At 40.8% G+C, this 144,179-nt stretch overlaps 1 protein-coding gene and 1 long non-coding RNA gene across 2 annotated transcripts; one reads left to right on the top strand and one right to left on the bottom strand.

Annotated features, from left to right (window-relative positions):
• Nucleotides 1-18,990: 18,990 nt before the first annotated feature.
• On the bottom strand, nt 18,991-91,500 carry CCDC12 (coiled-coil domain containing 12). Its single transcript, XM_020999088.2, has 7 exons — nt 91,362-91,500; nt 53,433-53,500; nt 29,438-29,517; nt 26,747-26,808; nt 26,322-26,356; nt 20,419-20,495; nt 18,991-19,829 (listed from the first exon to the last, which is right to left on the bottom strand). The coding sequence occupies exons 1-7, from the start codon at nt 91,455-91,457 to the stop codon at nt 19,762-19,764; spliced, it is 486 nt and encodes a 161-aa protein (XP_020854747.1). The 5' UTR covers nt 91,458-91,500; the 3' UTR covers nt 18,991-19,761.
• Nucleotides 91,501-91,641: 141 nt separating this feature from the next.
• LOC144456785 (uncharacterized) lies at nt 91,642-97,316 on the top strand. The gene is made up of 3 exons (XR_013485878.1): nt 91,642-91,774; nt 92,359-92,451; nt 97,109-97,316. It is a non-coding gene; the product is annotated as an uncharacterized LOC144456785 (long non-coding RNA).
• Nucleotides 97,317-144,179: the final 46,863 nt, after the last annotated feature.

A 144,179-nucleotide genomic window follows, 5' to 3' on the forward strand; every position in this document is an offset into this window, starting at 1 on the left:
AATGGCCTATGCCCTCTAACCTCATCAAGTTGATTAGGAAACTCAGCACATTTACCAGGGGGTTCCCCTTATCGACACCCATTTGTCCTTACATAAGGGAAAAAATAATAGAATAATACTTTGGCCAAATAACAGAGGAGATCAAGAGAGGAAAAAAAGAAAGAAGGAAAAACACTGTCCTGAAATATTTTATATCAAGCCAACATTTAGTTCCTTTCTTTAGACATTTCCCCCCAAACTGAATGCAGTTTTGTGTTTTAGTGGGTCCTAAAGGGTCAGTCAGTCAATAAACGTTTATTAAGCACCTACTATGGGCCAAGCACTGTCCTAAGTGCTAGGGAGGCAAAAAACAGCCCCTGTTGTCAAGGAGCAGGCAAAAAAAGACAGTCCCAGTTCTCTCACAATCTAATGGGAAGACAACATGCAAAAAACTACACACAGACAAGCTACATAAAACAAACAAAATCCCCAAATCCCAGCTTCTGACGGGTCCTACCTAGATAGAAATAAAGAACCGACCTAGAAAAGTACTGAACATCTATTGAATGAGAATCAGTTTAGCTTCATTCAGACAGCCTCCCAACCAAAGGGCTGGCCTCTGCTAGGGATAGATTTTTTTGGCTACTGGTATAACTTATCTATTGACAGACAGAGCACCGGTCCTGGAGTCAAAAGGATCTGAGTTCAAATTCAGTTCAAATCCAGTGTCAAATCGACATTTACTGTCTGTGTGACCCTGGGCAAGTCATATAACCAAAACTGTCTCAAAAAAAAAACACACCAAAACAAACCCCAACTACCTACTGATTTAAAAAAATCAACAACCTATCTACTGAAGTTAGGACTGGCCTTGGCAGAAGGAGTGCCCACAGATCCTTAAAAAAAAAAAAAAGATCCTTCAAAGTTTTGATGTTGAAGCAGCTTGGACTGGGAGGCAGAAGAGCTGAGTTCAAATCCTTCTCTTGCACTAGCTTGTTTTGTGGCTTTGGGCAAGCAAATTCCTTCTCCAGGTCACACAGAACCAGATGATGTCTAAGGACTCTGCCAGCTCAAACAATAGATGAACCTCATGAACCAAAGACCCTTGGTTTCCTGGAGCCCATCACCTCCTAGGTAACATATTGACAAAAGACCATCGTGGGAAAAGCAGTTCATCGATTTAGAAGTACTCTAAGTGGATGCAAGTATAATGAAGAAGGAGGAAGAAGAGTAAAGGGAGGAGGAGGCAGCTTAAGCGTGGTGTGTAGCAAGAACCCTGGATTTGGGCACAAGGTCAAATTCTGGCTTTGCCACTGATTACCTATGTGACCTTGGTCTCGGTTGTCTCTTCTATAGAAGAGGAAGGTTAGATTATGGGATCTGTGAGGTCTCTCCCAGCTCTAAATCTATAATCTATGAGAGAGGAAAAGAGGAAATGAGAAAGCAGTACACGGTCAGACCTGAACCTTAGGAGGGTTTTTTGGCAGTTAGGTACAAGGAGGATTGGGGCAGGGAGAGGCTAGAGGCAGGGAAGTCCATTTCAGAATCACAAAAGTTAGGATTGAAGGGACCCTAAGGAAGAGGAATTGAGAAGGAGAGGGGAGGAAAAGAAAGACTCAGTCCCAGACCCAGACTAGAACAAATATTCCCAGGCAGGCAGGAAAGGATGCCCCAAATCCCTACCATAGCGCTTTGGAGAGAGTAGGAGTGTCGATTCCAGCTGGCACTGGTTCATTTCTTTCTTCCAGTTACTTTGGAAATATTAACACAACCCCTGTCAGGGTAATGCCAAAAGCTCAGGATTCTCTAACATTTTAAGATTTACAAAGAAAAGTGGGGTTCAAAACACAGAAGTATCTTGTTCAAAGTCACATAGCTAATAGCCAACGTGTTGGAGCTGGAATTAGAACCCAGATCTTCTGACGTTAAATTCAACTCTCTTGCCTCTTGGAAGGACAAGGATAGTGTAAGGAGGGAGAGCAGAAAGTGCAGATGCGGGAGCCCTGCTCATAAGCAGCACAGCACATCAATCTAGGGAGGCTTCCCAAGAGAGACAAAGTATGAGATCCAGATTTCAAATTCTCTCATTTAATTTTTTTTTTTTGCTTTTTTTGGTGAGGCAATCAGGGTTAAGTGACTTGCCCAGGGTCACACAGCTAGTAAGTATCAAGTGTCTGAGGTCGGATTTAAATTCAGGTCCTCCTGACTCCAAGGCTGGAGCTCTAGCCACTGTGCCACCTAGCTGCCCCTCTCTCATCGAATTTTAAATTTATCACTTTTCCCCCCAACCCCTTCCCTCCTCCTCACTTTCTCTCTATTGATGACATCTTTCTAGTTCATGGTTTGCATCCTACTAATCATCATAGTATCTTCCCTTTTCCCTGCCCCCCCACATTCAATCGATTACCCACGTCCAGCTGATTCTGCCTCTACCATATCTCAGTTGGTCCTCACTTCTCCATTCACACAGCTACCGCCATAGTTCAGACGCATCACCCCTAGTCTAGATTATTTAGTAGCCTCAGAATTGGTGTCCTGGCATTCATCCGCTCCCCATCACCAATCCATACTCCATGTGGCTGACAAATTGCTGTTTCAAAGATCTTAATTTCCTTGCTTAAGAAGTTTCAGCAGTTCCATCTTGTCTCTAGGATAAAATCCAACCTGCTCTGTCTGCCTACTAAAGTCCATCACAAGCTCTCTCCAGCCCACCCTCCAGACTTACTTCACATTGCCCCCTTCATTCACTCTGTGCTCTAGTCAAACTTGCCATTTGCTTCCTCTACAGAACATTCCATCTCCATCTCTATATCTTTACACACAATCTCTCCAATTCCCATGATTCTCTCCCAGCTTTCCTTCAAAGTTCAACTCAAGTGAAGCCTCCTACACAAGACCTATCTTGATTGCCATCCCCTTTTTGCTAGTACCCTCTCCCCAAATGATTTTGTATTTAGTTTTCTGTGTATAATGGTTGTCTCTTGCCCATAGAATGTAAGCTCCTGGAGGGCAGGGACTGTTTTGGTTTTTGTCTTTGCATCCCTAATACGCATGCCTAATATGGTGCCTAAGACATAATAAGCACATAAAAATGCTTGTTGGACAAATAAGCCCCCACCTGCAGAGCAGTGCCCTTATCCAAGCACCTGCTGGCCCTGAGATCAGCAACTCTTGACTAGATGCCCAAAGTCATTTTGATTTGGCTCTAGACTAGTGGCTTTACCTGACTAAGTGTGGCTCCAATGATTTTCTCCTCCATCTCCCCCACCCGTACCCCAGGATCTCCTTAGAGTGATCCCAAGTTGGTTGGTACTGCCTCATGACAGGGCTCCCACATCTCCCCTCCCTTGGACCACTCTTATTGTCCTTGGAGCAGATTTGGGGGTAAAAGGAAGTAGCTCAGGGGCCCTAGTCTGAGGCCTGAGAAGCTAGTAGAAAGTAGAGAGAGGGATGATCTGAGGGAGGGAGGCAGGAGTACGCTGTCTCCCAGGATCCACAGGCATTATCACAGTCAGAGGACAGGGGGTACAGGGAGACCCAGGAATAAAAAGATTTTTACCTACACACCTTCAATACCCCACTCCCCATAATTGTGGCCTGTGACCAGCTATGTGTGACCATGTTTACACGTATCTGTGTGTAAGATCTTGTCTGTGCGTGACTGTCTCTGGGTGACTACGTTTACACATGTCTGTGTATATCTACGTCTCTATGTGTGTGTGATCAGCTCCAGGACAGGACACTGAGTGTGTCCGTGTATATCTACATCTCTGTGCATACGTGTGTGCGTGTGTGTGTGTGTGTGTGTGTGTGTGTGTGTGAGAGAGAGAGAGAGAGAGAAAGAGCACCTCCAGGACAGGACACTGCGCCGTTTCTCTGTGTATATCTACGTTTCTGTGTGTATGTGTGCATGTGTGTGATCACCTCCAGGACAGGACACTGAGTGTGTCTGTGTATATCTACATCTGTGTGTGTGTGTGTGTGTGTGTGTGTGTGTGTGTGTGTGTGAGCACCTCCAGGACAGGACACTGTGCTGTGTGTCTGTGCGGTCTGGCTCCTCTCCCTCCCTCCCTCCCTCCTTGTGGCCGAGCCCCTCCCTCCCTGCCTTTGATGGGGAGCTGGATCCCCGGCTCCTGGCTGGAGTGAACATGTGGTATTTATTTCTGTCCCCACGTCTGCCCAGAGGCCTCTGAGTAATGGGAACGTTTAAAGAAAACCAATAAATACAGCCCAAATACGGACGCCATTCCCAGGCTGGCCAGCACACCTCTCCCCAGTCAGTCCCCACCCGGCCTCCTAGATCCCCAGCCTGCCCAGTCATGTAGTGTGACATTCCACTAGTGTTCGAACCTCTCTGGGAAATCATTCTCTCTAAAAAGGAGAGGGGTGTGGACAGAGAAGCACAATGCAGTGGTTAAAAACCTCCTCAGACCCCAGACATCACACATAACCATCAGTTTCCACCCCCACACACACATGTACACAATTTGTCCCAAGTCACTCATCTGATGAGGTTCTAGATTGAGACCCCTTTCCCCTGCCCCTGGCCCAACTTACCCCCAACTGGACAGAACTGGAAGCATAATCCTGTGGACCCAAACTAAGGCTCTTTCTATCCTTTCTTTGGTCTGGGAAGTTTCTCGGGAAAACACACACACACACACACACACACACACACACACACACACACACACCAAGATAAAGTTCCTTCCCAGGATGTGGGGGAAATGCAGAGATTAGTCAGAAGCAACTGGCCTCACCAATTAAGGTAGCCAAAAGAGGGAAAAATTTAGCATGACCGCTTAAAAGTCTAGCCGCCTCTCTGTGAGAGCATCCTGTAAAGAAAAATAATTGAGTGTTTTGGCCTAAAAGCTCAGGCACCTCCATGGGACTGTCCTATAAATAAAGGGAGGGAACTAAGTGATGTGTTTTCCAAATCCAGCACCCCTCTCCCAGGTGGGTCACTGGCAAATAGAGGTAATTAAGTACTGTGGTATTTTAATCCAGCCCCCTATCCCATTAGGTATCCCATCTAATTACCTAAGGTAATAAAGTATTCTGACTGAAAAGTCTAGTCCACTCCATAGTTTTCTGTAAAGAAAGGTGACTAAGAGGTGTTTTGATCCAGCCACATTTGTCTAACAAAAAGTACTGTAAGGGGCTGCTAGTGGCACAGTGGATAGAGCACCAGCCCTGAAGTCAGGAGGACCTGAGTTCAAATCCAGCCTCAGACCAAACACTTGACACTTACTAGCTGTGTGACCCTGGGCAAATCACTTAACCCCAATTGCCGCCCCCCCCAAAAAGTACTGTAATTAAGAATTGTAGCTTAAAATCCTAGAGTCTCCTCTCCATGGAGATGTCCTATAAAGAAGGTAATTGTTACGATTCCAGTGTGCCCCTCCCCATTCAAATCCAGCTACCTTCTGCCCCCCCATGTGGTTGCACAGTAAAGGGAGATAATTAAGCATCACGGGTCAGTCCCAGAGAGGCCATCAGGCTAAGTGTTGGGGAATAGACAAAGGACTAACAGCTGGGGTGAGGTGGGGCAGAGGAAGCATTCATTATGATTATTAATGCCAGATCAGAACCTAATAATTCGATCCCAAAGGAGAGGGGCCACTGGTTAGGACAATCTTTCTGAACAATGAAAATGATTCCTAATGACAGGGTACAATTGGTGGGGGGGGGCCATTGGTAAAGTTTAATAACCAGCTCTCCAAAAAGGCAGGACAGACTGTTAAGTTTAATCTGCATTACTAACACTTTTCTCCATCACTTTCTTCAGTCTAGATGATGAACAGAACAATAAAGCGAGCTCTAATTTACAGCATTGCTGACTTCCAAGGTCACACTGAAATGCTCATACTGGAAATTCAATAAAGAATCTCTCCAGAGCCAGTATGAACTGGCTCAAAAGGGAAGGCGGTGTATATAATAAAAACATTCAGATCACAGAAAAAGAAAAAGAACCTCTAGGTTCTAAAATACTTATAGCAGCTCTCTTTGTGGTGGCAAAGAACTGGAAATGGAGGGGAAGCCCATCAATTGGGGCATGGCTGAACAAGTTGTGATAGAATACTACTATGCCACAGAAAATGATGACCAGGTTGATTTTAGAAAGACATGGAAAGACTTGCATGAAATAACTAAAAGTGAAATGAGCTGAAACAAGAGAACTTTGTATACAGTAGCAGCAATATTGTTCGAAGAGTAATTGTGAACAACCAAATTATTCTGAGTATTATAAATATTCATATCAACTACAAAGGACATTTCCAGAGAAAGAACTGATAGATAGAAGTATATGTACTATGGTTTTACATATATTTATAAATCTGTGTCAATTGGTGGCCTTCTCTAGTTGAGTGGAGAGGGAGGAAGCAAGACAGTTCAGAAACTAAAATGCAACAAAAATTTTTTAAGAAAACATTCATTTGGCTTCAGAGTTTTAGAGTATGTAATACTGGCGGCTCTTGGCACTTTAAAAGCCTAAGAGTGTTTTATCTGTCCAACTTCCTCCTACCCTTACCTGTCCCACGGTAGGGGTGATCAGCATCACCTCTCAGACTGACGTTGAGCCCTGAGCTAAAGCCAAGTGGGCTTCTCACACCTGAATCAAACCTCTAGTAAAGGGAGGTAATGAAGTACAATGGTTTAAGGCACCAGTCTCCCTGCAAAGAATAAACTCTGGTCCTGTGGGGAGCTGGATTCAAGACAAGAGGAGGTCATTTCTCCCTGTTCTCTCTCCCGGAAAACAGTTCTCAGGACTTGTGAAGGTACACTTGGAGTAGTGGGCACTCCCCCTCGTATTCCAGTTTCTAATGGTTCAGGGGAGGTGGTATCTGAGGAGGAAGGATCATGTATGTATCTTGTTTGTTTACATGTATGTCTGTGGGTTTTTTGGGGGGAGGGTCTGGGTCTATACACGTCCATCTCTGTGTGTCTATCTGCCTAAATATCTATCTGCGTTTATGTCTGTGTGCACCAGTGTCTATATGTGCTGAGCATCTGTGTGTATAATTTGCGTTATCATCCAAGTATAACATATGTGAAGTGTTTTGAAACTGTAGAGTAGATATACAAACGTGAGCTATTATCAAGCCTATCTGTTTATGGCGGCCTGTCTCTGCACATGGTGATTCATAAATATTCCTTGGATTGACCTGTCTGTGTGGGTACTTGTGTGTCCAGTAGTACATATATCTTGAACAGATGATGCAAATGGAGAAGGATCTGAGGAAAGAGTTAAGCAAGAGGAAAAGAGTGGGCCAGACTGCCTTTGGAAATCATACCTGTTAATGACCCCAAGCTTCTTCCGGAAACAGAGTCCCATTTTTTTTTTAACACTCACATCCTTCAGTACTATTGAATTCAGTGCTACTAATCAGTGCTAGCTGTGAGTCTTGGAAAGCTCTAGTGTCTGAAGAATTGAAATTGAGGATGATCAAAAGGACAATATCAGTGGGCAAGAGTAGGCTAGGAAACATCACAAGCAAGGAATTATGCAGGAGAAGTGGGGTAAACAGGGTCATCAAAGAACCATATGAAAAGCCTGTCACATATCAGGAAAGCCCACCCCCCACCTCCAGCACATTGGGTCCCCTCTGCTCCCCTGGTCCTCTCTGCCTGCTTCCCTACTCAGACGGAAGCTTATAGAACATTGAGATTCACACAGGTGGGTAGGTGTGGATGGGCTGGGATTTACGCTACAAGTACATTAAGATAATCTTAGTGGAACTCTTGAGCTTGGTCTATCAGGGAAAACAATCTGAATGTGAGAAAAGTTGGTCCTATGTGACCCTGCAATCCTACTCTCAGGCATATGCCCTCAAGGAGGTCAAAGACAGAAAGGCAGGTCCCAGAGATACTAAGATAACCATAGTACGGCTTCTTGGACTGGCAAAAAATTAGAAACAAAATGGCTGCCTACCAATTGGGAAACTGATAGAACAAGTTGTGGTCGATGAAAGTCATGGAAAATTATAGCTCCATAATATAGAATGAAGATGAAGAATTCAGAGGAATATGGATGGAAAGATTTAAATGAACTGATAGAGTGATACCAGGTAAATATATACAGGATGGCTGGGATGACAGACAAAACCAATGCTAAAGAGCAACTAAATGCAGATTAATGCATTTAATAAAATCAATGACTAATCTTGGATCTGGAAGACAGAGGATGAAACGCAATTTCTTCCACTGAGAAGGGAGGTGGGGATGCTCTCCAACAAGGTCCCCATGTGGATCAATTTTGCTCTGATGTCTTTCTCACAAGCCTAATTTCCACTGAGGAAGAAAATATCAGAAAATGACCAGTGTTTTAAAAAATTGATTAAAAAATTGTAAGGGAGCACTGGAGTCAGAAAAATTAAGTATGAGATCTGGTTTTGCCACTTATTAGCTATGTGACCTAGGGTGAGGTCACTTCCCCACTTGTGACCTCAGTTTCCTTATCTGCAAAAGGAGGTGGCTGGAAGAGATGACTGCTTCTAGCACCAAATACCATGCCCCATGAGGTAGCAGCAAATTAACAGTTCTGCTTTCAACTGATGGGTCTCATGTCAGGCGTGAAGGAAGATGGGAGGAGGATGGGCCCAGGCCACAGTAGCCTGAGTGAAGGAACTTGGCCCAGGAGTGAGAGTCAAGCCAGGTCTGAGCCAGGCCCCGTGGGGTTGGTTTTCTATCCAATTTGTTTATTTAAATTAAAGAGGGAAGGGCAAACAGGCAGCATGAAGCAGGTAGTGTGTGTGTGCCCAGCTAGACTCCAGGGAGAGGGAGGCACTGGGGTCGGAGCCGGGCTACCCGCCACTCTCTGGACTTGCTCAATGGCTCCTCAGGGAATAGCCGTCCCCTGCGTGCTTTATTAATCACTGAGTTTCATGTTTGCATTAGGGCTGGGGTTTGGAAGATGCTTCAGATTCCTCCCACCCCATTTTTCCATCCCATTTCATTCCCCACCACCTCCAGGGAGCCCCAGCAACCTGGCCTGGATTTTTCCACTCTAGCCACCAATCTAACTTCATAGAAACTTCCCCAGCCACCCTCACCCCTAGGTCAAGACTATGTTAAAATGACATTCCTTCCAGGAAGACTTCCTAGACTTATTAGACAGAAGTGAATCTCCCCTCCCAACACTCCTGACCCCTGCCCCATCCCCACCCAGTGAGTGAGTGTGTGTCCCTTTTCTAAACAGAAACTTACACCAGGAGAAGCAAGGCTCAGCTCCTAGGCTAAATGTCCCAAAGGCCCTGCCCATGACTGGCCCTCTTCATGAGATACTTCTTCCCCAGGTCTTTGAGAAGATTAATCCTTTTACAAAAGAACAATTGATTTGACACAAAGATCATCCATATACATCCTTTGGGGCAACTAGGTGGCCCAGTGGATAGAGGGCTTGGCCTGGAGTCAGGGAAGATCTGAGTTCAAATCCGGCCTCATATACTTATGTGTGGCCCTGGGCATGTCACTTAACCATGTTTGCCTCAATTTCCTCATCTGTAAAATGAGCTAGAGAAGGAAATGGCAAACCAGAAAACCCCCAAAAGGGGTCATGAAAAGTGGGATATGACCAAAAATGACTAAACAACATACTTCCTAGTGAGTTCCCCTTCCAAACACAAAATTCAATTTACACCCAACTCAGACAGGAAGAATGGGAAATGGTTAGTTGTGTGGTGTGGTCCAAAACACACTAGTCTTCTGATACAGAAGACCTGGGTTCAATTCCAGACCCCAATACTATCTGTGTGGCCTCAGGCTGTCCATCTATAAACTGATGATAATCCTTGTTCCCCTTCTTGTAGGGGGTTGTTATAAAGAAGCTCTACGTTTATGTTTCTAAAGGCTGCAGCAATGTAAACCATCATCATTACCATTACTACTACTACTACCACCACCACCGCTACTACACTACTATAGTGTCTACTGGTGCCACCTAGTGGCCTTGATTAGATTGTTCACTTTAGTGTACCTAAGCATATATAATTCAATTGCAATACTCTCTAGAAGCCTCTGTCTCAGCTTGGAAGGCTGTCCAAAGCAGTTTAAAACTATTTAAAACCCAATTCCTCCTTCTGTTCAGATAAGGAGCATCCTCAGGGGAATGGATGCAAGTATTCCTTCAATACCCTGCAGCTGCCCTAAATATAAGTCTCTCCAAAGATTACCAACAACATTGCATGCTCCAGAGTGCTTAGCACTGTTAGAGCTAAGAACTGAAATGATTCTCCTTAAGCGATGGTCTAATGTCCAATGGCACTAAATAAAAAGCAGTGTCTCCTGATTGATTCCAGAATGAAATATTATTTCACCTACCACATCCTTTCAAATGTTACATGTTTTATAATGTGTATAATTTTTAACAGTTGTGTATGAAATTTCTAAATAAATATACACTTACTGGCCCATGTGCTCAAAATTGTTTTCACTGAGGGTGGGTGATCAAACTTCCCCTCAGATTCTGTTCTTGCCTAGCTTATGAAGGAAGCCCAGCTTTGAACATCTTCATGCAGCAGAAGCCCTCTGCTCATGTCCATCTCTCAGTCCCAGCTGCCCTTTCCCAAACGGACAGTAGTACTCATTTCCTTCCCCAGACATACGTAGTTGCTCACAGTACATTAACCCCTGCTTCCCCTCCCATAACGGACGCCTTAAGCAACAGTAGCTGCATCACTTGGGTCTTGCTAAGCCTAAGTGTAGTCAGAGGCATATGGAAGAAGCAGCCAGAATTTATTTGCATCACCATTGTTTGATACTAGAATAGAGTTCTTAACTGAACACCTTTGAGCCTGGGTGCCAGAAGGAGATATGAGGAAGTACAAGTTATTACTAGATTTTTACAGAGGACAGAGGATCTACAAAGTCATACACAGCCTTATCTGTGTGAGTACCCAGACATTGGCTACAGAAATGGGAGTTAGAATAAGTACTTGAATTGGGTTTTGAACTGGCAAAGATTAAAGCACAGGAGGGGAAAGGGTCAATGGCATCTATAGACAATGAGCCAGCCAGTTTTACAAGGGTTTCATTTGTTTTTGTTTTTAAGTAATATTTTATTTTTCCCCAATTACATGTAAAGACAATTTTTAAAATTCATTAAAAAAAAAATTAAGATCCAAATATTCTCCCTCTCTCCCTCACCTCCCCTCTCCCTGAGATGGTAAGCAATTTGATACAGGCTATACATGTTCAATTATTTACAAGGGTTTCTGAAAAGAAGAGCAGGAGAGTGCAACATTATATAGAGGAAGGAATCCTGGACAGTTACTAGCTTTGTGGCCATGGGAAAATAAATCTACTCGAACCTCTTCTGTAAAATGGGCATAATAAATGCCTTTAGCACCTACTATTCATGAGACTGTTGTGAAAATCAGATCATATACAGATATAGATATGATATAATGTGCTTTATAAATCTTAGTGTTAGAATCCAATTGGAACATCGGTATCCCACAATCCAGACTTGTGCTCTTTACCTGACATCTCCCTGCACTAATAAGACTTAGAGCTAAAGAGGACCTTGAAGATCATCTGTTCTAACTCTCTTTCTAGTCAGCAAACATTTATCAAGCTTCTACTACATGCTGAACTCTATACTAAGTGCAGGAATACAAAGAAAAGTGAAAGACAGTCCATGTTTCCAAGGAGCTCACAAACTAATGGGAGACACAACATGCAAATAAACATGCACGAACAAGCTCTATATAGGGAAGACATTAGAATTCAGAGGGATTGGGAAAGGATTCCTGCAGAAGGTGGGATTTTAGTTGGGAGCTAACAGCCAGAAAAGGGAGGCCAACCAGACAGGAAATAGCAGAGCCAGTATTAGAGGTCAAGTCCTCTAAATCTATCACCAGTCGTCTCATCACAGGCTCATTAGTGAGCCCTTCTGTGATCTGATAGACCATAAATTCTAAGCACTGAAGCCCAGCATCCCAACCCATATGCTAGTAAGCCTCCAAGCTCCTTCCCCTTGTCTATCTGCTTTGTTCCTCCAAGACATTCACAGAAGAGGACCTTCCACAGGGACTTGTCCTCCCCACTACTTAGGCCCTAGGGATTCAGAGGATTGAGGAAGAGCACTACAATCAGGGCCCAGCTGGGAACTCTGACGACTTTCATCTCTGCTTAAAATCTTAGCTACAACAGCGTACACAGTTCCAAATGCGTGGAGCCAGGATAAGTCAGATGTACAATAGGCTTCTGTCTGGACTCTACAACTGGCTAGGCTGGGCTCTGTAATTAATTAGATGTGACCTTGCCCAAGCTGCTGAACCTAAGTGTTTTCTCCTGTCAGATGAGGTAAGCATTTCTGCACTACTTCACAGGGCTGTTCTAAATGAGAAAATGATACACTGAATACATAGAAGAGCTCTTTGGACTAAGGAAGCACTACGTATAAGTGTACCATATGGGTGCCAGCCTGCTGTGCCAATTCATCCAGGCATATAAAGAAGTGTCAGTGTCTGGGTGAGGTTAGCAGGGTGTATCATGAAAAGAGCACTGAATTTGGAATATGAAGACCCAGGATTAGCCTCAAGTCACTGAACCTCTCAACCTCAATTATCTTCTCTGAAAAATGGCAGCAATAATCTTTGAACTCCCTTCCTCACAAGATGGTAGACAGAACTGAGGATTCCTCATAAGAGAGTTCCCATCATGCATTTGGTCACCATGTTATGTGTTACTGAGGTAGAGTTATACTGCCTGATAGGCCCAAGAGGTGGACTTAGTAACAAGGCTTTCCTGGTCTTACTGGCACCTCCTTTCTGACCACAACGCGCACTGCTTTAGAAGAAACCTGGTTCTGCCTGGAAAGCTCTCTGAAATGGAGCCTAGAGATCAGAGTTCTATTAAGATGTTTGGGTCCAAGGCCTCTTTCCAGGAGCCATGCAAAAGCAAATAAGGTGCTAACTGAGGAAAAGGAGGCTACCGCAGAATCACAGAAACCATGTAGTTTTGGGATATCCAACCTGAGGTATTTGTCCCCTCCCCAACATCTCATATACCAATGTGACAAGAAGCTTGTCAACAGAGTACAGGAAATAGTATTTAGTAAATATATTATCCTATTGAACTATCCCAGAAACTCCAAACCGATTTCCAATCAAAGAAGTTAGCAAAATTTTTGGTATACTGTTGGAGAAGAAAAAAATCACCTCTATTTTATTTCCTATGTGCACCTGCATAGTAAACTCAAGAGGCATGGGAAAGCCTGTAGAAAAGCCAAAAGGTGTGGATACTGAAAAAAATTGGGAACTCATGTTGTAGTCCATTGAATTTTTTAATGGGTAAATTTTATTTTCACTTCTATCATCAGATACATGGGTCCAGTTGTCTACACAATGACTGAAGAAGGTGAAAGCAAAATCCTAAGAGCAGTAAAACTAGCAAACCAAACAATCATTAAAAACACACACACACACACACACACACACACACACACACACACACACACACCCCGGAAAATACTTAAGCTACTAACTTGGTCACAACAGTGCCAGTACTTTCCACTGTACTTACCCTGAGCTTTACAGCTGTTAGAAGGGATCTTCTTTTATGTATTCTTTGGGTTTTGGTTTGTTGGTGGTTGTTTTTTTTCCACTCTGTGTTACTGTGTGTGTGTGTCTGAATTTGTGTGTGTGTGTGTTTTGCCTTTGACTGCACTTGTGATTTCATTGGTATAAGAAACTGCCAGTGAACGGAGTCATTCCTTATGGCATAAAGTGTTAACATTACACAGAAGCACAGATTTAGACTTCAGAGGTCATCAAGTCCAACCTCAGCATTTTGTAGATGAGGAAACAGGTATTGGTTAAGTGATGTGGGTAGGAAGACACACCTAGTGTCTGAAGCAGGATTTGAATTCAGGTCTTTCTGACTCTAGGTCTAGCACTCTACACACTCTATTATGCAACACAACTGGTCTGGCCATTCCCCATAGATTGCTATGTTTTTGATAATACATGGCCACTATGGGAACTTGTTTTGCTTGAGTATGCTTATACGTTACATGGGAATTCAGAGAATTGTGGTAAGAGTTACATGAATGAACTGATGTATCATGAAGAAAGCAGAACCAGGAAAACAAAGAGACAATGACAAAAATAATGTAAACAAAGCCAAATGAATTTAGATTAAATTGGCTTCAGAAAACAGACAATGTGGGGCAGCTAGGCAGTGTAGTGGATAAAGCAGCGGTCCTCTAGTCAGGAGAACCTGAGTTCAAATCCAGTCTCAGACCAGACACTTGACACTTACTAGCTATGTGACCCTGGGCAAGTCACTTAACCCTACTGCCTAGCAAATCCCCCCCCCCAAAAAAAACCCCAAAACAGACAATGAAACATTTCCCTCTTCTGAGTAAAGAGGTAGGAGACTACTGGTAAAGAATGTTGCGTGTGCTATCAGATGAGACTGCTTCTTTGCTACAAGACTAATTTCTTTGTTACGAGAGGATACAAGAAGGAGGAAGGAGGTACAATATAATATGAGAATATTGCCATGGCACATAAAAAGACATCAATAAAACTTTTTTTAAAAACTTGCAAAAATAAGGGCTAGCCTACTCTTCTCTGGCCTTCCAGAGTAGAGGAAGGCCTTTCAAATTTCCTTCATTCAAATTTTGTCAATTTTATTCTTAATAATTTAAATAAACCACAGACCAGATATTCTAGAACTTCAAATATGAAATCCCAAAGGATTTAAGAACAGCAAAATATATTTCTTCCAACCCTCTACTTCCCCAAGCTTAGATAGTGTAAATACCATTAAGAAATTTCTCTAGCTCTCAGTTTAGCTCTCTCAAACTGTTAACCAGCCCCTCTATTAAAGCTATGCAGGTAAAACATCAAACTTGTTTTGTTTTACATCAAGTGTCTTAAATTAGTTCCTTCTCCAATTCTTCACAAAGTTAACAAAATCAAGCACTCTTCAATACCTGTCATGAAAGAAAGCATGAATTCTTTCTTCAGTATAAGTTGGAAGGCATTATTAAAAATGGCAAACACCAAACAACAGAGAAAAACTGAAACTGACTATATCATAACAGGAAATGACTGGTTATCAGTGTGGGGGCATAGACTATCAAAATATGAGAGCAGAGATAAAAATCAACATAATTTAGAAATTTAAAGATCAGAAGAAAATAGTATATCCAACTAAATTAGTTCCAACTTGATCTATTTAAACATTGGAAATGAAAAAAGAAATGGACAATGGCTTTAATCAGTTTATAAGAAATTCTAAGCAATTTAGCACAATCACTACAATGTGGAAGCCAAGTAAGCCTAGAAACCATCTCAGCCAGGACTTATTCTCTTTGCCAGGCAGAGAATGATGGCCAAGGGAAACACATTTCAGAATAGCAAGTCATTTACAAAATTTTTACAAAAGACCCTGGTAGAGTGTGAGCAGTATCACCTCAAAAAGCAATAGGAAGTGGTAAAGGGAAACCTTACCATGTGACCTTTTATAATCTGATCAATGTAGTGCAGTAGAGAGCAGGATTTGGAGTCAAAAAAGTTGGTTTTGAATGCTCCTTTGCTACTTATAACCATTGTGATCTAATGCAAGTAAGTCAGCCTTTTGAGAACTCAGTTTCCTCATCTATAAAATAAGAAGACTGGACCAGATCAGTTATCAAACTGTGGTCCACAGAGACTTTTCATGGCATCTGTGAGGGTAAAAAAATTTTTTTAAATAAAAACAAAAAATCCTATTTTCATAATAATATCTGCCTATTAAAATCCTATATCCATGTACAATCAGGTTTTCTTCATATATATCGACCAAAATAACCTATCACAATAGAATGAATGAAGAAGCAAATATAAGGGGCAAATATAAGTGGCGAGGTGGATAAGTCACCAGCCCTGGAATAAGGAGGACCTGAGATACTCATTAGCTATGTGACCCTGGGGAAGTCACTTAAGCCTAATTGACTCCCCACCACCAACTACCTCCAAAAAAAAAAAAAGGCAGAAATAAGAATTCAGCTGTCTCCTATTAAGTCAGGCATTAAAGAGATTTGCAAAAATACACAGAACAATGCCACTCTTCTCATTAAACATTTTTTGTTTTGGAAAATGTTTTTTTTTTACAACAAAAAATTTTGATACAAAATACGTTTGTTATTTTTTAAATGAATTAATAGTTGAAAACTTTGTTTTGGTTTCTAATACAGTAAATACTGATAGCTATAACCCACATAACCAAAAGTACTTTGAGGTCCTCAACAACTTTTGAGATTGTAAAGGAGTCCTGAAACCAAAAAGTTTGAGAGCTATTGGGCCTAAATGAACTCTCAGGTCCTCTTCAGCTCTAAATCCAAGAACCTGTGAAAGATTGAACAATTACATTATTGTTACAAGTACATTATAGTCCATTGATTCACGGAGGCTAAATCTGTGCTTTATTGCTCCAGGTTTTAAACTTGATAAATAAAACAGTAAGTAAATTATCTTACTATTTTCAACTCAATCAATGTTCAAGTTTATAAGTCCCCTAAAATGGCACTTTGGTTACCAAAGGGCCAGTTAAAAGGTTCTATATAATGATTTCTTCCTGGTCAAACTGGGTTGACTAAAGGAAAGCAGTATGTGATCTAGAGGGAAAGCATTTAACTGCCTGATAATAGGTAATGGAGTGAAAAGTTCACTGAGCAATAGAAAGACTTCTGTCACTAGCTAAAAGACACATGAAGAAAGGAGTTTAGGGCCTTCAATACCTTTGCCCTACAGGAAAGGATAGAGACAGATGAACTGCCCACCTCATGTCAATGAAGAAGGAGAAAGGTCCAATATTCAATATCTGCCTCCTTACTGGATCTTGGATTTGAGCAATCCTGCACAGTCCTGGATTTTTACTTTAAAAACAGGAATGGCAGGGCAGCTAGGTGGCGCAGTGGATAGAGCACTGGCCCTGAAGTCAGGAGGACCTGAGATCAAATCTGACCTTAGACCAAACACTTGACACTTACTAGATGTGTGATCCTGGGCAAGTCACTTAACCCCAATTGCCTAAAAATAAATAAATAAAATAACTTATAAAAAAACCAGGAATGGTACCCAGTAGGCCCTGTGGAAACCAAGATCCCTATTTAAGTCTTCTCACCCCCCAACCCTGTTGAGTTCCTGACTTTCCTATTACTTTGCCCCAAATTCCCTGAGCAGTCATTTACTCTATTGATAAATGACAAGACCTACCTAGATTGAGGGAAGATCACAAAATTATACAATTAGAGATGGAAGGGGCTTTGCTGTTCAGTGCTTTTTCAGTTGTGTCTGACTCTTCATGACCTCATTTGGGGTTTTCTTGGCAAAGATACTGAAAGCAGTTTGCCATTTCCTTCTCCTTAAGGCAAACAGAGGTTAAGTGACTTCTCAGGATCACACAGCCAGTAAGTGGCTGAGGTCACATTTGAACTCAGGAAGATGAGTCTTCAGGACTCCAGGCCCAACACTCTGTGCACTATGGCGCCCCCTAGCAGCGCAGAAGGGGCTTTAGAGGCCATCTAATTCAACTTCTTCATAAACAGAAGCCCAGAAAGACTAAACAACTTATTCAAAGTCACCCACATGGTGACCAAGTGAAGATGTGAACTCGAGCACCCAAAGCAAGAATTTGTTCCCCTGTAATCCACCGCCTCCAACTCAGTGCCTGGGCCAGGCGATGGAGGCTGGGAAGGGAGGACCTGAGGAGAGTGTCATAGTTTCCTGGGACAGGAATACAGAATGGTACTTTGGAGCTGTGGGCCTGGGAATGAAGTGAGGAGGAACCTGGATTCTGGGAAGCAGCTTTGCCTTAAGTGGTCAGTTACAGGCACCACCCATTGGATTTCACCTGTATCTTGTTCTTTTTATCCATGTAACATTGTCAACAGTCAACATGCTTTTATCAAGCACCACTATGTACCACGCTGATATACTGTAATCACTTAGTTCCCCTATTGGACTACAAGCTCCATAAGGCAGGAATTGTTTTAGCTCAACTATGTGTCCAAGAGTCCAGAGTAGCCTTTTGAACAAAGGACTAATCAATCAACAAGTATTTATCAAGTGTCTACTTGGTGCCAGGAATTGTGGATAAAAAGCTGAGAAGGAGAATCCCCGCCCTCATGTACCAGCAGCAGACAACACTTCCTGGCAAACAGAGGCAGAGGCACAAGGACATGAACTCTAGGGCAGAAAACTTATCACACTTCTAGTAGCGAGAATATTGATTTATTGCTTCCTAAGGAAGAGAAGGATGTGGGTCATTTTTATGGAGGCAGAAGAGATGAGAAGATTCACTTGCTGGGTAGGTCCTGGTAGATGGTGAGCTGGGAAGCACTAAATCAGTCCCTGAGGTGATGCTGGCTGCTCCGGTTCAATTCAACCACTTACAATGACTAATATTTATTGTTCCTCGGCTGTTGCCTAATGGAGTTACCTGAGCCAGATTTGGGGGAGATGCAGAGCAAGGGCTCACTAGCTTCAGGGCCAGAAGCCATGACTTCCCATCCAATTTATTTTAAGGTCAGTTGTTTTTCCACTGTTTGTCCTCTCCCACTCTGGACCCTTCAGACCTGCCTGGAACTGCTTAACACAGAGCAGTTCTCCCTGCTCCACAAGAACACTTCTATGGGTCTCATATGCCCTGGGAATGGTGCTCTCTGGAGTTTCCATTGGGACTTTTCCTTTGGGCTGGAAGAGAGACAGCTTATTCTCCTGCCTCTGCTCCCAGAGTGGGTCCTAAGAGTTGGAAGGTATAAAGTAAGGGTACCAGTAGGCCTTACAAATTCAGAAGTGTCTGCCCCCATCTGAACTGTACTCCCCTCCTCACTGGCCTAGTTTTTTCAACAATTATGATTCCCCTGGTTTGAACAAAATGATAGCTCATATCAAGATTATTCTAACCCTTTTCCATTCACGATTAAATGGAGTCACAAGGGAATAGTAGTATTGGCAGAATAACGGGGTCACATATTCCCTCTTTTTCTGGATCATGACAAGCATTTCAGTCTCATTTACACACTTGGGTCTGTCTTTATTTCTAAAAAATAAAAAAAGTCCAAAATATATAAATATATACATATATACATATATACACAGCAATGTTGCTTCCAGCCTTACCATCGCCCCCTACCTGTCCAGAATCAGATTGCCAACTGGCCAGCATTTGATTAACTTGACTGATATTTTATCACAGAAGCTTGTTGTTGTCAGTAAAGACTGAAGTTATCTATCTGGAATATGCCACCATGGAACTCTGAATGCTAACTGAAGTGTAATTTTCTTACTTTCTTTATCTTTCTCACTTTAAAAAAAATGCTTATATGGAAATGTTTTGTACGATTTCACATGTATAATTGATATCACTGCTTGCCTTCTCAGTGGGTATGGAAGGGGGTGAGAGGGACAGAATCTGGAACTCAAAATTTAAAAAGAATGTTAAAAATAATCAACTGAGATGTTTTTAAAAAGTGAAACAAAAATGGAATATGCTATATGCAAATTGGTAGAAAATGTTAACATGGTGATAACAGCAGAGAAGCTCTCACTGATGTATCGTGTTAAGGCTTTTTTTTTTTAGTTTAGATTGCAGTAATCATAGACCAGACATACTCAAGTCACACCTCTAAAATGTGCTCTAAGATCCACTGAGATGGGCATTAAAAGGAATACCATAGTGGAGGTCACTCTGGGGACCAAGATGGAGGGTGGGCCTTTGTCCCAGGCCTAGATGGAGCAGTCCACACTGCTGTCTTGTGTGGCCAAGGGCTGAGGAGAAGCTGTTTTAATCTGAGTCACTCTCCTCTGGCTTTGCAGATTCCAGGTCATCTTCTTGGCCTCTAAGTCTTTCTCCTACAAGGAAAAAGACAGTTTAGAAGGGCTATAAAACAGGATCCTCAAGGATGGCCTACTAAATGACATTTTGGCTTAAACAGACTCATAATGAGTCCGTTCTGGGCTGAGGCAGTCTAAAAGTTTTGTTCAAAGCCAAATATATTCAAAGGGATGGGCTCTGAAAGTAGGAGGGCACAGGGCATACTCTATTTCAGGCTTAAAGGTCATATGCCACACCACCAGGGTCGTGAGAAACTAATTCAGTGGGAAAACTGCTCAAACGGGATCAAAGAACTCTGGGTTTGATCCTGGCCATTTAGCCATGCTACTTAGGACAAGTGGCTTAACCTTTATGGACTTCAAAATATGAGGTCTAGAAAAAAATGACCTCTAAGGTTCCTCAGCTCTAAAGCTATGATCTTAATCAATGCCAGCTCTAAAATGGCTGCTCAAACTTAGGAAGAGGGCACCATCACAGTGTAGACCTTAAGGGACCAAAACAACACCCTTTAGAATTTGTCTTGGAACCAGTGGAAAGCTAGTGCTTCTTTAACTTGCTTGTGACACTCCACTGGCTGCGACCTAAGCCAGAGGTCAATAAGCTTACGGATTAGCTCGGCAATGGCTCTCTGCGTCCTCTTCTCTAGCTTTTCCAGTTTCTTAGCCACATCTCTCTTTAAGTCCCTGGAAATGAGAAAAAAGAATGGGAACTGATTACTTTCACACAGCAATATATCTTCCTCAAAAGAGATTTAAGGTCTGTGAATTCTGAAAGTAGATGCTTACAGAAGCTGGAGGAGAGATGGTTTGCATCTACAACAGTGGCTGAGTGTCTTCCAGTCAGATCAAAGGTAAAATTATAAAGTAGCTTAACTCACTGAAATTTAGTATCTATTAAACTTCTACTTTGTAAAAAGGACATAAATGAGAATAACGCCCAGGGCCTCAAACTTATATTTGTAATCTAGCAGAGGAGATGATCTTATAAAACTGACTATATTACAACTCAGAATATAACATATAGGAAAAGTACATGCTAAAATTCTATGACAGATGTGAGGAGGGAGACTATTTAAACTTATTTTAAAATTGAACCAAACCACAAAAGATGGAGATTATTTCAAAAGACCAAGACTGGGAAGGGGCATTTCCAAGCAGAGGAGACAGCATAAACATACAAAGGTAGGAAAAAATAGTGCTAAAGGTAGGATTTAAAAGTAGGTATTCTTGACTCCATGTCTAGAATTCCAGCTGCCATGCCATGCTACTTCTCAAAATATGTCTCTTGAACAGATCCTGCAGATGGACAATGAAGTAGGCCCATAAATGAAGAGAGGAGAATAACAGCTAACATTTTCCAAAGCACTTTAGGTTAGAATAGGCTTGGGAAATTTCACAATGCTTTAAATGACCATTACCTCCTTGAAACAAAGGTCTACCCTCATAACACCAACTTTCTCACAGGTTTGCTATAATGGCTAGGGAACATGGAGTGTCCAAAGAATTAAAAGCTGAAGGTCCCTCAAAGGGCAGTGGATACATTTCCAGTAGACATGAGTAGTCAGAAGCCTATTGCCAATAAAGAATCACAGGAGAAGCAACATTAAATATATGATCAAAGAAATGTCTGACAAGGAAAGGAGCCATGATGGAGAATAATGGTTAACCAGGGAAAAGCCCTGGGAGCTACTATCCAAAGACGCAGAGAAAGGCCTGTACACACTGATGGAACCCTTGGAGGACTCATGGAAGGACAGACATGGATGTTCGAGAAGCAGCATAGGATGAGCTGGCATAAAAGGACTGCAATCTAAACCAACGGAGGGAGTACCCTCATCAAAATCACAGACCTAGTAAAAGTTGAGTAAATAAGTAGAGACAATTGACTGGGGAAAGCTTTCTGGAAGACAAATATTTGTCTAAGACAGGGATCATTGGAGCATGTTTATTGTGCAAAAAAAGATCTGATGAAAGAGGAGTGGAAAAAAAAAGATAGGCAGAGGCAGGAGAGAGGAAAAGAGAATGATTGATAAACTAAGGTCTTCAAGAAATGTATCTTAACAGTTCCACAGGGTAGTACCCACTCCACTTTTACCTCATAGACCGTTGAGAGTTAAGTGCTCTGTAAATGTAAAGGGACATATAACATGATTATTAGTCTTAAGACATTCCCTCTCTTCTAACCCGAATCTTTTTTTTTTTTTTTGCTTTTAGGCAATTGGGGTTAAGTGACTTGCCCAGGGTCACACAGCTAGTAAGTGTCAAGTGTTTGGTCTGAGGCTGGATTTGAACTCAGGTCCTCCTGACTTCAAGGCCGGTGCTCTATCCACTGTGCCACCTAGCTGCCCCCCAGAATCTCTTCTCAAAAAAGGATCTAAAACTAATTAACATTAAAATAAAATAATAAAGGGTTATCTCTAAGCAGTGCTGCTCCAAGAGCCTTTTTCCAAAGTCAAGTGTCTTTGGCAATACTAGTGTATACTCTGCATATTCTTTGGCTTGTGGAATGAATCAACACAGTGTAATAAAAAAGTTGTTTCATCACAAACAGGGTCATCCTCACTAATTACAGTGAAGAGGGGGAATAAGGTTTTAAGTACTTACTATGCACCCAGGAACTGTACTATGCCCTTTGCAATTATCATCTCATTTAATCCTCATAACAATCCTGGGAAGTAGGTGTTATTATTACCCCCATTTTACAGTTGGAGAAAGTGAGACAGAGAGAAATTAAATGATTTGCCCAGGGTTACACAACTAATAAAGGTCTGTGGCCAGATTGGAATTTCAGGCCCAGTACTCTATCTGCTGTACCAACAGCTGCCTCATGATGGGGTTGTTCCCACATACAATAGTACGAAAAGCTGGGCAGGTGATCTATGGAACCTTTCAGTCTGAGTCAAACCAAAACAGCCTTAAAGGAATGTTACGGTTTCATTCAATCCTTCAGTAGGTCAATAGTCAACCATGTACACTAGGCTAAAACAAAATGGAATATGCTAAGTATATAAGAATAACAGGAAAAAAAATGGTACTCTAAGAGTTCAGGGCTAAAGGTTATTTTCAGCTGGGGTATGAATAAGAAGACTTCATGGAATAGATGATATTTGACCAGGTTTCTAAATGATTGTCAGGAAGGATTCAAAGAGGCAAAGGCCAGGGGCAGAGGGTTAGACTGGCAAAGTAATTTTCTCCCAGCTAGAAAGCAATGAAAACTACCCACAAGAAAACAAAGCATAGCCCTTGACTAGAAAAGAGGCCTTTGAGAAGAGAGGATGAAACAAGAACACCAGTGTGGAGAAGACTGCTTCACCCTTTTTGGGGTGTGGGAAAAGACAACATGGTCCAACAAGCTGTTGGGCACATAACTTCTGCCCACTACAAGAAAAGGATGTGCCACAAAGTCAACACCTCATGTTGCACTCAAGTGAGATGGCTCTGGGCCCTCCCCTGGGCAGCCCTTTCTCTGGAGGAACCAAGATGACAAGTGCCCCAGAGCACTTCTCATAACCACTTGGGACAACAGACTTCTACCTGTGACACAGATGCCAGCTAAGCAGAAAAAGATGCAGTCTATTAATTATCACCTTTGCATTCAATTCTCACTATATTTAATTGCCCCACCACATGCACTGCGAATAATTTATCACCTGTGTTTATTAACAGACACAGAGCTTTCTGTGTCTATTACCTGCATTTATCTTCAAAAGTCTGTTGCAAACTCAGTGCCTCCATGAAGTCTTCTTAGACTAATCCTACCCATCTCTAATTACTCCAGCAAGCCCTTAGCACTGATGGAAACTGCTATATTCCTTACTGCATTTGTGCATGTCTGTCATCCAGTTTAAATATTTTTCTTATATGCTTCACCCAGATCAGACCAAAAACTCCTTAAGGATAGGGATCTGGATCTGGCCAGCTCCTCCCAAATTGGAAACCCTGTGCTTCCTCTATCAATTAAATAAACAGAAAAGGGCACAGACATGCAAAGAGAATTTAATCAATGTTTACTCTTCAAGGAACAGTACCATTTTCTAACCATAAGATAAAGTATATGTGAAATCTCATCCTGCAATTCAGACATATGCATGCAAACAAAGGAAAGGTTGTGCAACATAGAAAAAAACATACTAGATCTGCAGTCAGAGGCCTGGGTTCAAATCCAACCTTTGCTACTTACTATCAATGTGAGCCCTCTGGGCCTCAGTTTCCTTACAAGCAAAATGGGGATGATAATACCTGTAATATCTACTCCACAGGATTGTGAAGAAGCTCAAAAGAGATAATGGATGTCAAGGCCTCCCCCACTTGAACGTGCTTTATATGTGATCAGCTATTGTTGCTGCTAGTGATGGACCAATTCTATGAGCCCTTCAACTGTCTCTTGTAGTCTGAACATGAGGTATTCTCCGGATTGTTTCTTCCTGGGTGGGCAGCTAGGTCAAATGCTCTTGAGTCTGGATCTCATCTAGGAGTGTCTCCCAACAATAAATTTTATGGTCTATCTATAAAGTTCAATGATCTGTGACCAACAGAGAGAACTGGAATGGCCCCTGAAATCATACAATCCAACCCTCTTGTTTTATGGAGAGGGCAAAAGTAATTTGCTCAAGGACATAAAGCTGGTAAGTAGCAGAGACAAGAGTCAAACTCACGTCTTCTAACCCCAAGCTCAGCACTCCCTCCATTGCTATTAGTTGGAGTTGGCTATCCAGTAATCAAGAATATTCTTCTGACCTGGGCTCCTTTAGGGTAAACTCATTAATGAAACAGTAGAAGAAAGTAGCCTAGGTCATTGTCCTTTCAAGAAGCCATTAATAGTCTAGCGGTTTTTGGAACAAGATGCTCAGGCCACCAGGTAACGAGGGCAGAGTGGTGCTAGGGGCAAATCAAGCCCACGCAACTGTCACTAGGTGGAGCACAAGACCTCCAGGAACCTCTTTTAAAACACAAAAGACAGATTAGGAACTGCAGCAATCGTTTTCACTTCAAAGTCAAAAACACATGACTAAGTCACATGCACATATACACAAAAAATAGACTAGGGCATTTTGTAATTCATCCCATTACCTGCTGTCCTAACCTAACTCAGTCCTCCCCTTCAAAGACGGATTTGCTGGAAGCAGGAAGCTATTCCCTGGCCTACAAACAACTAAGGAGAGATAAACAATAGCTAATTATGTTCATGTCTGAGCTATGGCTTCAAACTCCAGGTAGCAGCAGAATACACAGGGCAAAGAGTTGAGCTTAAAGTCAGGTATGATTTCACTTGTCTATATCTGAGATCCCATTATCTATAAGGTAGGAAGAATAAATCCTGTTCTTCCACACTTTGTAGGAAGGTAATGAGAACAAGTGAGATAACATGGAAAATTGCTTTGAGCTATCTCCCCCCCCCAATTACCTTATAAACAAAAAAGGGTTAAAAAATAAAAACTCCCCCATTTCTGAAAATAAACTTTTAGGAATTTCTCTTACAAGGTCAGACCACAGGCAGACTAACCCCAGGTCCTCTGTTTCTCCCCTTCTGGACTCAATTAACAAATGGATCAGGGGCTTAGTAGGCCTGGCCCTTCTTGTCATCCTTCATACTGAACATCTCTCTAGCCAGGCCTCTTTGAAGAAGATATCCTAGCTTTCAAGGACCTTCTTCAGAATCTGGTTATCATAGCCTCTGGTGGGTGGCAGCTGGCCTTAAGATCTTTCTCCTTCCACTTTGTGTTAAGATAATGTTTAAGGTATGCTTGAGCTGTCTGATGTCAAGAGCCGTACAAAGTCTTCCATCATAAGAAAAGGGTCCACTCTATTCCATTCCAAAATGGGTGGGGAGACAGGAGGCAGACCAGAAAGGCACTGTCTGAATCTATTCTGGCCGACATTCTCACCCTGAGAATTGGCTAAAGCAGTCATGAAAAGAAGACCTGTCTGTTCAGGATATAAAAGAAATTGAAATTATTTTCTCTTCCACTATTATTGCAATTCAACTCCCAGGCAGCTGCTGGGCGGGGGAGCAACAGAAGTGTGGCTGGGAGTGACTAGAGGAGCTTTTGGCTGCTATTACTGAGTTTCTGAGAGTGCTTCACAGAGCGGCCTTTTATGCCAGGGTACCCAGAGTTTTAGCTACACTGAACTCATGGAGAAAAATGTAAGTCAACTTCAACCATACTTTTGGAAAAGGTACTGTCAAGTCAAATCATCAAAATGAAAACTAGCATGGAAAGGACATAAATAGCTGGGCTGGTACAGTGGAAAAAATGCTAGAATTGGAAAGAGGAGGCCTGGGTTCAAATCCTGGCTCTTATCCTCAATAACTGATATGAATATGGGCCAATTTCACCTTGTTAAACCTTTGTTTCTTCATCTGTAAAATTCCTCCTATCTCATAGGACTATGTATGAGAAGCACTTTGCAAATGTAAAGTACCATAGGAACATTTGTAATTACTACAGGAAAACAGTAAGGGGGGCTCTTTACTTCAAGAAGAAAATGTCTATGGGAAGCAACACTTACCAATCTGGCTTTCTGGGGGCAAGGTTGGCCAAATCCTAGGGAAAAAGAAACATAATGTCAATAGAACCAGAGCCCACAGAAAGAGAACACAGAGGCACACTACTCAAGGGAAGGAAATCTAAATGGTTTCCCTGTGGACTCTCTTGTGTCCAAAAAGGGACATCCTCCAACTACTTTCTCATCATTATAATCATTATAATGTTCCACTGCATATATTTTGTAAATAATTTACCACCCATGTTTGCTCACAAAAGTAGATGAATAGTGACTATTACCTGTGCTAGATGCTAAGTTCCTAGAAAGCAGGATTTATATCAGTTTAACACAATTATTTGGTGCTCAAATGGGAACCTTGATAAAGGCTTGTTGTGATGGGCTGGGGGATAAAGGAGGGGAAGAAGAGAAACATCATTTAATAGACATACCACTTCCTCAATAATGGGCTCAGGCTTTGCTGCTTCCAGCTGGTCTTTTACTTTCTCTTCCACTAGAAGGAGCAAGAAAACAACACAAGGTAAAGGCAATGACTCAAGCAGGAAGGCAGAGCCAGGCAACACAGGAAGAGGCCCCTGGAAGAAATTGCCTCAGTGGTCAGCAGACACACACAATTAACATGCCTTCCCACTGTATTTTTAGCTTCAGATGTGCCATGGCAGGGGACATCATTTTCTCTGCATTCTGTGCCAAGGCAGTTATCTGTCTCAACTGGGGGATTTTGTTTCACTGTCCTGTCCTGGGCGTCAGTATCGCACACAAAGAGCTGACAAGAGCTTCTTCTTCCTCCTAAGCTTGGACTGCACTGGTTTCTAAAGCTTTCCAGAGCACATTCACCTGAAAAGCAGCTCCAAGATGCGAGCTAGGACTGGTTAAACCCCGGGAAACACACAGATGACTAAATAAAACACTGGATTTAAAGTCAGAGGGATTCAAATCCCAGCTCTGCTACTACCTATAAGACCTTAGCAAAGTCTTGTAACCTCTCATCCCAAATATCTGCAAAACAAGGGAAGCAGGAAGAGGGAGTGGTAAAGGCAAGGGTTCAAACTAGACAGGGAAAGCATGGTTAATGGAAATACCATTGGTTCTAAACATTTGCTCACTGGAATCTCAGTTTGACTTCTTGCTATGCAACTTTGGGCAAGTCACCCAACCTCTGCGAGCCTTAGTTTCCTCATGTACATTTGAGGAAGCTGGGCAAGAAGCCTGCCCCACAGCAGACCGAATGATGATCAAGAAATCCACTAAGAGAAACTTCACTAAGTGACATTTTCCATACCAGAACTAGACAAAACATTAGTCGGTAGCTCATGGGCAGAGAGAGGGTGGGAAAGCTGCAGAAGGTGTACAGGGAGACATACATTTTTGGACAAGGATCTGTTTTCCATGACTATGCTTGTCACAAGGGGATCTTTTTTCTTTTTCTTTAAATAGGAGATTTGGGGAGAGAATAGCAATACTGATGCAAAAAAAAACAAAACAGTAAGGCCATTGAAATACTTTTAATTGTTACACAAAACATACTTTTAAAAAAGAAAGTGCTATGAAATAGATTCAGAGTTCATATACAATTCTTTTTGTGTTCTGATCTGCATATTGAAATGCTCCCCTTTTTTCGGTGTTTACATTCAGAATTTTTTTAAAAAAATTTAATGAAGGGATTGCATTAGATGACTTTTAAGGTACATTCCAGCTTTAGAACCAATATGCAGAAAGTTCATTCAAATTCTAAATTTTAAGATCCTAAAACTGACGTTTCATGTAACCATCAGGTACTTCAATGGATCTGTGACCTTATTAACGTGGACACTCCCTACAATAATACAAATTGAAACCCAACTAGACCCCTTCCTCTAGTATTAAATTTTGTCTATGTCTTTTCATATATCCTGGATAAAAAGGGTCTACCCAATGGGTTGGGGGACCACTCTTCTCAAAATGTCTTTAAACATTACATGGCTAACCTACACCATATGGATGATTCAATTATTACCATCCTTGCTAAATGACCAGCTCCCTCTTTTTATGGTCATAGAGCTCATAGATGACATCTTTCATGACACTTCTTTACAATTTATCTATGCCTATCATGTATCTTCCCACTGCTGTTGCTGTCAATGTCATCACCACATTCATCATCACCTATAGCTCTTTAAGGTTTGCAAAGCTCACTGCTTAGGATTAACGCCTGAAGGAACACGCTGACCAAAGAGGGCTGCAGTGGCACTGGAAACCCTGTGGCTAGTGGCACAGCAAAGCTGAGAAAACAGAGGGCATGACACTCCCATCTCCTGACTCTCTGTGTTCACTGTCCCCCACTGCCTGGAACTCTCTCTCTCTCTCTCATCTCCACCCCTGGCTTCCTTTAAGTCTTGGCCAAAGTCCCCACTTTCTGCAAGAAACTTTGCCCAGTCTTCCTTAATCTTTGTGCCTTGGCAAAAAAAAAAAAATCTTTGTGCCAGGGGCGGGGGGGGGGGTGCGGCGGGCAGCTAGGCAGTACAGTGAATAGCACACTGGACCTAGAGTCAGGAGGACCTGAGTTCAGATCCGGCCTCAGACACTTGATACTAGCTATGTGACTGTAGGCAACTGCCTCACCAAAAAAAAAAAATTTTAACACCTTCCCCTCTGTAATTATCTCCCTCCTATTTATCCTGTACATATCTTAGTTGTACACAGTTGTTTGTATATTGTCTCCTTATTAGGCTGTAAGCTCTATTTTTACTATTAAATGACTTGCAATGTGCATTTTTAAAAAGCGTTATTGATACAGTGAAAGAAATAGGAGGGGACTTGCTGAAACTTGTTCCCATCTAGCACTGGCTAAATAATTTAAGTAGGTCATGGGACTATTTTGATCCCCTTTTCCTACTCACAATCCCAAATAAATCAAATCCCTCAAGCTAGAGAGTCAATAAACATTCATTATGCACCTACTAGGTGCCAGCCAGTATGTTAACAATGGGAATACAGAAGAGCATGGGAAAGGTACAGTTTCATGTCTGTGGCTATTAACTTTCCCCGAACAGACTGCAGCATTATTGTGAAGTTGCTGTCCTTTCCCCTACTCTTTCTTTTTCCCTATCAATTCCATTCATCCCTTACTTCCAAGCCCCTACCTGAGGCTGGTTTGGCCTGAGGCACCTTCCTCTTCTTTAGCTCCTCATCCTCAGGTACATAGTTCCGCAATCTGAGTTCCCTGTGGAATCAATCACAAAGAAAGACTATGTTAAAAAACATTTAGTGTTCTTTTATAAAAGCTCCACAATCTGGAATCCAAAGCCCTGGAAAACACCCACAGTTATGAGGTATAACCACGATGAAGAGTCAGCAAAAGAGACTGAGAAAAAGCAGTCACATAGGTAGGAGGAAAACCATGAAAAGAGTCCTGCCAATGAAACCTAAAGAGATGAAAACTTCAAGGAGAAGAAGATGATCAATAATATCAAAAGCTGTGGACAGATCAAGAAAGACAATTGAGAAAAGGTCATTAGATCAGTCAATTAAGAAATCACTGTTAACTACAGAAAGAGTTCTAGTTGAATGGTAAGATCACAATTCAGACTGCACAGAGTTAAGAGAGTGAAAGAGAAGGAAGTGAAAGCATCTACTGTAGGGGCCTTCTCAAGCTTAGCCACTGATACAGAACATTAGTAGGGATGGATGGATGAAGTGAGGATGGGGGGGGCAGTGTGTGAGGAGAGATGAGCATATTTGTAGGCAGTTGAGAAGAGCCAGCAGACAGAGAGAGATTGAAGACAAGTAAGAAAGTAGAGCTAATAGAGGGCGCAATCTGCTGGAGAAGACAAGATAGAAAGGGATCACTTATGTATATAGAGAGGTCTACCTGGGCAAGGGCCACAACTTCACATGAGATACGAGTGAAGGAGGAGACAGTGGCAGAAGACACCTGACTGATGTGAGATGAAAATGAGGGGAGAAGAAGGATCTTTTAGCAAATGTTCTCCATTTTTTCCAGTAAAACATCAGGCAATGTTCTCAGCTTTGAGGGTGGGGAGGAGGAAAAGCTATGAGAGGTTTGAGGAAGGATGAAAGGGTTTAGAAAAACTACTGTGATAAATGGGATGGAGAATCAATTAGAGAGACACAAAAGGACTGCCTTGTCACAGTGAGGGTCCAGTTGAAATTATGTAACATAAATTTGGAGGGGATCCAGACAGCACAGTTTTGTGATTTTCTTCTGCAGCTTCATTTGGCAGCACGTAAGTAGGAATGAAGGCAGCAGATGGTAGGAGTATTCCAAGGCTAAGGCTTGGCAGGGCAAGATCTTCAACAAAATAAAGAGGCAAAGGACTGGAAGGAAGAAGACAGTGTAGAGCTGAACTGGTTCTCCAAAAGGTCATATTGGGGAAGGGAAGAGAACACAGCCAGTGCAGGGGCTATAGTCTGGGAAAGAACTGAGAAGAAACTAAATGTGACAGAGAGGACTAAGAAAGGGGTTTGGGGCTGCAAGGTAGGGGAAGAGGTAGAAATGACAACTGATTGTGATCAGATAAGGGAATTTCAGAGTTCACGAACATGGAAGTAGAGCATTGTGGGTGATAGAAAGAACAAAAGTAAAACCATCTCTGTGTGTAGCTGAGGTTAGATGGAAGACTAGGTCATGGGAAATCAGTTAATTGAAGAACTGTATAGTTAGGGTGTCTGAGGAAGTATTAATATGTATGGTGAAGTCCTCCAGTATGATGGCAGGAATTGGATAGGAGAGAAAGACTGTAAGTCAGGCACTGAATACACTGAGGAAAGAAAGGGAGCATCAATACCAGTTCTGGCGCTGTATCCCAAAGAGATCATAAAAGTGGGAAAAGGACCCATGTGTACAAAAATATTTATAGCAGCTCTTTTTTGTGGCGGCAAAGAATTGGAAATTGAGAGGATGCCCATCAGTTGGGGAATGGCTGAGCAAGTTGTGGTATGTGAATGTAATGGAATACTATTGTGCTATAAGAAACGGTGAGCAGCCAGACTTCAGAAAAACCTGAAAAGATTTGCATGAACTGGTGCTGAGTGAAGTGAGCAGGACTAGGAGAACACTGTACACAGTAACAGCAACATTGTGTGATGACCAACTTTGATAGACTTGGCTCTTCTCAGTAATGCAATGATCTAAGACAACTCCAAAAGACTCATGATGGAAAATGCCATCCACATCCAAACAAAGAACTATGGAGTCTGAATGCAGATGGAAGCAGACTATTCTCTCTTTGTTGTTGTTGTTATTGTTGTCATGGTCTTTCCCTTTTGTTCTGATTCTTCTTTCACAACATGACGAATGTGGAAATATGTTTAACATGATCATATATGTATAGCCTAAATCAGATTACAGGCTGTCTTGGGGAGGGGGATAAATTTTGGAACTCAAAATCTTATAAAAAAGTGAATGTTGAAAACTAAAAATAAATGAAAATTTTTAAAAAAATATAACATATCTTTACATCATGACTAATGGGAAAATATGCTTAATATAAATGTATAAGTAGAGCCTACATCAGACTGCACACTGTCTTGGGGCGGGGGGGAGGAAAAGGGACAAAATTTAAAACTCAAAATCTTACGGAAGTGAATGTTGAAAACTAAAAATAAATAAACTGTTTTTTTTAAAGCATAACACATAAATGTTGTTAATTTTAAAAAAAGGAGAGGAGCATCTTGGAAGTAGTAAACAACAGCTACCAGAATTCTGATTGGGTGATAGATATGGATTTAGTTAACCTCAAAGAAGGAGAAGTTACCATGTGAAAGTGACAGAAAATGATCCCGGAAATGACAATGGGTTTAGATATTGAAAAAGATAAACCTCAGTCCACCCTTTGTCCAGATTAATACAGACTATAATAAAGTTTTCCTGTATTAATAAGGTTAAGATTCAAGAATGGGATCTCAGCTGATTTACTCACATAACTGAAAAGAAAGTTCTTAAAGAACTAACCTAGACAAACAGCTCATCAAATGTACTAAAGGACAATACTCTTAAGACTGATCCCTAGAGTTTTTGTGGGTTTTCCCCTCCATTCTATAGTTTACTAGACACAAACCATAAATAGCAGTGGCTATGGCGAATTTAAACTAGTCACTGCTTGCTGGACTGATTCTCACTGGACATTCTATCCTCTGTGCATTTGCTACTCTTCAGTGCACTCTTTCAGACTGAAGCCTGGCCTGTGTCTAAAAATCAGTGTCGGGGCAGCTAGGTGGTGCAGTGGATAAAGCACCGGTCCTGGATTCAGGGGGACCTGAGTTCAAATGCAGCCTCAGACACATTACACTCACTAGCTGTGTGACTCTGGGAAAGTCACTTAACCCCAGTTGCACTCACTAAAATTATATATATATATATATATATATATGTATGTATGTATGTATATATGTATGTATGTATGTATGTATGTATGTATATCAGTGTCTCTGAAGCTTGCTCAGAAATGGCCTTAACAAAATAGTTTACCTGTCAGATTTACGGAGAGCAAAGAATTTATGACCAAACAAGAGACAGAGAACATTATGAAATGCAAAATGGACAATTCTGATTACATTAAATTGAAAAAGTTTTGCACAAACAAAACCAATGCAACCAAGATTAGGAGAGAAGCAGAAAACTGGAAAAGAATTTTTACTGCCAGTGTTTCCGATTAAGGCCTCAATTCCAAAATATATAGAGAACTGAGTCAAATTTATAAGAATACAAGTCATTCCCCCATTGATAAATGGTCAAAGGATATATACAGGCAGTTTTCAGATGAAGAAATTAAAGCTATCTGTAGTGATATGAAAAAATGCTCTAAATCACTATTGATTAGAGAAATGCAAATGAAAACAACTCTGAGGTACCACATCACACCTATCAGACTGGCTAACATGACAAAACAGGAAAATAACAAATTCTGGAGAAGATGGGAAAACTGGAACACTAATGCACTGTCAGTGGTGTTGTGAACTGATTCAACCGTTCTGGAGGGCAATTTGGAACTATGTCCAAAGGGCTACAAAAATATGCATACCCTTTGACCCAACAATACCACTTCTAGGTCTGTATCCCAAATAGAACATAAAAATGAGAAAAGGATCCACATGTACAAAAATATTTACACAGCAGCTCTTTTTGTGGTGGCAAAGAACTGGAAATTGAGGGGATGCCCTTCAGTGAGGGTACATGAACGTAATGGAATACTACTGTGCTATAAGAAATGATGAGCAGGCAGATTTCAGAAAAACCTAGAAAGACTTGAATAAACTGATGCTGAATGAAGTGAGCAGAATCAGAAGAGCACTGTACACAGTAACAGCCACAATGTGTGACGACTAACTTTGACAGACTAATCTCCTCTCAGCAATGCAAAGATCCAAGACAACTCCAAAGGTCTCATGATGGGAAATGCTGTCCACAGCCAGAGAAAGAACCATGGAGTCTGAATGCAGATCAAAGCATATTATTTGATATCTCTTTTTTTGTTGTTTGTTTTTTCTTTCTCACGGTTTCTCCCATTGGTTCTAACTCTTCTTTACAACATGACTAATGTGAAAACATTATGAATGTATATGTAGAGCCTATATCAGATTGCACACTGTCTTGGGGAGAGATGGGGAGAAAATCTGGAACTCAAAATCTTATGGAAGTGAATGATGAAAACTAAAAATAAATTAATTTTTAAAAAATGGCCTTAATGTAAGATGTGGCCCTTCAAAAATAAAAATGTAGAACTAGATCAATCAATCAATCATCAAATATTTATTAAGTGCCTACCATTCTAGGCACTACGCTAAGCACCAGGGATAGAAAAAGAAGCAAAAGACAGTTCCTGCCCTCAAGGAGCTTACAATCTAGTGGAGGAGACAACAAATATATACAAGGCAGGTTACATACAGGATAAATAGGAAATAATTAATAGAGAGGAGGCACTGGAATTAAGGGGGTTAGGGAGGGCTTCCTTATAGAAGATTGGATTTTAGTTGGAACTTAAAGGACGCCAGAGAGATCAGCAGTCAATGTGGAGGAGAGGAAGCATTCCAGACTTGGGGGATAGCCACAGAAAATATGTGGAACTGAGAGACATAATGCCTAGGACAGTCAGGAGGCCAATGTCATTGGACTGAAGAGTTTACATTGGGGAGTATGGTATAAGAAGACTGGAAAGGTAGAAGGGTGCTAGGGTAGAAAAAGTCTGAATGCCAAACAGAGCATTCTATATCTGCTCCTAGAGGCAACAGGAAACCACTAGAGTTTACTGAGTGGGAGGGCGGGGGCTGGTGTGTGTGTGTGTGACATGATTGGACCTGCACTTTAGGAAAATCTCTTTCCTGGCTAAACAGAGAATGGATTGGAGTAGGGAGAGACTTGAGTCAGGCAGAACCACCAGAAGGTTATTGTAGTAATTAAGGCTTGAATACCTGCACCAGGATGGTCTCAAAGTTAGAGGAGAGAAGAGGGCATATTTAGAGATGATGCAAAAGTGAAATTGACAGGTCTTGGCAACAGCTTGGATATGAGGGGGTGAGATACTGAGGACTTCAGGCTGACTCCCAAGTTGTGAGCCTGAGAGACTGGGAGGATGGTATTGCCTTCCATAGTAATAGAGAAGACAGAAAAGAGGGAAGGCCTAGAAGGAAAGATAATGAGTTCTGTTTTGGACATGTTGAATTCCAGATGTCTGCTGGACCACCAGTCAGAGATGTCTGAAAGGCAGCTGGAGATGTGAGATTGGAGGTCAGCAGAGAGACTGGGACAGGAAAAGTAGATTTGAGAATCATTAGCATAGAGATGGTAATTAAATCCACGGGAAATGATGAGATCACCAAATGAAGTAGTACAGAGGGAGAAGGCGGCCCAGGAAGGAGCCCCAAGGGACACCTACAGTTAGTGTGTGACTTGGAGGAGCATGCAACAAAGGAGACTGAGCAGTGGTCAGCTAGGTAAAAAGACAACCAGGAGCAGTGGTGTCCTGAAAACCTAGAGAGAAGAGGATTATCAAGGAAGAGAGAGTTATCAACAGCGTCAAAAGTTGCAGAGAATAAGGATTGAGAAAAGACCACTGGATTTGGCAACTAGGAGAACATTGGTAATTTTGCAGAGAGCAGTTTAAGAGGAGTGAGGAAAGAAAGTGGAGGCACCTATTTGTAGATGGCCTTTTTTTTTTTTTGGAGAGGTAATCGAGGTTAAGTGACTTGCCCAGGGTCACACAGCTAGAGCGTATCATGTGCCTGAGGCCAGATTTGAACTCAGGTCCTCCTGATTCCAGGGCTAGTGCTCTATTCACTGTACCACCTAGTTGCCCCAGTAGATGGCCTTTTTGAGGAGTATAGCTATGAAGGGCAGAAGAGTTATAGGACAATAGTTAACTGGGATGGAAGAGTCAAGTGAGGGTTTTTCAGGATAAAAACTCTCAGCCAGAGTGACTATTTTAAATTCCCCACAGTCACTGCTGTTTATGCCAAATGAATGAAAATTGTTTTCTGGAACACCCTGGAAGCACAAAGGCAGCAACTCAAGGCTATTTCTGCTGACCTGAGCCAGGGGCACAAAAACAGAAGTACAAGAAGCCAAATGTCCTAGAAATTTATACACTCTCTGATCTGAAACACCTCCAGAAAGCAGAGGGGCAGAGAGGCTAACAACGTACTCTAAATCATAGAAATCTGTGTGGGAAACCATAAAAAGGGGTGGATTTGGAGTAAGAGCACCTGGGTTTCTAACCTAGTACTTGTGAGAGCTTGGAGAAGCCATCTGACCTACTTCATCAATAAAATAAAAAACCCGTCCTATGTCCAAATCTTGAATCTCCCAAAAAAGGCCTCTTCCTCAACAGTCTGTGTGTTTCCTCCCAAACTCCCCATATTTCCTCCATTATGGTTCTGAAGCTTTCCTGGGAAAAAGCCAGAGGTGTTGTTTTAGTGGTATGTACTAACAGAAAGTACACTGGCCTGACAGCCAAGAGATTAAGATTGTAGTTCCAGATCTGGCTCAAGCTGTGTGACCTTAGGAGTAGTCACTAATAATTTCTCTGGGTCTCAGCTGCTTGATCTATAAAATGAATGGACTGAAATAGTTGAATTCTAAAGTCTTATCTTAGATTCTATAAGTTCTACAATATAAGGTCCTATTGTATCTGGGAAATCGGACAAAACATTTACATCACCCGCCAATGATTCTTGGTTATTTCTCAAAATTCTTACTTACTAACTCAAAATTCTCACAGAGGCACTTCAACAATCAAATGAGATATCATATGTAAGCACTGCACAAACTTTAACATTCCATCAATAATAACAAAATGATCCCTCGAATGACCATTAGCTACCACTGCACAAAACAGTGGTTTGGCTTTGGTTCAGTTTACTGAATTCTCAGTCAGAGGAACTGAGAAGTCGTTGATCACACCACACTCTCTGGTTTGTATTATTTTTAAGCCTTCTCCTACATTGCTGACACAGTATTTCCTGAGAAGCCACCCAAGGGGCAAGGCACTCTATAAATCTAACCACAGAAACAGGCACTACCCAGCCCTGATCGTAGATGGTATTCAAAACATCCCAACTCGGAATCCTGGCTTTGTCCGATGCATGTTCCCTACCATCCGATGCAAGCTCACCTACTACACCCAACTCTCAGGTTGCAGAATTTATAAGCTCTCAACAAATGGAGTCTGAAGTGATGGGTCAATTAATTAATCAATAAACATGTATTAAGTGCTGACTGTGTGTCCCAGGCCCTATTACAGGCCTGGAAAACAAAGGCAAAAATGAAGTAGTCCTTGCTTTCAAGGAGCTCAAATTCTATGGGGGAGGGAGACAACATGCATATACACAAGTATATGTAAAATACATATGATAAAGAGAAGACAGATGTTTGGTGGGGAGGGCACTTTGGCAGGTGAAAATCAGTAAAGGCTTCATTCATGTAGACCCCAGCACTTCACCGGTTCTGAAGAAAATGAGACGCTACCAAGAGGGATGCATCGAGGTAGGGGAGCAGTTAGTACCAAGGCTTGGGAACAACAAAGGGAATGTGAGAACATCTAGAGTAACAGTTTAGTTGGACTGTGGGGTAGGGGCAGGGTGGGGGGAAGAGAAATATATAAGAATAAGAAAGCCTGGTTAGATCATACACATATATCCACAGGGCCATGAGGAACCATACCACAAATTAGGTAACTTCCCAGTATCTCTCCTCTGAACACATCAAGTAAATGCCACTTATTTTTGAGTTGAACCAAAACAATTTACACAACGAGCACAATAACGTAAAGGAAAACAACTTCGCAAGATTGAAGACTTTTGATAAGTGCAATGACCAACCATGACTCCAGAGAACTGAAGATGAAATATGCTAGAAGGGTAATGGACTTATTTTACAGAATGAGACATACATTTCTGGATACAGGAAATGGGTAGATTTGTTTTACTTGACTATGCTTATTTGTTACAAGCTTACGTTAGAAGGGCTGTGTTTTTCTTTTTTCTCATGGAGAGAGCAGCTAGAGATACTATTGCCCCCCAAAAAAGAAAGAAGGAAAGAAAGAAAAAGAAAAGAAAAATGAGTCACTACAACTTTTTTTAATGTACAGAAAAGCACAGGAGTTCAGAAGGAAACACAAACAGGACAGCTTTGAAAGTAGCATGCTGAATTTATTATACACTTTTTAAAGAAGCAAGCTTTATGTAACTGAAGTTCACAAATTCCACATGTAATTTTTTTCTGTTCTACTTTGTATATGTACATGAAGGTTTGCAAATTCACTTTTTTTTCTGTTCTACTTGAAAGGGGGTTTTCCCTATTTGTGAAGTTCAGAATTTTTAAAAAATTAGACACAAGAAGTCTAAATCAATGCAAAGACTAATCAAAATCCAGAAGACTGATGAAACTATTTTTGGAGCACTTGTTGGAAAGGTGAGGGGCTGTAGGTGCAGAGTGAGACACACATTTTCAGACATGAACGATACAAAATAAATGCAATTCTTTCCCACTATACTTATTTACAAAGATGAGTTTTTAGTGGGAGGCCACAACTGTGCAAAAGGAGTTGGGAGCAATAACAGAGATACCAAGAAATTAAAAATAAAGAAGACTGGAGGGGAGGGAAAAAGGTGTCAATTTTTTTATAATACTTAGAAAAGAACAGAAGGAAGCTCAGAAGGAAACACAAACAAACATGGTTATAAAGTTCATAATCTTTAACCCAGAGATTCCACTGTTAGCCATATATCCGAGGAAGTCACTGACAAAAAGAAAGGTCCCTTACACAACTAAAAGTTTACAGTAGCACCTTTTATGGTAGCAAAGAACTGGAAACAAAATAGATGCTCACCTGGTGGTACATGAATGTAATGGAATATAAAACTATGATATAAGAAATGACAAACATGAAGAATACAGATTAGTATGACAAGACTTCATGAATTAATGCAAAGAAAAGTAAGCAAAACCAAGAAAACAATATACATAATGATTATCCATAATGTAAATGAAAAGAATAACTATGGAACAACCAAAAATTAATTTTGCAAAATTATAAAAATCAAGCTTGTCTCAAAGAAGAGATAGGAAAAAAATCCTTCTCACTCTTCTGAATAGGTAAGGAGTCTAAAGGTACAAAATATTACACAAGTCTGATTTTTTTTGATATATTAATGGATTTTACTAAATTTTTTTCTCTTCCTCTTTTTCTTTTTTCTTTTAAACTCCTTTGTTGTATGGGATGGATAAAAAGCAAAATATATCAACGAAAACTTATTTTTCAATTGCACAGAACACAGCAGAAAGTTGAGGAGTCACAGACAAACAGGGCAGTGTTGACACTACTCAGTCTGATATAAACTTTAAAAAACCAAACTATACATAACACAGTCACATTTCAATATAAATGTGTTTATAATTGTTTGCTTCATAATAATTTTTTTAGACTTTCCCCTTCTCCTATGCATCTCCCCTTTGCCCCCACCACAAAGGGAAACACAATCCTTTTCACACTCCTAACAAGTCATTTGGTGTCAGCTTGTTGCTCTTTTAGAAACGGAATGTAAAGGGCAAATGTGCCAGGAATAAGCACATGCACAGCTAGAAGGAAAATTCAAAAATAAAAGCTCTTATCTGATTTCAATGACCCAAAGCTACACATCCCTCATTACCCTGACTCTTCTCACACAACTGCTCAACCTTGATGAAATGTTCCACACCCCAAGAGCTTGATGTTTACCCCAAAGCACTGTGCACCTTCCCAGACTTCCTCCTTCTCTGCACAGATAGAAATTCCCAAGTCAGAACAAGCCCCTAATTGCTCTCCAGAAATATCAAAGCCATTCATTCTGGCAACAAGCCAGTGTCAGATAGTGTCATAGCCCTTGCTTTGGGCCTTTTCATAGCTCAGGCAAGAAGATAAAATTAAACTAGGAAGATTTAGAAGCAGTCTTGAAAGTAAGGGAGCCGAGACATTTATACTGAAAGATGGCATTATAAAAAAAAACATATCTCTGATGAATTGTGCCTTTTAATCATTCTTCCTCTGACTGATCCCCAATCTGTACACCAGATAACAAAGGGCAGGGCCAGCCGCACACTATGCTTTTTACTTTCTCTGTGGGCTACAAGGGCCAGGCAGTCTTTCTTCTAGTTGACAAGTTTTAATTCCCTCCAATTCCATCCTGTGACTTTTGTCCCTTCTGGCTCCCACCCAGTATAATCACTATATAGGAAGCCAAACTACAGTAAACAAGAATAAGTCATTTTGCCCTTCCTGTTATCTCAGAGAAACAAAGAGTAATATGGACTAAGTGTAAATGATGAGGTTTAGCCTGAGGAGTGTAAATGAGCCAAGTTATCTGATCCAGAGCATCCCTACTTAGGGAAAATCAACTTAAGTACCCTACTCTGCAAATTTCACTCTCATTCTATTCTTCCTAATCCCCTAACTTTCTAACAATTAGAAAAACTCATCAGATGTCTCAAAGCAGAATAGGCTGCCTTGGAAGGTAATGTTCTCCCAGTTACTGGAGGCCTTCAAGCAAAGGCTGCACGTCCTTCTGTAAGGGATGCTGTAAGAATAGATTGGACTAGATGACTTCTAAGGTTCTGCGACTGTTAATCACTACACCTTAGCCCCTGGCATGTGAAAAGTCACAGCAAGAAGGGGTCCCAGTCAGTCAAATACATCAACAATTAACTCCTTACAATCAGAACGTTATTGAGCTATTTTTATTTATTTATTTGCTAAGGGGGTGTAATAAGGGCCTCTACTTGCTGCTTGTCTAGGCAGTTGCTAAGAACAGGGCCAAGAAACAGCTCATAACTTAATCAATAAATTTTCCAGCCCCCAGGGAGTAAGATATATTTCAGAAATAGCTCTGCTTTGGGACACTAAAGCCCATAACACTGTCTGAAGTGGAAAAGGTCAACCATACTGGATATTACTCAACAAGACGAAAGATTTAAAATAATCTACAAAACATAACAGCTTCAGAATGCTGGGTGTCTCACCTGTCTTATACATGCGAAATAAGCATTTATAAGAAAAAAAGCCAAGAAGTGAGAATTAGCTCCATTGTGCTCCCATTTCCAAGGTCAGAACAGGGAGAGCAGAAAAAAAGGCAGAACTATGTGAAAATTTACAATGGGAAAGCAAAATGTGCGCTTTCTTCTAATATGTATTGTCATTAATCCCTCTCTGCACTGTCTGCATCAAAATAAATTCTTTCAGAATAAGAATGGCTTGAATCTGCCTTTGGCCTATTTTTGAAGCACTTTCTCATATTGTTTGGTATAGTTCCCTACACCCAATAAATCCTCAATAAATTGTGCTAGTAGTCAAGAATTAGACCTACAAGTACTCCCGGTGATTCCCAAAGGCTGTGAGAGCCAGTGGCTGAGAACAGGCACAGATAAAGTTTCTTTTCTGGCCCCTCAAAATCTCCAGGGGAGAATCTGAAATACGTGCAACAGGGTCTAGCCACATCTACCACGGTAGCTCTAATCATAACCCTCTCATCACCTTCAGCTAGATCATCACCCAGGTCCGCCGTCTGACTACAGCTGTGCTGCTGACGCTGGTGCCTTATTTCACAATACCCAAATCAAAAGATAGTATCTTTCAGACCACATTGGTAGGTTTGTGAGAGAATTTGCAGGTCCTACCCACTAGAAGGGCCTCCCAGCAGACTGACTAAAAACTACTAGTTAATCTCCAACCTAAGCAGATAGGGGTTTGGAAAGCATGGTGATTTCATCTGGCACTAGGATTGACTGCCCTTACATACTCCCTCCTTGCCCAGAATTCCTGTGGTGTGGGAAGTCCCCAAAGGCAATAAGCAGCACACTGAAGGCCCACTCCCCCCTATAAAACCAAAACCCTCTCCCATTCTAAGGTCAGCAACTGGCTTTTCAGCACCATCATATAACACCACAACCCCAGTAAGTGATCAAAAAAAAGATTTCAGGGAAATAAAAAAATAGGTCATATAGTAGAAAAAATAACAGAGTAGACATCAGGAGACCTGGGTTCTAATTTTAAGTTCTGCCACCAACTAACCTCGTGACCTTGGGGAAATGTTCTTTCTGACCTGAGTCTCAATTTCCTTACCTGTGAAATGAAGGAATTAGAGTTGATGATTTGTAATGTCCCTTTCAGCTCTGATATGTCTATCACTTTAAAATTTTTAAACGGTACAGGTGATAACAGTGACTGAAAAGGACTATCCACGGGACCCTAAGCCCCACCCGGCCACTAACTGCACATTATTACAGATCAAACAACAATGCCAAGGATCCATACTACCATGCCTGTGTACCAAAAGGCAAACAAATGGCTATATGGCATTCCCCAACAGAAAGAGTGCTGAAGTGCCAACTAAGATTAGGCAGCCCCTAAACATCCTCGTACACAAATAACTTCCTCCCACTTCTGATTTCTCTAGTCCAACAAATTTAATGTTCACAGGCATCTCTACTTCACTGTTTTGCTAACATTTAAAACTCAATATATCTAAAACAAATCTCATTATCTGTCCCTTTTCCCTTTCCCTCCTTTTTTAAATTCCTCTTTACTGTCAACTACAGCCCAAGTTATGAGAGAGCCTGTGGGCCCAACAACTGAAGACAGAATGTGATAAGGAAGAGGTGCCAGTAGCTGGTATTTTTTTCAAAAATCACAAAGGCAATCAAGGAACTAAGAGGCTCTTCTGCAGCACCCTGCTCAGACTGAACTATGAATGATCTCTAATAACTTTCTCCTCCTTAAGGTTCCCCTAGAGGGTTAAGTTGTTGTGGTCTAAGAGGTTGAGAGGTTGTGACCCCTCAAAGACCGGAGTACAGGATGGGTCGTCTGGAATGAATTCACAGACTCAAGCATTGTTTAATCCAAGGTGGCAAAGATTTAGTTACGCTTTTCAGCTGGCAAGGATTCTTAAAGGATCCTGCAACCTTAGAGAGGTACAGGTAAAGTTTATATAGGATAAAATGCAATAAAACATATGTCAAATATGCTAACTAGGGGATTCAAGGTGGGATTAGGGAGTGGTTAAGGAGTGGTCAGTTCTCAATTGAAACTCAAGATAAGAAAAGTCCCATTATTCAAGAGAGTATATGGTCCCAGACATCTTGGGCCCAGTCATAACAAACAGGAAGAATATTGATCAGCTCTATCTGGTCCTGGAATTTGCTGACACAGGAAGAGGTGTTTTTAGTTCACTCAGAGAGAAAAAGATTAATTTAGGTTTTTTGGCCCTTACTGGGGCTCAATTGATCTTAAATGATTATCAAGGGACAGTGTTTCTGAGGCTAGGGAGAAATTAGGGCCCAAGTACAAGCACCCAAGCACCCCAACAAAGTGAACTTTTTCTTATGGGTATCCTACAGGGCAGGAGCAAGTACACTGTATGATCTGCCCCCAGGACAACCCAAGGTCCTCTTATGCTCCAGGGAATACTTTGCCTCAGATTAATTGCTCACTCATTTTCTCCAGATCTTAGGGTACAGAACCAGGACTAGAACCCACATGTCCAGATTTTATTAAGTATTAATGCTTTTTCCCTTTTTTGTCTGTACTTCCTTTCTCATACTTGGTGATAGAGTTTATTATGTATGATCATGGAAGAGAGGGGGTGGTATTCTCCTTCTTGTCAAGAAGCTGGCACCACAGAATTTCTTCCCCTAAGCCTCCAATCCACCTCAATACACCTCTCTCATTTTCACAAGCACCAACAGAAACATCAGCCAACAAGCACAGTATCATATGATCCAAAGATATTCAGAAGTGAGAAATGATTAATTTTTACTATAAAAATTAAGAAATAATTCCAGTACAACAGGCTGTCATCAAAATCTCACAAGTACTGAAATGTAGCCACCTGGGATAAATGGCTGAGACTGCAACTGTACCAAGAATACCATCCTCTTGAGTTTAAATTTTTGGAAAGAGAAGAATATCAGGTAATTAACACCTTAGGGGTTCAGAAACTCGGGCAGGGTTGGGCTGGCTCTAAGTGATATGGAATCAGCAATTAAAGTCCCACAGGTGGAACTTGACAGCAGAGTGTTTTCAGAAAGGCTAAAGTCATGTGCTCGGATAGAACCGGTTGATATATTTCAGTGTTAACAATAAAAAGGCAAGTGCCACAATTTGTCCTAAGCAAATGACACCCAATTTGGTATATGAAACCACTACCCCAGGCCTAACCTGAAGAGCCTAAGGTTCAGTTATGATCCATCCACACAGGTAAGAAGAAAAAAAGCCATAGGAAAAATATACTTCAAAACAGCTGGTGGAGATCAAGCAATGGAAGCAGTAGGAAAGAAGTTCATGACTTCTCTTCAAGGTCAGGAAGACTAGTCATGCCTGAATGAAGCTCTCTGCTTACAGTCAGCGGGGGTAAGCCATAACTGCAATGAACTCCCAGAGCCTGGGCTAGATCAAAAGCAATGCCTTCTGCAAGCCTGATCTCACCAAGCCATAAAATTCTTTGCAGACACAGCCCAATACTGAATTGTAATTGTAAGGAAATGACTAAGTGTTGACATAAAGAGAAAAGGATTAATTATAAACCATGGGCCTGCATTTCTGGGGTTAATTGTTCAAGCACAGGTCAAGCCCTCCTCCCCTTCAGATTCTATATAATGCATAGAAATAAAATCAGAGAATCACAGAATGTTAAAGGTGGTAGAAATCTTAGACTTATGAGATCATGTAATCCAATCATTTCCTTTAATAGGTGAGAAACCCAAGGCCCAGAGCAGATAAAATCCATAACAAAGATTCCCAGCAGAAGAGAGAGGGTCTTGCATAATGCACAAGAGACTCACCACAGGGAAAGGAAAAGCTATGCTATCAGCAGGATTAGACAGCCAGCTGTAAACACAAGAGTATTTTCTATACTTATTCTAGGCTTTCAGAAACTTATTACAATAGAACAGTTGAGAAACAATAAGGCAAAGCTGATTATTGGGGAAGGAAGAAAAAAACTATGAAGGATGGCAGGAACCAGCAAGTACAATGCTACAACCTAAAATACAATGGGAAAAGGTATAGTTGAGGTCACAGCTAAAGAAAAAGAAAAAAGTGGCTTTTACAGAGATGTCTCAGGGATATGTCTAAATAGCCAATTTGGATAATTCAAGCAAAAGGATTTTTCAGTTTGAATAGACTGGCTAGTTTTCTTGGGATTCAAATTATCTCTGGGTGATGGCCAGACAACATTGGCCTGAAAGGGAACAGGCTTCCCCCAAAAAAGTTTATCCTAAATATTCAATCTTTGGATGAAGGCACCATCCCATTCCTCATAAGCAAGGCACATGATCCCAACTAACCTTTACTCTATACAGAGCAAAAGGAAAACAATCAGCAGGAGTAAAGGATGTTAGAAGAAACCCCAACTGCTCCTGTGAAACACGCGCACGCGCGCGCACACACACACACACACACACACACACGCACACACACGTGAAAAACTGACAACCTGAGGGTGAAGAAGAAAACGAATCAAATGAAATAAAGCCTCTACCCTGCTCTTCCATAATCTCCACCCAATATATCTCTATACTCTTCCAATGATCTGACTGCTTACTCTGCAATACCATACCTTCTCCCAGAGCCAGAAGAAATAATACTTGGTCTGCCACTTACCAACAACCTACCCAGTCAAGCCAGAAGTGGTAAAGAAGAAATGGGCATCGTGGAGCCTTGAAGAGAAAGGGAGGCAGAAGGGGTGGGGGAGGAGAGGAATGGAGTAATACACCTAGCTACACACAGGGAAGACACTAAGTTTGGTAAGTATCTCTGTACCATACACTAGCACTAGTTCTGAGTGCTAATAATTCACTGTCTTTGCTGTCACTTAACATCAGAATCATTGAATTCTGTAATTGAAAGGAGACCTCAAAATTCATCTAGCTAGCCCAACCCATACTTGAGGTATTCTATCTACCATATCCCCAAATATTTATAAATCCTGTAAAGAGTTTTTCTGTGATAAAAATTGTTCTTAGCAGTATATTTTCAATAGTGTTTTCTAATAAGAATAGCAAATTCCTCTAAGAAACTAATAATTTCTCATATCTCCACCCTATTCGGGTTGAATTTGTATTGCAAATTACAAGATAGATCTCTGATCTCCTAATCAGCAACGCAAAATGACATGTGGACCTTGATGCCATGTACACTCTCTGGAGGTGGGATGCTGTCTACAGGTGACACCAAGAAGGAAATTGGGGGAGCTCTTCTGGACTCTCCCACAAAAGCAGCCTGAACCAATTCTGCTCTACTCACAATGAACTCACTCCGGAGATCAAAGGGGTGAACGAAATGCTGAAATAGTGAAGCCCCCTCAGTGTAGCTGACCCCTCCCTACATTTCTCAGAAGCTGCCTAGCTGAGAAAGCAGTGTCACAAGTAGACCAGGTGACAGAGCCACATCCTGTTCACCCGGATTCTATCCCTCCTCAGGCCCCCTCTGTAGCTGTTGAAGCAAACCATTCCCTGTTTCACGCCCTTTTTGTCCTTGGTGCTGGGGAGAAGTTTCCTCGCTTAGACTGTGAGCTCCAAAGCCCAGCCAATGGGAAGAAGAGCCAGTGGGTGGGCGGGGCTTGCGGTTAGGATCTATATAATCTGCTGAGCTGAACACACTTCCCGCTCTCTTCCGTTGGCGCCATCTTTTGGGTGCTCTGAGGGAGCCCTTTCTTGAGAAAGCCAATAAACAAACTATTCTTTTTGCTAATATCTCTGAGTCTCCGATTTATTGGTAAGGGTCTTCGTACCCCACACAGGGGCCTGCTAAAATTTAGTTTTGGAGAGTTTTGGTCATGGCTCCAACTCCACCAATTGCCATGTTTTTCTGTTCCTCATTTATAAAACTAGGCTAAGTGGTCAAACCACTCCCTCCCTCTCCCCACTCACTAAGTAGAAAGCAATGTGAACAGGATCACTTAGCTAAGATTTGTACAGCACTTTAGAAAAAAAATGATGGGTGCAGAGGGAATATAATTGTGTGAGAAAGAAATTTAAATATGTTAAAGAAGGAGGGCAAGAAACCAAAGCCAGAGTACATTCTGTTTTCATGGTCAGGAAAAAAGATTAGACTCCAAAATGCAAAGAGTTAATACCCTCTCTCACCTAGAAATAAATAAAAAGACCCTCAATTCTCAAGTCTGTGTCACTTTCATATTGTAACCCTTTAGTATCACCTGTCCCACATCCACGAGGACTAGGTTTCAAATGGCACAAGGGTGGAAAAGAATCATACCTTATTCATAATTCACTGGCCTTTCTGTAAAGGCTCATCTCCCTTCTGCTAGGGCTCACCTGTGTGCTTTGGCCCAACAAGGTAACACTGTAAACACATCTTCCTTTCCACTGTGCCTTCTATAAAGGAGTCTAACAACAGTAGGGAAGTGGTCAGCACTCAAAAGTATGTTGAAGGGTTTGTAAGCAGGCAGAAATAACCCTAATGCCATTTCAAAGGACCCTGGTGTATAGTAGAATAGTTGGAAAGGAAAAAAAAATACAAAAAGAATAGAGGGAATCTCTTAGCACAGCCAAAATATACAATGTACTGATATAACAGAGCATAATATTTTAAGAGTAGAAGCCTTTTTAAAAAAGCAAAAATCTGGAAACAAAGTGGTACCCATCAATGACTAAAGGGTGGTATATGAATATAATGGAATAATTTTTCATCATAAGAAACAATGAATAAGAAAAATTTTAAAAACCTGGGAAGAAATATGTAAAGTGACAAGAATTAAGAACTTAAAACAAAAAAAATATATAGATGACTACAATAAGTTAAGCAAAAGAAAAACTAAAACAAGTCCTATGCCAATTAACTGTAATGACCAATCGTAAAGCAGAAAAAGAAATGAGGAAGCACCGGCCACCTTGCAACAAAGAGGTGGGGAGTTACAGGTATGGAATGCTGTATGCATTTCTTAGATGTGGTCATTGCCATTGGTTTGGTTTAACTGTTTTTCTTTCTTACAAGGCAGGGCAGTTTAGAATATATCCAGAAATATCTGTGGTATGAAAACAAAAGGCATCAATAACATTTTTTTTTAAAAGTGGTCATGACTGGACTGAATAAACATTTCAGAGCAATGAAAGTTAGCCCTTCACAGCACAAGTCAACATTCACTTTGTCAATTACTGAGTTAAATAACTTAAGGAGTTGATTCAGAAGAAAAGAATGATAAAATATGTGGAAAATAGAACCAATAAGGAAAATCTCAAACTCAGAAACTGGGAGAAAAAAAAACCCAACCCTCAGAGATGTTTAATAGTCTTTAAATATGTGAAAAGCTATGACATGAAGGAAGTAGATAAACAGCTTTATAACTAGCAAGGTGAACCTGACCAAGGCAATTCTTCCTTTCTGCTCCTCTCTAAAGAAAAGGGGGAAATTGGGAGAAGGAGATTAATGATTCCTTCTAAGGCTCAGAAATTAAATGATTCCTTCCAACCTTTCCAGGATGATCTTTTTTTAACCACAAATATGGTCATGTCATTCCTTTTTAAAAATGTCTTCAGTAGCTCCCAATCACCTACAATGATAGCTCAAACTCCAATAACTGGCATTCGAGCCTCTACAATCTAGCAAAAACCTTACTGTGATAAAGTTTTGGTAAATGACAGACACAAGTAGTATATGACTTGGTTCTGTAGGAACCTACAATTTAATTAAGATGACAAAACATACACAGAAAGCAAAGTAAATGCTGAATTTTGTAGAACACCTACTTACTAACTCTAAGTATAATGGAGTTCAGAAATGAAAGAAGTGATCAGTTTGTCTCTGAATAACAGCCCAAGGCAAGCTTCACAGAAATGGTGGAACTTCAAAGTGAACCAAAAAGGACAGGTACAGTCACCATGTGACATTAAGAAAATGGGATCATCTTCTTTCCCTGGCCACTTTCTTTTAACTGAACCCGTGATTTTTGTCAGTGAAAGGTGCTTCTAGAATGTAAGTTTCTCTACCGATGCTTCCTTGGCTATTTTTAATAACATTTTCCCAAGTAAATGAACTGGGGCAGATGTTGTCCAGACTGAAGGCAGGACTAAGTACCAGGTAGTGTGGAAGACAGAACAAGCAGGACTCACAGCATCACAGGGAGAGAGGAGACAGAAGAGGACTAGGCTACTTTCTATATTTATGACAGTATAGGTCTCTATTAAGTCATGTATTGATTTCCTTTGACCTGACAAGGTCAGACACTGTATGGGCTTCTTAAAATGAAATACCATATTAAATTAACACACAGAAGACACAAAGCCTGGGAAAGATCTGGGAAAAGATAAATAAGAGAGACTTATGGAATTTCCTCTAGAGATTTTAAAAACCATCTGAATAGTAATGTTGGAGGGGTTGTGGGCTGATAGGCATACTAATATATTGTTGATGGAGCTATGAAATGATACAACCCTTTTAGAGAACAATTTGGAATTATGCAAATATCCTTTGAACCAGAGATTCCCTTACTAGGCTTATATCCCAAGGAAGTCATTATATACCATGTACACCAAAATAGTTACAGCAGCACTTTTTCTGATAGATAAGAATTAAAAACCAAGTAGATGCCCATCAATTGGGGAATAACTAAAGAAACTGTGGGACATAAACTTGATAGAGTATTACTGTGCTGTAAGAAATTATGTATGTGATGCATACAGAGAGGCATGGAAACATCTACATGAATAAGTATGAGTGAAGTCAGTAGAGCCAAGAAAACAATACACACAATAACTACAACAAGATAAATGGAAAGAACAACCACACACCAAAAGTCAAAAGTGAATATAACAATATTCTAAAGATCAAGCATGACTCAAAGGAAGAGATTTGAGAGGACCCTCACCCACCCCATTATGGAAGTGAGAGGTCTAAAAGTGTTAAACATTGCACATATTTTTGGGCTTTTTCAATGTATCAATCAGGTCAATTTTTTTCCTTTTTCTTTTTTTTCTCATCATTAAAAAACACTATTTGTTAAACAGGATGGCTCTCGGGGAGACAAAGATATGGGGAAAAGTTATGATAATATAAAAAACAAAAGACATCAATAAAAACTTATTTTAAAAATTTTTTTAAACTCAAACTACCCCTAATCAACTTAGGCTCACTCAATCTTTTCTAAATTCTCAAAAGAGAAGGATGGACTAGATAACCTTGATACGTCTCCTTCACATCTAATGATGCTGAGACTTTTCAATCTGCTTTCTAATCATTTCATAAGGGTCCTTAATCCTAAACCATATTTTCCTAACTATTTTTTGCTGTCCTCCTCTATTCCTACCTTTGCACTGATGTCATGAAGAATCAAATGTCACTATTTCATTCGGTCTTATCAAGTTATTCGCGGAATTTCTCTATCTCCTGATCCTCTTGCGATATGTATTTGGTACATAAGCTCCAGTTATTTTCATAGTAGCCTCTCTGCAAATACTTAACATAAGCAACCCAATACTAGACGACCAAATATCCCATGAAATCATGGTCTTTGTTGCCTCTGGAAGGGTAATAAAATCAACTCTACCAACTCTATTTGCCTAAGGAAAACCTGTATGCTAGTCTTCAATTTAGCTGCAACATCCTTTTGTCTTCTAGTTTCATTTATAATGAGAATGTCAAGATAGATTATGATTATAATCCAGTTGTATGTCTACCTCCAATAGAATGACTACCAAGTCATTGGACGAGGATCTCATATTTCAAGTACCAAGAGCTGAGTAAGGTTTATAAATAGTCTAACACTATTTGACTCTTAGTATCGTCTGTCACCTTTTCCACCATTCTGCCCTGTCACCACAGAAGTGAAAGGCAGCCGCAAAGGACTAAGAACCATTTTGTATGTTTCTTTGTTTCATGAGTTGCTATGGTCAGAAAACTAGTGGACTGCCTATCAGTGATGAATCTCTCCATTTTTAGCTGTTGGTCAATCAAAAAGCAGACAGAGTCTGTTGCCAGGACAACATTTAAAGCAGAAACAGCATGGCAGAACCTGTCCAAAGTTGCGCTTTACAGGCATAGCCTTCAAGAACCCAGTTACCACCATACCACAATGAAGCATTAAGAATAGAACTTTGTGGACTTTATAATAATATGCCACAGTACTAGAGATACTTGAGATAAGTAGGCATTTGCCTCTACATTAAATGGCCTGAGTTCATCATGCTTTTTAGACTTCTCATATGTGTTTTAAATTCTTGCTGTTGCCGGTCGTGCCTGCCTATAGCCTCTGTTATAGGAAAACAACCTAAGTCTCTATGACTACATTCAAATCAACAAATGGCCTTGTTATTTCATACACTATCTATGTGGTTCTGTGAGAATCTGATGAGGAGACCACTCAAAACTGTTTTTTTACTATCCCTCATTATACTCCCCTAGAAAGGATACAATCTTTCTCCATATTTTCAGTATCTTCCTATACACATCAGTATCACGAAGTCCAAAAACATACATACTTTACTCACAGGAGGATCCCTTGGAGATTCTATACTTAAAGTCTATTTTAGGCACAGTCTTATAAACCATTAGTTATCTGATTTCCCAGTCTATAGAAGCTGAAAAGCACCAAATTGGAAAGAAAAAGTAGCTATGGTTGCTAACAAAGGAGGCTGCTAAAGGTAGACTTTAACAGACTTAGTGAACAAAGCAATCACAGCAATTGCTAAATGCTGACAACAGAAACAAGCGTTCTTATTCTTGGGAGGCACAGTGAAACAGTTCCGGATTTTGTAAGGGTAAGTGGATTCAAATCCCAGCTCTGTCACTTAGTACCTGTTTAACCTCGTGCAAATTACTTGATCTTTCTTTGTGTCAGGTTTCTCTTCTTGTAAAACAAGGAAGTTGGGCTCAATGACCTCTAAAGATTCTTTCCAATCTAAAGTGATGATCTTCTGAACTCTAAAATACATTGGATTAGGATTCTTTGTTAAGTAGAGTGGAAAGAAGCCCTCTCTGTAAGACCTCAACACACTGTTGCAAATTAAATTAAAATAATCCAGCAAATTAAAATAATTAGTGCTCCCAAAAATGACTCGGAGTCATCAAGCAAAGATTAAATTATGTTCCAGATCCTCACTAAAGAGGGCAGAAAGCATGTGAAGCTACAAAAATGAGTTTGTTTCTTAAAGTTTTTATACCTTTAAAGAAGTGAACAACAATTATCCTCAAAATTCATGTGAAGACACTCACTTCCCAGATATGCTACTAGAGAATCAGTGCTGATAGATGAGATTCATGAGTTCTGTGGGAGCAGGACTAACTGACCACAGGGATCTCTTCCAACTCTTAAGAATCTTGGTGGTCGCCTAATTTAATTCCAACTAAAATCATGAATCCCAGCCACAAAAAATGATCATCTAAGACCTATAGAAACACTCCACAATGAGGCAGCATGTTACAGGAGAGCTAGTGATGGATTTGGAAACAGAAAGACCTTGGTACAAATCCTGCCTTTAGCACCGAGTACCTGTGTGATCATATGCAAAAGACTTAACCTTTCTAAGCATCACTTTCTATTAAACACATTTGTGAAAAATGAAGATAAACTCCCTGAAATATCTACCTCCCAGAGTTGTTGTGAGGTGCAAGTGAGATTTTTTAATGTATGTTTGTATGCATATGTACATGTAATTGATATATACATAAAACACTTTGTAAACTTTAAAGTACTAAGTAAGCATCCATTATTTTTATTATTAATAATATGAGGAAATGATGAATCCCTGAAGCAGTCTGTTTTGGTTCTGGAAAGCCATGTTAGGAAAATCTGTCTTACACTGAGCCGAACTCTGTCTCCCCACAATGAAGAACTGCTGAATTTTAGTAGTGTTCTTATGCAGATAGAGATATATATCTTCTTAATTCCTGAAGGCAGCATTTATGAAACAAAAAAGGCAGTGAACTTGAAGTCTAAAGACATGGGTTCGAATCAAGCCTCTGCCATTAAGTAGTTCTATAACCTTGCATCTAAACCCTTTGAGTTTCAGTTTCATCATCTATAAAACAGGGAGAATAATATTTGTGCAATCTACTTGACAGGATTGTGATGAGTATCAAATTATACATTTGTGAAAGTGCTTTGTAATCTACATGATTCTACATAAATGTCAGTTATTATTATTATTATTCTTTCTACCTGTAACATAGGGGAGAGACACACAAAAATTTTCCTAGCCATACTAAAAAGTTAAATCAGCCATGCAAACTGGCACACACAGAGTAGCCTAGAGCATAAAGAAACTGGGTCAGGTCTAGAAGTAAAAAGGCAACACCAAATCTTCTAAATAGGTACTATCTCTTCAGGCCACTGCCATCACCTCTACCATCACAGAATATTAAAACTAAAGATCCCTTTGAGATCAGAAAAATGAAATTATTTGCTTAAGGTCACACAACTCATTAATGGCAGAACAAAGATCAAAACCCAGGCTTCCAGATTTCATTACAGTGCTCTTTCTAACACACACTGGTAGATGTGGGAAGGAGGGAAATGAGAACATTTAGCAGATCATAGCATGGCTTAAATTGCCTGAATGCTTCGCCTCAAATTATACAAAAGGTCACCATACATCATGCATTACCATATATTACAAACAAGCAAATGAAAAAAATCTGTTACCTGTGTTTCTCGCCTCCTTCTTCTTCTTCTTTGAAGTGTTTACTTTTTGGTTCCTCATCTTCCTTATTCTGCAAATGGTAAAGAAAAAACCTCCACTAAGTTTAACCTTTGTCTTTGGAATAGCAAATAATCAAAATATACATGTTAGGGATAAAGTGGGAAAACTTTTCAGCATTTAGCAATTGCTGTGATTGCTTTGTTCACTAAGTCTGTTAAAAGTGGGAACGGGATCCGGCTTTAGCATCCAAAGTTGGTCATTCAGAATCTGGTTCTGCTACTTACTACTTTTGGCAAGTCACTTTCCCTGTCTGGGTCTGTCTTCTCCTCTCTGTGTAATGGAGGAAAATCAGCACTACCCCCCTCCACACTCTCACCCCCATCTGCCAGAGTGGAGAACATCCTCTAGAGGTCCAAGTGTATGCCTTGGCACCTTCTGCTGGGCATATTCCCTAAGGAGCATTCAAAACCAAATGCTTCTGGTTGGTCCCAACTGCCTCCTGACCCTCATGTTGGGGCACTGTAAAAAGGACTGGCCACTGAGCAGTCAAGAACTGCCCACTCAGCCTTTAAAGGGAGAGGTACCTAACTTCCGCTTCCCTTCTTCCTCTCTTCTGAAGATATGGCTCTGACTCCCCATCCCCAAGCTATGGTAGCTGCTCCCACATGACAGGAAGACCATATATTCACCTGGGTGAGCCTGAAACCTAATTTCAAAATCCTAGCTGCCTCTTCTACTTTGTGTTTCTTTCCCTGAGCACATGTGACCAAAGAATGGTCCCAAGATTGAACTGTCCAACTTCAGTGGCTACCTCATAGACTCAAGAGGTCTGGACTGATTTACAGGTTCCAGGTGACTTCAGTTTGTTACAACACTTCTCAAAGGAGAAGATGACCACCAAAAGGAAGGTATTCTCCAGTATTCAGCACAGTGCCAAGCACATAGCAGGCTTTTAATAAATGCTTTAAATAAATGACTGACTGCTAGAAAATACAAACTGTGAGGAAGTTGCACCGACAGTACAAAGCAAAAAAAAAAAGAAAGATAAAATGGCTGTTCAGTAGGCCACAAAACATTTCATGTTTTAGGAGTTACTGGTTACTGTTTCATGTTTTAAATCTTTGTCTATGTGTACCCATGAGTCTGGGGGGGTCGTTTTGGGTTTTTTTGGAGATTAGGTCTCCTTATCCCTCCCAAGTTTGAAGTATAGACTCATAGTGCCAGACTTTACTGATAGTTCACAGTTCAGTTCACACCTCTGGCAGCCTGGTGGCCCTGACCTCCTAGGGGCTCACCACAGGAGTACCTGATTGGCTTTAGCCTTATCACAGACAAGAACCCCTAAACTCATGATCCACTAGCCTCCTCCAGTAGAAGGAAATTACAGGCATGAGTAACCATGTTTTAATCATTTTTATAATGATAGAGTATGAAATAAATAGCTGTTCTATACATGATCTACAATATACTGAGTACTTCTCTGGAAGGAACCCTGTTAATGCCTTTTGAGGTAACCCTAGAAACATAAACCATGCCCAAGATTTATTTGAGACATGTCCCCAAAGGGTTTCCTGGAGTTACCTCCAACCACTTAGGAGAACTCATTGTTAAATTTTTAGTGTGAACATTTACACCTTGGAAATTAGCAAATGCTAACCAACCAGGACTTGATTTACTGTTTTGATGATTGTCTAGATTTGAGAAAGTGATGGATAAAATATTAACAATGCATATTAAACTTAAAAGTATGAAAAAAAAAAAGATATGTCCCCAAAGAATTTGTTTTGCCTGACTGTATAAGTATACAAGTAATAGGTTTTGTTTTTTCTTGTTTTCTCAATGTAGAGAGGAAAAAAGAGAGGTAGAGCATGCCAAGTTGAAATAAAATGAAATTGATTTTTTTTAAAAAAAGACATTTCCCTAGAGTTATATTCTGGGGCAAGGGTGAAATGACTCAGTGACAATGAAGAAAAAAATCTTTGTCATTCTCTACAGAGCCAGGCTCTCCCTAGAACTGAACTCACACTTATTAAGACAGGAAGGCTCAGTCTCCCAGGACCCAGCAGGTTTGTTATATATAAAATTAGAAGATTAAATTACATGATCTCTAAGATTCATTCTAGCCCAGTCCATGATCCTTATTTTCTTTATTGTTAAAATGTCTATTATATGTTTAGCACTATACTTAGTGCTGAAGTGGATAAAGGAAAAAGAAAAGACACAGTTGTAATTCTGAAGAAGGGGTTAAAATTTAATCAAAGTACCAGTGTATATAGTCTCTGAGTACAGACACCAGGAACAAGGAATATTCTATTCAAACTTCCTAAGTTCCCCTAATTAGGAGGATCCACCAGAATTAATGAGAAATCTTGACTATCAATCTTTTTTTTTTAAGGAAAAAAGTAATTTTGATACCTACATTGAAACAAAACACAAACTAAGCTAACACAGAGCTATACTACCCAGCAACAGAGCTAAGGCTTTCAATCTTTAACAGAATCCACTGCCAAAGGTTGTTCTGTGAAGTATTTCATAAATGGAATTAGAATTTGTCTCACAAAATGAGAAACTCATGAAAATTCTGAATTTTCATGTTTCAAATTATGGGAAGAGAATTGACTCTGAATCTAGTTGTTCTCTTCTCCCCAAGTCACATTCACATCTTCAACCTTATAGGAATATAACTGTATCCAAATGAAATTACTAAAATGCAAACAATACAAAGTTTGTTACATAAAAGCAAAAATTTCCTGACATGTTTTATTATAATTTGAATGAGGTATAAGGACACAAAGAACTTATGTTACAACTACTATCACCAACTATACTAATATTAATAATTTCAAATCTCACCCTCCTCCTCCATATGCCCAGAAGCCACGGACTGCTACAAACTGGTAGTTCAAACATATTCTTTTAGCACTTATTATACAAAATACACTTTTGGCACTAACCCTGCTGTTACCTGTCTTCCTATTCAAGTCTTGACTACCTAATCATATGATACAGTTCTCCAGTGCAGGGACAATGTTATGCCTTCTTAGGTTGGAAGGGGGCTTGACTGCTATCCCATTCTTGAAAAGGAAATCACATCTATGATGTTCCAAGCCAGTGGTCGGTCAACCTCCACTTCAAATCCTTTAATGAGAAGGGGCTACTACTATCCCTAGGGCAGCCCATTTCATTTGCAGAAAGATAGGTTAAGAAATTTTTTCCTTAAACCATGCCTAAATTTGCCTCTTTGAAATTTCCACCCTTCATTCAAGAACAAATCTAATCCCTTTTCCACATGACAATGCTTTAGATAACAGAAGGCAGCTAGCATGTTTCCTCCAAGACTTCTCTTCTCCAGGTTAAACATCCACAATTTTTGCAACACAAATGCTCATATGGGATAAACTCAAAGCCCTCAACTCCTGGTCACTATCCTCTGGACAGTCTCTGTTCTATCAACTGTCTTTCTAAAACAAAATGCCCAGAACCAACTAGAACACTCCAGATAGAGTCTGAGCAAAGGCAGAACAGGACAGAACAACCAGCTCTTTATCCCTAGACAACGGTGCCCTTTAGAATGCAGCCTAAGGTTGTATTAGTTTTCCTGGATGCCACAATATTGACTCAAAGTGTGCTTGCATTTCACCAAAAGCCCACATCTTTTCCAGAGAAACTGCTGACCAGTTGTACCTACCTAATCTTGTATTTGTGAAGTAAAAATTTTGAACCTAAATATAAAACCTGATATTTATCCCTATTAAATTTCATCATTATTTGATTAGACCCAATATTCTAGCCTTTTTTAATCAAAACTGTCTTCCAGTGTTTTACTCATCCTTCCCAGCTGTACCATCTACAAATGTGATAAGCATGTTATTTATGCCTTAATCCAAGTCTCCACATCCTCCTCATTAGCCAGCCCCTTTTCCCAACCTGCAGGTCCCGCCCTCCTAGTTGGAAACTACCTGCCCTGACCAACATTTCAGGAGGAGACCTAGCTAGCTACTCTTCATCTTCTTCACTTATAACTCAACTTTGGACTTCTCTCCCACCCCCTCTTTCCAGGTTCCCCTTTATGTATTATCTCCCTCTATTAGAATGTAAACTCCTTATGAGAAGGACTGTCTCCTTTGCTTGTATTAATAGCCTGACTGCTTAGTACAGTGCCTAGAAAATAGAAAACACTTAATAAATGCTTTATCTATCTACTGATAAAAAGTATTAAACACAAGGCCAAACACAAATGGGTCAGATCCCTAATGAACTCCTAGTGACATTATTCCAAGATGACATCAAACCATTGATGACTGCTTTTCGGGTCCAGTCTTTTAAACAATTCCAAATTCATCTAGCTATATTATACTTAACTTACATCTCTCCACTCATCCACAAGAAGAGAAAAAAATATTCTATCAAAACTCTGCTAGAATCTAGGTATGATACTGAAAGACAACACTACTATGACTGACACAGTGACTACTGATAGTTTCAGTGAAATTCAGGTAAAGCAGGCCCTCTTCCTTCTCAGTAGACAGATTATGGTCTCCAGGTATGGAATGAAACAAATTGTCAGACATGGTCAAAGTGTTATTTTGTTTCACCAGCTAAACTCCATGAGGGGGCAGGTTCTGTGGCAGGAGAAAAAGCACCCATTGTAAAATGACAGCCACGTATTTTTTAAAAACAAACATCAAAATTTGTTGTTGTTGTTCAGTCATGAAGGACTCTCCATAACCCCATTTGGGGTTTTCCTGGCACTGGAGTAGTTTGCCATTTTCTTCTCCAGCTCATTTTACAGATGAAGAAAGGGAGGCAAACAGGATTAAGTGACTTGCCCAAGGTCCCACAGCCAATAAGTATCTGAGGCCAGATCTGAACTCAGGAAGATGAGTTTTCCTTACTCCAGGCCCAGCACTCTATCCACTAAGCTGTATACAGAATTCCCCTACTCTACCAGACTAGCAATCTTGTCAGCAAAGGAAATAAGGTTAATCTGGCCTGGCTTGTTCTTAATGAAGTAATGCTGGTTCTCTGTGATCACAGATTCTTTTTCTAGATTTTCATTAGCCATCTCTTTAATTATGTATTTTAGAATTTTGCCAGAAACATAAGTCAAGCCTGCTGGTTTATTTTTCCCTTATGCCCTAGAGTTTGGTTTTATAGAGATTGATAATGGCTCCCTGAGAAGAAAAGCCAAAGTTCAGGTCAACATATGGTGTGTCCTTGGAAGTAGTAAAATTCTCCCATGCAGAATTTTAAATAAAAGCCATTTCCCTCTGCTCTGGTTTCAAAATTGCTCAGTTAACTTCATAACAACAAAGCAAGGACCATGTCCTGACAGTTAGCTGCCTTTTGGCAGGGATAGGGCACTGAGACTCTCCAACAGCTGTCTCACAGTCACCATGCAGGATGAATAATCTCCCCTAAAAATCAAACCCAACTCAAGAGCTCAGGAAACTCTTGAACACACTGTTCATAGATTCACAATTATTTTGTAAAAGAGAGCAAGAAGTGTTCTGGACTATGCCCAAAGGGCTACAAAAATAAGCATACCCTTTGATCCAGCAATAGCACTTCTAGGGCTATATCCCAAAGAGATCAAACAAATGGGAAAAGGACCCACATGTACAAAAATATTCATAGCAGCTCTCTTGTGGTGGCAAAGAATTGCAAATTGAGAGGATGCCCATCAATTGGGGAATGGCTGAGCAAGTTGTGGTATATGAATGTAATGGAATACTATTGTGCTATAAGAAATGATGAACAAACAGGCTGACTTCAGAAAAACCTGGGAAGACTTATATGGTCTGATGCTGAGTGAAGTGAGCAGAACCAAGAGGACTTTGTACACAATAACAGTCATGTTATGCGATGACTAATGTTGTTAAACTGAATCCTTCTCAGCATTACAAGGATCTAAGACATCTCCAGAGGCCTCAGGATGGAAAATGCTGTCCACATCCAAAGAAAGAACTATGGAAGTCAAATCGCTATCACTTAGTTTACCTTCTGTTGAGTTTTGTTTCATCTTTCTGATGGTTCCTCCTATTGGTTAATTTTTACTTACAACTTCACCAATGTGAAAATATGTTTAATAGGAATATAAATGTAAAGCCTATATCAGATTGTGTGCCATCTTGGAGAGGGTGGGGGGGGAGGAAGGGGGAGAAAAATTTGCAGCTCAAAAGCATATGGAGGGGCAGTTAGGTGGCGCAGTGGATAGAGCACCAGCCCTGGAGTCAGGAGGACCTGAGTTCAAAGCTGGCCTCAGACACATAACACTTAACTAGCTGAGTGACCCTGGGCAAGTCACGTAACCCCATTGCCTAACTTTAAAAGAAAAAAAAGCATATGGACGTGATTGTTGATAAATCAAAATAAATTAATAAAATTAAAAAAAAAAAAGAAAACTACTTAACCTTAAAAAAAAAGTGTTCTGGAACACAGAAATACTTATATAACGAAGTTCACCCTATCAATACTTAATCAGCCTGCAAAACACTATCCAGGACAAAGATGTTTGTCTTCTGAGAGCAGACAAGCATGAATTTCTGAAAATTATTACACAACAGCCATCGATAGACACCTCCAGAGTCTGAAGAAAATACAGTACCATTTTCTTCTGAATTGAGGAGACATGCTTGATGAGCTGCTTTCCTGCTTCTCAGGTCTGGGGAGAAAAACACAATTTTGGGGGGAAGCTAGATAGCATAGTGGATAGAGCACCGGCCCCAGAGTCAGGAGGACCTAAATTCAAATCCAGCCTCAGACACGATACTCACTAGCTGTGAGACCCTAGACAAGTCACTTAACCCCACTGCCTAGACACAAAAAAAGAAACTCACAACTCTGGGCTCCTGAGTACAAGCTACATAACAAAGAGATGATGACAGCTGCAGTATGATTCACATATTAGTAAAATTATAAAAGGGCAGAATCTGCCCTCCTACCTATACTCCTCTCTTTGGCTTAACAAGAAAAGGCTTCCACAGGAGTGACACCTGAACTTTGCCCCAAAGGAACCTAAGGATTCCAAAGGCAAGGAGTGAGTAACATTCTAAGGATGGGAGACAGTCTGAACAATGGAGAGCAAAATGGGAGATCGCCATCCACTTCAAGGAATAGCTACTAGACCAGCTTGGCAGGAATGTACAGTGTAGAAAGGGTTATTTTATGTACTTAATAAGCCTAGAAACAGAGGTGGCAGCAGAATCGTATAGGGTCTTAAAGCTGAGTTTATATTTTATCCTCCAGACACTAAAGATTTTTGAGCACAGAAATGACACAGGAAGTTTATCCGTCAGTTGTATAGAACAGCACTTCTTAAACTGTGGGTTGACATCCCACTGGCAACAGTAACAGGTTTCTGAATGCACAATGACCAAAAATTAATTAAAAATCAAACACATAATGAATCCAAGGTGTTTCTGGCAGCACTTGCCCTTAGTTCTGAACACAAAGCATGCACACTTTGCACTGCGTATGTGGGGTCAGGAGTGGAAAAAGTTAAAAAGTTAAAGAAGCCCTGCTATAGAAGATGGACAGGAAAAAGTAGTCCAGGGGCAGCTTGGTGGCACAGTGGATAGAGCACAGGCCCTGGAGTCAGGAGGACCTGGGTTCAAATTCGGTCTCACACCAGACACTTGACACTTACTAACTGTGTGACTCTGGGCAAGTCACTTAACCCCAATTACCTCCCAAAAACACCCAAACAAACAAGAAAAAAAAAAAGAAAAAAAGAAAAAGGAGAGACCAGAAGTAGGGAATTGAAATTGGGAGGCTATTAGAACAGTGTGAGAGGTGTACAGCTGGGTAGTAGTCAGGACAGTAGGTAATTGGTATGAATGACAGAGAAGAATTAGTAAGCCACTAAATCTGGGGTCTGAAGAAAAGCATCAAGGACAATGACTCCAAAGTTACTCACAAAGGTTGGTGACTTATCTAAGGTCAAGCTTCGATTCTGGGCACTATTGTGGGTGAGTTAACCACTCTCCAACCCTATAGCAAAGAAGCTGTGGTACAAGCTCAAGACAGCTGGGGTTAGCTTTGTCCCTGGGGGACTGATCGCCTAGCTACAGGTCCTTTGGACAAAAGGAGCATAAAAATCACTTCTGAGATTGGCAGGGGTTCAGAAGAATCCACGACATGTCCTTTCTTCTTGCTGGATGCTTTGACTTTTTTTCATTCTGACTGCTTTTATATCTCCTTTAGCAGTGCTTCTACCTGAGTTTGCTATAATATAACTTTAACAAAGGCACTGTCTGTTCAACTCCTCTAGCACTGAGTGATCCACTGTACCAGAAGAAGGCTAGTGACCATGAGAATGGTGTTTGGAGCACAAAAGTTAGCCACTTCTACCAATGTTCTGGCCCACAACAGGCATAAGTCTCCAGATGTGGTCTGTAGAATAAATGCCCAGTACCTTCACACTCCTCTGGTCCTGGACACTGACTTTTCCTCAATGGCACCAAAGATTAGAGTTTTTTGGGGTTTTTTTTAGCTGCCACCTAAAGCCCACTAAAAATCTTCCACCTCCAACTGCCTTTTAGCCATCTCAAACTGAATCTCTGGTAGACATCTTAAACTCAACATGCCCAAAACAGAACTCAGTATCTTTCCCCTTATAGCCTCCCCCTCTCCTACTTTCCTTATTACCCATAGAGGGCAATACCAGCCTCCTAGTCTTTCAGGCTCACAACCTAGGAGTCAGCCTGGACCCCTCAATATAGCTTACCCGCCCCCATATCAAGCTGTTACGAAGGCCTTTCAATTATACCTCTGAAGCATCTCTTGAATAGGCCCCCTTCCCTCCTCTGATACTGGCACCACTGGCATCATCTCACCCCTAGACTATTGCAAAAGCCTACTGGTGGGTCTGCCTGCCTCAAGTCTCTCCCTGCTCCAATCTATTTTCCATTTAGACACCAAAATGGCTTTCCTAAAACAAAGGTCACATCATTTCACCCCCTTACTCAGACTTCCTATTGCCTCCAGGAGCAAATACAAAATGCTCTAGTTAGCATAACCCAGCTCCTTTCACTTTCCCAGGCTTCTTAAACCTTACTCCTCCACATATACTCTCCAATCCAGTGACAACTGGCCTCCTGCCTGTCCCACAAACGAGACACTCGAGCTCTGGGCATTTTCTCTACCTATCTTCTATTCCTGAAATGCTCTCCCTCATCCTCCCTGGCTTCCTTCAAAAAAAAAAATATATATATATAGTATATATACTATAATGTATGGGGCTGTAAAGTAAGACCAGGGTCAAGTTGTAAAGGGCTTTAAAAGTCAAACAGGTAAGTATCATTTGATCCTAAAAGGCAATAGGAAGACAATAGAAAAACGGATAAAAATGGTGTATAACATTTTTTTTTCAAAGTTAGTTCATCTTCCCTGAAACTATACAGAGACACCTGAATTTCATATTTTGACCAAAGCAGCAGCAAGGAAACTAGGTTACTCAGTCATCCAGGCAGAAGGCCCTTTATCAAATCAAACACAAAACATGGATGTATTTTGGTTATCTTTTGTGTATTATGAAAAAAAGTCATTTCTAGATTGTAAAAAGATTAACATCTGGCTTTCATAAGTATTCCTTTTTGTTAGCATCACCTTTACTACCTTTAGATACGACCCAAAATAAACACCAAATTTAACCACCAAAACCGGGGGCTAGGTTCACTTAAATTCACAGAAAGATTTCAATTACCCAGTGTTAAAAATTTCAGATGGGCTAAATAAAAAACAGGCTTTGGATACTCAAGGTTCATTTCCCTGACCTTCCATTTTCTTTTCTCTTCAAAAAAAAAAAACTCTCCTGCAAGCATTTTAATTCCTTAAACCTGCTAAAAATCAAAATACTTGAAGATTTCAGAAATGTAAATCTGAGTACTAAGTGTAAGACAAATCTAACTATGCATTTGTGAGCTGATTATTAATCTGTTTTCTGAAGCCAATGTATTCTTTCATAAATTCAACAGAAAACTACCATCTGATAAGACCCTTCAATCAAGCATGGAAAATCACTGGACACACAGGTGTATAAATCTTTCTGGTTCTCCCTTTAACCTTTTATAGTTTATCAGTACTTCCAAGTCTCTCTAGTAGAAAATTTCCCTATTTTCTGCTGCTGAGCTTCTGGCATGGTGTGACTACTAATTTTCTGCTTACTGAAGGTTATATACTTTAGTCAACAGAAACAAAGGGTTAGTCAGAACTGGAAAAAAAATTTAGTGACTGGATCCAGTTCAATCCCTTTATTTTACAGATGAAGAAACTGAGGGCCCAGAGAGGTCAAGCAAAGCCATGGGTATGGGTGGGTGTGTGTGCGTGTGTGTGTGTGTGTGTGTGTGTGTGTGTGTGTGTGTGAACTGAACAAATATGTCTGAATTTGTATATCAATAAAGCTGCCACTATAAAACAAAGGAGATATGTTGGACTTTGATTTACTAAATTGTGACTCACAAAGCTGCAGTATCTTTTTTTTTAAATCATATATGTGTAGGCATATGTGTGTGTGTGTGTGTGTGTGTGTGTGTATATACGCACACACACACACACACACACACACATTTACTCCACTGAGTTAATTGGAAAAAAAAGTTTTTTAAATTAAGTTTTATGACCATTAGGATTCTCAAGCTTCCAACATTTTTCTGTCCATAGTACCCTGATTTTTAAAAATCAATTCTATTTGAAATGCAAACATAAGACTCAAGAGAAAACTAGAAAAATTAATTTATTTGAACTATCAGAAGGAGTTACATGATGATGTAAGCTAGTGTTGTAATAGTAAGAAAGGAAATGAGTTTCCCTTCAGAACTTTAATGTCATCAAAGAGTCCTGAGGGAGCTAATAAGAAAAAGAGAGGACCTGGTATTAGACCAGCTCAGTTGTGGAGGGTTTTAATTGAGGAAGAAAAGATAATCCACCAACTATGAGTATTTCCACATACACAGGATAACACAAAAAGAGTATTATATACAAAAACAATGAATCTCCATTTTATGCCACTTGCTTAAAAAAAAGATATAATAAACTTCACACATTATTTTCAAAACCATCTTCCTTATGCCTCCTTAAGAACTTCCTTCTGTTCTCTTCTGTGAATCTTGAGAGATATTTCAATGCCCCTTTCTTTAGCATCAATATTGTACATGATTAGCAGTCTCAAGTCTTTCAAAGTTGTTTTTCTTCACAAAGTTGTTGTCCTCGCATAAACTGGTCACTTAATTCTGCATCAGTTCATACTAACCAGGATTCTCTGAAATCATCTTTCATTGTTTCTTGCACAGGGCAAAGCTCCCCCATGTGCTAAATTTTTTAATAGAGTGGTTGGTTGTTTTGAGGCTCAGACCTTGGTGATCTTATGATTACACTAGCTTTCCTTGGGACTCTCTCCAGGAGGAGCTCTCCATTCTTGCTGGCTATATGTGCCTCTGGCTCAGCTCTGGTTGCACTGAGATACTATGGATTTGTTTGCCTGGGTGAGGTGTGGCTTTACTGGCACTCTCCTTTCCTACTGCCCATGGGCTTCTGGCTGACTATTTTTTTTCTTGTAGTTCTTGCACAGAAGTTGTCCCTTACTACATTTTCTCATTAGATTTCTTGATCCTTATCCAATCAGGTGTGAGTTTAAGGTTTCTGCTGGGATAGGTATGGAGAAGCTAGGCCATCTGCCTCCATTCCAGCAATGACCTTGTTGGAAGCCTGGTGCCTTAATTATTCACTAATCCCTTTCCCTTTCATAATTTTCATTTAACTGTAGTGAAATGACATAAATGTACATTCTGATGAAGAAGGTATGGTCAATCTGCTGAAATAGGCATGTAATAAGGACATTAAAGGCCCTCTATAATCCAACACCTTATCTCACATTATTCATCTACTCATATCATGTTCCTCTGAACATGTCATGATCTCATTTTGCTCATTCCTGGCTCCAACTTTTGCAAAGATTGACATCCCCCTATCTCCCAACACCTGGAGTGGTCTCCCTTCATATTTTAGCTTTGTGAAACCCTTCCCTTCCATCAAGATCCAATTCAGGGGGCAGCTAGGTGGCACAGTGAATAGGTCCTGAAGTCAGCAGTTCAGATATGGCCTTAGACCAAACACTTGACACTTACTAGCTGTGTGACCCTGGGCAAGTCACTTAACCCTAACTGCCTTAAAAAAAAAAAAAGATCCAATTCAGATACATTACCTATGAAGACTTCTATGGTCTCCCAGCTAGAATCAAATCTTCCTTCTCAAAATTTTCCTAACACTCTTTCAGGAATTTTAAAAATCTATTTATAATATTAACTTCTATTTATTCTGTATAGATCTTGTTTGTTCATAGTTGTTTGCATGTTGTCTTCCCCATTAGTCTGTGACCTCCTTGGGAACAAGGCCTGTCTTTTGCTTTTTTTTTTTCTATCTCCAGCACTAAAGACAGTGCCTGACAGATAGGAAGAACTTAATAAATGCTTGCTGATTGACTAATTTGTTTTATAACTATTTGTACATTCACTTTAACACCTCTAATAATAATTCTAAGCTCTCAGTTCCATTAGGTCAGCAAGGACCCTATTTCATCTTTACATCCCCACCGCCAAGCACATAGAAAGTACTTTAAATAAATGTTTTGCTGAATTAAGAACAGTCTTAATGACAAATCTGAGAACTACTGTTATCAGCACATCAACAAGATAAATATTCCACAGCTCTACATTTGCTGCTAGTGAAGAATCTGAGGAACACACACACACACACACACACACACAAGATTTCCAAAACACAAAGCACAAAGTGTCCCCAAAGTATTTAATAAGCTTAAAACTTCAAGAATACTTTTGTGACCCCCTATATATTATCTCACTTGTTCCTCACAACAACCTTATGAAGGACTACAAAAGAATTATCTTTTTTTTATCTTTAGGGTACCAATCTATGGTTTCATCAGCTTAGGGAAGTCCTGGAGAGTAAAAATATAGAACAATGTAGACTAGAGTTAGATGGATTTGTAACTGGTTTAATAGTCCAATTCAAAGAGTACCCTTAATGTGCCAATGTCAGATTTGCAGGAAGTCTCCAGTGGCCCACTCCAGGAATATATGTTTGGCCTTGAGATGTTTGATATTTTTACGGATAAAAGCTTACATGGCATACTAATCAAATCCACAGATGAGTCAAAGTTGGGCAGAATAGCTAGCTAACACAATGGATGACAGATTTATGATCCAAAAAGATACTGAGAGACAAAAGCATTGGGCTGAATTGCATAGGATAAAATTTAATAGGAATAAATGTTAAAAGTCTTACAATTGGGTTCAAAAAATAACTTTACAAGTTGAAGGTGGAGGAACTATGGTTAGACAGCAGTTTGTCTAAAAAGGATCTGGGGATTTTAGGGAACTATATACTCAATACAAATCAGCAGTGTGACATGGCAACCAAAAAAGCTAGTCTGATCTTGGGCTACAATAAGAGAACTGTTGTTCAGTCATTTTCAGTTGTGTCCGACTCTTCGGGATCCTATTTGGGGTGTTCTTGGCAAAGATACTGGAGTGATTTGCCATTTCCTTCTCCAGCTCATTTTATAGATGAGGAAACTGAGGCAAACAGGGTTAAGTGACTTTCTTAGGGTCACTAGCTAGTAAATGTCTGAGGCCACATTTGAACTCAGGAAGATGAGTATTTCTAACTCCAGACCCAGCCCGTTTATCCACCATGCCACCTAGCTGCCCATAAGAAACAAATACCTTCCAGAAATAAAGAGATGATAGTCTCACTGTACTAGGCTGGGGTCAGAGTGCATCAATTCTGGGCCACACAGTTTAAGGAGGACATTAATAAGCTGGCAAGTATGCAGAAGAAGGCAATCAAGTTTGTGAAGGGCCTGACTTCATGTTGTATGAGGTTCAGGTGACAGAACAAGGGATGTTTAGCCTAAACATCAGTGGGGAACAGGATAGCTATTTTAAAGAACCTAAAGGGCTGGTATCTGTAAAAGGATTTAGGTTTGTTCTGTTTGCCACAGTAGGCAAAATCAGAAGCAATGATGGGAAGTTGCAAAGAAGTAGATTTAGACTTGGTATTAAAAAAAAAAAGATTTTCCCCTAACAATTAGAGCAATCAAAAAGTCGAACTGGATGCCTTGGAAGAGAGTAGGTTCCCTTCACTGAAAGTCTTCAAAGAGAGGCTGAATGACCACTTGTACAGTATGTCATAGTGGGAATTCTTTTCTGGAGTTAAATGAGAAGGGCACTGGGGTCTCTTTCAACAATATTGTGATTCTATGAAATTCACTCCACCAAAAAAACATACTTCAGAGAACTATTCTGCAATTTAAACTTAGGAGTTACCTAGGAGAGAAGGTGTCAAACTCCTGCCCATGTTGCCTGCATCACACTGGTAGGAACCAGATTAAAATGAAGTTGGGAATTATTTAACAAAACAAATAAAAATACAAAACAACATAGATTAAAAAAAGCTCTAAATCACTACTGATTAGAGAAATGCAAATCAAAACAACTCTGAGGTACCACATCACATCTATCAGGTTGGCTAACATGACAAAACAGGAAAATGACAAAAGTTGGAGAAGATGTGGGGAAATCTGAACACTAACACATTGTTGGTGGAGTGTGAACTGATCCAATCATTTTGGAGAGCAATTTGGAATTATGCCCAAAGGGCTATAAAAATGTGCATACCCTTTGACTCAGCAATACCACTTGTAGGGCTATATCCCAAAGAGACCATAAAAATGGGAAAAGGACCCATACAGACAAAAATATTTATAGCAGCTCTTTTGGTGGTGGCAATGAATCGAAAATTGAGGGGATGCCTATCAGTGGGGGGGGATGGCTGAACAAGTCGCAGTATATGAATATACTGGAATACTATTGTGCTATGAGAAATGATGAGCAAGCAGACTTCAGAACAAGCTGGAAAGACTTGTATGGACTGATATTGAGTGAAATGAGCAGAACCAGGAGAACACTGTACACAGTGACAGCCACACTGTGAGATGACTAACTTTGATACAGACTTAGCCCTTCTCAGCAATGCAAGGATCTAAGACATCTCCAAAAGTCTCATGATGGAAAAATCTATCCACATCCAGAGAACAAACTATGGAATCTGAAGGCAGATCAAAGCATACTATTTGCTCTTTTTTTTCCTTCTGTTTTGTTTTGTTTCTTCTTTCTTGTGGTTCCTCTTATTGTTTCCAATTCTTCTGTACAATATGACTAATGTGAAAATACATTTAATAGGAATGTATATGTGAAGCCTATATCAAGATTGCACGCCATCTTGGGAAGGGAGGGGGAGAAAATTTGGAACTCAAAAGCTTATGGAAGTGAATGTTGAAAACTAAAAATAAATTAATATTAAAAAACAACAACAACAACATAGCTAATGTTCATTTGTAGTTTTCTGAGTAAAGATGAGGCCAGCAGCAATACCTTTCCAACTGAGTTTGACACCACTGGCCTAGAACACTGAAGTTAAAAGACTTGTCTGTGTTCCCAAGGCCAGTATGAGTCAGAGGTGTTATTTGAACCCAAGTTTACTTGACTCGACCTGGATCTCTATCCATTACACCATTGGATATATTTTGTTTATCCAATCACCCATAATTACCTACTACTAAGCACCACAGGTATGATTCAAACCCCAAGTCTCTCCTGATACTTAATCCAAGATTACTGTTCCCATTCTAGTGGCAGAGATAAGGCCGGCATGTTACAGCCTTTATAAAACTCTAAAAAGATGGGGAAGAAATAGTAGCACAGACTGTCTTTTGTAATAACAGACACTACACTTGTCAACTGTTCATAAATGAGGCAAAATACCCTTTTTTCCCTTTATCCTAGAACTTGAGTCCATCACAACCTGGCTCCACCCTATCTATCCAGCCACAGTATATATGATTTCCTGTCTATTACACCATTCCAGATTTCTCCAAGTTTTTCACTTTGTCCTCTAAACCTGTGATACAGGTCAGCTATAGTATCTTCTTAGATAAATGGTACCATTACTACATCTGTGTTAGAGATGTCTTATTAGTACTACAACCTTTTACTGATTTGTAATTTTAATATTATTTCATCAAATTATTCCATCTCCTAAATGTTCTATACAACTGGCAAAATATGAGCACTTTAACACACTAATCAATGACAATGACCTTGGGTCAAATGGGGCTTCCATTTAATAACTTCTCTAGTTATTAAGACTATGTATAACGGCTGTAAGTAAATCATGAATGTTTAACTTCTACAAGAAAGGTAAGAATGAAAGGGTTAAAGAGAGACAGAAATCAATATAGTACCACTCTTTCAAAATCAAAATACTTAAGTCAATTCCCAAGCCAAGTCAAAAGTTTTCTAAAAGTTAAGTCTTCCCACCTTAGGATAGTACTAAGTCTAGGCAAAAAGTACTTTGACATGTGACCAACTGTTTTTCCCAGGGTGTTACAGCATTAAAAGAAATAAATTAAATTTAAGTCAAGTCTCGGCTTTGGTGTGATCTAGGAGTGCTGAAAGAATAATCAGAATTAAACTTGCACTGTAAGTGAGAAATTGTATAATTAACTAAGGGAAAAAAAATACTTCCTTATAAAACTCATCCATAAACATTTCCTTTCAGGTAAGATACAATTTATTCTTTAATTATTTTAGTAGATAAGTATTTCTGGACTTGGGAGTCAGAAATATCTAAGTTCAAATCCAACCTCAAACACTTACTCTAGAGCCTAGACAAGTCACTCAAACTCTCTCGGCCTCAGTTAGCTCATCTGTAAGATGAGAATAATAACAATACTCACCTTATGGAGCTGGGACAGGATTAGCAATAACAGATATAAAGCGCTTTGCAAACCTTACAGTTATCCATAAATGTTAGCTATTATTATTATTTCATTAATTAATGGTGAAGATAAAAAGAAAGCATTTCATTGTCTCTCTTTTTTTTAAAGCTTTTTAAATATTTACTGAATACAAAGAAAAAGGATTTTCCCCCCTAACATCCTGGGGTTCCTTGGAGATCTTTCCAGTTCCACCACACTGGTGAAAGTGAAAAAGCAAGAACATTAGAAAAGAATATATCAAGGGATACTAAAGACTGAGAGAGGAAGAATATGTCATCTTAACTAAATGTAACAGATGCTAAAACTGAGACTACAATCATTAAAATTAGATGTAAAAAATAAGCAGGTATTCTGAGTGAAAGAAACAATATAATTATCTAAAATACAAAGATCAATGACTTGAAATCAATCTTAGGTCATCTAATCTAACTATCTACCTAATATAACCAAAGGCAACCTTAGTCAAAAACTCCTGATGAATAAAATTTTTTTCATAAAACCACCAGGACTCATTGTATAAGAAGTACCTAGTAAGCAGTGCAAATAAGCCACAAACTACCTATATTTAAGAAATTCACTACACTCAGGTGCAACACTTACCATGACTCCTTTCATTTGATGTTGCTAATTCTAGATTAGGCAAATTCATGGTATCTTACAAAATATGCTTATCTTGCAGAAAGTACTTAACAGCATAGAATTCCTAGCTCTAGCAGCACAGAACTGCAGTGTTGAAATTCAATGACTTCAGGGTCACCAAAGTTAGCTATGTGAAGAACTCACACTTCTGAAGGAAAGAGTGGAGAAGTGAGAACACAAAGGGTGTTGGGGAGCTGTTTACATTAAGGCAGCAGCTCCCAATTTTTCTTGGTTTAAATAAATCCAAAAATTCTAACTGCTGGAGTCCTGTGTCTTTCGACAAGCACTAAACAGGTGAGCAAGGTGTGAGTCGGTGGGAGGGGGAAAGCAACAAAGTCAAATTTCAAGGTTTCACATACAATTCATATTATGAGTGTTAGCTAGGTATCAGTGGAGAGAACACTAGGTATGGAGTCAGGAAAACCAGAATTCAAATCAGACTTTAGATATTTACCAGCTATGTAACACCAGGCAAGTCATTTAATTCTAAAAGTCAGTTTTACCATCTGTAAAATGAGTTTCACGGTTGTCATGAGGATAAAATAATATATTTGTAAAGTGCTTTGTAAACCTTAATATGATCCATAAATGCTAGCTATCATGATCATCATTAATACAGCTTCCCTTTGATATGCCTCTTTGGTTAAAAAAAAATCTTGGAGAACTCTGAATTTCAACCAACTAACAAGAATTTGAAGGCCTACTAAGATTTATTGAGTGCTGAACAACAACTGATTATATAAATGAGGAGAAAGGGAGAAAATAAAAATATAATGCAGGGAGACAGTATGGTTACCTAAGGAAACAAGGAGGTCTTGTACTGTCCCAGATAAAAGGCAAAAAAATCCAAGGGTTTTGGTTTTTGTTTTGTTTGCTGCTGACAGACATATCAGATAAAGACAAGGAACCAGGACCAGGAGAATGAAAGTTAAAGACCTAGTGTACCAAGTTTAGCTCAGGTTCTTATTTAACTTTATTTGCATACCAAAAAGTACGAAAGGAGGGGTGTAAGAGAGATCCCCAGTGGCTTGGCCTAGTGCATTTAACATCAATGACTTGGATAAAACGATCCTTGAAGAAAAACGATCCTTGACCTCAAGATAGGCAGGATAACTAAAACAATGCGCAGTCAAAATCCAAAAAGTTCTTTATAGGTTCCAGAACACTGGGATGAATCTAACAGGGGAAAATGTAGAGTTCTACATAATTTTTAAAAAAAGTGTTCTTGACAAGAAAGGTGTGGCTAGATGGTAATTCTTCTGAAAAAAAATCTGAGGATTTAGTTCATTATTCATCAAAAATGTGATCTGGCAGCCAAGAAATTTAACGCGATGGGGGTTAATTAACAGAGGCACAGGTTCCAGGAAGAAGGAAGTAATAGTCCCTTCCGTGACTCCACCCTGGTCAGACCACATCACAGAATCACAGAATTTAAGAATTAGAAAAGACTTTATAATCCAACACATACACAAAAGGAATCTCTGCTATTGTAGACCCAACAAATCATCTACCAAGCTCTCTTTGAAAACCTCCAAGAAGGGAGCACCCACCACCTCGAGTACTGAGTTTAGTTCTGAACAATACAGTTAAGGAGTGATTTTATAAACTGAAAAATGTCCAAATGAGGGAAACCAGAATGCCTGAAAAGCTTAGAATGCATAAAGAAAAAGTTGTCTGGCTCCTGGCTCATGTACAGCAACCATTTTCCCCAAAGCTGTTGCTTCCTTAGGACCATGTTCTCACTCTCCCAGTTCTATGCAGCCCCTTTTCTAAAATGTTCCTAAAATAAATTAATTCTGCATAATTGGTTACTGTCCAGTTTACATATACTATGACTTTTATTAGGCATTAGGTCTCTGGTAAGGAAAGTTATACAACATTATTGCTGAGGAAAAATTACATTCAATTTAGGTGACTTACAGAAGCTTTCTTCCAGGATTATAATGTACCTCATACCAAATCCAAGGTTTGTTCTTATCTATGATGGAGCTTATTCTCCCAATTTTCACCATCCCTTCAAGAATTTCTTTATACAAAGAAGTTAAGGAAAAGTTATTCAATCAAGCTGATAAGATTAAAGGCATCTGCCACTGGATGGAAGCAAATAATGATACCCCACAAGGTTCTAGAGACTGGCTGGCGAAAAGATCAGACAAGCTCCTGGTAACCTGCAAAAAGCCATAGCCATCTCTGAGAGAAGGAGCTCAGACACTCAACTCTGAGGACAGACAGGACAGTCAGCTCTGAAAGATGACTTGCACCTTCTCCCTTGTACCTCTTCCAGAGTGCAGCAGAGGTGGGGGAAGGGGAATTTCTTTTGCCTTTTGCACCCACTCATTCACCCCCAATATGATGCATTGAAGCAGAACATAGCAGAATTCAGCTGTGGGGAGTCAAGCTGGTGAGAGGGGCTGAGAAGCTAGGTTTGGAGTAGAAATACTGCTCAGGAGAAGACAGCCCCAAGCCTTAACTCCTGCTGGTCCTAGACTCTGGTTCCTTCTAAAAGAGCACAGCCATATCCTAGGCCAGGATTTCAGAGGAGCTGAAAGCCAGAGACAGTGGAAATTACAGCCAGGCATCAGACACATCAACAGAGTCCCACTATATTTTCTTGTGATGTTGTTCTCCAATTCCTTGTCATAGAATGGTTTGAGCAGAAATGCCACTTCTGCGACAGTTCCAGAACTTCACAAGAAGATATCAGGAAGGTCTTGTGATGCTGTAGTTATAAACTACATCGGCCACATGTTTTCTCCATGTTTGCTTTTCTCCTTGTGAATTCTATGTGTCCTCTCTTCCCACTGATGCTATATGGCCTTTACAATAGGCAGAAAGTAAATTTGCAGGAAAGTGTACCGAGGGTTTATGGGGCAGATGCTTTATTGTTACCATTCTTACTTTTTCATTTCAGTAAATGCCTTTATTTGCTTATTAGTTTAGGTAAGAGCACCTATTGGGGCCCATGAGCCAGGTATAGAGTATCTAGACTCTAGGCAGCCCCATAAGGTGAGGTAGGCAGCATAAATATTATCTTAATTTTACAGATAAGAAAACTGAAGCTCCAATAAGTTAAGCAGTCTTTTGGTAAGGTTGAGGCTCCCACTGGAATCCAGATGCCCTGAAGGCAAAACCAGCTACTCCTCTGAATGTACTACCGTGTCTCTCATGGTCAGATAGAGCAACAATTACTCCTTCAAAAAGGTAAAAACCCAGAAAAGTTGAAGAAGAACTAGAGCCAAGGTGCCTGATACCTTGAGTCTGCACCTCACTGGATATTAATGAAACTGTAGCGTCCTTCTAATCAGCTATGAAAAAGAGTTGGTCAGTGGCAAATCCTAAATCAAAACCCACGTTACAGGGGTAGCTGAGGAGATGGAAAGGACTTAGATCACAATTTGCTTCACTTGGTACATTTAACTTCACAGCATCAAAAACAGATGTTCTTTACTTATGATTCAAATGACCAAGGCCAAAAAGGTAAGAGTATCTTTAAAAAAAACAATGATGGGGGGGGAGAGGTAGGAGAGAAAAGTCCCTGAAAGAACAAAGGTTTTCTCCCTAATTCACTACCCATTCAAAATTTACCTCAGGAAGTTAGTTCTTGATGCATAAATCAAAATGGGCCTGAAATGCAGACTGCAGCCTGCAGAGCACAGTAGCTTACTCTACTCTGCTGTAACCACAGCAACTAATTTCCTCAGGCATGGATTTCTGCCTCTAAAAGCATAAGCAGTTGCTTTTCTACACAACAAAAAAAAAAATTTATAAGTCCAGAGAAAGGGAAGGAAATTATTGGAGGAGAGGGGACTGAATACGATATTTAGTAACAGAATAATAACACTGTCATGTAATAACATTTATCATATAAAATAAATAACTTTTTAATATCAAAATTATACTGGTCATATCAGAGTTAGCAAGAATATTAATACACACTTTCTCCTTTCCTGGTTAATGACTCTTAATCACCCACAGTTACAACATCCTATCTCCTCTCCTTCAATGTACCTTTTCTCTAATCCCCAAAAGTGGCATTTCCTCTGAAACTTTCCCAACTATTAACATTTTAATATTATATAACGCTACACATGATATAAATTATACAACATAAAACTTTCTAAAATGTACGTGATTAAGTTAAAACAAGACAACATAGCAAGGCATTACACTAATTTAAGATTTATGACTCTTAACTGATTACCAGTTCTCCACAAGAGTCCTACTTCATGACATGATGGCATAGAGAGACCTTGGGTTCTAGCTAAGTATGAAGAGGTTCATTCTCAGTTGGCTGAGGTTTAGTTGAAGAATTCTCATGGCAACCCATGAAATTAAGAAAAATATCCAATGTCCCCCATTTCTCTGCCTGTCCTCTTTTTTGTCTGGAGTAACAGTAATAGCGTGGCCAAAAAAAAAAAAAAGGAAGCAAAGGATGCTCCCACACAAGATTTATAAACATTTATTTAACTGGTGGAACTCTTAACTATGAGCTCTTGTCAGGTAACTAACAAGTGAGCATACTACCAAGGAAACTCAATCATAACAATTTTAGCTTCTGGTTATAAATGAGAACAGAAAACAAAAGAAAGTTACACGTTGATGGGAGGGCTCACTGGCTTTTCTTGGAGAAGAAAAAAAAAGGGAGGGTTTGTGGAGCTGGTTTTACTTTGTGTTCAAAGGCAAAAAGAGCCATACTTTCATGATAATTGAGTCACAATACAGTGCCTGTGATAAGCACTTGAAAAAAGATCATCATGAAAATAACGAAGCAGCAAGGTAGCACAAAAGATACAGCAGACCTGGGGTTGAGAAGACCTGAGTTCAAATTTGACCTCACACGTTTACTCTGGGCAAGTCACATTATTGTTTGCCTCAGTGGTCTCATCTGTAAAATCTGGGTAATAATAGCACCTACTCCCACCCTAGGACTGTCAAGAGGATAAAATGAAATAATATGTATAAACCTTAAAGTGTTATAAAACTACAGCTTATGCACCAAAAAACATATCTTCTAGAAAATAAAGAGGTAAAAAATTTTTCTAAGGGTCTGATGAGACCCTCCAATTAGACCAACAAGTACTTTATTATTTGGTAACCTCAATGCAAAAATGAACATTAGGGAGAATTGTGAAAAATACTGGAAAATATGGTATAGGATCAAGACACAAAGGAGGCTAAAGGTTTACAATACTACAAAGATGCCTGCCTGCCTCTCTCTCTCTCTCTCTCTCTCTCTCTTCTCTCTCTCTCTCTCTCTCTCTCTCTCTCACACACACACACATGCACACGCACATGCACATTTACATATATATCAGATATTTTCTTCGAAAGGTAGGAAGAGTTGGACACAATAAGAACCAAATAAAATCAGAAAAAATGTAACATTTTTAACAGAGAGAAAAATACTAATTATAGAGGTCAGGCCAATTTTGTTATTTAAATAAATTACTGGTTGTCAAAAACAGGAAATGGATGGATAATACACAACACAGACTATCATCATTTTCTATGGAAGTCTGACCAGTGTACAAAGCAAAGACAACAAGGAAACCAAAAGTCCTTAAAACATCTTGGCCAGCAGACTTGATCTCCTTACCAAAGATATATGCTAGCCAATAGGAATACCAATTTAGAATACAAATTGGTTTGTAAAATCTTATAAAGGATGGTAAAAGTTTATGAGCAGTATCACCTCATAAAACAGTCAGAGAAACACTGGAGAGAAAAACAATTTTACAAAAAGCTTGGTAAAATACTCAATTCTGTCAAACTACCCAGGAATCTAAGGATGAAATGAAGACTAGAACAAAGGAGAAATGAAAAAGACCTGTCAAGACTATGATAACAAATTATTCTCTATCAATGATAAATGAGGCAGGGTAGGAAACAGCCATATTTGAGCTCCAACACTCAAGTGCCCAATATGCTGTTTTAAGAAAAGAGAAATGGGGGCAGCTAGGTGGCGCAGTGGATAGAGCACCAGCCCTGAAGTCAGGAGGACCTGAATTCAAATCCGGCCTCAGACCAAACACTTGACACTTACTAGCTGTGCGACCCTGGGCAAGTCACTTAACCTCAATTGCCTAAAAAGAAAAGAGAAATGGCACTAAGAAAAAAAAAACAGGTGGGACAGACCACATATACAAAGGAAGCTTGAGCTGGAATCAATACAAATTTGATGGCATTCAGGAATCATTTCCCAACATACCTATACATGCATCAAGGGCATCTTGGATGAAGGCATGAGAAGGGAACAGGAAGGCTTTTATAAACAACATTCTACAAAAGAACACAGCCTTACAGTCACATAATTAAATTGAAAGATGCAGAAAACATAAGATGCCACAGTATATTAACTTTTTTAATGGGAGGCAGTGTGGCTTAACCATTACAGAACTGATCTAAGACTCAGACAGATCCATGTTCAAGTCTTGGCTATGTGTTCAGAACAAGTCTCTTAACCTATCAGTCCCAACATAGAACATTCTAAGATAAAAAGTTAAAAAGCTGGTACCTATCTAAAAAGTTTCCTCATTTCTAATTCTGCACATCAATGAAATCATTATACAGGTAAAGCTTAAAACTGTACTAAGACTTTCGGGACACCCTGTATAGTGATCTCACCGAACTGATTTATTTCACTGTTATAAGGAACTCCTAGTGAGGAATTAATCTCTCTCTCCATATGTATGCATGTGTGCATAAGCATATTATATACAGTATATGTACATGTATACACCTTTGTGCTTGGAGCTGGTGATATGAATACAAAAAAATGAAATAATCCCCATCCTCCAGGAGATTCCTGTATTCTAATCAGGGGAGACAACAAGCACAAAAAATATAAGCATATGCAAAATCAATACAAGGTAGTTAAATATAAGGAAGTCAAGGAGGAAGGGAGCCAGTAATTTGGGGTTGGAGGATCAGGAAAGGCTTCATGAAGAAGATAATACTTACGCTGCAAATTGAAGAAAAAGAGGCATCTACGAGGCAGCTGTAAGAGGGGGTACATTTGAGCGATAGTCTATGCAAAGGCACAGAAACCAAAAGTAAAGAGTTGTGTGTGACAGCCAGAGAAAAGGGCAGTCTGTCTGGATCACAGTACGTGTGCATTGCCGCTGTTGTTGTTAAGAATGAGACCAGAGAGATAGGCTGGGGCCAGCTGTGAAGAGCTTTGGGAGGCAAGCAGCACCGTCTATAGTATACATATCAGAGAGGCACCCTGCAATGGATTAAAGAGAAAAGTGACCTAGTCAGACCTGCACTCAAGCAACATTCATTCTGGCAGCTATCGAGAGGATGGATTAGAGTGAGTAGACAATTCAGGCAGGGAAACCAATTAGGAGACTTTTGTAGAAGCCAGGCAGAAGGTATGGATAGGAGTGGATAGAAGAGATCAGACAGGAGAGGTATTGTGGAAGATAGAGCAAAGGATTATGTGTTAGGAGAGAAAGTAAGAAGTTGAAGATAATTCTGAGCTTATGAACTTGGGAGGCTTTCACAGAAACAAAGAAGTAGGGGTAGGTTAAAGGGGTAAATTAGGAAAGATATTAAAAATGGTACCACTGAAATCAAAACTATACACAGTCATGTGAAAAAATGCTCTAAATCATTACTGATTAGAGAAATGCAAATTAAAGCAACTTTGAGATATCATCTCACACTTATCAGATTGGTTAAAACGACAGGAAGAAGAAATGACAAATGTTGGAGAGGATGTGGAAAAATTGGGACGCTAATACACTGTTGGTGGAACTGTGAACTGATTCAACCATTTTGAAGAGTGGTCAGGAATGACGCCCAAAGAGTTATAAAACTGTGTATAACCTTTGACTCAGCAATACCACTATAGATCTGTTTCCCAAAGTGATCAGGGAAAAAGGAAAAGAACCTCTATGTTCCAAAATATTTATAATAGCTTTCTTTGTAGTGGCAAAGAACTGGAAATTGAGAGGATGCCCAAAACTGATGCTTATCAGTTACGCTCATTTTTTTCTCTCCTCTTTTTCTTCTTTTAAAAATTATTTGTTATAAGGGAGGGCTCTTTGGGAAGGCAAGAGAGTGGAATAAAGAAAATCTACATGACATAAAAAGGTACCAATAAAAATATTTTAATAAAAACAATGGAAATACAGCATTTATACATAAGGTGTCTGAAAAGTCTTAATGCAGTTTTAAGCTTATTAAAGTTTAAAACTGCACTAAGACTTTTGAGACATCGTGTATGGTAGTAACTACTACGCCATACTGAAGAATGTATAGGCAAAAATAAAATGAAAAGGTCCCAAAACAAATCATTTTCTGCTACCATGCTTAAAATCCAACCTAACTCCTCTGCTTCCGTCCTTTCAATACCCTAACCCACATCATTCAATGTTGAGTGAAAAGGATTTGTCATTTGTTTTCACAAAGAAAGCCTAATCAAATGCTTCAGCCAGGAAGTTCTCAGTATCTAGTTACAAACTAAGATAAGAGAAGCAGAAGGACCAGGCCACGAGTTTAAAGAGATCAGCTAAAAAACTCTAAGGTCAGGTTAACATGATAGAAAATCCATCTCCCCATTGCCGTGACAATAAAGATAAGTCAGTTAAAAAAAATACGCATTCAAATCTGTTCCTTTGAACATATCTCTCCAGAATCCAAAATTATAATGATTAAGGTCATCTTAAAAACTGAAGTTTCACTTCTGCTTATTCTTGAGAAATCAGGAGAGCTGACGGTATTTCTTCCTATTTAGTAGTAAGAGTGACTGGACAGAAAGGGAAAGGACTGGTGGTACAGCCAGCTGCAAAAAAGGCAGTTATGTTGTCATGGTAGAAATATTACAAAAACAGTTCTACAACATATCAGCTAACTACCAAATGAGATAATATATGTAAAGTTCTTCGAAAACCTTAAAGCACCATATAAACATCAGTTATTACCAAGATTCGTGAGAAAGTCAAAAGTATCTTGTCAACAGGTAGCTTTTTTTGAAGAGTTAACAACCATCTTTACAAATATGCCTTACTGAACTTTAATGATACAATGAAGAAGGGAGCTAGTGGTGCTGAGGTGGATGAGACTATGAAGCACCAATCATGGCGCTAGAACAGAACTGGAGAGGAAGTTTTCAAACAATCCTTCCCACTCTATCACTCTATGGTTTTGTGAGTGATATACCCTGTGAAGGCCTTGGGAAAATCCTAGGTGACACTTAGCAGCCAAGTGACTGTGAGCAAGTCTCTGATCCTCAATTGGCTAACCTATAGCATACTACCACCTACCTTTGGGCTAGATTTCTGGAAGTCCCTAACAATAACAACAGCAACAACAGCAATAAGGTATCACAGTGGAGAGTGGACAGATACACTTGGGGCCTAAAGATACCTCTTAGATCTGAGGTTCAAAGACACCAAACGACTTGCCTGAGGTCAAACAAATGCTAAGGGAAGGGACTAAAACTAGTCTTTATACCAACAAAGTCCCATGCTCTCTCTACTGTACTGCATTGCCGATCCTCTTCCACTACTGGTTCAGGCCCTGAACTACTACAATAGTCACCTGAGCACCTTGCTTCCAGGCCCTGCCCTCACCAACCCATCCAACAAAGAGCTGCCTTCAAAAAAAATCTTCCTAAGGCACCTGTATGGCCATATTACTCCTCTGGCTCCCATTTGGTTGGAGGATAAAAGTCCTTAACTTGACATTTAAAGACCTTTCGACCTACCTTTCCTGTCCTATTTTATACTACTCCTCTTTCTGAACTCTCCATTCCAGCCAAATTGGACTGTTAACTATTTCCCAAATTCAATACTTTATCTATGGACACCCTGCATTTATACGTGCAATTCCCTATACCTTGTCCATCTCTGCTTCACAGAATCCTTTTCTTCTTCAAGGTTCAACTTAGATGACACTTCTTCAATGATACCTCCCACATCTCCCCAGCTCTTAGTGCTCTCTTCCTCACTTCCTTGTACTAATTCATCTGTATAGACTGTATCTTTCCACCCCTCCCCCACCCCACCCCCAAAATAGTACCTAGCTCCCAGGGATGTTGTAAGGATCAAATGAGATAATAATTATATGTGTATATAGCTTATAATTATTAATTAGTTTAGTAAGCTCAAGCAAAAGGTGCTAATCACCTATCAAATGAAGAGTGGTAGGTTTCATGTTAAACTAGTATCCTCTCTGATAGAAGGAATATGACCTAACAATGCATAGCAGCTTTCTCCCCATAACAAGAATAAACCTTAGAGGCAGCTCAGTGGCACAGTGGATAAAGAGGACCTGAGTTCAAATCCAGCCTCAGACACTGGACACTCACTAGCTGTGTGACTGTGGGCAAGTCACTTAACCCCAACTGCCTCACCAAAATAAATAAATAAATAAATGAAATAAACCTTATCTCACCAAAAGAAGCCAATGAGCATTTCCTGCCTTGTTTCAGCACCTCAAAGTCCCACAAGACAGGCTTCTAGCCTTGGAAACAAAGCAGCAAACACAACTCCTACTCCTAATATGATTCACTAATATATCCTCCCTCCAATTTTCACGTATCTCTAAGAAAAACATTAAACAATATATACTTGATGAATATCTGTTGATTAATTAAACCAAGTAGCTGGAAAACTTATAGCTTAGGGAAGGGTAGGAGCTGAGATAAATAGTATACCTATACAGAATTACAAACTCTTCCTTTCTCTTTCTGTAAAAACATTTTTCTAAACCAGGGGTGAGGAACCTGTGGCCTCAAGGCCATTTGTGGCCCTCTAGGTCCTCAAGTGCAGCCTTTTGATTGACTCCAAACTTCAAAGAACAAGTTCCCTTAAAAATGTTTTGTTCCATAAAATTAGGACTCAGTCAAAAGGCAGCACCCGTTCCCTAACCCCGCTCTAAACCAAGATTTTAAACAGCAGCCTGAGCCAACATGAAACCAGTGTCTCAGTTCACACAAAAGCTTCACTTTCAGGTTTCCTTTTCACTTGGTATACCACATTCTTCTTCTGCTGAACCCATAAATGCTAACAGCAAAAACAAAAAGAAGCCAGCCTTATTTTTTGCTAGCAAGATCTTTCAATTTAAGAAGACTGAAAATACCTAACAAAAGAAAATAAGCAATTAAAGTCGAAAAGGAAAACGGGAGGTTTATATATTCCCATATACATTTTCTCCACCCCAGGAAAGTCCAACTATCTTGTCAAATGCTGCCAATTCAAATATACTTAGGAATTATCACCACAGATTCCTTAGGGGAGAATTTTTTTTTTCAGGATAAAGAAGAAACAAAAGAAAATTCCAACTATAAAGAAAAGGGCTTACTTAGTGATGCAACAATAAACCCTTGAGTAAAAGGGGCATGGATAAAAAAAAAAGGCTTACAATTGACTATACTTTCAAACATAAGAATGAATTCATTTATGGAACTCAATAATTATTCCTAAATTCTTGGTACTCCAAAACATTCTACAAGGCTCTTGGCACCAATCAGGTACTTAATTTCTTGCTTTAAGAACAGTAGCATCCTCAAAGGTAATGCAAATGATCTCAACAACAAGTTAGCTCTTAATTTGGAAAGACAAAAAACATGTGATTTCTGGATGCCTATTATTCAGAAATGAGCTCATAGCCAAGAGTTTTCTCATGCCAGAAAGAGAGGGCTTTAAAAGAAGTAAAATAATAAAAAGGCCATATTTTCAGCCAACAATGATATTTACATATGTGTGGATTGAAATGTCAAAGCCCATTCCATGCCCAAAAGTGGTTCTTTGAACTACCCAGAATTGTGTCTAAACTTCCCAGAGACTCGAATCCTTTCTTTAAAAAAGTCTTCTTATCCCTCGTGGTCAGACAGCAGCTCCAACCCCACTAATCTCAGCCACAGCAAGTAGGCAAATACGTTGTCTAAGAGACTAAAGCACTACTTATAAGACTCTGACTAGTATTTCTGGCAACAGACTGTAAGAGACATAACTATCTGAGGAAGCTGATAAACATCAAAAAGAAGTTAACAGATTCTACCACCACCACCACCCACCATTTATCCAAAGACTTAGGTCTTTTACTTTTGCTGACTGTCAAACACAATGTAGAATGAAAATAAAATCAAACCTTGCTGAAATCATGACATGACAATAACGACACAAGGGGGCAGCTAGGTGGCGCAGTGGATAGAGCACCGGCCCTAGATTCAGGAGGACCTCAGTTCAAATGCGCCTCAGACACATAACACTTACTAGCTGTGTGACTCTGGGCAAGTCACTTAACCCAACTGCCTAGCAAAAAAAAAAAAGACAATAACGACACAAGCATTTGTCCCAAATGACAAAGCCTACAACCTTAGCAAATCCCTATGCTGCAATAAACATAATAATTACTATTATCATTTGCAGATGATCCAAAAGCCTACTAAAAGACACATAGTGTAAGCTGACTTTCCAAAATAAAAAAAAAGACATCATTAAGAACAGGGATGGTTAGAAAAAGAAGCATGCTAAATCACGCAACAGGGCTAACAGCTCAAGAAACATTAAAAGAATCAGAGAAAGGATTCCAGCACCTTGGTCAGATGGAAGCTTGGTCAGATGTATAGCTTCTAAAGCTATACGGAAAGACATAAAAAATTGAATGGGGCACCAGTGGGGCAAGCAGTCACACTAATGAGATCATGAAGCCATCACAGTAGTAGTAGTAGGATCAATAACAATAACATTCACATTTTTATAGCAACTTAAGGCTTACAAAGTGCCTTCCCCACAACAACTTTATGAGGCAAGGAGCACAAGGATTACTCCCATTTAACAGACTAAGAAACTGAGGTTCAGTAAGATTAGGTGATTTGAGATTTGAACCCTCCATAAGATAACATACAGCTGGAAGGGACCTCAGAGGTAACCTAACCTTACTCCTTCATTCTACAAATTACTGAAGCCTAGTTAGGTTAAATGACCTCCCCATGTTGACAAAGACAGCAAATATGAGTGGCAGGATTTGAAGGTCCTCCTTACTCAAAGTATAGCTCTATTTCTAAATCACCTATTTCCAATTTGCAGAAATAGGAGAAACAGCAGGAGAAAGAAATCCTAATTATTCTTTTCCTCCCCAATTGCAATTAAGATTCTCCAGCTCACAATGAATCAGTGTAGTGATCCTTCCACTTAAATTAACTTGCATTTAACATGATCTTATAGCCAGGAGATGGTAAGAATAGATGTGTCAAGGTTATCCTCCATGATTACCTAGCAGCATGATGTTAGTCCTAATATCCTCTCGTTGGAGAAGAGCTCATACAACATAAGGGTGCAAAAGGTCCAACATGTATCTTTTAAATCTGGAGGTGCATAAACTATTTCACAATAATTCGCAAACTACAACCCTTTCAACATCCACTTCCTCAAGGAAACGTCAGGTCTTTGTCAAAGTAAAGGGCTATGTTTATCATATATCTTCTGTGCAACTGGGTGGAGAAGAGCTGATCCTAGCTACACACACACACACACACACACACTCTCTCTCTCTCTCTCTCTCTCTCTCTCTCTCTCTCTCTCTCTCTCTCTCTCTCTCTCTCTCTCTCTCTCTTTCTCTCTCTCTCTCCAACATGGCCTCTGACCCTTGGTCCAAATTGCCACCTGCCAAACTTACAAGAGGACTTAATCAGGGCACAGTCTGAGGCCCAGGACACCTCCACTATTTACTGTAGTACTTACTTATTTCTTAACTATGTAACATATATAAAACTCTGCTACCATTTCTAACTCAGTTCCTATCTTTTTTATACGTGACATCGATGTTTTTGAACATTGTGTCCCTAAACCCATTTTCCCCATAAGCTCTGTGGTTCTGGAAATTCATATGTCCCATTATAGCAAAATTGACTGTATTTAGAACAAGAATCCTTTATGATCATCAAGTCCAATCCCCTCATCTTCAAGTTCTGGAACAAAGGTCTCATTTCCAAGATACATAACGAACTAATTCAAATATCAAAGAATAAGAGCCATTACTCAATTGGTAACTGATCAAAGGTTATAAACAGACAGTTTTCAGAGGAAGAAATCCAGGCTATCAATAACCATACGAAAAAATGTTCCAAATTACTAATAATCAGAGAAATGCAAATTAAAACAATTCTGGGGTTCTACCTCACCTCCATCATGTTGGAAGTTTACAAAAAAGGAAAATAACCGTCAGAGTGGTTGAGGGAAAACAGGCATATTGATTAATAGATCAAACTAACTGACAGAGCTGTGAAGTGGTCCAGCCATTCTGGAAAGCAGTGTGGAAATATGTCCCAAAAGTTATTAAACTATGCATACTCTTTGACCAAGTGATAACCACTATTATATTTCTATCCCAAAGAGATCAAAGGAGGAGGAAAAGGACTCATGCACAAAAATATTTACAGCAGAGAACTGGAAACTAAAGGGGTGTTTATCAACTGGGGAAAGGATAAACAAATTACGGTACATGAATGGATGAAATACTACTGTCTCATAAGAAAAAATGAAAGGGATAGTTTCAGAGAAAACTGGGAAAACATGTATGATAAGATGTAAAGTGAGACAAATCAGGAGAACAATTCACACAGTAACTACACCTTAGAGACACATAACTGTGAAATGCAATGACCAACTTCAATTCCAGAGGGCTCATGATAAAACATGCTACCCACATCCTAATACAGGTGATGAACTCAGGATGCAGACTGAAACATATATTTTTAGACACAGTCAATCTGGGAATGTTTCATTTGACTATGCATATTTGTTAGGAGGATTTTGTTTTTCTTTCTTTTTCAATTAGAGGGGAAGAGGGAGAGGGGTGGGTTTTTGCTCATTGAAAAAAATTTAATTTAAAGAACAGAAAAAAATAAAGGCATAAGGAAATATAAGGAGAAAGAAAGATCACCTTAGCTCAAACTTTCCTCAATGATTTTATAAACATTTATTAAGCCTCTACTATATGCCAGCCACTGTATTAATCACCTCTCATTTATACTCCAACAGCCTAATATTTGTTCTCCCAGCCTTAAGTCTCCCCCTACTCCAAATCCATCCTTCGTATAGCTACCAAAGACTTCCCCTAAAAGGAAGATTTACACTATTGATTAGAGAAATGTAAATTAAAACAACTCTGAGGTACCACATCACACCTATCAGATTGGCTAACACGACAAAAAAGGAAAATGATGAATGTTGGAGAAGATATTGGAACACTAATGCATTGTTGGTGGAGTTGTGAACTGATCCAACCATTCTGAAGAGCAATTTGGAACTATGCCCAAGGGCTAAAAAAATGTGCATACCCTTTGACTCAGCAATACCACTTCTAGGGCTATATCCCAAAGAGACCATAAAAAAGGAAAAAGGACCCACACAGACAAAAATATTTATAGCAGCTCTTTTGGTGGTGGCAATGAACTGGAAATTGAGGGGATGCCCATCAGCGGGGGAATGGCTGAACAAGTTGTGGTATATGAATGCAATGGAACATTACTGTTCCATAAGAAATGATAACCAGGCAGATTTCAGAAAAAAATGGAAAGATTTGTATGAATTGATACTGAGTGAAATAAGCAGAACCAGGAGAACACTATACACAGGGACAGCCACACTGTGAGATGACTAACTTTGATACAGACTTAGCCCTTCTCAGTAATGCAAGTTTCTAATACATCTCCAAAAGTCTCATGATGGAAAATGCCATCCACATCCAAAGAAAGAACTATGGAGTCTGAATGCAGATCGAAGCATATTCTCTCTTTTTTTTCCCTTTTCTTGTGGTATTTCCCTTTTGTTCAGATTCTTCCTTCACAAAATAACTAATGTGGAAATACGTCTAATAGGACTGTACATGTATAGCCCATATCAGATTGCATGCTGTCTTGGAGAGGGGGTAGGGGAGGGAGAAAAAAATCTGGAACTCAAAATCTTATAAAAGTTAATGCTGAAAACTACCTTTACATATAATTGGAAAAAATAAAATACTATTAAGTGGGAAAAAATTTCCAAATTAAAAAAAATTTTTTTTAAAAGGCAGATTTACATTTTCCTACACAAACTCCAATGGCTCCTTACTCCTTCAAAGACAAAATTCCTGTTTGGTTTTTAAAACCCTTCTAAATGTGAATACAACCCGGCCTCAATCTTTCTAACATTATTCTCCTTTCTGCACTCTAATATCCAGCCAAATGCTTCAAACTCAGCTCTTCACAGCCAGTCTCGGTGCCTTTGAATGGACCATCCCCCACACCTGGAGGCCACTTAGTTTTCAGCTTTGCATCACAGAATCTCTCTTCCTTCAATACTCTGCTCAAGCACAGCCTCCTATAGGGTGTCTTTCCTGATTCCCCTAAAAATTAGTGCCCACTTGAAGACAGGACTATGGTCTGACTGTAGGGACTCAGACCCTAGGTCGAAGAAGCCAAGCCGTCCATGCACAGATTACCTTCTAGGTGGGTACCATCTCTCTCCCCTCTACACACACAAATCTTGGAAGAAGGCAGAGGGAACAGGAATTGATTGTGAGTTCTGTCAGGCAGGCCCCTGGGAATCCAATCACCTACCCATGATACCCGACTATATGTCCTTTCTTCTCTAGGCTTTGAGGGACAACAGACCAACTTTACCTTAGCCATCACAGGCCTCTTGAAGGTAGTGGTCTCAATCAAATGTTTCTTCCCTATTTTATAGCTCTCAAAATTTCTCCTCCCCTAATACTTTGAAATTCAAAGTCCCCCATGTTCCCATTCCCCAATCCTCATTCACCTGAGCCCTACCATTCCCAAATCCCTATCCTGCTCTGGACTCCTCTTCTATTATGCCCTCTGGAACCTCCACTCTACTGTTAAATCTTCCCTTAAGTAAAGCCAATATTTATTATTCCCTGATTGACATTCTCTATCATTCTCCATAATGACTCTTCATATCTTGTGTTCTCAAGACTCCTAGATCACCCTTTCATCCCAACAGAGGATCTTACCTTCTACTTAACAACAAAAATTGAGGCTTTCCATCATTTGCTCCCTCTTTTCCCCTATCCTACACTTCAAAAACCCTCTTTGTTCCCCATTACTTCCTCCTTTGCACCAGTCTTTTCCAATCTACCCCCACCCCTTTACTTGGGCCCTTGCAGCCATTCCTCCAGGAACTTGACCCCTCAGATGTTTCTCATTTCAAATCTCTCCTTATCCACTAGTTCCTTCCCTGCCTTCTAAAAAGACCACTGGTTTTTCCCAAACCTTGAAAAAAAAACAAAAAAACAAAACCTTGCCATCTCCTCAAGCTATGTCCTACAACTTTCATTTCTTCCATAGACAAACCCCTAGAAAGAAACATTCATATATACTGAGTGCCTCCGTCTCTTAATCTCCCACTCACTACTCAATACTAGCCCATTCTCAACTCCTTACTTTCTCTCCAATACTGGGGCCCACTTTTCTCATGCCCTCTAACACAACAGGTCTACTCCTTACTCCTCACTGTCAATATCCTTCATCAAGGTCTCCTCTTTTCAGGTTCAATCCATTCCTCTTCCATTTCTTCATCCTCTCTGCAGTTAAGATTCTCCAGGCATAATGACTGTAATTACTTGTACTTAACACTATCAAAGACAGCCAAAAAATAGTAAGAATAGTAGATCATAGAATAATAGCTAGAAGAGCCCTTATAAGTCATCTAGTCCAACCCCTCCATTTTACAGATGAGAATACTGAAGCTCACACAGGTAAAGGGAATCACTCATGTTCACAGAGTTACTAATTTATCAGAGGCAATGCTGAACCTCAGAGGCCTTTGTGGGTCTTCTTGACTCTAAGTTCAGTACATATGCACTACATTTCACTACCTCTCACAGTCTCAAAAGAGACTGTGCCCAGGACTGCTACTACCCTCTCACTGCAAAGAGGCTCACATACTCCAGATCTCTCTCTCCAGACCTTTGCTGTATCATCTTACCAGCTGCTGACTCAGTCTGTATGTCAAGAAGTTCAATACCTTGTTCACACCCTCCCTATGCCTTTGCATATGGGGACTTCAACATATACACTCAATTTCCACGGCCTTCCAGTTCATTAACCCCCTCAATTCTCTCAACCTACAATCACACTCCACCCCAGGGTTTGTGATACTATAAATCTCACAATCATCAGTAACTGTCTACCTCTGTGATCCACAATTCTGAAATTTTTGAGCACAACCTCCTATCCTTCCATTTCTCCTTCCCTCCCTTCTCTAAAACCTCTTCTTCACAGAAGTGCAGAGGTAGTCTACCTCTCCCTGATCCCTTGGTTCTGAATTCATTCTCCATTACATGACACTGCTTTTAAATCTATTTACCTCCCCTAGAATAGTCCAGTGTCCCATCACCAGTCATCAAGTTAGGAATTCAACAAACAATAAACATATTCTAGACACTTGATATAAAGATTAAATGACATGGCCTTAGGGGCAGTTAGGTGGCACAGTGGATAGAGCTCCAGCCTTGGCGTCAGGAGGACCTGAGTGCAAATCCAGCTTCAGACACTTGACACTTACTAGCTGTGTGACCCTGGGCAAGCTACTTAATTCCGACTGCCTCTGGAAAAAAAAAAAAGATATGGCCTCTGCCCTCAAGGAGTTTACAATCTAGCACAAGGATAAGACAAGTAACTATATATAAAAATACCTATAACACAAATTAGGAAATTTTAAAATATATTTATAAATATTTATATATTTCATACAGTATATGAAGAGAGTCAAAGTACGTATCCACCTTTCAAATAGAATCAGATGTCTGTGAAGGGGAAGAAGTTCATCCCAGGAGTGAGATAGGACTACTGTGAATCGACAAGTTAAACAGGAGCAGCATAAGTACATCATTCATATCTCACTTCCTCTCAGTTCTCCCTCTTCACCTCTAACTTCTAAAAGTCTGTCAGGGAAAATTGTGCCAAGACTGTTCCATCCTTGCTGTAAAAAAAAAAAGATCACTTACAGTCTAATAGCATGATATGGCATACAAAACAATATCAAGAATAATCAAGAACAATGCTAAGAAAAGACAGGCCTTGGATGGCAGAGTGAACAGGTTCCTCCGTTAATTAACCTTTCCATGGTATGTTACTTGCATGTACAGATGCACATACAGTTTAGATCCACAGGCTCATAGACCCTTAAAGCTAGAAGGAGCAACCTGCTTCTTAAACTGTGGGGTCACATTAAGAAGCGCTGAGGGGTCATGAGTGGAAAAAGTGTAAGAGGCCCTCTAGTCCATTCCCTCATTTTACAGATGAGGAAACGGATCCTCAAAGCAGGGAAGTAACTTGTCAGTTCAGTCATTTTTCGGTTGTGTCCGACTCTTTCTGACCCTATCTGAGGTTTTTTTGGCAAAGCTACTGGAGTGGGTTGCCATTTCCTTCTCCAGAAGTAACTTGTGGCAGAGTCCAAACTCAAGAAGCAGGGTTTCCTGATTCCCAGTCTTTGCAGCATACAGATATGTATACATGTCTCATCCTCTTGCTACTTTGCGATCTCTTTTCTGGCAAAGACTCAGTTGTAGTATCTCTGTATATCCAACACCAAACACAAAGTCAGACTTTGAGGAAAGACCCTAAGTTTTCACTTCTTTCATTCTGGGCTCCTGGTACAAGAGAAGGACTTTAATCCAACTTTATTTGACAGACAGGAACTAGAAAAGCCAAAGAAAAGAAAGCCACACGAGTAAAGAGAAGTTGCAAAACCCTATCTTCTTCACAGAAGTGCAGAGGTAGTCTACCTCTCCCTGACCCCTTGGTTCTGAATTCATTCTCCATTACATGACACTGCTTTTAAATCTATTTACCTCCCCTAGAATAGTCCAGTGTCCCATCACCAGTCATCAAGTGGGGTCACATTAAGAAGCGCTGAGGGGTCATGAGTGGAAAAAGTTTAAGAGGCCCTCTAGTCCATTCCCTCATTTTAAATCCAGTGCTGTTCCCATTACATCACTTTGCCTAACTTCCTCGGATTATCTTCAATGTTATTCAGATTCCTGTCACTCTTTAAGGCTGACACGGGCACAGAGTAGAGAAACCCACTCTCTCTTCCCCATGGAGAGGAGGAACGACCCCTGGGAAGCTGAAAGGCAACTTCCACCTCACCTCGTTTCATCTCCCCCTCCCCACGCCTGCAGTTTCCCCTTTGGGAATGTGAAGGGAAGAGAATCTCTTCGCGGCCACGCTCGCTCGCCCTTCACCGGCTTTTCCCGATGAAGGCAGAAGAGGCCAAGTCGAGGGGCCTCAGATGCTAGGCAAGGGGGACTTCTGGGCAGAGACACAGGCTCTCCAGAGATCCAAGAGCATGCGCCCATCGAGAGTCCTGCAGGCCAGCTCTGCCCCCGCGCGCCCCGGGCCGTTACCCCGCTCCGTCCACACTTCTCCCCCCGCGGCAGCCTCCCGCCACCCATCCCGCCTTTCTTCTCCTCTCACCTTGCGCCCAGTCTTTTCTCTAAGCGCCTTGAGCCGCTCTTTCCGCCGCAGCGCCTCCTCCTCCAGACGTCCAACAGCAGGCACCGGCGCAGCCATCTTGTTTCTCAATTAACTTCCGGTCGGGTACCGCGCACGACCCCGAAGAGTAACAGCGCAAGAGAGGAAGCAATGGGCTGAGAAGCGAGGGGGCGGGGCCTTTTGACCAATAGTAGCCGCGCAGACGCCTGATGGGGCGGGATCGGGTGACGACTCAAGGCAGCCCTGGGGAAAACAGTTGCTTTAAGTTCCTATTAAGCCATCGCCTATCTCCGGAAGCGCATTTCTAATCAGGTCTAATCAAAGGAGTTCAGAGTGCATCGATAGTACCCTCTTGCTCTAGGTGCATAGAGTTCATCTGTTGCATTTTTTAAAAGGTAATTTGATTTATGCATGTCTTTTAGCAATACACTCATTGCACTTAGCGCAATTAACTCTTCAAATAATAGTCGCTTGCACTGATGTGGCATTTTAAGCTTTGCAAAACACTTTACATACTTTTTATTTGATCCTCACAACAGCTTCCCTGAAGTAAGATGACATTTTTCCCATTGTACAGATGAGGAAATTAAAGTTCACAGATATTAAAGATGACTTTTCCAGTCTAGTAAGTGTCTGAGGTGAGATTTTAGCCCAGCACTTCTATCCACTATACCACCATGCCCTTTGGGACAAATGGTATTACACCATTAGGGTGAGAGCCTGAAGCTAATAATAATTTCACCTATAAAAAAGAAAGACTGAACAAATTTTAGTATACGAATGTAATGGAATACTATTGTGCCTTAAGAAATGATTAAAAGGATGGTTTCAGAGAAACCTGGGATAAGTTGTATAAACCAATTTGGAATGAAGTGAACAGAGCCAAGAGAACATTGTATATAATAAAAAACATTTTAAATCAAACAACTTTGAAAGACTGAAGACCTCTGATCAATGTAATAACCAACTATGATTGCAGGAGACCAATGATGAAGAATGATGCCCACCTCCTGACAGAGAGATGATGGAGTCAATACGCAAATTGAGCCATGTATTTTTGGACACGGCCAATGTGAGATTTTTTTCACTTTAATATATATATGTTATAAGGGCTTTGTTTTTTATTTTTCTCCAGTTGGTGGTAAGATGGAAGGGAGAAAAATTAAGGATTGTTAATTGAAAAAAGTGTCAGGATCCCCATGCCAAGACCACCACCCCCTTTTTCTATCTCTTCTGTTTACTATTAGGAGACACCCTCTTTTTTTTTTTTTTTGGTGAAGCAATCAGGGTTAAGTGACTTGCCCAGGGTCACACAGCTAGTAAGTGTCTGAGACCAGATTTGAACTCAGATCTTCCTGACTCCAAAGCCAGAGCTCTGTCCACTGTGCCACCTAGCTGCCCCCAAGACACCCTCTTTTCCAGAGCTAAGGCCTGGCAAGTGAGCTGTGCCCTGAGCTTGGCATAACAACAATTCTTTTTTGCTCACAGTCTGGATAAACTCTCCTGCAGTAAAATCCCATAATTGTTTCCACACCAGCCCCGGGCAGTCCCTGAGCTCAGACAAGCACCTGCAGGAACCATGTTCCGGTCATGGAGCCCTGGTATGAATCAAACTTGTGTCATTGTTGGTGTTACGCCTTATTGACCCAGCTACAGCTCACTGCATAGCCACTAGTGTCAAGGCTCATCCTCACTGCAGTATCAGAGCGGACCCCAGCATGCAGGTGCAGTTTCCCTTCTCCAGTGGAATAAAGAATGCTTTTTGCTTATGACCACTGTTAGCTCCTTGGTTTTGTTCTATTTTGTTTTGTTTTTCAGAGTTAACAGTTGGGTTATTACCTCGGTGAGCTCTTTGATATTTTTCAGAGTTAACAGCGATTGCATAACTTCCGTTACTCTGTGGTCATTTATTTTCAGGGTTTAACAAAAGTAATAAAAGGGTTAGATAAGAGGAAGTTTTAAACTAGATAATTTCTGAAGTCTCTCCTAGTTCGTCCTGGAAACAACTAGAGTTAGTGGGGAAAGTATTGAGTTTAAAATCAAGATAACATGGACCTTAGACAAGTCATTTCACTTTTCTGAGCACCAGTTTCTTGATCTATGAACTGCAAAATTGTGAGATGTTGGACTGATGATCTTAAAATCCAACTTAGACATTCTATGACTCTTCTTCAGCCTCTGTCCCTACTTATGAAAGCAGGCACGAAAGAGATGTATAATAGATGGTTGTTGAATGCAACAGGGGAGAACTATAAGGCATATCCTCTTGGAATAAGCTGATAATCATCTGCTTAGGAGTATTAAGTTTAATTGTGAACACCAAATTATAGGAAGTATGTGGGCAGCTAAGTGGCATGATAGATAAAGCATTGGACTTGGAATGAGGAAGATTCATCTTCATGAGTTCAAATCCAGCTTCAGGCACTTATTTGGCTATGTGATCCTGGACAAGTCACTTAACTTTGTTTATCTCAGTTTCCTCATCTGTAAAATGAGCTAGAAAAGAAAATGGCAGACCACTCCAGTGCCCCAAAAATGAGGTCACAAAGAATCAGATATGACTGAAACAACTAAACAGCAACAACTTGGACAAGGTGGAGAGCATCCAGAGAATGACCAAGATAGAGAGTTGGTCGGAATCAGAGAAAATTTAAAGGGGTACACAATAACTATCTTCAAGTATTTGGAGGTCTGTCACATGGAAGGGAGGTTAGATTTGCTCTGGTTGACCCTATAGAGAAGAAGTAGGAGCAATGGATGGGCTATTTTAAGAAGTAGTGGGTTACTCCTCACTCAAGACTTCAAGCAAAGTGGAGATCAACATGCATTTATTAAGCACTTACTATGTACCAGACACTCTGCTGAGAGCTGGGGATACAAAGGGAAAAAAAACAGTCACTGCCTTTGAGGAACTCACATTCTAGTGAGGGAGACAACATGCAAATGATTATATACAAACAAGGTATATTGGAGATAACCTCAAAGGAAAGAAGATAGCAATTAAGGGTAAGCGGGAAAGGCAGAAGGTAGACGTTGAGCTGGGGAAGCGAAGAGAATAGAGTAGATAGAGTGCCAAACCTAAAGTCAGGAATATTTATCTTACTGGGTTCAAATCTGGCCTCAGACACTTACTAGCTGTGTGACCCTGGACAAGTCACTTAACCCTGTTTGCCCCAGTTTTCTCATCTGTAAAATGAGCTGGAGAAGGAAATGGCAAACCACTCCAGTATCTTTGCCAAGAAAACCTCAAATAGGGTCACCAAGAGGCAGACATGACTGAAAAAGACTGAACAATGACAGGAAGGAGTTGATCTGAGTCTTGAAGGAAGCCAGAGAATCCTGCAGCTGGAGACCAGGAGGAAGAGTGTTCCTGTGATGGGGATCAGCCATCAAATGGTATGGAGTTGGAGAGAGAATACTCTGGTCAAAGAATAGCAAGAAGGCCAGCGTGGCTGGATAACAGAGTTCAGAGAGGAGAGTAAAGACAAACCATCTATTGGATATTTCGTAGAGAAGATTGTTTTTCAGTTTATGGACTAGACTAGATCTTAGATTTAGAAATGGAAGGGACCAATGCACATCTTTCATTTTTCAAATGAGAAAACAGAAGCCCCAAGAGATGAAATGCCCAAGGTCACACAGACAGTAACTGACCAAGCCAGGACTCAAGAGCACCCTACAGGCTCTGACTTGAAATCCAACACTCCTTTCACTCTACTATGTACCTAAGATTCCATGAGGCTGTCTGGCTTTTGAGGCTCCTTTCAACTCATATTCTTTCAGGATAGGGGATAATTGTATCAATTACAATAATTTATTCCTTTTGATGTCCCTTTACTAAAAGATCCCTAGCAGTGTTCCTATACATTTTGAACTTTCCTGGTGCATGTAATCATTGTTTAACAGAGTGTTAACTTCTGGACTGAGAGGCTGGAGGTGCAAAAACACTCACCTTTATAACTCAAAATGTTAGAGACACTGCCTGTGTGTCCAGGGTGACCCTTCTTCATTAGCCAGTACATTAACATTACTACTACTACTACTACCACTACTACCACCACTACCAGCACTGCTAATAATAATAATAATAATAATAATAATAATAATAACATTGATTTAGAGCTTTAAGGTTTCCAAAGTACATTCCACGTATTATCTCATTTGGTCTTCACAATAAGCCTCTGAGGTAGATACTATTATTTTCTACTGAAAATGCAAACCCAATTACCATTTTGGGATACTTTCCTAAGCAGAAGAAACTTTTGCATTAAGTATGGTCTATCACAATCCTTTTTGCTTTCAAGTTGAGTTAATAGTTTTCTTTGAAGCAGAGCTACTTATGGTGGCTTCAATCTGCTAAAAAGTGAACAGATTATTTTTCTTTCTCCTAACTTCTACAAAAGGTTTCTACTTCTCTCTCCCCACCCCTCACCCCACACCATGCCTACTCAAAGATAAGAGTAGCTTCTATCAAGGTCATTCTTGGGATATTTATTGGTATTCAAGCAGAATGTCAATCCTGAGACCTTTCAATGTCACTAACTATATATCATTTTTACTTTACTTATAAGAACCAGCTCATCATAAGACTCCTCTTAGACAATAGGTATTGACATGTTCTTGAATATGTGCCAAGGTAAAGTTTTTGTCAGTCAATCAATTCGAGGGGCCAACAATCAATCAATAAACACTCATTAAGCACCTATTATATGCCAGGGATTGTACTGAGCTCTGGAGATACAAAAAAGAGGAAAAAGACAGTTCCTGACCTCAATAAGCTTACAATCTAATGGGGGAGATGACATGCAAATAAATATATATGAAGCTATATGCGGGATAAATAGGAAATCATTAACAGAGAGAAGGCACTGGAATTAAGAGGGATTGGAAAAGTCTTCTTGTAGAAGATGGGGTTTTAATTGGGACTTTAAGGAAGTAAGAAAAGGTAGTCGGTGGAGATGAGAAGGTACAACATTCCGGGTATGGGTAACAGCCAGAGAAAATGCCAGGAGCAGAGAAATGGAGTGTCTCATTCATAGAAGAGCAAGGATGCCATTGTCACTGGATTGAAAAATAGGTAACAAGAGTAAAGTAGGAGAGGGTTACATTACGAAGGGCTCTGAAATCTAAACAGAAGACTTTGTATTTGATCCTGGAAGTGATAAGGAGCCACTGGAGTTTATCGAGTAGTGGGGAGGTCAGGGACTGAGTGGATGATGGATTGGAGTGGTAAAAGACTTGAGGCAGGCTATTAACAGGCTATTGCAATAACCGATGCATAGGTGATGAGGGCCCGTACCAGAAAGGTAGCAGTATCAGAAGAAAGAAGGGGGCATATTCAAGAGATATTAAAAAGGTGAAATCAACAGACTTTGGCCACAGATTGGATATTGGGGGTGAGAGGTGGTGAGGAATTGGGGATAACACCTAGGTTATGAACCTGAGGGGTGAGGAGGATGATGTTGCCTTCTACAGCAATTGGGAAAGGGGGAGAACAGAATGGGGAAATTCGGAGAAGGTTTAGAGGGAAAGATCATTAGTGCAAAAAAGACTATCCATGAGTTAGGCTCATTCGCTCTAACCAGTTAAGAATTCTACATGTTCAAGAACATCTGAAGAGAGTGGAGGGTCTTAGGACTAACATGGGGGGGAGGTTAACTGTAAAAGCAGGAATAATCTGCTATTGAATCACTATTCCTGAAGCCTTATCCTCTGACCAACCCTTACAGAGATACTGGTACTTGTATTAGTATCAAGAAGGCTGATAGAGAGGATCAGGAGAAAGAAGCCTGGAGAAGCATGGCCTTTGCTGGAAATACTCAAGGGGGCCTCAGCAGCTTTCACACTCCCTACATTCACAATTTACCTGAGATCTGGCCAAGTGTAATTCATTCCCTATAATAATGCATTTCCTTCAATAAATCCTACTTGAACATATATGCGCTGTGCATTGAATTTTGCTTCCATTTTTTGGTGGCAGGGGTAATATTTACCACACCATCATTTATATTACTACATCATTCATTTAGAAAGCATATGTTGCTAAATGTTGGGGAATGAGTGGGAGAACCTGATCACTTCTACAACCCTGGAAATAGCCCAGTGAATCTAGGACACTATGAAAGATCCATCGGAAATGAAGAGAAAGGCTGAGAGCAGTGACAAATAAGGAGATTTCAGAGAAACATGGGAGGACTTGTGTAAAGTAATTCTGAACACAGCCATCAATAGAAAGTCTTTAACCTGGAGGGGATAAAGTAGATGAGGGAAAAGCAGTACAGATTACAGACCAACTGAATGTACAGAAGACGTACAAATTGAGGTACAATTGTGCCTACAGAAAGGAATAACCTGTCCCCACAAAGTCCTGCTTATGCCAACTGCGGCAATTAGGGGTGAAGGAGAGCTCTAGGTAGAAAGTGATATGTGTTGTTCATCAAAATCACTATATTAAATGGTTTTGCTTAACAGTTTTTGTGGAAAGGTACTTTGTAGATAGTTTGTTTAGAAGTATATTGTGCTGTGTTGAAACAAAATGTATCTGAAGAAATTTCTAAAAGAGATTAAGAAAAAGTATCTCTGAGCTAAGAAGGTAAGTAACTGGATACTTATGACCCAATTTCAAAGAAATCCTACTTATATACACTTTACTCTTCCATCCATTGACTGCTCTCCCCTCTAAATTCCTATAACATTTACGGGTCTGAATTAGTTATTTGGGTCCCCCTCATCATTTACTGTTTCAAGTTTTTTAGTTTTATCTTCCTCCTTTACAATGAATATAATACCTGTGATGTTATATAGTTGAAAAATTATATAATACAATCTCAGAAGTATAAAAATTATTCATCCAAAGGGCAATAGAAAGACATATGGTAGGTGTAAGTAAGCTAAAGTCCCACATCTCTAATTTTTTTCCACGTGGAAATTTGCCACCACTTGTTAACAGGATTTTACTGAGCCATTCTCTAACCTAAGAATGACAAAACAGCAGGCCAGAGACAAAGTGTCAGTAATCAGGTAGCTGTTTAATTAATTAGTTTTATTATGAGGAACAGATTTGCAAATCTGGAATTCTCCTGATCAGAATTCCACCTTGGTGAAGTGAAAACAGAAATTATATACATAAATCACTCGTCAGGGGCCGGGGGTAGATGGGAAGGTAGATCACAAACAATGTTTCCATGGCCAGTGTGGTTTCCCACAATAAACCCACAAGGGGAAGACAATACAACAATTCTGGAGTCCTCTGGGAGCAATATTGCTCAAGTCCTTGGGAGTTGTTACTTGGTGGGTCACAGGACCAGAATTCTGTGACAAGAACAGGTTCTACAGTCTTTAACTCACTTCACTTCAGGTGCGAAGGCAGAAGGATGCCAGTGTTTGTGAGAGTTGTCAAAGGTTTGATTTATCATTTCAAGCTGCATTGTAAGTCGACTCACAAAAGAGGCAATTCTGAAAAATCTAATCTATTCGTTTATTCATTACATATATCATATTGATTATTATAAAAATAATTCCCTTCACACACCTTAAACACAACAAACTTCAAACTGAAATCATCTTCCCCCCCAAACCTTCCCCTCCTTCCAAATTTCGTTTGTGTTCATAATACCAGCATCTTTCCACTCACCTAAGTTCAAAATTGTGAAGTCATCTGTCACTTGTCCCTTTCTCTCACTCCTCACATCCAATGCACTGCCAAGTCCTCTCACCTGTACCCCCACATCTCTTACATCTATAGCTGTCATCCTAGTTCTGGCTTTTCATCACCTTTCACCCAATTTTATTATTATTTATTAAAAAGTTGATCTCCTTGCTTCTATCCTGTCCTTTTTCTAATCCATCTTCCACAGACATCAAAAATAACCTTCCTAACCATGTCATTGTCCTGCTCAAAAAAATTTTAGTGGCTTCCTATTATCTTTAGGATAAAAGGCATTTAAAGTCATCCATGATCTGGCTGCTGCATCCTATCTTTCCAGCTTTATTTCATATTACCCACTTTTATATACTTTCTGCAGTAGCCAAACTGGACTACTAGCCATTCCCCAAATACAACATGCACTCTCTTACCTCTGTATAGTCCTTTTGTCTATATCTCCTCATTTCTGCCTTTCATAATCTCTCTTTTCAGGATTCAGTGTAGGCATTACCTCTTCCACGAAGCTTTCTCTGATTTCTCCCATATTTCCCTTCTTAAGTTTTTCTAGAGAATTTTGCTTCCTATAGCCTACTTTATATATACTTATATAAATAGTTATCTGTGTATGTATAACATCTTCCTGGTAGAATGGATGTCTCTTAAATGATCAATGTTGGAGTAGATGTAGGAAAATTGGAACACTAATTCATTATTAGTAGAGTTGTAAACTAATCCAACCACTCTGGAGAGCAATGTGGAACGATGCCCGAAGGGCTATAAACTGTGCATACCCTTTGATCCAGCAATACCACTACTAGGTCTGTATCCCAAAGAGATCATGAAAAGGAAAAAGGATCCACGTGTACAAAAATATTTATAGCAGCTCTCTTTGTGGTGGCAAAGAATTGGAAATTGAGGGGATGTCCATCAATTGGGGAATGGCTGAACAAGTTGTGGTATATGAATGTAATAGAATGCTATTGTTCCATAAGATATGATGAGCAGGTGGATTTCAGAAAAACCTCTAAAGACTTGCAAGAACTGATACTGAGTGAAGTGAGCAGAGCCAGGAGAATATTGTACACAGTAACAGCAACATTGTACAATGAGCAACTTTGATAGACTTAGCTCTTCTCAGCACTGCAATGATTTAAGACAATTCCAAAAGACTCATGATGGAAAATGCTATCCATGCCCAGAGAAAGAACCATGGAGTCTGAATGCAGATTGAAGTATATTAATTTCTCTTTTTTTCTAAATTTTTTTCTTTCTTGTGGTTTTTCCCTTTTGTTCTGATTCTTCTTTTATAACATGACTCATGTATAAATATGTTTGATATGATTATACATTTATAGCCTATATAAGATTGCATGCCACCTTGGGGAGGAAGGGTGGGGAGGGAAGGGGAAAATTTAGAATTCAAAATCTTATAAAAATGAATGTTGAAAACTAAAAATAAACTAATTAATTAATTTTTTTAAAAGAATGTTCCTTAATGTCAGGGTCTATCTTTTTATCTTCATATGCCTAATACCTTAAATAGTTGCCTAGGGTCAAACAAAACAAAACTGGGGACAGCTAGGTGGCACAATGGATAAAGCACTGGCTTTGAAGTCAGGAGGACCTGAGTTCAAATTCAGCCTCAGACATTTAACAGCTGTGTGATCCTGGGCAAGTCACTTAAGCCTAATTGCCTCCAAGGTGGGGAAAAAAAGAGAGAAAGTTCCCTAGTGTCACATAGCCAGTATGTGTCCGAAGTAGGACTTGAATCCAGGTCTTGAATCATAGGTTCCCAAAGTGGGCGAAACCACTCTCTGGGGGGGGCACTGGAACAATCCAGGGGGGTGGTAGTAGCCTCAAGTGCAATTGAGGGGAGAGCATTGAATAAAAACAAGAGAGCATGGAAATATGAGGAAAGAAGAGAAGATGAGAAAATTTTGAAAAAACATTGGTACATGTTTCATCTGTTGTATAACAGAGTTAAAGTTGTAGTGATTACATTATTTTCCAAATAAATACACAAAATGCAAGTTATAACCGATCAGTGGTCAAATCTTCGGACAGGTCTTACCAAGCAAATGTTGGCAAGTGAGCGTGTTGCACGTTGTCAGGAAGTCCAGCATGCGTCAGGAATATGTGAGTGTATTGACTTCTTTACAATACAATACTACATGGTTACATGACATAATATTGCGTGATCAAAATTTCAGTGCAGGAAAAAACCCACAAATTTACAATAAATTATTAAATTTAAGATGTGTCATTTAAAAATACATATTTCATATGTTTTTGAAATGATGCAAATTTCAAAAAAAAACATTAAAGGGTTAAAGGAAGTAGATTTCCAATGGGGTGCTGAGTAATTTCTTTTAAAGGGGGCAGTAGGTCAAATAAGTTTGGGAACCTCTGTCTGGACTCCTAGGTCATCTCTCTACCTTTTTCTTTCTGCGTCTAAAGCAACTTTCTAAGACCATAAGCTACAGAGTAGTTGTTTATTTGGAGGGGGCAGGTGGTAGGCAAGATTTTTCACAGAGAATTCCTTGTGCCAATGAAATCGTAGGTTTAGATTTAAAAAAACAAAAAACATCCCTAGTAGCATGTTACTCACAGGGACTTACTATATTGAGGCAGCTGGTTGGTGTAGAGGAGAGAACACTGGTTCTGGAGTCAGGAAGACCCAAGTTCAATGCAGCATTGGATACTTACTAGCTATTTGGCAAGTCATTTAACCTCTCTCTGCCTAAATTTCCTCAACTATAAAATGAGGAGAATAGCATCTACCTAACAGGGTTGTTGTGAGGATCAAATGAGGTGATATTTGTAAAAAGTGCTTAGCATAGTGCCTGACACATAGTAGGTGCTTAATAAATGCTTAACCCCTCCCTCCTCTCCTCCTATACTGAGACCTGGAATTAAATACATAGTTGAAGACAAGTATGACCAGAAAATGAGCTTAGCCCAGTCCCTGGCACATAGTAAATACTTAGTAAATGCTTATCCCTTTCTCCAGGTGACAGATGTAGAAAGAATTCTACCAGCTGTGAACTGGTCAAGCTATTACGGAAAAACAATTTGGAATTGAGCTAAGAAAATGACTAAATATGCCCATACTCTTATATCTAGTGATCTCACTTCAAGACATCTACTTAAAGGAGGTCAGAGATAGAAATAAATGTACCATGTAAACAAAAATATTTAGTCACATTTTTTTGTAGAAGCAAAAAACTAGAAACAAAACAGCTGTCCATCAATTGAATTGTTTAAATAAATGGTTGTGTGTATGAATATAATGGAATATTAATGTACCATAGGAAGAGATAACCATGAAAAATACAGAGAAGCATAAGATTTACATGCACTAATGCAAAGTGAAAAAAGCAGAAACAGGAAACTCATTGATGCAATGGCTACAACAATATAAACAGAAAGAACAAAACGAAACAAAAATTGAACTTGGTCTGATTATAATGACTTGGTTTAACCCTGAGCAAGATGGTAAGGGAAAAGGGCATGTGATTCCACCAACCATGGCTCAGCTGATGTAGACACAAAATGTAGAACTACATGATGAGGTTTTAACGTGTTAACAGGGTCCTGTGATTCCTTTATGAGAGTGAATACTTCTCTGTTTGAGTCAAGAAGGGAACTAAGTTTGGCTGAGCAAACAAATTAGCCGTGCCTTTGGGAAATTGAAATACCTAATCCCTACATAGCGTTTCAGGGAGGGGTTCCCTGCATGGATTGCAGCTGGGTTCCTATGGTCTCTCCACAGTTCTACTCTCTTCTCTGCTCCTAGTCTTAGCTGCTTCCTCCCTCAAGTGACTGATTCTCTATATCTGTTTCTGTCAGGAGCGTGTATCTTTGTTGCCAGATGGATACAGCATTTCCTACTGGTTGAATAGTCCTGCTCCAAAGCAATTAGTGTGGAAGGTGGTGAGAAACACTATTCCTTGCCCCAAAATTGATTTTCTCTCAGGTGCCTCATTCTTCCAATACTTTTGGTTCCCAGCTTTGAACTGTTCCTACTCTCAATTGTTGAAATTTGCCCAGAATTTAACTATTTGAAGTCTCTCCCTACCCTCCATGGCTACTCAACCATCTGCTTTCTTGACTGAATCAGAGGCTTAGAAGGAAAACATTTTACAAACTCTTCTCTCTTTAATTTTCATATTACTTTGTTAGTCTTTCCCCCTGCCTTGGTCCACGTTACTCTTCCTTGTATAATACTTTGTGTATTGCATTTTAAGTTTCTAGTTGGCAACGACTCCGTCATTTTTCATTTTTGTTCCCTCAACACTGAACGCATAGCCTTTCATTTAGTGGGCACTTAATTAATGTTTGTTATATTAAACTGAATCTATAAGGTGTTATATAAAGGTATGCTATTATTATTAAAATTTCTCTATTACCTCAAACCCAAAACTGCTCAACCTGAAACTCAGATTACCAAGAAGATAATCCTTTTCATTAGATCTTTAGACCAAGGTAAAGTAACATAGAAAAGGAATAAAGAAGCTTTGATTTGGTTTTTGGGGGGTTTTTTTGTAGTCATTTTTCAGTCGTGTCTGACTGACCCCACTGGGGTTTTCTTGGCAAAGATCCTAGAGCAGTTTGCCATTTCCTTCCAGCTTATAACTTCACAAAGCCTCTGGCCTGAAGGAGCTAGAATTTTAGCAGGTCCTGAATAGTCATGAAGCCTCTAGACATGAATTTGGTGGGACAGTGCTACATAGGAATTGAGATAAGTTTTGAGCCTATTAATGCCACCAACACTACCCATCCCAGACAAGTAGTATAGGGGAGAACGAGACCTGAGGCTTTGGGGGAAAATGTTTGTATGCTTGTTCATGCTGTTTTCAAAGTAAATATCCCTTTGTAGCTGATGTTAAGTGGTTATATGGAACTGGGGTGCTTGTCACTGGCATCTAACAATGGGCCAATGTAGTGGAGAAGAGAGACACCCTAACCTGTCATTAACCCCTGAAACTCTAAGGGAAAGGTGTAGCAGCCTCCTGGGAAATAGTAACACCAGGGGCAGCTAGGTGGTGCAGTGGATAGAGCACTGGCTTTGGAGTCAGGAGGACCTGAGTTCAAATCCAGCCTCAGACACTTGATACTTACTAGCTGTGTGACCCTGGGCAAGTCACTTAACCCTGATTGCCTCACCAAAACAAAAAAAGAAATAATAAGATGAGAGCATACTCCCTACATTGTGATGAAACTATTGTATATTAGATCCCTATATTAAAAAAAAACAACATTAAATTTCATGTTAAAATGCTATTCCAAATATAATATCTTGTTACTAAAGATAAAAGCTCTCTAATAAAAATATTATGGGGGCAGCTAGGTGGTGCAGTGGATAGAGCACCAGCCCTGGAGTCAGGAGGACCTAAGTTCAAATCAGGTCTCAGACCAGACACTTAACATTTACCAGCTGTGTGACCTTAGGCAAGTCACTTAACCCCAATTGTCCAAAACAAAAAAAAAAAGAAAAAAAGAAAAATATTATGTAAGACAATTTTGATATCATACTGACCTGAGGCTTTAGAATCATATTGTTGTTCATCCTCTGTTTTCTAAGAGGACCAAAGACATCAAGAGGGGTCATATCTTGACTTGCTCATGAATTGGATTTAAGTGAGGCAGAGTTGGGAAAATACATCAGCTTCACACTCTCCTCCAGAGTCATTGGAGTCCAGTGGTAGACAAAAATCAAGGCAACTAGCAATGACCCCTAAAGTCATATGCCAGTCTAGGGAAGAGCCTGAATCTAATTTATGAATTCAGACTGTTTTAGAAAGATATCCTCACCAAGTACAACAATCATTTTTCTCTTCTTGTACATGCAATATAAAAACATAGTTTTAGTACTTAAGGATATTCCTTTTTCTCTTTAATAAAGGATATTTGTTTGAATTACCTGGGGGAAAAAAGATATTTTTGCAATTAAATCTCAGGATAAGACCAAGGTTAGATTAAGTACTGATTGATAATACTTAAGGACTATTGAACAAGAATTTTATGGTGTATAAGATGTGGCACAGATAAATTTGCCCAAGTTCTGCTTTAAAAAGGGAGGTGAGGCTGGAAAAAAGTACCTATCGAGGAAAAAGATGGAGGCCCTTTGGCCAGATAGGACAATGGTCTGAGATTCATTGAAAAACAGCAAGGAGCCAGCATGGAAAGTCCTTGATCTTGGTCTCACAGGAGACAGTCTAGAATGACCTTTGAACAAGGAGTTTGGAAGGTGAAAAGAGAGGTCACCTTTTTTTTTTTTTTGCTTACTGTTGTTCCTCTACCCCTAGTCCCTCAGATCTCTAGGTGTTCTTCAGGTAGAGGGCATGGGAGTAGCTCTAGGCCCAGATTGAACCTAGGCTGAAGTTTTGAAGCCACAGGATAACTTAGCTGGGAGAGCAGATAAGGGAATAAACCCTACCCACCCCATTCCTAGCTCTCTGGCCAGCTAAGTCTTTTTAAATTCATGTCCTTATCAGTCCTTCAAATACCAATCATTCCAGCTTCCTGAAAATATCCTTGGCCTCCTTGCCAGCTGTCCGGCCATCTACTGTCCCCAATACTGAGGTAGCAGTGAGAGATGGGCAGTGCAGTCTCAGTCTAGAGACACAGGTATTAACTAGCAGAGCCTAGATTCAATTTCAGGTCTTTTGATGCCCAAATCTATTGATATGTTTTGTTTTCACATCACCAAAATTTCTCCCAATAGCATTCCCCTTCTTCCCTCCCAGAGAGCCTTCCCATCTCACAAATAATATTTTTCCAATATATTTTTATTTATTTTGTTAAATATTTCCCAATTACATGTAAAATTTTTTAACCTTCATTTTAAAAACTTTTGAGGTCTAAATTTTCCTCCTTCCTCCTACCTGTCCCCCCACTTGAGGAGGTAAGCAATATGATATTGATTATACATATGAAGTCACACAAAACATATTTCCATATTAATTCTGTTGCAAAAGAAAACAGACCCATACACAAGAAAAATAAAGTTTAAAAAGTGCTTCAATCTGCACTCAGAGTTCATCAGTTCTCTCTCTGGATGTGGATAGCATTTGGAATTGTCTTGGATCACTGTTTTCATCAGAATAGTTGTCTCTCACAGCTGATCATCATTACAATATTGCTGTTACTGTATACAATCACCTCTGGGTTCTACTGACTTCATTCTATATCAGTTCATATAAGTCTTCCTAGGTTTTTCTGAACCATCCCTCTTATCATTTCTTATCACCATTACTTACAGCACAATAGTATCCCATAAGAATCATACTACAACTTGTTCAGTCATTCATCAATTAATGGGCATTCCCTCAATTTTCAATTCTTTGCCACCACAAAAAGAGTTGCTATAAATATTTTTGTACAACTAGGTCCTTTCCCGTGGTATTGTTGGATCAAGAAGTATGTACAGTTTAGTTTGATAGCCCTTTGGGCATAGTTCCAAATTGTTCTCCAGGATGGCTGGACTAGTTCACAGCTCCACCAATAGTACATGTGTCCCAATTTTTCCACATTTCCTCCAGCATTTGTAGTTTTCCTTTTCTGTTATGTTAGCCAATCTGATAGTGTGAGGTGGTATCTCAGAGTTGTTTTGATTTGTATTTCTCTAATCAGTAGTGATTTAGAGAATTTTTTCATTAATAGCTTTGATTTCTTCTTCTAAAAACTGCTTGTTCATATCCTTTGACTATTTATCAATTGAGGAATGACTCTTGATTTTACAAATTTCACTCAGAACAAATACTATTTTTAAAGAAATGAAAGTAAGGAAGAAAAGGAAGAAGAGAAAAAATAAGCAAAACTGATCAAAATATCAAAAAGGCCTTAAAATATATGCAGTATACCATAGTTATGCACCTCCTAATTCTGCAAAGGAATGGAATAGGGGATATCTTCTCATATTTCTTGTTTGGGGCCATGATTGATTGTTCTTTGAAATTTTGCAAAACCCACTTTTCATTATTTTGTAGTAATTTCCATTTATCTTGTTGTAGTCAATGGGTATATTGCTTTCCTAGATCCACTTACTTCACTCTGCATCAATTTTAAGTCTTACTATGCTTCTCTCTTTTCATCATATTCATTGTTTCTCACAGTATGCCCAATTACATTAATGTACCATCATTTGTTTAGCCATTCCTCAATCAATAGGCATCTAGTTTGTTTCCAATTCTTTGCTATTAAAAAGTGCGATTATATATTGGTATATAAGGAGACTTATTATCAATGGCCTCCTTAGGGTACATGCTTAGTAGTTGCAATGAGATGGTGCAATGGATAGAGCTTTGGACTTTGAGTCTAGAAGACCTGAATTCAAATCTGACCCTCAGATACTTACTAGATGTGCGATCCTGGGCAAGTCATTTAGCCTCTGCCTCAGTTTCCTCATCTGTAAAATGGAGATAACAATAGGACCAACCCTTAGAGTTGTGACAAGAAAATTTGTAAAGTGCTTTCTTTAAATACTAGCTATTATTATTCCTATGTGGAACTAAATTGTCCTTCTTAATATTCCTTATGTATTGTGGGCTGGGACTAACTCAAGCTGGTCAGTTTGGCAGTGTATGTTCAGTATTGAAATGAAATAGGTCATTCAACTGGAAATTTACTTAGCTATAATAGCAGAGTAAGGCTATTCAACAAGGTTATGCAGTGAGGACACCCCAATCTGATTCAACTGACTAAAGCTCTCCTGCCTCTGAATTGTCCATAGTGGTCTAACAGCCAGTCATCAGAGAGGGTTTGGAGCTTCTTTTGCCATTTGGCTTTTTTATTCTATGATTTCAAGTTAAAGAACTACCCCAGCCCACATGTCAAGGGACTTTTTTTAGGTATTCCTTCTAATTCCACATGATGCACAACATTTCACCACATATACTTGGAATGCTCTAACTTCAATAATTCCTTGTTATTGTTCAGTCCTGTTGATTCTTCATGACCTCAGGGGCTTTCTTGGCAAAGATATTGGAATGGTTTGCCATTTCCTTTTTCAGCTCATTTTACAGATGAGGAAATTGAGGCAAACAGGATTAAGTGTCTTACAGCTAGTGTCGGAGGCCAGATTTGAACTCACAAAGATGAGTTTTCCTGATTCCAAGCCCCACTGCCACCTAAGCTGCCCTAACAATTCCTAGCTTCCCTGAAAGCTCAGCTCAAGTATTATCTCTTCTAGGAAACCTATCCTGCTTCCCTAGTAGCTAACCTTCTTTCCCTCTGGAAATTATTTTTTCCTTCTGCAGGGCAGGAACAATTTGACTTTTTTGATTTACTAGTGATGCTTTTAATAAAGGCTTCTTGAATGAATAGAACCTCACCTCCTCCTAGATGTGGCTCACCCAGAAAGGACAACTCCACACCTCATTCTTCACTGAGGCCTCCTGCATGCCGCCAGCACCTGAGAGGAGGCATGCAGAACAAGACAAGAGAATAAGTGGTGCAAAGAGTGCGTTTGAAAGAGAAGAGGGTCAAATACCAAGAGACCAGAGAATGCTACAATCTCAGAGCTGGAAGTGATCTCAAGAAATTCTTTTGCCCAGTCTCCTCTTTGTACAGCATCCCTGATAAACAGTTACTTATCCAGCCTCTTCTTGCAGACCTTCAAGGAAGAGAAAAGCAGCTTAGTTCTTCGGACATCTCCGGTCTCATTGTTAGGCGGTTCTTCATTTCATCAAACCTGAATCTCCCTCTCTGCAATTTTCTCTACTGCTCTTAGTTCTGCTTTAGGGGGCCAAACAGAACAAAGCTGATTCCTAGTTCCTTTCCTCAAGACAACCTTTGAAGTACTTGAAAAAAGGCAATCACATGCCCCCGACTCTTCCCTTGTCCAGACTAAACATCCCCAGTTCTTTTAATCAGTTCTTGTTTGTCGCGGTGGAGAGTTACCCTCTTCCGACGCTGTAAATTCAATGTCTTTCTGAAAATGTGATTCCTGGAACAGGACTCAGTCCTGGACGTGGTCAGGGTACCCACCGGCGCACTGCCACCATCTCCCCTGAGACTTAGCACAACCCCCTGGCACAGAGTAGGTGCTTAGCAAATGTTTGTTGACTTCACCCTAGATCGGGTACCAAAGATCTTGGCCTCAGCCCCTTTACCTGAAGGCTTTGAGTCCCACGCCGGGGGCCTTCCACCTAAGGCCCTGGGGACATTTAGGGGGCGGGACTCGGGGTGAGAGGGGAGGCCGGGACTGGGCTGGGCCCGCCTCCCGGGCCGCCTCTGACCTCAGGCTCCTCCTTTCGTCCTCTCCGCCCCTAGCACCTTCGGAGCGGAGGGAGTTGGCGGGGACAGGGGGGTAGGGAGGTGGCCGCGAGGTGCAGGAAGCCTCCGGCAGGCTACGGAGCCGGGCGGCGGCGGCGGCGGCGGCGGCGGCGGCGGCGGCGGCGGCAGTGGCGGAGGTGGCAGCAGCGGCCGGAGCCCGGCGGGCGAGGGGATCCCGGAGCCCAGGCGCTCCGCGGACTGCAGCGGGGCTCGCTCGGGAGCCTGGCCCCGGCCGGCCCCGCTGGGACGCCCTCCCGTCCCTTCCCCTCCGCGCTCCCGGCCCTGGGAGGCATGGGCCGGCCCGGGGACACCTGGCGCCGGGCCCTGCTGGCCCCCTAGGAGGGCAGGAGGCGGTGGCGACGGCAGGTGGAGCGGCGGAGAAGGCGGAGCCGAGCGGAGCCGGAGGGCCGGGCATGGCCACCACCGAGAGGCTCTACGAGCTCTGGATGCTTTACTATGCCAAGGTGAGCCAGCCCGGTCCGGGCGGGCGGCCCGGCAGGCCGCCGCTGCCGCCGCCGCGCCCGGTGTCCGCTTACCGGCCCCCCTCCCCCGCAGGGTGCCCTCACTTCCCTCTTCTCCTTCCCCTCCCTGGTCCCTCACCTCCCGTCCGCCGTCCCCCGTGTCCCTTCACTGCTCCCTCACTTCCCTTCTTCCTCGTGTCTTCTCACTTCTCCCTGGGTCCCCTCACCTCCCTTTCCCTCGTGTCCCCTCACTTCTCCCTATGTCTCCTCACCTCACTTCTCCCTGTGTCCCCTCACTTTTCCCTCTGTGTCCCTTCACTTTCCTTCTCCCTCTGTGTCCCCTCACTGTTCCCCGTGTCCCCTCACCTCCCTTTTCCCGTGTCCTCTCATTTCTCCCTCTGTCCTTTCACTTCTCCCTAGGCCTCCTCACCTCACTTCTCCCTCTGTCCCTTCACTCCTCCCTCTGTGTCCCATCACTTGCCTTCTTCCTCATGTCGCCTCATTTCTCCCTCTCTGTCCCCTCACTTCCCTTCTCCTCCATGTTCCCTCACTTCTCTCTCTGTCCCCTCACTTCCCTCCCAGATTGTCTCCTCACTCCCTCTTTGTCTTATTCTACCGGTGTGTTGTCCTCTCTCCAATGTACATAGCCTGTCATATCATCCCTTGTGCTCCCTCTCTGTATCTCCCTTGTTCATCCTTTAATTAGCTTTCCCCACAGACCAAAGAAACAGGTTTCGTATCTCTTCCATAGAGTTTAGGAGACCGTCTGTGTTCCCCTTTCCCCTTTATCTACTTGTGTGGTGGGGTGGGGAGGAGAGTTGAGGTGGCAACTGATTTTTGAGGTTAGTGAAGTGTGTGTGTTGGGGGGTGGGGTGGGCCTGAGGCCAGGGAAAAGACCTGGATATGTCCCTGGATATGGCTATACATGCACGTGTGTGTGCCCATGTGTGAGCATGTATTACCACCTGTAGTGACACAGTGCACATCTATATCCCTTCCTTATCCACAAAGCCCTCAATGCTGCTGAATTTATAATACTTCCTCAAGCCACAAGGCAAGGTTTCCCATTTTCGCCCCATACTCTTAATATCCCAAGGTTCAACCCTTCTCTGAGGATGGGGGAGAATCAGTGTTATCAGTATTATCAGTCTCTATCTCCAAACTCCCCAACTTTGGCCTCTGGGCTAACCCTTGCTCTCCATGTATCTACATGCTCCAACCCCTGTAGGATTCTTGGTTAATGGGGAGGAAAGGGAATTGACAGGCTGTGCAGGAAGACAATGGAGGGGACCATGGAAAGGGAATAGCACAGCTAAAACTTTAAATTTAGGTTTAAGTGGAGTCAAGTTCCAGAGATAGAAAAACTCTGGCTCAGGAGAGGTTGGTATGTCTCTTATTTTCAGTAGGGGTTCATCCTTGTGACTGTGGACAAGTCTGTTTCCCTCTCTGAGCCTCTATTTCCTCATCTGGAAAATGGGTACAACAATACCTGTACTTACCTAGCTCATGGGGTTGTTGTGAGGATTAAATGAGCTAATGTTGCAAACCTTGAAGCACAGTGTAAAAGTTCACTGTTACTATAATTATATTCAAGGAGGTCAGCAAGGGAGGTGGAGTTCCTGAGCAACGTGTATAAATGGGATTTGGGGGTCCAAGCTGAGAATTTTTTGAAGTCATGGGTGGTGGAGGGGTATTATGGATAGGGATCTGTGTCTCAGGATGATTGTCTGTCAATTCAATTCATCTCAGTTTTGCTAACATTTACTGATCACCTGCTTGTGCTTAGCATCTGGGTACAACAGAAATGAGAACATAGACCCTTGCCCTTGAATTGAAGGGACATGGATGAATAAGTTCACAAATAACACTTATGTGATTTATCCTGGGCACGATTAGATGTTTTGACCAGGCCCTTGAGGCCAGATTTTGGGGAGAGGGTCATTGTTGGTGGGGTGGGATGGGGGATACCTCCATGAAACTGGCACTCCAGAGCATAAGAAAAACACAAAGAAGAGTTAGAAGTGTGCTAACTTCTTTTAGTACTTTTCATTTGTTTGTCTTTTTATTCACTGATGATTAGTCAATAATCAGTAAACATTCAAGTACCTACTGTGTACCAGGCACTGTGCTAAGGCTGGGGATACAAAAAGAGGTAAAACACAGTCCTGCCCTCACAATCTAATGGGAGAGACAGCAAACAACTATGTAAAAATAAGTTATGTATGGGATAAATAAAAATTAAAAAGATGGAAGGCACTAGAATTAATTCTTGTAGAAGATGAGATTTTAGTTGGGGTTCTCCACTTTCTTTAGCTAAAGAAGCTCAGGCCTGGAATGGTTAAGAGACTTAAACTCTGGGTTCTAGTCACCTAGCCCAGGCTTCACTTCAGATTTGAAAGGTTATAGGATGGTAGAGTTTTAGAGTTGGAGAGGACCTTAAAATTTAGCTAGCCCCACCTGCTCATTTTATAGGTAAAGAACAGAGGTTCACAGAGATGAAGTGATTTGTCCAAGATCACACAAGAGGTAGAATTGAGATTCAAGCCCAGGTCTTCTGAAGGACTTTTTCAGCTATTCCAAGTGCTTCTGGGGGAGGGGGAAGGAGGGGGGAATATTGCAGGGAGAGTGATGAAGAGAAAGGCTTCCACACAGTTTGTCTTCCTTTCTCCCCACCACTCCTTAACTTGGATGGTCTTGGGTTGACAACTGGACTTCCTGTCCATCCATTAGAGACTGATCTAATCAGATTTCATGAAAACTCACCATGTCCCAGGCTCTTTCTCTTAGAAAACTGGTAACTCAAATGAGAGGCTTGTAGAATGACAGAGTTGGAAGGGATCTTAGACCATGAGATGTCAGGGTTAGGAAGGACATTAGAATACAGCAGAACTTAAGAGAACATCTTATCCAGTTTGCCCAGGATCATCTGGCAAAGTTATGGCACTCCTGACTCCCAAGTCCAGGGCTCTATACAAGATTCTATGCTGTCTAAGGAGGAATTGGGCATTGTCCTGTTTTTCCTGAGTCATGATGGGATTAGTTGAAGGACAGCATGAGAAGAAGGGAGTAGAGAGTTCTGTGGGTGAGTGATAAACAGGAGGGAGGGAGGTGAGAGGAAAATCTGATCGTGACTCTCAGTTCTCTGGTGCTAGCCCTCTTTACCTCACTCGAGGTTTTCAAGCAGTGGACAGATGACCACTTAGTGAGTGTGTAGTAGTGAGGATTCTTTTTGGAGGGGTATGTTTTGGTTTAGATAGCTGCTCAGTATCCTTCCAGCTAGAAGGTTCCATGATACTTCTAAACCTCTGTATCACTCCCTCCTCATTTCATCTCAATTCTGTCTATTTTACTTCCTCTTTAGATATGGAAACTAGCCAGTTACTACCTGGTTGAGGAAATCTTTGAACATTTCCTCAGCCTTAGATTTGGAGTTTACTAACCAGCTCTGGGACCTGGGGTGGATATTTCATAGAGTCATAATATCATGGAACTTCAGAACGGGAAGGGACCTCAAAGATCATCTACTATAACAAGACCTGAGAATTAACTTCCCTTGACAAGGTGTCATCCAGCTTTCAACTGAATAGCTCCAGTGATGGGGAATTTGCTACTTCATTTTCCTCAACTATAAAATGAGTGGGTTAGATAGGTGACCTCCAAAGCCCCTTCTAGCTTTATATCCTATGTTCCTTTTCTCCAGCCTAAAGAATCCGATTTTCTTTCCCTCTTGTCCCCGTATAATGGGAAGGAAGTATAGGAAACTATTTCCTGATGTCTTTGGAGACCAATATACATTGAGTGAGTGTAGGACATTGCCAGGCTAGTTGAGGCAGTATGATATAGGGAAAAGAATATTGGACTGATAGTCAGGAGACTTGGGTTCAAGTCCCAACTACTACAAACTTACTCTGATTTTGAACAAGTTACTTTCTCTGGGTCTAAATTTCCTCATCTGTAAAATGGGACTATTTCTATCCTCCTTATCCCATAAGATTATTGTGAGGACCAGAGAGATAATGTACTTGGAAATTTAAAAGTGCTGATTGGATGTAAAGTAACAATTTGAGGGAAAGATGAGGGAAGAATGTTGGGGAGGGAAAGGCCCTTCCTTAGAAATCATCTAATCCAGGAGTTCTTAACTTTTTGTGTGTCATGGATGTCCTTGGCAGTCTGGTGAAACCTTTGGACTCCTCAGAATAATGTTTGTTCTCTATATTCATAATTTAAGGAAATGCTAAATTTCATTTGGTGGAAAATAAAAATGTATTTTTCCCCTATCCATGTTCATGGACTCTCTGAAATGTATTCATAGACTTAACTCTCTGCAGGTCTGTGGACTCCAGGTTAAGAATGTTTAATCTAACCCAATCCTCACATTTTACCAAAAAAGGAAACTGAGCCTCAGAAAAGTTCAGTTTGCCCAAGGTCATGCAAAGATTGTGTTGGTGTCGTAAAAAGAAATGAATGTGGCATCTGGAAAGACAGAGCAAAAGTATAGGACCTTAGAAGAATGTTTCTTGAGTGACACCATGTTGCAGTGGAAAGAACACAGAATTTGGAGTCACAGAGATTTGAAAACAGAGATCTAGGTTTGAGTACTGAATTCAATATGTATCTGACCTTGGGCAGATAGGACTTTACTTCCCTGAGAGCCTGCTTCCTCATTTTTGAAAAGAGGGGTAATAAGCTGTATACTCCTTTAGCCATCAAGGTTTGTTGAGAGGAAAGTGTTTTGTAAATATTAAATGACTAAAGAAATGGAAACTGCTGAAGATTCACAGGTGTGAGAGAAATAAGGCCATGCCATTCTTGTCTCATGACATCCCAATATTCAGGCAGGTCCGGCTCTGTCTCACCAACCCCATGAGTGACTCCATTTTCCTCCTGGACTTGTTCTGCCTTTGGACAGTAACTTGATTGGGAAGAGCCCAGTAGAAATTGGACCAGACTTGAAATGAGAAGACCTGGGTTGAAGTCCAGCCTCTGCCACTAGTGTTCTAATATATAACATGTTTTCTAAAATGTAAAATGCTTCTAATTCTCAGTCCAAAATTCTATGAAAAGTACAAGATCAACCTATGTGGTTAAGATCAAATGTGATAACCTAAGGAATGTGCTTTGTAAACTCGAACAGAACATTATGAGGATGTCAGAAGGAAGACAGAGCTCTTTCCTTGGTGTCAGGGTATCTGAGGGGCGGGTCTGTCTGGATCTGCCGTCCTCTTGGGGGAGGGGCTCTTACATTGCCCTGATTTTCCCATCTGAAAATACGTAGGAGGGGCCCTGTTTTGCCCCCTCCTACTTGACAGATCATGGGGGAAGGAATAGAGGAAATAAGCGTCTGTGAGGGTGAGAGGATAGATCATCCTGTCTAACTTCTCCCCACCCCCCAACCTTGTCACTCAGCTGGGCTACCTCCGAATAAAAACTACTTTCATTTTTTTTAGAGTACTTTACTATTCTAAAAAAAAGCAAACATCTTCATATTTGTAGATGATAAAGTTGAGACTTATCTGGGTTGGAGTGACTAGGCCCATGGTCACTGAGTGAGCAACTGAGCCTTAAAACACAAATTCTTTGACACCAAGTTCAGTATTTTTAGCACCAGACTGTGCTTTCTTTTGAAGCCCTTTCTCTAAAGCTCTTCCTCTCAGAACAGGTGGTTTAGCAGTCTTCCTAGGGTCACTGCCTCTAATGGTCGGTAATGTGCTCCTTGTAACAAGGAGAGAAAGAATTCTCCTAAACAACTACTCCATAAAGCCTTCCTGCTTTGGCTGGCAGAAGAGTAGACTGGAAAAAAAAAATCTGGTTCCTTGAAAAGAAGAGTGCTTAAGCTCTATCGTTGGCTTCCTGTGTTCCTGACTAGACTAGTAGCTCCCTGAGGGCAAGAGCAATAGCTCCTTCTTACATCCCTTCCCAGTTGGACCCAAGGCTTCTCAGTGCTGGAGATGCTTCCTCAGAGGGGAGAGCCTATGGTGTAGTGGGAAGAGACCTGGACTAGAGGTCAAGATGCCTGGATTACAATATGAGCCCTGTCACTTATTCCATGTCTTGCCTTGGGTAAATCATTTTTTCTTTCAATAGTCTTTTATCACCTGTAATGTGAGGATAATAATTTATCCTACCTGCCTTACTTATTGGGAAAAAAATTATTTTTGGAAACATTAAGGAGATATAGAAATGGGAGTTATGTTTACCAGTAAAATATAGAAAATGCATATACTACTTGTTTTAGAAAAAATTTTTAACAAGTATTTAATTGAGGCTCTTTCTTAAACAATGCTGACATTTCCCAATTACTCTTCATCCCCACCCTGCTAAATAGAACCCTCTCTTGTAAAAAAAAAAAAGTATGGTTGGATAGAACAGATGACAAATTGGACATGACCTACCGTATTTATCCCTCCTCTTGCCCATCTCTCTGCTAAGAGATCAGTGTTCTGAAGTCACAATAGGTCAGAGTTCTGCTGTCTTTCAAAGTTATTTTCATGATAAAAACATATGATGAATAACAATAATCAAACAATAGAATATTTTGATCATTATATACATTGTGCCCCTGGTTCTGCTGAGTTCATTCTGCATCAGTTCATTCGAGTCTTCTCAAGTTTCTCTTACTTTTTCATATTTGTCGTATCTTAAAGTACGATAATATTCCATTATATTCATATGCCACCTTTTTTAAGCTTCCTCAAATGCATAGCTACCCACTTTTCTTCTAAGTTTTTTTTTTGCTGCCACAAAAATTGCTGCTACAAATGCTTTTGTATATATGGAACTTTTTCCTCCTCTTTTGCCCTTGTTGATACGTTTCTGGTATCAATCAGCATCACTAGGTTAAAGAGTATATATAGTTTAGTGACTTTTCATTATAATTTCAAGTTATTTTCCAGAATGGTTGGACCTGTTTTAGAACTACACCACCATTGCCTTGGTGTGTCTGCCTTTCCATAGCCCCTTGAATATTTACTAGTTTTATCTTTTGTCATCCTCTTACAACAGATAGAAAGGGCTCAGGGTTGGGGGAGAGATATTGACTTAGAAAACCACAAATTAACAGTCTCTGCATTTTGTTGTATTTTTATTTATTGTTAAACATTTCCTAATTACATTTTAATCTGGTTTGCCCTTTCTGTGGTTGACACCTCTGTCTTACAGGACGGATTGTCATAGTAAGTGTTGTGAGGACAGCAAGTTTGCAAACCAGAAAAGTGCTAAATAAATGTGAGCTAAGATAATGTGATCTTAGGATTTAGAGTTATAAAAGATCCAGTCTCCTAGTTTTATCAAACTAGAATGATTTGCCCTAGGTCACAAAGGTAGTAAGAAGCAGAGTCCAATTTGGAACTTAGGTATCCTGACTCCCTATTCAGTGATCTTCCTGTTATGCCACATTGCCTCTAATTATTAATAAATAGGGTTATTGGATTGAGTGACTGGTCTCACCTAGGCCAAGGGAAGAGATTCGTTTTCTAAGTCATGTTGAGAACTTTTTCTTTAGGATTTGGAATGAGCCATGTATGATTAGGGGAATCCTGGATGAAATGTTAGGGGTATGTGGCATATCCTGGGCTAGTACAAAATTTCTTATTGGCTTTCAAGGCTGGGTCCAAATTCCAGACAAGTACGTACTAAGCCCTTCTTGTGAACCCAGCAAGAAAAGGCATATTCCTGCTGTCATGTAATTTGGGGTTTAGTTGAAAAGAGAGAACTCCCATACACAAAGCAGCTAGAAGGTAGAAGACAGTACCATAATGACAAGAGGCATTGTCCTATACTAGATGGGTTGTTAGGACCAGAATCTTGAAGACCTGGCTTTCAAATCCTCAGATCCTGCCTCTCACATATGCTGAATCTGAGGTCACTTTACCTGTGTTTCTATGGCACATAGGATTTCTCTAGGAAGCCATAGATGGAACATGATAGATTCTTCCCACGTTTGAATATGATAATGAATATGATTATGAGAGACAATGTGACCTAGAGGATAGAGAACTAGCCTCAGATTCAGGAGGGCCTGGGTTCAAGTTCCGCCTGGAACACACTGGCCTTTGATGCTCCGGTGGACAAGTCACTTAACCAGGTAACTTTGTAAGTGTATTATTAATTATAATGACCAAACTTGGTCCTAGAGAAGAAATAAGAAAAACGACCTTCCTTCCCTTTTTTGTAGAAGTGGGAGGCTATGGGTGTGGAATACCAAGTATGATGTTGAACTTAACTGATGTGTTGGTAAGTTTTTCTGGACTGCTTTTCTTTCTCTTATTGTATTCTTTGTTATAAGGGATGGCTTGCTGAATGTGGGTTGGAAAGGGATAGATTTGAAATGAAGTAATATAAAAAAAGGCTATCATTACATTTTTTAAAATGACTCTTCCTTGCTGAACATTTCCATTTTGTCATTGGTGGAGGGAGTTTCCTTACCAGGAATTCTCTACACTAGTACAGTCAGGTCTGGACCTCCTCTCCCTCCCCCACCCCAAAGGGAAAGCTGACATTTATGAAGCATTGTACAGTTTGCAGAGTATTTCAGGTACCTGGTCTCATTTCAGTCTAATATACATCTATTAAATACCAGCTTTGGGCAGGGTGCTTGGAGGTGGTGATGAGTCTAGCTAGGTCTCAAGGAAGGCTTGCAGGTTGGTCTTTAAAGGCTGGCTTGGATTTTAACAGGGAGGGAAGATGTTTCCGGGATAGGTATACTGACTGGAGGCTGGCTCCAGGGTGCAGTGATGTCTAGTTTGTCTGGAGCAATAGGGTGTGTGGAAGGGAAGCATGTGAGACAGGGCTGGAAATGCAGGGTGTCCTCCCTCAGGTTGTGGAGGGCCTGGAGATTGCTCAGGAAAGGAGTTTTGAGTTGAACTTTTGAGCCTCGCAGCCATCCTCCGGGAGAGGAGGACCATAGGTAACACTGATTATCTCCATTTTCCACAGGAAGAAATGGATTCCAATTTGAGGAAGTGACTGGCCCAAGGTCACATAGCTATTAACAGTAGACCAGACCTCCTGACTCCAAGTCCAGCAGGCTTCTTGCTGCTTTCATTTGCTAAGTTTTATTTGCTAAGTTTCCCTCCCCACCACCCCCGGCATCCTCTTCTGGCCTTTCTAATGGGCTCTGAAGCAGGTGCCAGTTTGGTGGGCTGGAATCCCAGGGTCATGGATTAAAGTCATTCAACCCTGTAAATCCAGTTGGAGCCAGTGCCCCGCCTCCAACCAGCCCCACCCTTATTGGCAGACAGGCAGTGTGTGTGTGTGTGTGTGTGTGTGTGTGTGTGTGTGGTGTGTGTGCACTCACCCTCTGTGTGCCTGTTGTACAATGGGGCATTGTCATCCCAGTCCTGTTCTAGAATGCTTGTCAGGATTCCGGATCTTCCTCTCTTTTCCTTCCCCTCCCACAGGGTGGCTGCTCCTGTCTCAGTGAGAGGGGATTTCAAGCTTATATCAGTCCAGAGCCCTGGGATTCAAGCCCTGTGTTGGGTAACACTTTTAGGTTCCCAATGACTCTGGGTTTCTGACTGAATCACAGACCAAGGCAGTTGGGTTAATTTGGGAGGCCTTCACAGAGGTTACAATTGAACTGGGCTCAGAATGAGAGGGTACAGAGATGGGGAAACCAAAGGAGGAAGGATGCTGGGGTAAGAGCTGTAGGGTATGGGGTTTCCTGGGTTGGGGGGTGGCGCTGGACAGTTCTGGGGAGGGGCTTTTCTGGATCAGCGTGCTTATAATAAATGACTGATTACATAGATTCATATAATGATTCTCCTTTCTGTGGTGTAGTATGCTTTAGAAAGTGCCTCCCTAACCATGAAGTAAGGAGTGCAAGTTTTATCATTCCCATTTTATAGATGAGGAAACGGAAGCTCCAAGAGCTTTAAGTGGCATGCTCATAGTCACACAGCAACGAAGCTGAAGTTTACACAGGTAAAAAGTGACTTTTAGTATCACAGGCTTGAAAGTTGAAAAGGCAGTTTAGAGATCATTTAATATATTTTTATATTAAAAGGCTTTGAGGGTGATGCATGAGGTTACACTAGTATTAAATGATACAGTCAGAACTTGAATCTAGCCCTCTTTTCTACTATAACAAGGATGTCAAGCTAGGATCAGGGTTGAGGTCTATAGCATCATGGGATCCTATCTATAGAGCTGAAAGGGACTTCAAAGGTCGTTTAGTCCAGTCCTCTCATTTTACAGATGAGACTGAGGCCCAGAGAAGTGACTTGCCCAAGGTCATATAGCTGTTATCTGAATCAGGTTTAGAACTCATGCCTTCCTGACTCCAAGTCCAGTGCTCTGTTCACTATCCCACCTACCACTCTTTCTGCTGTACTGCCCTGGCTCCCCTTTATGTGAAAGGTGTGATGTAGCAGAAACAATGTTATATCTGGAGGTGGAGAACCGGTGTTCAAATCTAGGCTCTTCTGTTTACTGCCTGTGTGAACTTTGGCAAGTCATTTTTCCTCTCTGACCCTCAGTTTCTCTGTCTGTAAAATGATGGTAGTCTCCCAGGGGAGACTAAGGCATCTTCCAGCTCTAAATCCTATGGTGCTATACTTCCAGTCAACTCACTCTGTGCTTGGCTATGTTGTAGGGGGTTAATACTAATAACTCAGGTTAATACTGAAATTTATGGTGAAAAAGCTTTTTCCAGAGAAGTGTCTGCACTGGTGCGGTAGGATGCAAAGTGGTGAAAAAGTAGCTAGGAGAATAGCTGATATTTATGTAGTAAATGAGATAATGACATTTATAGCGATGAATGATATTTATATAGCAAATGAGATGATTTATGTAAAGACACTTTTTTGGTTTGCAAAGTGCTTTCTGTACATTATCTCATTTGGTCTGTTCCAGGCTCTGACATTGAAAGAAGGAGCCCACCCTGGGTTAGAGGTTTCAATTCAGCTTCATAATTTCTCTGGAATCATACTGCCACCCCATGAGCTAATCTTCAAAGGGAAGGGGTTATCAGTTTGGGAGGCCTTGAGAGAGGAAGTGACTTGCCCGTCACACAGAGTGAGTCATTGGCTGCCATGGGAGTGAGATCCAGGCCTCCCTGACTTTCTAGCCCCAGGCTTTGTTCAGGTGACTCAAGAATGACTCTCTCTGTAGCCCCAGTGTCACCCTGAGGTGGGGGAGAGGGGTGGAGAAGGAAATAAGGAGCCAGTTCAGTATTTCCTGAACATGTACTGGGTCAGGGCTTAAGCCCTCCAGGATACAAAGATGTATAAGACCTGGGAACTTAGAGAGATGAGATATATTCAGGAATCTCAAACTGAACATGTCTAGAGGGGAAGGGAAGGCAATTAATATTTATATAGAACTAAGCACTGTGCTAAGTGTTTTTTACAAATATTATCACATTTGATCTAAAACAGAAATCATCATCCCCCTCTCCCACAAACTTTCTCATTTCTCCTCTAAGCTTCCCCATTCTTTTGAAAACAGCACTTTTCCTTTTAACACACATTTGGAACCTCAGAGTCAAACTTGACTCTTCCCTCCCCCTGATCTTCAGTATCCAATCAGTTGTCAAGTATTTTCTATTCTGCCATCACAATATCTCCCTTCTCTCCACTTACATGGCAATCACTTTACTTCACGCCCCCATCACCTCTCTGCCTGGACTATTGCAACAGATTTCTAATTAGTCTCCTCATTTCCAATCTCTTCCCCACTCCATCCTCCATATGGGCACTACATTAATATTATCACTAAAATACTTATCCGACCATGTCTCCCCTTCCTTTCCCCCCAAACTTCAGTGCCTCCCTGTTGCCTCTAGCGTAAAAGAAAAACTGGCTTGACATTTAAAGCCCTTCAACCTGGCTCCCTCCTACCCTTTGAGTCTTATTTCATATTACTCCCCTTTTAGGAATTCTCTGTTCCAAATGGTCTACTAGCTCTTCCCTGTATGTAACATTCCATCTGCCTTTGTACAGGAAAACACTTCTCACCTTCACCAGTTAGAAAACCTGCCTTCCTTCAAAGCACAGCATAGGTGCCACAAAGCCTTTCTCCATTCACTTCCAGGTGCTTGCTCCCTCTCAAAATTACTTTGTATTTACTTACTTGTGTGCTCCAATAGGATGTAAGGTCCCTGAGGGCAGAGACTGTTTTGTATTTTTCCATTATATACCGAGTGCCTATCACAGTGTCTGCTAGTAGTCATAAATACAGGGTGTCCCAGAAAGTCTTAGTTAAGCTTTAATAGCTATGATATGGTAAGTACTGAAACGAAGGGAATGTTATGGGAAATCAGAGTCTAAAATGATAAAGGGCTAGGACTTGGGTTGATGGGGGTAGACACAGACAAGCAGAAAGGATTGTGGGGCAGTGTGACAGAGGAAGAGGAGAACTTCAGCCAGGGAATCAGTGTAAGCAGAGGCAGGGAGTGGTGATGAGACCAGAATGTCTGGCTGGGATTGAGATTTCTTTCTTTCTTTTTTTTTTTTTAAATTGGGATTGAGGTTTCTTATGGAGGGTTGGGGAGATTAGTAAGAAAGAGTAAATCCCATTTCTGTAGCACTCTTAAGTTATAAAACTCTTCCCTTGAGGGAAGGAGCACAAGGATCATCATCCTCATCTTAGGGATGAAGAAATTGAGGCCACCAAGGGAAGAGACTTGTCCAAGGTCATAAAGCCAACAAATGTCAGAACCAGTGTTAGAACTAGGGCCTTTTAAATCCAAATTCAGTATACTTTCCATTTAACTCTGTTAGAGAGGTAGAGAGGGAAAGATCATGGAGGGTCTGTAATCATATGATACTAATAGTGCTTTATAGTTTATAAAATATACTAATGATGTTTGGACAGTTAGGTGGTGTCGTGGATAGAGTGCCAGGCCTGGAGTCTGGAAGACCTGAATTCAGATATGCTGGCCTTAGACTTAAACTTGCTAGCTGTGTGACCCTGGGCAAGTCACTTCACCCTGTTTGCCTGAGTTTCCTCATCTGTAAAATGAACTGAAGAAGAAAATGGCAAACCACTCCATTATTCTTGCCAAGAAAACTCCAAATAGAGTCATAAAGAGTCAGACACGACTCAACAATGAAAATGAAGATTACAAAGATTGCTCTTCATTATTCCATTTAATCATCCCAGCATTTCTGTAAAGCCAGTAGGGTAGTTGTTATTAAACTCATTTTATAGATGGGAAAATTGAGACCAAAAGATGGGAAGTATGCAGTGTAGCAGAATCAACAGAGATCTGGGTTCAAATCCCACTTCTGACACTTCACTGTGTGACCATTGTCAAGGCACTTACCCTCTTTAACCAATACTCATCATCCCCATTTCACCCTTTTGTTGGGAGGAACAAATGAAGTAATAGACGTAAAACATTTCAAATCATAAAGCACAATGTACTTTGTAAACTGTAAAACTATATATTTTTGTTGTTATTGTTACTACCTGTGTGTCCCTCAGCAAGTCACTTCCCTTTTCTAGACCTCTGATTCCTCCTTGGCAAAATGAGGGGTTTAGACTAGACTGAACCATATTACATATTATTCTTTACATAATCTACCACCTAGCTAAACTGGCCTATTTTCTGAACTTGACATTCCATATGCAGCCTGCATGCCTTAGCATAAACTGTCCCCCAAGCCTGGAATGCGCTCCCTTCTCCCTTCTGCTCTTTGGAATTCTTAGCTTCCTTCAGGTGCCACTGCCTCTGGGGGACTTTCTCTGATGTCTTTAGTTTTTAGTATTCTTTCCCTTCTCATATTATCTTATATTTACTTATTCCTTTATATGCTGCATCAACCAGTAGAATGCAAGTAAGCTCCAGGGTGTGGATTTTTATTTTCATTTTTTTGTTACCTCTAGTTCCTAGTATAATACCTTGTCCCCAGTAGGCTCTCAATACATGCTTGTTAAGTTTAATTGAATTGAATCTAATACCACCCTTTATTTTACCAATGAGGAAACTTGAGTCATAGAGAAAGGAAGTGATTTGCCCAAGGTCATACTGATAGTGGGTGCCAAACCCAGGTCCTCTAAGACCACACCCAAAGCTCTTTTTCCTACAGAAAATATTGCCTCTACAGAAGAAACCTAGAAAAAGAAGGAGTTGGAAAGGTTGGGGCAGAGGAAGCCAATTAATATTTAACCCAGCTCTGGGGGAGTTGAGTGAGGACCCTCTGCTTTGGCACACACCCTAGGTTCCTAGGGTGAGGGAGCTTGAAGAGGGGAGAATTCTAGTGTCTAGGGGCCATAGAGAATGTGGGAGTGAGAATGGAGTTGTGTGTTAGCAACAAACTGAGAGACTGTGTGTATGAGTAATCAAGAAACTGGGTGTAAGCAGAGAGAAATTATATTTGTGACAAACTTGTGAGAGATTGTGCATATACATATAAGAGGGAAACTGTAAGAGGTAGCACAAAGCTTGCTGATGAAAAGATAAGCATTTCCTTTTGTACAGATGAGGAAACTGAGGCTCAGAAAATTGCAGTGACCTGCCCCAGGTCCCAGAAAGTGCTGATGGCATAACTTGAGCGAGAACCCTGGTTCCCCTGACCGACAGCCAAGGGGTCTATCTCAGTACCTGTGGCTGAGAATGAGGCTGTAGATGTTTTGTTCTCCCTGGCCCTAACCCTCTTACCCTTCCCCACTGCCTTCCATAGACTACCCAGAAGACTGCCTTTTGCCCTCTGACCTTTCAGCTTCTCCCAGGCTCTATCTGCTTTTCTCCCTTCACATCCCACCTGGAAGGAGCTTGGCATTTGCTTCTCCTTCCTGTCATTATGTTGGTTGGGACAGATGCTAACAGGCCAGGGCTGCCAAGTCAGTTCAGGAGATAAGAGGGAGAGGAATTGAGTGGCTAGACCTTGCTAGAGTCTGGGAGTCAGGAGAAGGAAGATGTCACCTAAAATGGGTAGTTCTCTTTCTGATGCCTCTATTCTAGCTCAGGACTCCTAATGATGATGATGATGATGATGATGATGATGATGATAACAAACATTTATTTAAGTGCCTACTACAGTGCTATAAGTGCTTTACAATTCTTATCCCATTTGATCCTCACAATAACCCTGGGAGGTAGGTGCTATTATTAATCCCATTTTATAGATGAGAAAACTGAGGCAAACAGGTTAAGTAACTTGCTCAGGGTCACACAGTGTGTCTATCTGAGGCCGTATTTGAACTCATGTGTTCCTGAGTCCAGGCCCAGTACTCTGTGTACTGTGCCACCTGAATTAGATGGTGAGAGGGGCAGCTAGGCAGCGCAGTGGATAGAGCACCAGCCTTGGAGTCAGGAGGACCTGAGTTCAAATCCAGCTTCAGATACTTGACACTAGCTGTGTGACCCTAGCCAAGTCACTTAATTCTGATTGTCTCACCAAAAAAAAAATTAATAAGATGGTACAGATAAAATTCTAAGAGGTTCAGCATTTTGAGTCAGAATCTAATAATTCCTCATATCATCCATCAAATCCTGTCTCAGGCACCACATTCTCCATGGAGCCTTCCTTGATTTTTCCACATGAAAGTGTTGTTCTCTTCCATCTGAAATTTTCTTAGATCCCTTTGTCGTCTCTGTCTGTGTGGTTTTTCCCCCCTGTGAGGCATTTGGGATTAAGTGACTTACCCAGAGTTACACAACTAGTGAATGTCATGTGGAGTTACACGGCTAGTGTTACATAGCTAGTGAATGTTTTGAGGCCAAATTTGAGCTCAGGTCCTTCTGACTCCAGGGCTGGTGCGCTGTGTCACCTAGCTGCCCCTGTCTGTCTGTTTCTCCCTCTTTCCTTTTGTTATGACCATAGTCTACTTTGTATCATTCTTTTCCAGGTATATGTAAGATTCTTCTCCCCCCCCCAAGTAGATTATAAACTCCTTGAGGGTAGGATCTTTGTGTATTTCATCTTTGCGTTCCCAGAACTATGTTTTACACAGAATAGACACTTAATAAATTATTGTTTGAGTTGAATTTGTGTTTTGCCTTAAGCCTTTACAAGAATTATCTCTTTTGACATATGTCTAGTCCAAACTCTCCACTGTGAAGATAAAAAGAAATCCCATAAAGTTGCCTGGGCCCAGGATCACACAGATAGTAGGGCAGCAGCATCAGGATTCAAACCCAGGACTTTTGACTCCAAATCCAGTCTTCCTTCTACTGGAGAATGCTGGATCCCACTCAGTGTAGAATGTAAGCTCTTTGAGGAAAAAGGTTTTTTTTTCTTTATGTTGCTAGAGCTTAACCCACAGCTTGACACATAATAGGTAATTAAAAATTGTGGTTGAATTGAGTAACCCTCAAAGATAGTTGTTACATCCATTAGACCCCCAGGGCAATTCACTTAACCTTTGCCTCAGTTTCTTCATCTGTCAAATGAGCTGGAGAAGGAAATGGCAAACCACTCCAGTATCTTTGCCAAGAAAACCCGGAATGTGGTCACCGAGAGTTGGACACAGCTGAAACAGCTGAACAACAACGAAATGCTGTGATTGTGGGGCTAGGGAGCATATTTACTTACCTAATTCTGTTTTGTTAAGGGTCGATATTAAAATGAGTTGATGCTGGGAAGAGAATACAGTATAGTAGAAAACAGTGCCAGACTTTGATGTCAGTAAGTCTGGGTTCACATCTCAGCTCTGACACTTATTGGCTGTGTGATCTTGAGCAAATCACTGAACTTTTGTTTCCTCTTTTGTAAAATGGAGATGATGATAGTGTTTGTGCTATTTACTTCCTTGGGAATTGGGAGTAAAAGCACTTTAAAGGCATATAATTTGAACAAACACTGAAAATGGACAATGACTGAGGTCCACAGTTCTGTCAGAGGAGGGAAATTGACAGGGATTTCCTTTGGGAAATTGTATAGTGCTTTTATTGACCCCCAAGCATCTCCTTGAAACAGGACTGTCCTTCTAACATTGATAGTCTTCCTCAGATGTTTTGTGGCTTTGAGTCATGTTGTTTACAATCTTTGAAGAATTGAAATTGACCACCACCCGGGAGAAAACTCTGTGTGTGTGTTTCTATACATACACCTGTTGATATATGTGTGTATATACATATATACACATATATACATACGTATGTGTGGGGGTATATGTATACATATATTTATGGGGGGGAGAGAGAGAAGAGAGAGAGACAGAGAAGAGAGGAGAGGCGAAAGAGAGAAACATAGAGAGACAGACACACACACACACAGAGTACCTCACAAGGACTTGCATGGGAGTGTTATGTTCTGTACTCTTGAAGGCGATGTATATGTTGATGAGGTCACAGTCCTTTGGAGTTTTGGAGTAGTGTAGACAAAATGCTATTATTTTTTATTCTTTAAAATAATCTATGGTGATTGCAAAGTCATAAAAACATTAGTATCCCTGTCATCTTCACAGCCCTCCCTCTACACCGCTTCCTTTATCTCTCACAAGACAGTAGTAGGGGGTTAAGTTCAGGCAAGAAAGAGCCTTTCTGTCCTTAACCCCACCCCCCCCAGCAAAAGAGAGATAGAAACCTGGAGAAGGTGATTGGCCTAAGAGTCTACAGAAACTTATCATAATAATAATAATAATAGTCATTGCTAGCATTTCTGTAGTGGTTACAAATTGTTTCAGACTTTTCTTCTAATAGATCTTATTAATTAATCTGATTACAATTAATCAGATTATCATTAATAGATTGTAAGCACCTTGAAGCTAGGATTGTCTTTTGCCTCTTTTTGTATCCTTCGTGATTAGCACTGTGCCTGTCAAGTAGTAAATGCTTAACACGTGTTTATTGAATTAAATTGAAATCTTAATAAGAAAGAACCCCAAGGCTGGGTAGAAGAGTTCAGATCCCACCTCAGACACTTACTAGCTGTGTGACCCTGGTTAGGTCACTTACCCCTGTTTGCCGCAGTTTCCTCATTCGTAAAATGAGCTGGAGAAGGAAATGCAAACCATTCCAGTATCTTTGTCAAGAATACCCCAAAATGGGGTCATGAAGCGTTGGACGCAACCGAAACAACAAGAAAAAACTCTTCAAATTATAAATGAGAGAAAATGCCTCTGATGGGCTAAGTCCCTTATCCCAAGTCATGCAGCCTAGACTGGAACCTAGTTCCTCTCATTTCAAATGGCATGCTCTTTCTGCTCTAACAGTTTTTTCCAATCAAATTTTCCAATCAAATTGTCCCAAATTAGGACAGGGTCCCAGCTGTCTTAAATCCCGTGCTTGGTATTTCCTCTTTTAAACTGGACTTCAAGTCTCTCCCTGCTCTGGGTAGAGATGACAAGGACCTGGGTAGTGGCAGTGGAAAGGAGGGGGACAGATATGAGACATTATATAAGGAGAATTGAAGGGAAGGATCAAAGGAGAGAGTGTTGGAGACTTAGTGACTGGATGTGAAGTGACTGGAAGAAGAAGGAGGAGTCAAAGGTGATTCAGAGGTTTGAGGTCTAGGTGACTGGGATTATTGTAGGGCCACTGACAAATACCTGAGCTCAGACCTTACCTTTATTACCTGCTACAAGTAAGACATTGACTAAATTACTTTCCCTTTCTGGTTCTCAGTTTCTTCACCTGTAAAATGGAGAGACTGGCTTAGATCAACCATGTTCAAAATGTGGCCCTAGGACCCCTGGGGGTTCCTAGATTCCCTTTCAGGGGGTCTAAGAGGTTAAAATTATTTTCATAATACTAGGACATTATTTGTCTATTAAGATTCACCTTTTTCCAACTGCATACCCGTGTAAGGCTAGATTTTCTTCAGTCCTTAAACCAAAACGACATAATGAAACAGATTGAATGCAGAAACAAATATGAGAATCTAGCCATCTTCTATTAAGTCAGACGTCAAAAAGATTTGCAGAAATGTGTAAAATAATACCACTCATCATTTTTTTGTTCTGAAAAAGAGGTGCTTTTCTTTAAAATTTATTACTTTTGCTGGTATGTAATAGGGTTTATTATTATTTACATTTTGTTTATTATATTTTATTGTTATTTTAAAATGGATTCATAACTTTTTAAACATTTTAGCAATTTTAATTTCTAATGTGGTAAATGTTGATAGACATACAGGGGCATGCTAGAACCAGTTGATACAAGTTTATGATCAATTGTTAAATTTTCATTATGAGCGTTTGTATCTCTGAAATTGGCAAATGCTATAAATCAGGGCTTGATTTATTGGTTTGTTGGTTATCTAGTTTTAAGAAAGTGATGAAGAAAGTGTTAATGTGTTCAGAAAGTGATGGAGATAGCATTAACTTTAAAGCGTGGCTTCTATTTTGGGAGAGCTGGTTGTTAAATATTTCCCAACACATCCTTGTATATAATCCATATAAACACTCTTGGGGGTTCTCAGTTATTTTTTTTAAGAGTGTAAAGATGTCCTGAAGGGGTCCTGAAATCAAAAAATTTGAAAACAGCCTCAATGATCCTTTTTTTTTTTAAAGGCAATTGGGGTTAAGTGACTTGCCCAGGGTCATACAGCTAGTAAGTGTCAAGTGTTTGGTCTGAGGCTGGATTTGGACTCAGGTCCTCCTGACTTCAAGGCCGGTGCTCTATCCACTGAACCACTTAGCTGCCCCTTAGCCTCAGTGATCTTTTAAGATCCTTTCTGACACAGACATTTGGTGTTTAGGGTCCCTTCTAGCTCAGACATTGTGTTCTAAGGTCCCTCCAAAGCTCTGATATTTTATGTTTTAGTCATCCGGCCGATTCTGGAGTTATATAAATCTGTCAGTCAGGAGGGCGAGCAAAGATGAAGAGTTTAGTTTTAGACATGTTGAGTTTGAATTGGAAGGGTGGGAACCAAACCTCTGGTAGAGGAGTGGCAAGAAAATGGAGGCATTGGGGATGGCTGGCTCTTTCTAGAAATTTGGCCAGGAAGAGAAGGAAAGACTGGTTGACATGGCAGGTCTGTAGTAAAAGACTCATACCTTAGAATTTACCTAACCCAGCTCTCTCATTCTGCAGGATTTATTTGTCCAAGGTCACAGAGAGTAAGTAGAAGTTCTGTGGTTTGGATCCATGACCTCTGACACCAAATAGAGTGCCTTTTCTTGTCTACAACCCTGCCATATTTATGCCTTAAGATTTTAAACATGCTTTTCTCGCCCCAAACTTTGGGAGGCAGGTCAAACGTACAGATCCACATTTTGCCAATGAGAAAACTGAAGGTCGTGGTGGTAGTGACTTTGCCCACAGTTATGCAGAGAAGCGCTGCCTGAGCCAACAGCTCCCAGGAAGGTTTCCTGCTTCCAGCTTCAGATCACTTTCCACAAAGTACATGACCAATGGGGAGACTTGGGGAAGGGAGTGGGGAGACTTGGTTATGTTTGCAGGAGAAAAGGAAGGAGCTGAGGATGGGAGACAAAAGGTGCTGGAGGAGGTGGGAGGAAGAGGAATCCAGGGTGCTTGAAGTGAATGAGGTTAGGCATCTTATCAGGGAGAAGGACCAGCCCTCCCTCAGAAACAGGAGGCAAGGAAGAAAAAAGAGGAAAAGGGGTGTGTGTGTGTGTGTGTGTGTGTGTGTGTGTGTGTGTGTGTGTGTGTGTGTGTGTGTCTCATAAGGGGGGTGTTAGATATAGAAGCTGGGACATTTGTTTCTAGCCTGGACTTTTAAGGACCTGATAGGTTGAACCTCTGTGCATTATAGGGCCCATGGCTACAGAAAGAGAACATGGACTCTGTGTTGTTTGAGGGGATACCTACATTGATTAAATCACCAATCCCTTTGGAGTTTTGGAATATTGTTGAGAAAATGAGTGCCCCTGTTCTTTGAAAGGTGATCTTAAAGTCATATAACTTACTGTGTGGCTTTAAGTGGGTCATTTGAGGTCTGGTCCTAGATATTCTCTTGAAGTTCAGTTAAATGGGGGTGGACTAGATGATTGCTGACTTACACTGCTCTATGTTCTACAGCCCCTCTCAGTTCTGACTTCCTGTTGTCAGTTCCAATGGTTTCTTTGAGCTCTGACAGTGTGTGTGTGTGTGTGTGTGTGTGTGTGTGTGTGTGTGGTGTGTACATAGGGTGGGGAGGAACACACTGCCCACCACAATCCCACCTTCCATTTCCATGTCAATGCTTACAAGAAGGGAGACATTCTTAGCGTAGGAGACGCCATGCCTCCCCAGCATGCACACATCTACCTGTGAAGTCCTAGCTCAGATGCTACTTTGTCCATGAACTTTTTCCCGATTTCCTTCAGTGTTCATGTGAAAAGTGAAAACAATAGCAATCTTTCCTTTGTCAAATTACCCATAGCCCTTTGCCTGGACTTCTCCTTTGTCCTTATCGCCCTCTTCCTCGTGTCATAGTTTTTTGCGTACATGTCATTTTACCCTAATAGATTTTAAGCTCCTGATAGCAGGGTCTGTGTTGAATCCTTTATTGGATTCCCAGAGCTGAAAGAGTCATTGAACCTACTTACCAGTAAGGCATCGTTGCATTACCTTTTGCATTGTGAGAAGGAGTTCTGTCTCCAATCTATTGTTCCTTGGGAATTCTGGTTCTAACAACTCCTCCTCTCAGTCCTAAACCTAAATCTGAGGCAGACAGATGCACTCCAGACTAGCATATTGTCATGGTGATGAGTGACAATGATTGCTCACATCTTTTGTAGCTTTAAGGTTTGCAAATTGCTTTCCTCCCTAATACCCTCTGAAGTAAGTAGGTCCAGTGTTATTATTCCCATTTTACGGATTTTAAAAATTGAGGCTTGTTGAGGGATAGTGACCTGCCCAAGAGCTTATAGCTAGTAAGTGCCTGAGCTGGAATTCTGTCTCATCTCTCAAGGTCTACCACACCAAGACTACTTTCCTGGCTTTCTGAGGTAGAAAGCAGTACCTTGGCTTATCTGCAGGAAGAAAATATTATTTAGAACTGAATAGTATTTAGAACTGAAGAGAAATTAGAGATCTTTGTGTCATGGATCTTTGGCAGTCCGATGAAGCTTGCAAACCCTTTCTCAGAATAATGGATTGTTAAAATTCATGAAATAAAATACATTGGACTAAAAAGGAAATTAATTATACATTTGAAATAAAGATGCACTTTTTTTCCCCCATCCAAGTTTACAGACCCCTTGAAATCTTTCTAAAGGCAGTGTATGTCCCAAGATAAGAACATCTGGTCTGGTCCTACCCCCTCATTTTACAGACAAGCAAACTGAGACCCTCCGAGGGGAAGGGACTTGCCTGAGGTCTCAGTGAGTTGTAGAGGTAGGTCTAAGGACTCCAAAGCCAGTATTCTACTACTTTGTAACTGAAGAGGAAGGGTATGGCTTTAGAAGGGGCGGTGGAAGGTTTGACCTCCCCTCTCTGCCTTGCAATATCCCAAGATAGGCTGAGAGAGCTGAGTGGTAATGGGACTGGTCACAGGCACAGTGGAGGTAGCATTTTGCCCCTCTCCACCTCTTTCTCTCTGCTTTTCTGTGTTTGTCCCCAAGAATGGAGTCTCTGTCTCCCTGTCACAGAATTTCAGAATTGGAAAGGACCTCAGAAGCAACTGGGCCAATCTGAATAAGATTCTTTTCTTCATTTTTTTTTCTTTTTGCTTTTTGGTGAGACAATCAGAGTTAAGTGACTTGCCCAGGGTCACACAGCTAGTGAGTGTCAAGTGCCTGAGGCTGGATTTGAACTCAGGTCCTCCTGACTCCAGGGCTGGTGCTCTATCCACTGTGTCACTTAGCTGCTCCAGATTCTCTTCTGAACCCCAGGATTCACCCCAGTAAATAGACATCCATCCTCTGCTTGAAGAACTTCAGTGGGAAACTTGGTGCCCCTTGTAGGACTTGGTTTCACTTTGGGATTGCTTTAATTATTAGACCAGGGAGAGTATCCCCCTCTTATAACAAGGCTGCCTGCAGATGACAGTGGGGAGGAGACTGTCTCCCCCTCAAACTGGAGATTCCCTGAGAATTGTGTCTTGTACCAGACCAGAAGATGCCTGGAGACTCTTCTTTCTCCCAGCCAGGGCCTTGCTCACAAGAGGCCCATGGAGAGGTAGAGGTGGAGACCTAAGGACTTTGACCTTTCCTTTGTTGGTCTAGGAGGCTGGGTCACTGCAGGGCCTCTTATTTGTTATCAGGATTTGGCTGCAAGATCTGGGTTTTTGGACTTGGCCCTCTCTCCTCAGCCTGTCAGACAGTTCTCCTTCTTCCTTCCCTTCAGGTCCTTCCCTGCCAGGAAAGGAGATTTTATCAGTGATTATCCATTAACAGATGGGGAAACTGAGGGAATTTAGTTGCCTTCAGGTCCATGAAAGCATCTCAGATGGTGTGGGATTCCCAATCATACCTTCTAAATTAAAAAAAAAATTGTATTTTTTTTTGATCCAACTTACATTTCCCAATATACTCCTTCGTCTTCAAGAGAGCCATCCCTTGTGACAAAAAATTAAAAAGAAGGGAAAAACACCAGTTCAGAACTATTCAACACATTGGAAAAATCTGCCACGATATGCAGTGCTCCATGCCCAGCGTCCCCTCCTCGGCAGAGAAGAAGCCAGAAAGGGATTTTCTCTGATCTCTTTTCACAGGGCAAGCTTGGACATTAGCATTTCACAGTATTCAGTTTGGGCTTTTCCACTGCTACCTTTTCCCCCCAATTTGGGAACAGGAATGGAAGGTACGCTGGGGGATCCTGGTCGGAGCGCAGCTGGAGGGAGGACAGGTAAACCAGAGAAACCATCTATCTCCTCCCTCCGAGCCGAAAGATGTTGCCCTATGTTTTTAGGGAAACTTGGAGGATTTCACAGGAGCATGGATCTAGAGCAGGAAGGAACCTTGCCTATTTTTGAAAAATAAGTTTTTATTGTTGTCTGCTGCTTCTTACGTCATCATAGCTATCCCCATTATCCTTTCCCTCCCTCTCCCGTATGACAGGTAGCCTTTTTTTAAAAGACGAAAAAAGTCAGCACAACTGATTGAAACGTGCACATACCTGGGGAGCTCCGAGGTGGGTTGGGGCTGTCCTCTCATCTCTTCATTCCAGTCCTGCTTGAGCTTCATAAGTTTGTTACTTTGGCTTTTGAATTTTTTTGGTGTGGCTGTTCTTTCCATTTACGTCACGGAACCTTACATATTACCTAATCCAGCCCCCTCCTATGTGAGACACTGGTAGTCCAAGTACTGTCTAGCTGTATTGCCCAGGGTGACACAGCTGGGAGAGCTAGTCTTACATATTACATGTTGTATTGCGGTCCTGTATACAAACATACATGCATTCCCATGTATATACCATGCATGTGTATATATACATACACATAGGTATAAAAAATCTGCATTATAGCTACATCTATATCTATAGGTTCTAGCTATATCTATAGTATATCTATATATATTTATCTTTATTTAAATCTATATAGGTAGATATTGATAGATATAGACATATCTATATTATCTATATATAGGAGACTACAAAACAATATATATACATATGTATGACAGACTCTGAGTAATAGGATTATGCAATACTTAGATATTTAACTATATAGTTAATATCGAATATGGATTTGTACAATAGAAATTTGTATCTGTAATATCTACACACATATGTATATATGCACATATACATAATTATCTAGCTAGCTAGCTAGCTAGCTAGCTAGCTATTGCTATTTTGCCTGGGCTGGAAATGCATCCGTCCCTCACAAGCCTGATCTTGCTACTGATTAGCACAGAAGTTTTGGTCTGCTGTTTCCAGCCTTGGCCACTTTGCACCTCCTTGGGCAGCCTGATGGCCTCCCCCTTCCCCAGGTAGGGGAGGCTCACTGTGCTGGCCCCACACTTACTGGGGCCCCTCTCTTGGCTTTAACCCTACCGTAGCTCAGAACCATCAGCCTCAGTCTCTCAGTGTGCCTCCCCATACCTGGCACTTCCCTCATTTTGCTGATGGGGAGCCTGGGGCTCAGAGACATGAAATTCAGGGTCACCCAGGTAGTATGTAGCGGAACTGAGATTTCAACCAAAGTCCTCCAATACCAAATTGTGTGTATTTGTGTGTGTGTGTGTGTGTGTGTGTGTGTGTGTGTGTGTATTGTGAGGGAGGGTCAGAGTGTGTGTGTGTGTGTGTGTATGTTTTGTGAGAGGATCAGAATATTTGTGTAATTATGAACATTAGTTCCCATTTTCATAGCTTTGCAAATTGAACAGAGGGCTTTCTTCATAACAGCCCTGTAAAGAAGGTAGTACAAACATGATTATCCCCAATTCACAGATGAGGAAACTGAGGAACAGAGCTGTTAAATGACTTGATTTGGGTCACACAATAAATGCAGTAGTGGCCCCTCAAACTCTGGTCTTCTGAACCTAAGTAAGACTGGTGATTCTTCCATTCTGCCACAGTTGTTTCTCAGACACCTTTAAACCTCCCAGCGATCTGCCAGGTCCTCCTAGGGCTTTATTCTGGAAGCCTCTTTTTCCACTCAGAAAAAGGAGACTTTGGGGTGCGCTTTTCATTGGTAGTTGTATGTTGGACATATAGCACTGTATTATATCTTGGATTAGAGAAGACACTGTGACACTCCTTGCAAGTCCCATTGAGGGTGGGATTTGGGGGCTTAGTGATGTAGGAACATTGCTGCCTGGCCCATCCTCCTTAGCTTCACTGGAAAAGGAAAGAGGGAGAGGTACTTGGTCAATATTAGCTTTGTCCCTAGGTTTCCAGGGCCTCCCTGGGACCAGCAGTCTCAACAAACAGCCCTGCTGGGTGGAGCCAGCAGGTAGAGACTGAAAAAGCCAGGGCAGGGAGCCAGAACACCTGGTTCCCCTCCTTAGACAAAAACCATGATTTGGGGTGAGGCATTTCTTTCCCCCATGCCTCATTTTCTCTTTCTGGGAAGTGGGCTGTTCCCTCATCTCTGACCACCAGTTCGGACTGGGGTGGGGAGAACAGGGTGTGGGTGAGAGAGATAAGAGTGTTGCCCCCCCCCTTCCCTGCCCCTCCACAGCAGGACAAAAGGTCGTGTGTTTGTAATTATTTTCTTCCTCTGCCTTCCTGAAAGTAGGGGAGCCTGTACCCCAGACATTACCCGATAGCTCTGGGGAAGCATCTGAAGACTTACAAAGCCGTTTCCTTACAACGGCTTTGGGAGGTGGGTAGGGAGGTCAGATATTTTCATTCCTCTTTTACAGAGGAGAGGGTAAGTAGCTTGTTCAGGGTTGGTGAGGCTTCATCTGTATGGAGCACCGGTCCTGGAGGCAGAAAACCTTCTTTGGAACCTGGGCTCTTACCACCTCTTAACTGGGTGACAATCAACAGGTCAATTCCCTTCTCTGAGTTTCAGTTTCTCTTTTGTAAGATGAGAATAACAATACTGGCACTACTGACTTCACAGGCTATTGCAAGTAAGACACTTTATAAACCCTAAAGTACTACAGAAATAGGACCCATTTTGGAGCCAGGATTTGAACCCAAGTTATCTGACCTCAAGTCCAGCAACCCTCCATTACTCACCCTATGGATGAGAGACTGTTCTGGCCAGTATGGAGGGAGTCAGAAGGAAGAGAAGACAAGATTCCTCTGACCTACAGGGAGTTCCCAGGCTGATTGAAGTTATATCCCAGCTCAAGCGATTGTCAACCTCCTTTTGAGGATGTCATCTTCAGGGTGCCCTCACTAGTTGTGTGGCCTTGGGCAACTCACTTCCGCTCTTCTGAACCTCAGTTTTCTCATCTGTAAAATAGGGGTAATCGAACCTCACAGGGCTGTTTGGGGAAACTCATAGCAAACTTAAACGCCTTGTAAATCTATGAGTTTTCATTGTGAGCTGCAAAATCTATTAAGCTAATCAGGAAACATGATCATATAGCTACACCCCTTCATGGGATTTTTCTGGTATTTCTCATGACCATGGTCTGGACCTGTGGGCTACCACTGAACATGAGAGAGCCATTTGGCTGTTAGTGAGAGCAGTGCTACAACGTGGTGGATGTCTAGCTCGGTGAGTGTTAGATGATGATGAAGCTCTTGGTGGAACTGGGGCTGTTCAAGATCCCACCCTGGCTTTTGGCCCCCTTCTCTGTCCTCAAAGCTTGTTCTATGACCCCACCCATGCAAAGTGTGAAGGTCCCTGAACTTGTGTCCTATTTCCTCTCCCCCATCTGTGCCTTTTCCAGGGTCTCATTTTACAGTTGAGGAAATTGTAGAGAAGTTAAGTAACTGGTCTCAGGGAATAAGAGTAGCAGAATCAGGATTTTAGCCCCCGGATCTTCTGGCTCCAAATGCTGTATTCTTTCCATCCCCCCTCCCCCCCCACCAACGCCTTCATTGTCTTCTTCCCTGTAACTTGGACTCACTCTCTTAAGAGGCCACAGCCAGGGGTCGGGGATCTTGGTTCTAGTCCTGAGCCACTTATTAGCGATGTGATTGTGGGCACTGAGCCTGCTGACAGTGATATAGCTGAAAGATCACTGGCTCTGCAGCTGGCTCACCTATGTGACCTTCTGTCATGTCTCTGGGCCTTTCTCTGCCTCTGTAAAATAAGGGGGTTGGACATGATGACCAGCTGGCTCTAACTCTATTTTTAGAAAATTTTTTTTAATTTTTAGGCAATTGGGGTTAAGTGACTTGCCCAGGGTCACACAGCTAGTAAGTGTCAAGTATTTGGTCCTCCTGACTTCCAGGCCGGTGCTCTATCCACTCTGCCACCTAGCTACCTTCTCTCTCTCTCTCTCTCTCTCTCTCTCTCTCTCTCTGTTTCTCTGTCTCTCTCTCTCTCTCTCCTCTAACTCTAGAGGCAGCCACAGGGCACAGTGGGTAGAGTGTCGTACCTGGAGTAAGGAAGACCTGACTGAATTCAAGTAGGACTTTCAGACACGAGCCGGTGTGACCCTGGGCAAGTTACTTAATCATAGTCTGCTTCAGTTTTCTCATCTGTAAAATGAGGATATTAATAGTACATACCTCACAGGGATGTTGTAATTATAAGATAAAATAATATTTGTAACACACTTTGCAAACTTTGAAGAACTATATAAATGCTATTATTATTGCTATTATTATCAATTACATATCTGTGATGTTAGTGCTAGGATGACCTTACGTTTGTTTGTTTTTTTAAATTCATCATTTATTTATTTTTAACATTCATTTAAAAAAAATTTTTGGGTCCCAAATTCTCTCCCTCCCTCCAGCTCCTCCTGCACCCATTGAGAAGGCAAACAATATGTCAATTATACATGTGAAATCATAGAAAACATATTTCCATATTAGCCATGTTGCAAAAAAAAACCCCAATAAGAATAAAGTTAGTGCAAAAAGTATGCTTCAGTCTTTACACAAGAGTCCATTAGTTCTCTCTCTGGAGGTGGATAGCATCTTTCATCAGGAGCTATGGGGTTGTTGGTGAGAAAACTACTTTGTAAACTTTAAAGTACTATATAAATGTCAGGTATTCGTGTTACTAATACTGAAGCCTAGTGGTGGAGTCTCAGGCACTGTGACAAGATGGTGGGAGAGAGGTCTTCTGGATAGGTCTTCTCACATTAGGCTGCTCTGCAAACACTGTCATCTCTGGCTGCACGCTCTAGTTTTGGTTCAACATCCGCTTTGCCATGTATCTTTGTGTTTTGAGTGAGACAGCCTCTTTGAGATCATTGATTCCAGTCCTCTTATTGTATAACAGGAAACTGAGGCAGAGTGAGGGGAAATTAGTTCAAAGTCATACAGAGAGCTGTGATCCAAACCTAAGCCTTTTGACTTCAAATCCAGTGTCCTGGAACTTGCTTCCCTCAGGCAGGAAAGTTCAAATACTTGGTGCCTGATGGAGGAAGAGGAGGGTGTGCCTGGGATAGGGGAGGGGAGAGGTAAACATAGTCCTGCTTCTTTCATTGGGAAGACAGGAGCCAATCAGTCATGGTCTCAGGAGTTTGGGAATCCTTGGAGATCTTGTGGAGGTGATGAGTATAGATTTGGGGAGGTGGAGTCCAGGGACTTTGTTTCCTCCAGACAGGAGTTGGGTTTCTGGGGCCTCAAGGCTTAGGAAACAAAACCAGGATATGATTCCTGTGATGCAGGAGTCCTGATCAGGCATGGGAAGGGAGGAGAGAGGAAATGTTTATAGGGACAGGGCCTGGCCAGGCCCATCCTTCCTGCCCTAGACCAGTGCAGACTGGCTGGAGGGAGGAGGAAACTGGCCCTGGTAACCAAACCCCTTCCATGTCCTGGGAGCTCTGAGGAGGATGGTGGAAACTTGGCCCCCTGCCCTTAGAGTAATTCTGGGCTGAGGGGAAATGAGGACACTTGAGAATGTAAAAACTTCACTCAGTACCATCCTCTAAGCTATAATTTTTGATGAATAACAATAGTTAGAATTTATACAGTGATTTAACTTTTACAAAGCATATTACATGGTACAAATAGCAAAGTAGGTGCTATTATTATCCCATTTTACAGATAAGGAAACTGAGATTGAGAGCAGTTAAGTAACTTGCCTGTAGAACCTTACAGCTAGTGGCAGTGTTTGACTTTCTGACTCCCGAGTCCAGTGTCTTTCATCTGTGACACCTAATTGCCTAGGTGATTTATTATCCAACATGTTTTCCTTTATCAAGACCACAGTACTCAAGGAGAAGTGTTACTTGGGATGGAGGTGAGGGTGTTGTTCATAGACCAGACCACTATAGCATAATAGAAAGAGCCCTTGGCTATGATTAATGAGACCTGGGTCCTAGTCCCTGCTTTGCTACCAACTTGATGTGTGACCTTGGATAAGTCCTTTTCCCTCTTTGGGCCCCAGTTTGCTCCTTTGTAAAAGGATGGTGTTGGAGCAGGTGGCCTCCAGGGGAAGGTCCCTTGCAGCTCTGACATTATGTGTTCTGTGGTTCAGCAATCCTGCCTTATCAAGAAGCAGACTCAAATCTTGAACTTACAGGGGAATCTAGGACTCGGCTCTAGTTCTTCCTGGCCCTAGCTCTAGATCCTGGTGTCCAGAATCCCATTATCTTTCTTTTCCTGCTATCCTTCCTCCTTCCCTCCCTCAGCCTGGTGGGTAATCATAGAGGGATCCCGAGCTCTTTTTCCTTTCCACTGCCCTCCCCTTGCCCCCAAGAGGCAGTGATGTCACCCTCCTGGGGAGTTGGCTAGCTATAGAAACAAACCTGTTTTCCCAGTCTGGGGTGTGGCTCTTCTTGGGTGTGGAAGCAGATGGGGCTGAGACTGAGATCCAGGTGAGACCTCCTCCTCCCTATCCCCCACCCTATCAGTTTCTCTTTCCTTCCCTGCCCTGTCTTGCCCCTTCCCTCTGCAATCGCCCTTCCCAACTGGGGGAACCCAAGAATGCTGTGTCTCCCCGCCTCTTCCGTCAGTCACAGTGGAAACAGGCAAGGGGCAAGTTCTTTTGGTTTTTGTTCAGCCCACCCCACCCTACCCTAGGCTGGACCAAAACTGGAGGGCAACTTGAAGGAACCAGGCCTTGGGCCATAGCTGGGGAAGGGATTTCCTGTCATTTTCTAGTCCAGGGTTTCATGCAAATAATGAGTTCTTGATGTTAATGTTTGTAAAATGGATGCATTTTGGGCAGTTATGTAAATTCTATGGGTGTGTGTGTGTGTGTGTTTTAGTATTGTGGTATGGTGGAGAGAACACTGACCTTGGAGTTAACAGCAGATGTTTTTTGATTGATTGATTGGTTACTAGTCAGCTTTTTGACTGCTTGCAAGTCACTGTGTCTATCTGGACGTCATTTTCCGCACTTTGATAGCAGTTTGCATGATGTCTTCCTGCATTAGACCTCAAGGATATGCACTCTCTTTTGCCTTTCTTTATATTGCCAGGCCTTAGCACACTTCCTGGCACATAAGAGGTGTTTCATAAATGCTTGTTGACTTGATAGGTTTGTTATCTTATTCATGTGGTACAAATAGCAACCCAGCCACGATTTCTCATTCTCCATGTTATTTGTTCATATGTTTCCTTCCATACTAATCCACCTAACATGGCGAAGACCTTCCTCTTTAAATTCTGTGGGTATCACTGTACAGCCCAGCAGATGGTCTGTCCATCTGTTATTATTTACTCTCAATCTGTGAGACACCACCTCCTTTTCATGGTGACCCATGAAGTAGCTTCCTCATCCATAAAATGGGGATAATAATACTTTACTTCCTTCACAAGGATCTTGTGAAGAAAATTCTCTGTCAAGTTTAAAGGGTTAGAGAAATGTGAGCTATAAAGATGATGTGAAAACTATGAACTTGGAGGGGTCGTTGCCTGGGTGGAGTTATCAGGGGGAAGGGGCTTGATTTCATTCCAAGAAAAAAAATTAGAGGTCTTAGAGGTTGGAGAACAGCTTAACATAGATCTCGTTTCCTTTGTCCAAGGCTGCACTATTCATTCATTTGTTCATTCATTCATTCTACAAACATTTATTAAATCCTGCTGTGTACTGAGCCCTTTGCTGGATTATGTGCTTGGCTCTAGAGGAGATACTTAAGTTAGATGAAACAAGGTCTCTGATGAAAAGAAACAATAATAGCAATTTGGCAGCTGTGTGGAGAAAGAATTGGAAGAATGCAAAGATTTGGCAGGGGAACCAGTTAGGATATTGCAGTAGTCCAGGTGAGAGGCAAGGAGAGCAGGGATGTGGCAGATATATAGATAACTGTAATACATAAAGTTACATGAAAGGCACATTATTGTTGCTTAGGCATGGCCAACTCTAGGTGACTCCATGGACTTTTTGTCTATGGGGTTTTCTTGGCAAAGATACTAGAGTGGTTTGCCATTTACTTCTCCTCTGTGTCCCCATTTAACAGATGAGGAACTGAGGCAAAATAAGGATTAAGTGACTTGCTCGGGATCACACAGCTAATAAGTATCTGAGGCTGGATTTGAACTCAGATCTTCCTGGCTTCAAGCCCAGTGCTGTATACACTTCACCACTCAGTTACCCCCAGAGAGGTATAAACTGAGGGCTATTTGAGATCTGATGGGGAAGGGCATCTTGTATACTGGAAGGACTGCTGGGTTTGGAACCAGACCGCCTGTGTACCAATACCAGCTCAGTCACTTACAGAATCACAGAATTTGAAAGTTGGCAAGGATCACAGCATCCATCTAGTCCGACCCATTCATGAATATAGACAACAACTGATCGATCATCCAACTTCTGCTTTGAGACCTCCAAGAAACTGCTGCCTCCTAGTCACCCTATTCTAGTTTTTAACAGCTCTAAACATTAAGAATTTGCCGCTTGGTAACTTCGACCTATTCTTGTGAAAGAACTGCTTATGGTTCTGACCTCTGGAGCCAAACAGAATGAGACCAGACCCTCTGCCACATGACAGCCCTTTAAATACTTGAAGACGGCTATCATGTTCCCTTCAAAGTTTAGTCAAAGCTAAACATCCCCAGTTCTTTCAGCCAATTCTCATGTGAAGTGGACCCCAGACCCTTCATCATCTTGGTTGCCCTCCTCTGTGTGTTCTCCAGTTTATTAATATTCTTTTCTTTTTTGGGGGCTGGGCAATGGGGTTAAGTGACTTGCCCAGGGTCACACAGCTAGTAAGTGTTATGTGTCTGAGGCCGGATTTGAACTCAGGTTCTCCTGAATCCAGGGCCAGTGCTCTATCCACTGCGTCACCTAGCTGCCCCTAATGTTGTTCTTAAACCCTGAAATGAACACAGTAATTCAGATAGTCTGAACGAAGGATGGAGGAGACAGTCATTACAATGGGACAATCACCTTTGTATTCTTGGAAATTACTCCCCTCATCATGTAGCCCAAGATCACTTTGTTGGTGATTTTGCCTACTCATATTGTAATTACCGTTCACTTGCTTATTGGACTTACCGTCCAACAAGGTCTTTTTCTTTTCTTTTTTTGGTGAAGCAATCAGGGTTAAGTGACTTGCCCAGGGTCACACAGCTAGTAAGTATCAAGTGTCTAAGGTCAAATTTGTCCTTGGGTCCTCCTGACTCCAGAGCCAGTGCTCTATCCACTGTGCCACTTGGCTGCCCCCAGACCTTGTTCAAAACAACTGTTGTTTACCCATATCTCTCCCATTTTATATTTGTAAAGTTGATTTTTTTTTGTTCTCAAGCACAAGACTTTACATTTATTGCTGTTGAATCTCATCTGATTAGATTCAACCCAGAGCAAGTCTAGCATCTCAGTATCCTATTGGATCCTAACTTTGTCATCTACTGTGCTGCCTTGTTATTGGTTAAAAAAAAAAAAGTCAAACAGCATAGGGCCAAGCACAGATCCCTGAGGTACTTTACTGCCGTGTTAACATTGAACCATTTAATGAGCCTTTGAGTCCAGCCAGCCATCCATTCCAAATCTGTCCAACTCTATCAATGTCTATCCCTAGCTCTCCATTTTTTCCACAAGGATAGTATGGGATAATTTAACACTTTGCTGAAATCTAGGTAAACGATATCCACAGAATTCCCCTTAGAAACTAGTTGAGTAATCTTTTCAAAGAGAAAAAAAGGAATGAGATTAGGTTATATGACTTGTTCTTGATAAAGCCACTCTTTATAATCACTGATTCTTTTTTCAACTAGTTGCTAACCATCTCTTTAATAAGCCATTCTAGAGTTTTCCCAAGAATCAGTCAGGCTCTAGTTTTCTGATTTTGTTCTCTTTCCTTTTTGAAAATCTTGGGACATTTGTCCTTAAATCTTGTGCTACTTCTTCCATTTTTCATAGCGTTTCAAATATCCCTGAGAGTGACTTAGAAGTTACATCTGCAAGTTCTTTCAGGACCCAAGGATGTAGTGAATGACAGCCAAGTGACTTGAATATATCAAAGACAGCTAGATGTTCTCTCCTAAATTATCTTGGGTATTGACTCACTTTTAGTTATTTTTGTTCTGCCGTTTTGGTGGGTTAAAATCATGCTCCTTTGCAGAGAAAATAGAAGTCTTTTTCTCTCCATTGCCAGTTATCCCGTCCACCATATGTAAAGGTTCCATCTCTTCTTTCAGCCTTCCTTTTCACCCAATATAACAACAAAAAAATCCCATTTCTTTTTTATTGTCCTTAGCTTCTCTCTCCAGTCTCAGCTCGTTCTGAGCATTAGTATTCCTGATACTCTTTTTTTTTTTTTACAGGACCATAACATACCCTTATATTTACCGCCTGCTTTTTGGCCTAGTTTCCATTTTTTCTACATTTGTTTTTAAAATCTAAGTTGATTGGTGAGCTCCCTATGCATCCACATTTGTCTTTTTAGACAAATTCCATTTTTAATTCCTTATTAGAGTTATTTCCCTTTCTGTCTTCAGAATTTCATTCTTGAGCATCTCCCATCTCTCTTGGGGTGATTTCCTCTGAAACATTTTAATCTATGGGATTGTAGCTAGATTTTTCTCTGAAATTTTTGAAATCTTCTTTTACAAAATTTAGAGTATAGGTCAAAATATGCCCAGATTTTCTCTTCTTCTTTATCTCAAACTCTAGGATGGCATGCTTACTTTTCCCAAGGTACCCATCATTTCCTTCTGAGCAACCAATTCTT

Source organism: Phascolarctos cinereus, unplaced genomic scaffold, assembly GCF_003287225.1.
Source record: "Phascolarctos cinereus isolate Bilbo 61053 unplaced genomic scaffold, phaCin_HiC Scaffold_4;HRSCAF=312, whole genome shotgun sequence".
In the NCBI taxonomy this organism is placed as follows: domain Eukaryota; kingdom Metazoa; phylum Chordata; class Mammalia; order Diprotodontia; family Phascolarctidae; genus Phascolarctos; species Phascolarctos cinereus.

Bases quoted from the DNA above. Each gene is read 5' to 3' on its own strand.
- CCDC12 (XM_020999088.2), bottom strand. From the start codon at position 91,457: ATGGCTGCGCCGGTGCCTGCTGTTGGACGTCTGGAGGAGGAGGCGCTG. The intron at 29,518-53,432 runs GTAACAGATTTT...TTGATTCCACAG, and splicing joins GAAGGAGGCGAGAAACACAG to GGAACTCAGATTGCGGAACT. The intron at 19,830-20,418 runs GTAAGCTTATTG...TTTTCCTTGTAG, and splicing joins AGCCATTGCCGAGCTAATCC to GAGAAAGACTTAGAGGCCAA.